This window comes from Triturus cristatus, chromosome 5_2 (assembly GCF_964204655.1).
Source record: "Triturus cristatus chromosome 5_2, aTriCri1.1, whole genome shotgun sequence".
Classification (NCBI taxonomy): domain Eukaryota; kingdom Metazoa; phylum Chordata; class Amphibia; order Caudata; family Salamandridae; genus Triturus; species Triturus cristatus.
In genome coordinates, this window is record NC_140588.1 from 526,617,123 (window position 1) to 526,761,301 (window position 144,179).

Genomic DNA, 144,179 nt, shown 5'->3' on the forward strand with positions numbered 1-144,179 from the left:
ATGTTGAAATTAATATGGTCATTGACTCTTTATCAGGTGTGTGGCCCATCAACAAGGATTGTCCCTCTGATTTGATCCTTTACAAAGGAACGGTGAGGAGTTATCTGTGGATTTCGGACTTAGCCCATGAATGTTTCTGGGTATTCATGAGATGAAACGCAGAGTTAGGGAGGACTTTTGGTGGCCTGGAGTAGACAGGGATGTTAAACACTATGGGGCAGACTTATGTTGCACTTGTGCCACTTTTGCGCCGCCGTTGCGTCACTTTTGTGACGTAGCAGCGGCGCAAATCCTGCACCATGGTGCGGGGTATTTACAAAGTGACGCATCTGGGAGATGCGTCACGTTGTAAAGCCCTGCGCCACATGTAGGCGTTCCAGGGCAGGTGGGGGCGTTCCGGCGCAGGAACGCCTCCTAAAAGTGGCTGAGTGAAATCTACAAGATTTCACTCAGTCACTTTTATGCCCCTGCTGCGTCAAAACCCTGCGCCTGCTTGAAGCAGGCGTAAGGATTGACGCAGCATTGTACAGATAGGGCCCCCCAGAACATTGCTGGAGCTGCGTCGCGCTTGCGACGCAACTCCAGCAATGCGCCACTTTTACGGCACAGATGCGTCACGCATCTGTGCCGTTTTTGCCCCATGGTGCACCGCATTATAAATGCGGCGCATCCATGGTGGCGCAGCTGTGGCGCATAATAATTGGCGCATACCAGCTGATATGCAGGGATGCGCCAGTTAACATAAATCTGCCCCTATGTTTGTGACTGCTGCATTTGTGTTTTGAGCGACAAGTCTCAGGTGACACATCCTTCCCCAGATGATCTTGTTGCGGAAAAAACTTGCCCTGGTGCAAACTGACTTTTGATGTTGCCGGACCTTTTGGACTGATTGGGAGTTCTCCCAAGTATACTTTGGTCCTCATTGATTAAATGTCAAAATGGCCTGAGGTCAGGTTTGTAGATAATGGGAATTCCTTGTCTGTCATCAATTTTTTTCAAGATGTGTTTCACAGGGAGGGTTTTCCTGAAGAATTGGTGTTGAACAGGAGTTTCTCAAGGACATTGGTGTTAGGCATATTCTTACTTCCCTTTTCCATCCCCGCAGCAATGGTTTAATTGAGCGCTTCAACTGCGTTATCAAGGAACATTTGGAATTGGCCCGGGTAAATAGATTGCATTGGCGGCAAGCTGTTACTGACATGCTGTGGGCTTTGAGAACTGCTCCTCATGTTAGCAATGGCGTGGCTCCATTCACTTTACTCAAGGGTAGAGTTGCAGGTTCGAAATTGAACAAGGAGTGGATGTCAATGAAAGACGTTGATAAGGAGAAGTTGTTGGATGTGGTGGATGTCAGAGCTGCTGTTCAAGCCAAGTATATTTTCAACAAAACAAGGGAACCCGCGAGGTAGATAAGGACCTTGAGTGTCACTTTTATATACTGAGCCGCATTACCATATCGTTCATACCTCCTAATTAAGATCCCTGTAACTGTTGCACTAGGTGAGCGGTTCCACTTCCTTGTTAACTGCGCCTGACGTAATCTTAAATCACCTGTATCTCTCACCCCGTGTGTTTTGTATCCAGCAGATCCACCATTCGCAGCTACTGACAGGCTCCAACCGAGCCTCCATGCACTCTGTGACCCCGCCCGTATTGTACGAGGTTAGCGCGCAATACCTCATGCATGTTCCAATTCACATACTGCACTTCAATGTGTCCTTAACCCCGACTGTTTTATCCTTTCACCATCCTGCCTTTTAATTCTTGTACTTTTGACCAGCGAATTTATGTTTGCACACCCGTACTACCGCATGCATTATATATACACATGCTGCGTTCACTCGGTGCGTATAGTTTTCCTCACAAGATACTCATTCACACTATTCGCCACGCATCCTTGTGAAGTCTTGCGTAGTTAATTGCCCCACTACTGTCCGCTATTAGCGTGTCAATGGAATTTACTTGCCGGTCGAGTCGCGGTGCCACATATGGTAGAATTGATGTACATTCACCCTCGCTTTTTTGAAATTCCGTCCTCACTTACTGTCCACTTGCCTGAAAGTGGTTTTTGATCTCAGCATGCCCGACAGTTTGTACTAGGTTGTATCCTTCGTACCACGTGCCTTCTAATTTCTACTCTTTCAACCCTTTTTTTCCTATTCTCCATTTTTTCCACAGGCACTTTAAAATTCAGGCTTGTATTTCACCCGTCCTGATGATGATCCTATTATTGTTTTAAAAGGATCGAAACGTTGTTGACTTGTTTAAACAGTATGCACATTAATCCAATGTGATAAAAGAAGTGCAGTAACTGTTTTTACTAAGCTTCCCTCAGTTATCCCTACATTTCCACCAGCTATCTTTGTCTTGCCTGAAATGTTTTTTGTCCAAATGTAATTGTTATTTGTTTGTGTAGGATGCAGGATTGTGCCCCACTGTATTGATGTGCTCCTATTTGTTTTTGCATTTATCAATTTATTAAATTGGTTGTCCGGCTGAACATCATCAATATAGCACTGATTCAAGTCTACATTTATCTCATCCATATTGTTTCTTTTAAGAAAAAAGTTCAATCCAAGTATGGCACTAGGTTTGGAAATGCTGGTGCTTTGTCTTTTAAGGTGGGTGAGTCAAGAAACGGGGCTTTATCTGCAAAGGTGAGCCATGCTTTTCGGCACCTAGAAGAGTGTCTGTGGTGAAAGACCAAGTAGTGGTGTTAGAGAACGGCAAGGTATGAAACAAATGTTCTGTATCTCTGGTGCCTGAATCCAAGATTTGTTATGTTCACGAGAGAATAGATGTTAATTTTTTTTCCGCAATTTAGCCCATTAGTGCTCATGAGAGGTGGAATGCTCAGCCTGGTTGTGTCCCCGTGAGGGGTGCTTCTGCCAGGTTGAGATCTTTTCCTTCCAAGTTTCAAGTCTACATCATGCTGTAGATCCTGTTCACTTCTGGGTCTCTCATTCTTATTCCTTGCTATGTGCATGTTATTGCTTTTTTTGTACTTACTTCATGTTGCCAATTTTTTAACTATTCTGCCGATTTTGTACTATTCTGTTTGACTTTGCTATTTTCTTCTTGTTTTTGTTACATTCATTGTGTTATGAAAGAAGGGGGAGTGTTGGGTCGTGGAATGTTATTGGGTGGGTTCTCGTGTGTTTGGGGGGGTTCGTTAAAGGAATGTGGAGTGTCATTCGAGCGGCAGTTGGTGCCGGGGGGTGGAGACCATTGGTCATAATAAAGAAGTGTTGAACCTACCTCTTCTTGTGGACTTCTCTTCACATACCACTGGGACCTGCACTGGCTCCCAATAGACAGGAGTGCACACTTCAATCTCCTCATGCACACATACAAAGCACTACACAAAATGAGCACTGGTCACCTGAACAGCCAAATATACTCACATCAACCATCCAGGCACCTTCACACACCCAGACTACTACTAGCACACATCCCACTCATTCACAGAAGCCACCTCTCACATTGCCTCAAGTCAGGAAACAAACTCTAACATAACAGCAGAGCCTCATTCTCTCCTTTAATTCCACAAGAAACTGAAGAAGTAGCTCTTCTTCTCCCCACCCTAAGGCTAGCTTCACACACCTCAAAAATGCCAGGATATCCCCATGGATGTTATTGTGCATTACAAGCACACATAGCATAACATGTCCAGTACTGAAATCTGAGCCATGCCAATTCAGAATAGTCGAAACTGGAAGACTGGGGAGAGTTAGAAAGGTGTGACTGTTTTATCAACCTCTTAAAGGTATCTATAAAACCTTGCATTTTTAAGTTCCCAGACATAAATCCTGGAAATTTGTTTAAAAAAAGTGATGCAGGTACACCAATAAATGGGGGTGCAATGGGTACAGCCGAAAGTGCATGGAGTTCAAGTGGATAGACTTTGGAGTCATAACGCCTAGCATTAGAATATTGGTTTCTGCACAGTTGAGGTAGAGGTAAATATCTGTCATCCAACAGTAGATGACATAAAGACACGCTGGTAATGTCTGCTTGCCTACCCAACATGTTTTCTAACCAGACATCAGAATATGATAAAGGTATTGTAAGTGTATCCAGATCATATTTTACTTGGAGAATACGTTGAGCAGATATTGTGAAGAATGAAGGTAGGCCTAAGGCTTAATAGCATGATGCAGGTGATGCTGGATCTGGTGACAATATAAACTTTGAGGGCCCGATTCACAAACAGCCTCTGCACTAGTGGCGAAGTCTCCGCAATGGGAATTCTTATTGAGGAGATTCCGCTACGAGTGCAGAGCCTCCGCCATCACTGCGGAGACTCTTTGTGAATCGGGTCCTAAGTCTATTTTCAGGGTTCTTTGTGGTTAGCCATATCTACTGTCCACCTATCTAATTATTAAGAGTGATACCCAAACCTCCAGTAGGTTAACATTAAATGTAGCCACTCATCTTCTGCAATGTATTTTTTCAAGTCAAACTTGTTGTCAAGCATGCTTTGTTAGAGGTGGACGAATTAAACTTCAAGTGACTAATCAAAGTAGAAGGATGAGCGGGCCCTACCTCATGGACTTCTGTGAGTGAAGTACCACCAGGTTTGGAAATTGAAAATATTTCATCCAGGGCCCCATTGTGGCGGGTGCTGAAGCCAGCAGCACCCGCCGCAATGTTAAACGGCCCGGATGTGACCGCCATGGTGGCGGTTGCATTGTAATCCGTGGTGTGGAACCGCCGCCATACAGGCAGCGGGTCCCAGTCACCGCAACGATGGCAGGCGGACTCCAGTCCGACTGCCATCGTAATGACCCCCTATGTCTGTTTCCAGTGCGTGGATCTCAGTCTTGGGGATTGATGAAGATGAATCAAGACTGAAGCAGTACGAGAAGGGTCTGGCATGCCAAGGACAGTAGTGTGATTTGTGCACCATACTAACTCAGCCCACTTCGAGGAGCCAAAACCACCCTACAGACTGCCAGTAGTCAGCAAGTGAAATGCGATGTCACCGAAATATGGATTATTGACCTTCAGCCATGGACAATGATGGGGTCCAAAAATGCACCAGCCAATGATGGCGATTGAGACGTCGTCACCAGTTCCAAAATATTGCTTTAGAATTGTAACAGTGGCTCCTCTCAGCCCGAGCATTAGCTCTTCCACCGGCTTTCGCACACTCTTGTGTTTGTCACTTTTTTCACTGCGTCATAAGAAACAAAGGACAATACAGCCAGCATTTTAGCTTTTTTTTTTTGGTTCAATCCAAAGCATGTGTATTGCCTATTCCTGCCTTCCGTGTACTTCTCAGTGTGTACCTAACCCTCACAAAGAGTGCTAGCTCCACCTCAGAGGAGACTAATCACTGGTGTTTGCAACAAGCCAGTGTGTGGTTCCATTTTTCTTCTTGTGAATAAAGCGATGTGGTATATCCTCAGTGTAAATCAATTCCATTAGTTACAGCTAAAGACATCTAAGAGGCAAAGAGGTGGAACCAGCTGGGGCATTAATCAATATGTTACCTCTGACATTATAAACACCCTTTAGAAGCGCAGTGCTATTTTAAATTGTTCTTTTAATGTCATTTTGTGAAGATGGTTTCCCCTTTGAAATGTCTTTACATCCCTCTGGAGAGCTAATTCAGTTTAATGGACTGTACTATTTCAAGTCCATCATTCTACAGTGTACGGAAAGAAGAAAAATTACAGCAGAGAAATTTAAAGAATGATTCACTTAACTCTCTGTAATATTCTTTTGTTATTGTACTTATTGACCTTTTCTCTTCCCTTCCTGTAATGACAGATAAAAGCCTCTTTTTTCCCATAAAGAAATTGCCTTGTTAATGAAAGCTACAGCTTCTGAGATAAAAATAGAGCAGAGCAAAAACCTTGTGGGGAAGAAAATGATAGGACGGGATAAAAGGCAAAACCTAGGTGCTAAGAGTCACGGAGCCAGCTTGAGCGATGGCAGACACTTGCGTCTATTGCACTGTGAAGTCATTTTTATATGAACGAGAAAGACAATTTTATTGTGGCTTCCTGTATCTGAAATGTTCATGTGGGTTTTAGGTGCTTGTTTGAGGCAGTGTGTGGCTTCTGTTCCGACATATCTTCACCATCCTATATCGACTTTTAGAGCACAGTCTCAAAACAGTCATTCTGAACTCAGATCAACTAAATTGGATTCTTTTGCACCTGACCTAAAAAGATAAATTGCAACAATCCCTGCTTTTATTGCTTTCGCAAGCTCTCGCAAATGTGCTGAAGTTCTATAAAAAGCAACTGGGTATCTTCTCTTAAATAAATGTTTTTATTACGTACTGCATAATTTTATGTGTATTTTTGTTTTTGCTTCGACTGTTGTCAACATAAATACATTTTGATTAGTTGGAAAAAAATATTAATTAGATATCTATTGGGGCTTCTGTGTTGCTGTGATATTCAGGGCCTTATTTATGAGCCCTTGCGTCACTTTTGCACCGCCGGTGCGCCACTTTTTGTGACGCACCAGCAGGGTAAAAATGTGCCCTGTTGCGTCAGATTTACAAAGTGACGCATCTAGGTAGATGCGTCACTTCGTAAACCCCTGCACCACATTATACCTGCGCCAGGTGTAATGTATGCAGGGTGGGTGTTCTGACGCAAGTAAGCCTCACAGAAGTGACGCAGTGAAATCTGTGAGATTTCACTGCGTCACTTCTAGGACGCAAATGCATCAATAGCTTACGCCTGCCTCACAGCAGACGTAAGACTGATGCAGGCACATTTGAAATGGGACTTGCCAATGTGAAATGACCCATTGATGGAGCTGTGCCACTTACGTGACACACTCCAGCAATGCGTCATTTTTGCGCCTACAGATACATCAGAAATACTGACGTATCTGTAACTCCTTGCGACATGATGCGTCATACTGCAAATATGATGCATCCAGCATGTTGCAAGGATGGCGCATAAAAGTGACGCATCGCTGTTTTCACGCAGCGCTGCATCACTTTTCATAAATTAGGCCCTTCATGTTTTGTGGGTAGGAGGGAGACAATAATTATATTGGTACTAAATTGCAGGTGGGTGATGTTTGGCCCTTAGTTTGCCCTGTTGCAGAATTAGTTGTTTTAATTTGTGTATGGATACTTTGTGCACCTGAAACCTTTCTAAGGGGGCTGTATTAGACAAACTGAGGGAGTCATTTAGAATTTGCTGCGGCAGACGTACTGCTGTAACTCAACAATGATTGTGCCTCAAGAAATTTGCAGCTGTCCTGCCTCAATAGGTGGGGTGGATCTTTGGGGTTTCCGATGACAGAGCATCAGCTGGCTCGGCTGTTGGAAACCTCCATCCTGATGCCCCCTTTACCCCAGGGCCATCAGGTAACGGTGGCCATTGCCTGTACTTTTTATGGTGTGCCAACCATGATTAGATTTCTTTCTCAAGGGCCACTTTGCGTGGCATGGCATTGCTAGGCAGGAAAATCAAACTATGACCCCTAATGTGCAGGTAGAAACTCTATGGCCCTAATTACGATCTCGGGTGGACTTGCATCTGCCTGACACCGTTGTGAAAAAGGGATCGCTGACCATGGGTCAGTGGTTCCACCATCCCAATTAGGATACGATCGCACATAGTGCAGGCGGAAACTTCAATTTTTAATGGAAGCTTTGGGAGCGGTCTGAAATCGCCCACAGTACAAGCTCTCATCGAAAAATGGAAATTTGTAAGCATTCCTGCACCGTGTGGCAGGCACCTCACTGTGTCTGCCACACAGTGCAGGGATGTTTAGGGGGCACCATAGGTGCCCTCCAAGGCAGTATGTGAAGGGTCAGGGGGAAGGGGGCCCTGCAAGTGGCCACCAATGTTGCTTTCTGACAAACTTTCCATGTCGGAAATGCTGACATGGAATGGCTGTCCGAAACTGACTTCATAATCCCGACGGCAAAAACATCATCCTTAAGAGATTATGCTACCTTTCCGACTTACTGACAGGCTTCTTGAGCCCATCGGAACCGTGTTCTTCCACCGCAGGTTTAAATTCTGACCACCGTCATCTTAATCTGGCAGTTGGACTTTAAATCTACCGTGTTGGGCGGAAAGCCTCCGACCAGTGGTCACAGGCTTTCTGCCTGACATCGTAATCGGGCCCTTTGCATCAAAGCCATTGTTTTTTTTTCAATAAAGAGACACCTGCTTTAGAAGTTTGTTTTTGAAAAAAAACTATCCCAAGAAGGTGTAACAAAAATTGCACCAGTTAGGAAAAGTTCAATGCCTTCAGCTGAGTCAATGCACTGGCTGGGATCTCTAAATTTGGCTAGCCCCCTACGAGAGGAGTGGAGTGTATAGCCTCCTCTGAACTGGTGCGTTGGATGACCTCCACTAGGGTCTAAATTACCATGTGAGACATTTCATAGAAGTAATCCATAATGTAACTACTTGAATTCAGTTAATTGGAAAAAAACAGAGAAATCATTTTCTCCTCGGTAGACCACTTAGAGAAAGCATTTATGACATTATATTGTGCATGGTAATACGATTATATCCTTAGTAGAAAGAAATGCTAAAACAACAGTTGACCGTTTCACCCCTCTTCAGCCAGGATAGCTTGATTCTAGTGGCATGGAGAGCACGGGACACACGTCTGAGCATACCCTTCCCACTCAGGGTGACAATTGCAAAATCAACAATTGATGGACAGAATGCAGAACAATGTCATACATTCACCCCAGTACAGAGATCTGGGCCTAAATCCATCATTTTTTTGCTAACCATGCCTTTCCAGTTTGAACCCAGTCATATGCAAATCAGTCTTGACCCTGTGCCTCATGGGAACAGTCCATCCCGAACTGCCAAGCCAGGTCCTCTCTGGACTGGAAACAAGCATCCTAGGACCGGTTTCAGGGTTTCACCCCTCTTCTGCCAGGATAGCTTGATTCCAGTGGCATGGAGAGCACGGAACTCACGTCTGAGCATACCCTTCCCACTCGGGGTGACAATTGCAAAAACAACAGTTGATGGACAGAATGCAGAACAATGTCATACATTCACCCCAGTACAGAGCTCTGGGCCTAAATCCATCATTTTTTTGCTCACCATGTCTTTCCAGTTTGAACCCAGCCATATGCAAATCAGTCTTGACCCTGTGCCTCATGGGAACAGTCCAGCCCGAACTGCCAAGCCAGGTCCTCCCTGGACTGGAAAGAAGCTTCCTTAGACCGGTTTCAGCCAGGATAGCTTGATTCCAGTGGCATGGAGAGCACAGGCTTCATGGTTAATCTTCATTGTAAACAGCCAGGTGTAAGATATTAGGGCCCGATTCACAAGGGTGAACTTAGACATTTGGTTAATTCTTTTGGAGTGATGGCATTCTGACTCTCACCACCATCATTTAAGTGAACATGTGTTTCAGTCACTTGATACACGTATGTATGATGTATACAAATTCGGAAGCTCAGCTAGCATAATTTAGCCCTGGGGAGAAGGGTACCTTGCCTCAATCATCACGTTAGATGTAGTTTACTATGCACCTATGATTGTGCCAGGTTGCATTCCAATTACTTTTATAACGCTACCTAATAGACTACAAAAGGGCTCTTGCTTGCTAACTGCCTGTAAACGTCCATCCACATCTTGCTCTACTAATAATGGAACTGCATCAATTCCACGACCTGCATCATCTGTCACAGGAACCAGTACTCTCATCAACAGGACTAGACCCTTTGTCCACTGGGGCTGGCCTTGCTAACTGGCACCTGCCTATCAGTCAGGCCTATGATTTTGGGGGCGGACCTGGCCTTGCTGACTGGTACCTGCATATCAGTCAGGCCTATGGTTCAGCGTGGGACTGGGACAGAAAGCTGGCCCAGGCAACAAAATAAAAGTGACCCCAATAGTGAAATAGGAAGATAAAAAAGTGACCCAGATTCAAAATTTGGGAAATTTTGAACGTGTAAAGACATGGGGCCCGATTCACAGAACTAACTTAAGACAAAATCCTAAACTTACTATCATTTTGGTATTCACAGAAGGCACTTACTCATTTTGGTATTCACAGAAGGCACTTACTCATTTTGGTATTCACAGAAGTTAGGAGTCCTAACTTTAGGACTCCTAAATGCCTTCTGTGCATACCGAAAGTCTTAAAATTAGGATTTTTCTCAATTTAGTAGTAGTAAAGTTAGGAGTCCTAACTTTAGAACTCCTAAACTGAGAAAAATCCTAATGTAAAGACTTTCGGTATTCACAGAAGGCATTTAGGAGTCCTAAAGATAGGACTCCTAACTTCTGTGAATACCGCAGTGAGTAAGTGTCTTCTGTGAATACCAAAATGAGTAAGTGCCATCTGTGAATACGAAAATGGTAGTAAGTTTAGGATTTTGTCTTAAGTTAGTTCTGTGAATTGGGCCCATGCTGTTTAAGTGTTTTGCAAGGTATGGAAGACTGCATGAATTTGTGCTTGCTGCAGGCAATGTTTGTTTTAATATCAGAGAAATCAACAGCAAAACACGGTTGATAAATCTCAAGAAACGCAACTCAGTGCAAATCACTTTGTTGCTTTACTAAGCCTCAGCGAGGCGTTCCATTTGTGAAGCATGATTGTTCCCACACATCCACCCATGGATTTTGGTACATTCCCAAATTTACCATTACTGGTAGACCTGGGAATGCGTCAAAATGCTAAGCCATCCCAGGTGATAGGTAACAAGGAAAAATATCTTTATTTCTCCTAGTTACTGCCTCTATCTATGTGTGCTGCATTCTGCCGCGCATATGGAAAGAGGAAAATGCCGCAGAGGATTGTTTTTGTGTTGGAAGGTATTGTCGTGTAGTTCCTATAAACTTATATAGGATCTGCACTTTTAGACAACATAGACTGTGGGATTGGTGTCCAGACTGATTCCAGACACCCCCACGGGGTATGTTTGCCTGTATACCAGCTAGCTCACGGTGCCACTATAAACACCTCTTAACAAGGAGCGAATAGTTCTCGGCAACCATCAAACATGACAACTTTGGGCCATCAAGGACTGTGGAAACAGTACAGTACTTTTCACTCAGTCACTCGTGCCCACGTTGTCTCAGAGAGCTACACAGAATAAACAATGGGGACGTTTTCAATAAGCCTTTTATTGAACCAGCCTCATTCTAGTGTATAGGTGTGTTGAAACATAAGACAGAAACAGATATACATGATTATAAGCAACAACAGAGTAAAAGGATGGTAGATTCCTACTTTAGTGCTAAAACAATGGATACAGGCAGGTATGAAAATATAGGACAGTAATAATTCGTACTCCTACGATGCAACCCTAACTAGATGTACCTAAGTGTACCAAGCATGTATATAGGTGTAGAGCCAAGAACCCCTCTAGGATAAAGTCAACCCCATTACCTGAAGTGAGAGACTGAGAGAATCCATCTTGGTCTCGAGATAGATATCCTGCAAGGGATGTCAGACCACTGCGAGCTGGAGTGTCTGTGTGCAGGAACCTCAGCTTCTTGTGTCAGCATGGAAGTCCTTTTTCTCCTCTCCCTGCCCCAGCAAAGATATGGTGTTTATATATCCAAAGTGGTACCCTCAGGCAATCTACCTTGCTGTGTCATGTCGGACTAGGATAATGGAAGGAATGACCCGTATACATAGTTATTATGCAGTAGATAGTAGTCCAGCTGGGATTCCAAGAATCCTCATGCATAATGAATGAGGCTAGTTATCGGAGAAAACCCCACATCATTTAAGCAGTACCGTAACAAGGTAAAAGGTCAGTACCAAGAACCGTTATGTAGTGTAATGGCAGGGGAAATATAGGTGAAAGGTTTGGTTACTACCTGAGCCTATATAGGGGTACCTGTATGAAACATAGCACCTACTCCATATCCAACTGGATAACATAATAAAATGCTAAATGTACTTCTAAAATATGCGGACAACCTAATAAGTCCATAAAAAAACGTAAAAAAAGCTAAATTACTAACATAAGCTGTAGAGGTCCATTAAAATATGTTCGTAAATATGGTCCAAACAATTATGAGTGCCTGAAAGCCATGCTGTTTAGCAGGAAAAGAAAAGTATTTTTTCACTTTAAAATTCCAAATTTGGTTGTTTTGAAATAGGCCAATTTTTTCCCAGCACACGATGAGCCAAATGTTTATGTGTCCTGTGTGGGAGATACAACATCACTGTTGCTTACAATTCCAGATGACGGTCCCTGCAACACCTGACAGATGAGGTCAATCGAGCACAGATGATCTTCTGTACTGCCCACAGCCGATGCTGGGGAAGCCTGTGTGAGATCCAAGGCCTGAGTGCTTGTAGAGTAGCCGGTCTCCATTACAACAGGAACTGAAGCATCCAGTGGTGGTTCTAAGAACGCAGAGAACATCAGGGGGAATATGCTGAGAACACAGCAGTACATGGGCCGTTATCAGGTCCAGTAAAGCATCCATATCTGGTGGCGCAACCGATGGAAATGTTAGACAGAGATCCAACATGCATTCTTGTCTGCAGAACAGGCCTCGGAGGACAGGCAGAACACAGTCAATCCAGACTGATCTAAATTACACTAAAAGACTTGCTTTGTTCCCGGAGGTGATGTGTGCCCAGATGGAGTACCATGCGATCATGGTATTGGCACCCCAAGAGCGTTTTTTCCATCTCCTTGGTGACTGGGACGCCCACTGCTATCATGAATAGGATCAGCAGAAGTCCTCCAAAAATGCTTCCGAAGATGGAATGTATGAAGGCTGGAATCACTCCAAATACTGTCTGAAAGGTGCTTAACAGTCCAGAACCTATATAATCTATGGTCTTAAATAGGTGTACTATACCCATCATATCAGACATGTTAAAGATATGTTGTACCATTTCTGGGAAATGGAAAGGGCAGCTCGTTCGTACAAGTGCCTGTATCTCAGCTGAGGACCTTGCGACCTGAATATCAAAAGTCTCCCAGGAGGAGGTTAAGGGCACGGTTTTCTGTAAAGGCATGCCTTTCATATGGCTAAGAGTATCAAACCGTACAAAGGAAACATTCAATGAAGGCCAAACTGGTGCCTCCCTGACTGTGTGGGTTGGTAAAAACAATACTTGCATACAACAAGTAAACCTGGAGCTCACAGTGACAAAATAAATGATGCCCAGAAGTATCCCACAACAACCTTGATCATTCAGCATCAATCAACTCCCACTTGAGAGCAACTTGAACACAGGATTTATCAAGGCAGCCGGGGACCCTTTCAAATGACAGGATAAGTTTGCAACGGAACCATTACAGGCCCCGTGAAGCATGATATCCTGGCATATGAGAGATCCACTTACGGAGTTCTCACAGTTTGCACCATTTAGAATCACTTCCATGTCCCCACTCCTGCATTGAAATCTGTATGGTAATTCCCAAGATTCTTTGATGAATTCCTAACCCCTCGCCTCATATCTGCCTGCCTGTTTTGTTCTAGGCAATATTGAAACTGGAAAGTTGTGACCGGTAATGTCATATGGCCATGAATTAACAATTCCGTGGATGGTGACTCTGCCACCGTGAAAGGTAATTGGTCCAGTTTTTCAATACGCAGCGTTGTATATTTTACTATTCTTTATGCCATTGGTATCTTTTTCTTAGTTAGGAGCCGATTCACAGAATTAACTTAAGACAAAATCCTAAACTTACTACTTTTGGTATTCACAGAAGTTAGGATTTTGTCTTAAGTTTGTCTTAAGACAAACTTAGGACAGACTTAAGACAGACTTAAGACAGACTTAAGACAAACTTAAGACAGACTTAAGACAGACTTAAGACAAACTTAAGACAAACTTAAAACAAATTTAAGACAGACTTAAGTTAGGATTTTGTCTTAAGTTTGTCTTAAGTTTGTCTTAAGTCTGTCTTAAGTCTGTCTTAAGTCTGTCTTAAGTCTGTCTTAAGTTTCTCTTAAGTCTGTCTTAAGTCTGTCTTAAGTCTGTCTTAAGTTTGTCTTAAGACAAACTTAAGACAAAATCCTAACTTCTGTGAATACTAAAAGTAGTAAGTTTAGGATTTTGTCTTAAGTTAGTTCTGTGAATCGGGCCCTGTGCCTTCGTACTGCTAGGATAGAACTTGCATACGACCCTTCACAATTGCACACGTGGCGCTGTATTGTTGTTTACTTCCTATGGACGGCAGAGCAAATCCGTCAGTGTAAATTATATATTCATACTGATCTACAGGCATTATTTCACTTGAGAGAGGATATTCTTGTTCATATTGCAGGAATGCTTGCGTTTTAAGTGTAGGGCCAAATTTATAATCTACATCTGTTGCAGTGAGAGAATTAGCCCATTGTATCCATCTTGCATGTGAGGCTTTAGCATTTGGAACGCTTGCCTTTGTGACAGCCTCTAAGGCCAGTACTGAAGTCACGCCAATTATTTGTTTCTCCTTTTCTCTCACTACACCAGTCTGTACTGCTGTCAGAATTGTTTCTGTGGAAGCAAAACGCATTTTTGCTTTTGTGTACGGGTGTGATTTATATGCTATAGGTACTGTTTTGCCTTCATAGAAGGTTAGAAAAGTATACCCAGATTGACCCCCTATAACACGGATCACCAAATTTGTGGTGTTTACCCATGTGTGTATGTGTTTGGAAGCTATCATGTCAGCTTTTAGGGAACAAATGATATCTGTATGTTCCTGTGTCCAATGCCTAATTGAAAAATCAGGTCTTATTGAGTCATAGAAAGGGTTCAATTTTTCTGCGTAATCTAAAATGTAAGTTCTGCCAAAATCTAAAAATCCCAATGTGGGTTGTACATTTTTCAAAGATTTAGGAGGTTGGAGAAGCGCACACTTTTCTAAAAAGTTAGCTGCCAGGCTTTTTCCTTCACTTGAAAGCTCATACCCCAAATATAAGACATTGAGGTGGGCTATTTTCGAATTTTTTAAGTTGAATTTGTAGCCCGCAGAGGCAAACCACAAAATGATGTTTCCAACCCTGGTCAAGTGATCCATAAAATAATCATCTGTCAGATAAATATCTACATAGGACAATGCCTCTTCATCCAAATTCTAAAGTAACTCTGTTACCCTAGCTGAGAACAACCCAGGGCTATCATACCCTTGGGGGAGTCGACAGAAATTATGCTGGGAACCGAGCACTGAGATTACTATCAAATATCTGCTTTCATGCACTATATTTTGGCAAAAAAATCAACTTGAAATATCTATTGTTGTTTTGTATTTTTTCTGCACAATTTTATTCATTAATGCGGCACTGTGTGCATTCTGTACTGCAAGTGTTTTAGTGCATGTGTTCAGATGTCTATAGTCTAAAACTAGACGATATGAATTATCGGGTTTCATTACAAGACACAAAGGATTATTCATTGAAGAGGTGCAAGTTTCAATTACACCCTGGTATTAAGGTTGATCTAAAATCTCCCTGACCTTTTTTTTTCACTTCGTGTTTTATTGTGCACTGTCTCTGTGGAATTGGAGTAATTTTTACTAGGATTGCATGGTGAGGTGACTCAGCATCCCACCCAACATGGTTGCGATATAATGCTGGAGCAAGTGCTACTGCCCACTCCTGCATGTATGAATGTTTTAGGTATATTGAAACGAGGTTGGAGAAAGCCGGTAAAATTACAGTTTCTCCCTTTGGGCGCTCCATAACAATTTCAGGCGACCAATCACTTTTGGCCAAAAGGATGTCATATCCATAATTCAGGTTCTCTCAAAAGAGACCTTTCATTTTTCTGAGTTTGTCCCCCTCCATTTGGATTTTTTTTTCATGTAACCTTTGTGGGAGACTTACCCTCGTATCAGGTATTTCCACCGTGATATGTTCGTTCAACTCCACTGTCACCAGAAATTACATCAGGTTCTGGCAAACTATTGTTTCTGCTGCACTGTCTAGCATTGTCAGAACCCATTTTCCCGTTCAGAAGTTGAGTCCTCAGAATTCTCGGCATGTCTAGCTTTAAGACCTGGTTCCTTCTTTTTAAATGGATGTTTCGATTTTTGTATCTTTTCTTTTTTGAAAGTATAGTCTGAAGCGCGTTGCATGTCTCTAGAATTTGTATGGTCTTCTTGTTTGTGTTCTGACCGTCCTTTCCTCTCTGAGTTTTTTGATGAACCCTGAAATGAACGAGAAGAACATGTAACAGTATCCCGATACTTGTCAGGTTTTTTAATGTTATCTCTATTCCTAAGGTTGTACCTCCTTTCGGAGGGCTCTTGTCTAGGAGACTAACCCTTGGATTATGACCTACTTCCTCTATTCTTTTGATTTTTATTATCATTATCCCATTTCTTCTTAGAAGAATCAGGTGCTTGTTTGGTGTTATATTCATCAGGACAACCCATGAGTTGAAGTTTTGTTGCTTTAGCTCCCAAACTATCTTTACCTAATTCGGCATAGGTATCATAGATCATTTTAGGTAATTCACGTTCCTGTTGTAAAGGAGTGAAATCCCTCAGGCACTGACGTATTGCCACTGCTGCTGCCTCCTTTTTTATGTTTGCTATTATAATATTTGGTACCTGGGAAACATTTCCTTACAATTTCATCCCCAAGTTCAGAGCAGGTTCTGATCCGCACTCATTCTGTATTTGTCTTAATTTATCTGGTATTACTGCTATTGAGGGGATACCATGAGTTCTGGTATATATGGAAGCGGAAACTGTACCCCAAGAGGTACAATCCTGCATCTGGGGAGCTATACCCAAGCAGATTGTAAGCATTCTGTGTTTTTATTGAGGGCTTGTGTGTGGAAACACTGCCTCTAACTGTGTTTGTTTTTTGAGCTATCCAGAATGGCATTTGTTCCCATCTAGTGGGGATTTTGCCCATAACTGCGTGTAGAGTTTGTGGAGTTATTTAAGTTGTAGATCCCTGAATTTGTCCTGTAGGCATAGCCCTTGTTGGCTGAAGTGTGAGTGTTCTCATCACGAACTGTGTCAGGTTTCTGTAAAGTTTTATTACTTCTTTATGAAGTGGACATAAGTTTGCTACTGGCATTGTGTCAATGTCTGGATGCGGTATGTAAGCCGCAAGGACTGGCCAAGTTGCTCCATATTTTCACAGCAGACTGAGCCTCATTTTTTCTTTTGTGTGTGGGAGGGCACCTTTAAACGAGTTTACGTGCTCCTGATAGGTGAGCGGAATATCAATGTCCTCATGCGGACAGTATTCATCTGGTGTTTCATCTTCACTGTAAGAATGAGATATATTTGTGCATGCATCTGCTTGTGGAAATTTAACCCATGATTATAATACCTCTGTTCTATATGACTTGTGAGCCTCAATCATGAAGGTTACTGTCCCACCCCTAGCTGTGACTCCATAGTCTGCTAGTTTTAAAGTAAGGGCAGTTCTGACATTTTCAGAAATGTACATTTCACCTCTGTGTTCTTACTCCCTTGCTGTAGTTGCACGTTGTGCTGGTGCAGCGGCGTCTTCGTCAACCATTATTGAAACAGGAGAAGTTTCAAGGAAACTGAGATATGGTTTTATGCACAATAGGGAACTTTTTGTCCTTCAAGCTTGATAACCCTACAGCCAATACATAGGATATGCCAACTCAGCTGTGGTGGATTGTTCCCTTCCTACTTCAGACGTCTCTGGAAAAATTTGAGTAAGGGCCTCTGAGAACAGCACGACTGAACTACTCAGATTTGACCATTAAATAAGTACCAAACCAACATTGGCTGCCATGTCGTGTAGTTCTTATAAACCTATATAGGATCTGCGTGTTTAGACAACATAGACTGTGGGATCAGTGTCCCGACTGATTCCAGACATCCCCACAGGGTATGTTCGCCTGTACACCAGCTAGCTCACAGTGCCACTGTAAACTCTTCTTACCAAGGAGAGAATAGCCTTGGCAGCTATCGAACATGACAACTCTGTCCCATCAGGGATCTTGGAAACAGTACAGTACTTTTCGTTCAAGCACTCGTGCTCACTTTGTCTCAGAGAGATGCACAGAATAAACTATGGGGACGTTTTCAATAAGCATTTTATTGAACCAGAGTCATTCTAGTGTAAAATTGCTGTGCTGAAACACCCATAAGACAGAAACAGATACAAATGATTATAATCACCAACAGAGTAAAAGGATGGTAGATTCTTACCATAGTGCTAAAACAATGAATAAAGGCAGGTATGAAAATAAATGACAGTAATAATGCGTACTTCTACAATGCATCCTTAACTAAATGTACCTAAGTGTACCTAGCATGTATGTAGGTGTAGAGCCAAAAATACCTCCACAATAAAGTCAACCTCATTAGCTGAAGTGAGAGACAGTGGGATCCCCTCTTGGTCTCGAGATGGACACCATGTAAGACATGTCAGACCAGCGCGAGCTGGAGTATCTGTGTGCGGGAACCTCAGCGCCTTGTGTCATTGTGTCAGCATGGAAGTCCTTTTTCTGCTCTCCCTGCCTCAGCAAAGATATGGTGTTTATATACCCAAATTGGTACCATCAGGGAATCTACCTTGCTGTGTCATGTCGGACTAGGATGACAGAAGGAATGACCCTTATACATAGGTAATATGCATGAGATGGTAGTCCTGCTGAGATTCCAAGAATCCTCATGCAGAAGGAATGAGGCTAGTTTTCGGAGAAAACCCCACGTCATTTGAGCAGTACCATAACTAGGTAAAAGGTCAGTACCAAGAACCATTATGTAGTGTAATGGCACGAGAAATAAAGGTGAAAGGTGTGGTTCCACGTGAGCCTATATCAGGGTACCTGTATGAAACAGAACAGTATCTCTTCCTGTAGAAGCACCATCGATGTTTGCAATACAGGCACCCTTGCATCATGGTGCAAGGGTGCCCACATTGGCACTAAGTAGCACATTGTGAGCCAGTAAAGGGAAGACAGGATTGCATCATATAATGTTAAATGCAGTGCATTTCTGCCTGTTAGACCTGACAGCCTTAGAGGAGTCTTTCCCCAACTTTTTGTCTGCTTATCTCCTCTGTTTATGGCCTTAGGACTCTTAGTACCTTACCACTGCTGACCAGTGCTGAAGTGCATGTGATTCTCCTCTATACATGACATACTGACAATTTGTATATCTACAATTGAGATATTTAAATTATTGGTAAGTCCTTAGTAGAGTGCACTACCTGTGCCTAGGGCCTGTAAGTTAAATGCTACTAGTGGGCCTGCAGCAATGATTGTGCCACCCACACAAGAAGCCTATTAAACTTCTCTAAGGCCTGCCACTGCAAGAGAGAAGGGGGATGGGAACACACTGCTTCACCTCCTAGCACAGTTCACTCCTTAGCGTTATGCAAATGGAGTTCAGTTTAAATGCTTACTTAAGTTTTTGCTGAAGTGTTTCACCAAAGTTGGTGCAGGTTAGTGCTGTGAATCTCTAAACACATGCATTTCTGGATATTATCCTTTATCAGTAGAGATAATAAACGAAATTCATCTGGGGTTACTGACAAAGCTTCCACAATCCTCTCAGGTCTCAGTACCTCTCTCTGGCGCACAGGTGCATCTCCAAAAGCTCATCAGCTCAATGGCTCAAGGGAGTATTTCAAAAAGAAGGGGTATGGGAGCACATTGCTTCACTTCACAGATGATTTCTCTTTGCACTCTAATACTACTGCTCTCCACTGATGAAAGGCTCAACCCAGAAACGCGTGTCTATAGATAAACAGCAATGTCTGCACCAACTTTGGTGAAAAACGCCAGCATGTTTTTGAAGTAAGCGTTAACGGTGTACTGCACTTACCAGGATGCAAAGAGGCGAACTGTGCTGGTATGTGAGGCAGTGTGCTCCCAACCCCCATTCTGTTTAAAAGGCTCCCTTGAGCGAGCAAGCTGACAAGCTTTGGAGATGCACCTGTGTGCCTGTGAGTGGTACTGTGACATGAAAGTAACTTGGCAGCATTTCCAGCAACCCCAGATGATTTTTCTTTTGCACTCTAATACTGCTACTCTCTACAGATGAAAGGCTCAACCCAGAAACACGTGTCTAGAGATATACAGCAATGTCTGCACCAACTTTGGTGAAAAACTCCAGCTGATTTTGAAGTAAGCATGAACTGTGTACTGCACATACCAGGATGCATTGGGGCTAACTGTGCTGGTATGTGAAGCAGTGTGCTCCCAACCCCCATTCTGTTTAAAAGGCTCCCTTGAGCTAATAGGCTGATGAGCTTTGGAGATGCACCTGTGTGCCTGTGAGTGGTACTGTGACCTGAGAGGAACTTGGCAGCATTTCCAGCAACCCCAGATGATTTTTCTTTGCACTCTAATACTGCTTCTCTCTACTGATGAAGGGCTCAATGTAGAAACACGTGTCTTGAAATATACAGCAATGTCTGCACCAACTTTGGTGAAAACCTCCAGCTAGTTTTGAAGTAAGCATGAACTGTGTACTGCATTTACCAGGATACAAAGGGGTGAACTGGGCTGGGATGTGAGGCAGTGTGCTCCCAACCCCCATTCTGCCACTGCAGAGCCTGTGTGTGCATTTACTGACATTTTGACTTGCCATTTAAAACCATTTGCCACGCCTGAAACCTCCCTTTTATTGCAAATAAGTTACCCCTCATGTAGGTCATAGATATCCCTTAGGGCAGGGTGCTGTGTAAGTAAAAGGTAGGAGATGTACTTTTAAGTTTTGCATGTCCTGGTAGTGAAAAACACCTAAATTCATGTGTCATTTCTGTGAGGCTACTCCTCTCATAACTTAACATTTGGGCATTCCTTAATACACTTTTAAGCTGCGTTTCCAGATTAGAAAGGAGTGGCAGTCTCATGTTTTATATATTTGGAATGGTAATGACTAATCCTCTTTACAGGTAAAGTTGGACTTGACCGTAACATTTTAGAAATGCCACTTGTAGAAAGTGGCCATCCCCTTTGGTATCACTTTTAGAAAGTGGGCATTTCTCTGATCTTAAAGCTCTGTGTGCCTGCAGTCTGTCTCCAAAATACATCTGGGTGGGTGACAGCTTGACTTTCTTTGTGCATTTCTTTTAGACAGGCACACACAAAGGAAGGTTAGGTGTGTCTGAGTACCCATCTACATTCTGATGGTTCATCCTGGGCACTGTAGGAGGGAGGAACTGACACCTTCACCTGAGTAGTGTCTTGTCCCCACACAAAGGGTTGATTACCCCTCTGTAGTGAGTATGGAGCCATGGCTGGAAAGAAAGGACCTCCACACACTTCAAAGACCCTTCTTTGAAATCACCCCAACTTCAAAGGCATAGCTGGGAATAAGCACTGGGTCTCTGACCCCACAAAATCAGATACTTCTGGACCTGTAAAGAACCTCTGTCAGAATAATTGCTGTGCTGCTACAAGACTGCCAGTGTTCTGGACTGATGCTCTGGAAGAATTGCTTTTCTGCTCCTCTCTGACCCTGCTGAGGGAGAGCTGGACTCTGCCTTAAACCCAGAGTAATCTCCAGGGACTTATTGGCTTGCCTACTGTTTCTTGAGACTCAGGGATATCAAACTATCATCATCTGCTCCGGTACCTGGTCCATTGGAAGTGGACCCAGGTGCTTGCTCCAGGGAAATCAGTGCATCTCCATCCTGTGTGTAGCAGAACTGGTGCATCCACCCTATTGAAGGAGCTGAATCAGTGCAACAAAGTCAGAACCAGTGCATCACTTTTAAGAAACAACGCATCGCCGCCGCTGAAGTGTGGGAAGATGGACATATCCCCTTGACTGTGAGAAGAAACCTGGAGCATCATCTACAGAGCGACGCCTCTCAGCTTGGCAGATCGTCTTTGGAACCTACGCATTGCCAGCACTTCGTGAAGAAAATAGATGAATCACCTCAACTGCGGGATTTACTCGAACGCATCACTCGAACCGCACCCCGAACCTCACTGTTGTGACTGGGATCAAGCTACTGTGTTCAGAGGGCCTGCGTGGCTCCTGTATCTGGCCCATGCTCCATCGCAGTTGGCTTGAACTCACGACTTTGGCCGGGTTCAGATCACCTTGAGTCTTCTCATTGGTACTAATTGCTTCTAAGTGCTATTTTTACTTTTATTCTTTAAAAATCCATATCTCGACTTCTACTCATTGGATTTTTGTTGTTTTGGTCTTGTGTGATCCATAAAAATCATATCTCTTTGTCTAAACCACGTGTTGAGTTTTTTTGTGATGCTTTTATCATGTTACTGTGTGTTGCACAAATACTTTACACATTGCCACCTAAGTTCGACTTGCCTGTTCAGTGCCAAGCTACCAAAGGGTGAGCACAAGATAATTTATGGCGTGCAACTGTCTTACCCTTCTTGGACAGGGTGCACACCTCTGCTAATTGCAGACCCAATTTCTAATACTGCCCTTTCCCTATCAAGCAGCACAGTGCAGCGCAGGAAGGTGGTTTGCTGGACGGCATGATATTTTTCATGAATGTCCCCCTAAATATCTTAGCTTTTATCATTGTTTTTTTTAGATAAAATATAATCCCAAAAAATAGTGAGGTCTGTCTCAGGCACTTAATTCTTTTACAGCTAGCAAAAAACCCTTATGCTTTCTTGTGGTTTACAGTGGTCTCTACAGAGTCAACCCCAATGACATCAACCAACCAGCAGCATTTGGTGCCTCTGAATTGTAGGTTTACTTGATTTTGAGTAGTTTTATAGATTGAGAGAATATCCAGATTGAGGTTAGATTTGTCGGTATGAATAAAAAATGTCCGAGCTTTTGTAACAGAAGGTTTCAATCCTACACACAATATCTTCCCCATAATTCAATGGGAAAAGGATCAAAACCATCCAACCAATAACAATATTGACAGTCCTATACCAGTCCTTTCTCCATCTCTAAGCTCCCACTTTCTTCGCGTGACCAGGATCTTCTCCAATTCACAGATTTTTCTTGCTTGTATGTTTCCTTACCTAGAATGAATGTTAAAAACGTAACTCAGAATCTCTCTTGTAAAGTATGTCAACCAAATTACAACATCAACTGAATCTATTGCATCTCCATGGCAACTCCAAATAAACAATAGTGAGCATAATATATGGATATCATCCATTACGTAAGATTAAACAATACCAAAACACTGTTTACTCACTTGTCATCCTATTCCATTAATATGGGTGGCCATGATTCTCCGATTTTAGCGGCTATAATCCTCACCTCCGAGTCCTTAATAGAATGGAAACTTTCTGCAATGAAAGCTAGGAAGCAGGTTTAAAGCTTATTGACCACTAGGGTTGCCATATCAATTACTATTTTAAAGTAAAAACCTTTAAATGTTGAATAGGAGGACCAATCAGCCACAGTGTTTTCCAAATGAGCTCCCAGGGCAAAAGCTTTTGAGGCCCTGGCACACCAAGCGGAGTGTGCCTCAAATCTAGAAGTATCAATACCTTCCTTTTGCATAACCCATCTCGCTATAACGGGAGTAGAATCCACATAAAAAGGTTTTCTGATTGAAATGAGGATTTGTTGTTCACCTGGGAGACAAAACTCAGAGGTCATGACCTCACAGGCTGACTGGTAGAACAACAGAAGATCCTGAGCTGGTGTCATTAGAATTCTGCCTACGAGAGGAAAGTCCCTTTTGAAGTCAATTAAGTTCTAGTGTACTGCCCAACTGGTCTTCCTGCCAGAGGAATCAAACACCTCCCAGCACCTAGCCCATTTTCTCTGTTCTGGAAGCAGTTTTCACACCTTGTCAGTGCCATTCGTCAGCTCGGTGACAGCTTGAAGCTAATGCAAATTAACCTTCAGGAGCTTCAGGCCAGGAAAAGGTCATTTCAAAGTCCCCGTTCCTTAATAATTAATAGAAATCTGACATTACCATTGAGTTGGGATTCTAATATTAAAAACTTAATTAAACTAATTTTCAAGACAGTCTTTAGCCTGAGATAGCCGCATTAATATTTAGGGTTTTATTACGAGTTTGGCGGTCGTCATGGATCACCTCCACTGCTGCACTGCCAGGAGGACTGCCAAGCCCGTGGCGCACCCATCTGCCAGATTCTGAGTTGAATCCATTGCTGATGTGATCTCACACTCATAAAAATGCCCGATGGCTAAGGCAAAGCTGAACAGGGGCCACGGCATTCTCATTTTTATCCCAAGTAAAAAGTAACTGGCTGTCGTCGGCATATGCGATCACCTTAGCCCCCAAATCCTCCGCCAATATGACTAGAGGAGTAAGATAGATGTTAAACAAAAGGGGGCTAAGGGATGATCCCTGTGGTACCCCCGTGGAGACCCGCTGAGGTAAGGATGCAGCTGGAGGAAGCCATACTAGCTGAACCCAGCCCTCCAAAAAGGACTTAATCCAACCCCAGGCTGATCCAGAGACGCCAATCTCTGCAAGTCTGTCCAACAATAAAGAATGGGGGACCGTATCAAAAGCAGCCGACAGGTTGAGCAGCACTAAGGCTGCTCTCCCGCCGGCATCGAGACAGTCCCGAATCGCCTCAGTCACTTCTACCAGTGCCCCTTCCCTGCTGTAAGAGGAGCGAAAACCCGACTGAGCAGGATGCAGGAGCCCCTCCATCTCCACAAACTCAGACAGTTGTCTGTTCACTATCTTCTCGCACACCTTAGCAAGGCTAGGAAGAATGGAAATGGGCCTATAACTCCCAGGAATCAAGGGATTGAGGGCAGGTTTCTTCAATAGGGGAAGGATTTTTGCCTGCTTCCAAACACTAGGGACACAAGCATCCAGCAAACAACGGTTAATAATACTGTTCACCTCGGAATTCACAACCTCAGCCACTGATGCCATTAGTCTTGCAGAGCAGGGGTCCGCAGGTGAGCCAGACTTCAGTCCCTTCAAAATCCTCAGCGTACAAGATAAGTCAACAGGGGAAAAATTAACCAGGGAGTGACTAGGAGAGATAGCATCGGAAATGGGTGGAAAAATAGAATCGATCGTGGATGGCAGGGGTTTAGAAAGAGGCAATATAACACTATCTTGTATCCCTCGAATTTTATCCCCCAAAAAATTAGCTAGCGTGTCACACCAAGCATCCGCCGCTGGCCGGGCGCTAATCTGAGCTATAGGTGACATAAAGCTCTGAACAATAGCAAATATCTCCTTTGAGTTGTTATGTGCCTGGTCGATACGAACAGCATAGTAATCCCTTTTAGCTAGTGAGATTGCCTTATAATAGATTTTCTGGCTCTGCCTAAGCAAATCCTTTGCCACCAAACAGTATTTACTGAGGCGCCAAGAACGTTCCAATTTTTTACAATCCTGTTTCAAAATTTTCAGCTCAGCTGTGAGCCATGGTTTGGAGGGAGACTCCCTAGAGCGCCTCCTCGAAGTGGGGATGGCGATAGTAGACATAGTGTACTGAATCCAATTAGAGAAAGCTAAAAGGCTCCCATCCAAATCCTGAGGAAGAGGCGACCTGCTGGCCGATAAAGCCATAGCCAATTTGGCGGGATCAATTCTTTTGAAAGGTGGTTTATGGCAGACTAAAGTCCTTGAACTAGGTAAGGCCACCTCCCACAAGAAGAAGGTCAAAAAATGATCCGACCAAGAGACTGGAAGGGGGTCATTGGCTTTGATGGAGAAGTTAGCAAAGATGGAATCAAGAATATGGCCCCCTTGATGGGTCGCCTGAGTGACCCATTGGGAAAAATGCGCTAGTTGAAAAATATCGAGGAACTCTGATGCGTCCCTAGAATCTCTCTGATCCAGATGTATATTAAAATCACCAAGATTCAAATAATGAGAAAAACGCAAAGCCCGCGCTGTCACAGCCTCATCGCAGGCCTGAAGAAAGGATTTCACCGGGCCAGGAGGACGATAAATCAGAGAGCCCCCCAACATGAAATGAGCCGAAAAGCGAATACTAAAATCAGGGGCTTCACACCCACCCCAGGTACTAAAGTCACACACTTGCAAAGCTCCCACTTCTCTTTAAAAATAATGGCAACCCCACCCCCTCTCCTCATCGGACGGTCCAGTCTACATATTTTATACCCCCCAGGAGTAGCCAGAGGGACAATTGGATCAGAAGAACTGTCCAACCAGGTCTCCGTGATAAACAGAAGATCCAGAGAGTTATCAACCAGTAGCTCAAACACATCCGAATGATGTTTCTTCAGTTCATCGAGCATTTATCAGCGCTGCAGAAATAGTAGGCACCCTCGACGACCTACTAATAGAATTCGAGTCAAGACAGAGATGAAACCCACAAACCAAACACACAATATCTTGCTTCCCCAACAAATTAGGATAGACCTGGTGGTCACAAATAGTTCCCCTTAACAGTTTTAACGACTCACTGGAGAAGCACCGACGAGTCGGCACACCAATAGACTGAGGGACAGCATGATTGGCCCCGGCCGCCGCTGGGAGGCTGACGGGCGCAGACGAGCTTGCCTTAGGCGCGCCTTTGGCGCTCCCGCTGCACACATCCGCTGCGCGAATGCCACTCTGCGCGTCCCTTTCGGTATTTACATGCAGGTTTCCACCTGCACACTAGTACAGACCACGAAGGGCATTAGAAAAAACGTGTACCTTTGTGCATAATGTCATCACTACACACCCCTTTCTGGGGCGTTAGTACCAGCAACCAATGGTGTGGTGTAGTACAACACATAAAGACCCGAGGGTGTCTTGCTCCAAGCAGTGCGGGGGCGAAGGCTCTCTCTATGGGTGTGCCGATTCGATTTAAATTTTAATTATGCACCACCTGTAGGGAAGAGTCTGCAGTGGATCTCTATGTCTGCACTCTGATTGTATTGCGCCCTTTAGTGGGCAGTGGAGCTACCACGTGTATTGCCGCACGCAGAATGTATTGGCGTTGTGCAAGGAGCATTGAAGCTCGATCCAGCGGAACCCCTGTCAGGGAAAAAAGCACAGCCACAATGGAAGGTACGGCAATATAAATTCGATATAAATCCCCCTAAAACCTATTTGCCATGACAAAACCCAGACACAGAGAGAGAGAGAGAGCACTTATCTTTCCATGGCTGTAATGAAAGAGAGACCCTAGAGATGGAGAAAGGCTGTTATAGGATTGGCTATGTTGTTATTTGTTGCATGTTTTTGTTCCTTTTCCCGTCGACTCACGAGAAAGGTAGTTTCTGCTTGTATATTTAACATGGCTGCAGTGAAAAATAAAGTGGAGAAATAATGCAGAATCCTCGCCTCTAGTCCTGACAGAATTATGAGCCTTCATTTGATTTCATTATATGATTAGCTTTTTGCTTACACCTGAGAGAAGGCTTTCTAAAGAAGAAGCTTTGAATAGTTTAAATAACGAAGAGGTATCCATGACTGTTTGCACTGAAAATGTAGTGCACTGTATACTTACAAGGGAATTTGCATCTGTTGACCAGAATTTCAAGTTTTACCCTAGAGTCTTTTAGTTCTTCTGATCCAAATCGAAGCAACTTTATAACACATCAATCACTAATTTCAATATATTTCCACAAATACAACTGTGCTTTGTTGGAGCAAAATCATTAGCTATGCAAAATGGCAATTGGTCAAAATTCATTACAAATGCACTGTGAAGGGAAATTGTTTACTTGTGATAATGGCATTTGTGATTGCGTTGATGTGATCGATTAATTATACATCTTTCCGTCGATTTCAGAGAAAATTGATTTTAAAATGGTATAAAAGATCAATCATTTTAAATTGTTCTTTACTCAAAGTATTACACCAATATTAAGTTCAAGAGATCTTTATTAAATCGTATACAGGTGTCAATACAGAGTACAACCTAAAAACCACATGGTAAAATATCCAGCATAAACATATTTATAAAAACACGAACCAGACTCATAAATATCAATGTAAAAGATACAAGTAACAGCTGAAAACTGAGAACTAATGAAATATAGGAAAAGAAATGAAAAAGAAACAAAAAATAGGAACATTTAGGGGATCAGGGAGGTTTGGGAACTTCTTGCTGTAATGGTTTAGGCTCAGAAAACTTTTAAGCATTGACATCAAGAAACAGTGTAACCGGTGACCATAAGTCCAAACGTTTTGTTGCCATTGTTAGAGGATAAACAAAAGCAGTGTCCAAGCTATGGTTGTGGCAAACATTATACCACCAAGCTCTATATGAAATTTTTGTAAAGTCTTTCCAATTTATAGTGATTTGCTGAAAAGCAACAGCTAATAACAAATCAATAATTTTAACATTAAACGTCACGTTTTCCCATACAGGTGAAAGACTTCCTAAGAAAACATTGGTAAAGGAAACTTAGTATCAAAAATTAAATTGATTTGAGCCCAAACTTGTTTCCAGAAATTGCAAACAAAATCACAAGAGAACAGCATATGAAACAAATCAGCCTTTGGAGATGAACATGTCCAACATATATCAGAAACAGTGGAATAACTTTTGCTTAAAACAAATGGTGACAATAAAAGTCTATTATAAGCAAAAAACAGTGTTTGTGTTATATTTGCTACCCTAAAAGATTTGCGTAATTTAGTCCATAAGTTCCTCCAAAGAGGGATTGGCCAAGAAGTCTGAAAGTCCTGTTCCCACGCCACCTCAATGGTGGATTTCTGTCTGGGAATTGCCACACTCCGTAAAAATTTATAAATAATGGAAGCTTTGGGTGATTGTTTTAATATGGTAGAGAGTTGTGAGCAGTAATCAGCATTATTTGACTGAACAGGAACATTAGATAATTGAGTATAGGTGTTCATTACGGTTTCTTTTAAGAGACTGTATTTAGTGGTAAATGAATGGGGGCAAGTTAAAAGTGTGGCTGAGTGTTGAAAAGGATAAGAAAACTGAATGAGAAAATAACTGGTGAACCCAAATCAATCCTCTCTGCCTCCAAGTTTTCCAATAAAACATTTTATTACGGATAAGCAGAGTCTTATTATACCAAATAGTAGAATTAAGAAAGGAGTCGATAGTATGTCGTTGAGGAGAAGACGGTGGTCGGAGAAGTTTAGAAGTCAACTTTATTATAGGGGTGGAAAGGGACTGCGGTTTGTTTGAAAAAGAGAGATATTCTCGGAAGGAGAAAGGAGATAAGAAGATATTTTCAACCCGAGTCCACAAAGGGCGGTGTTCTGTAGGCTCAAGCAACCAGAAGGACGCCTGGCTCAAAAGAAACGCTTTCTGATATGATCGGAAGTCTGGAAAGTTGACTCCACCTTCATCTTTAGAGCGCATTAGCCTTTGCAAAGACATTCTAGGTTTTTTATTATTCCACAGGAAGGAGGAGAGGACCGAGTTGATTTTATGAAATAGTTTAACAGGAATCGGGAGCGGTATATTAGTTAAAACTATGGGTGTCAACATCATTTTAATCGTGTCTAAACGTCCCCACCAAGATAGATAAAGAGGATGCCATTTAGAAGTATTATCCAGAAAGGCTTTATGTCTGGATGCAGTAGCTCTGGAGTAATCCTGTGCAAAAAATAACGTGGCGCCAGACCAAGTAATCTTTTGGTGGGCTTTGGCAGTTGCTAGGACTTTCAACAGATCTGTATACTCCAAAAAATATAGGATACCACCTCTCGGCCTCTGCATGGACATTGCACTGGTGCTAGCATTAACACGACCCAACCTGTGAGCACGTTGGATGTTCAGCCTGGTGTCATCTGGCATTTGAAGAATCTTAGGCAATAATGACTGAAAGAAGGCAATCGGGTCTGTACTTTCAACCCCCTCCGCCAAATTGTAAATGCGTAAATTATTTCTCCTATTTCGATTTTCAAGATCCTCAAGCTGCTTCTGAAGAGTTGACACTTGAGACTTTAAAGAGGTAACGCAATTTGTGGTATCCTGAAAAGAAGAAACATCCTGTTCCACGGTTGAGAGTCTAGCATCGAGTTGCGACCAGCTATCAAATAAAGGTTGTAATTTGGAATTTGTTTCCTCCATAAAAGGTCGGAGGGCCCTGATCTCCTGCAGTAAGAGTTCCATTGATACTGGAGAATTTGGTTTTGGTGGAGATGGAGGGTCTTTTTTTAATCTCTTCGTGATCGATTTCCCTGTAGGAGGTTGCACAGAATCCATATCTGCGTCGCACTGGTCTGATGCAAGGAGTCCGAGATTGTTTAAGTCTGAAAGTGTTGAGAAGACCTTAGAGTTTTTAACGAAGATGTGGTTAGGTTTTGAAATGGCAGAGCCAGTACCTTTTGTTTGTCCCATGTGAGAGGAGTTCACTTAGATCATACTACAGAATATGCAAATGAGTGGCATGAGGAGGCACAATGAGATGAGCGGAGACGAAACCAAAAAGTGAAAGAACACCCTTTAGTCGAAGAAAGGTTTTGTCATAGTCGCACAGAGTACCATAAGGAAGTCAGCTCAGATCCAATATGTGCATCACAAAATGATGCATAGTGTGAAAAAACAAAGTAAAGGTGCCAATGGTCACATCACCGCAAACTTTGTAAAGGGAGAAGGTAAGCTGGGCTGCTGCACCACCACTGGACTTTCGCCTATATAATAGGGGTCTGATATGTGCATCAGAGAAACCCTATAGGTAGGCAGAAAGCGAACCAACATCCATCTGGAAACGGATGGAGAAACTGGTGTAATAACAAGGAATGACTAAATTGTCAGATCTTCAGCAATGCACCAGTAATGACAAAAAGAAGCTGCTAAATAAAAGTAGCATGCTCTAAATAAAACAGTGGTTGCAACGCGCAGGATTTGTGCCTCAAGAATTAGCCAAAAACAATGGGTCGCACTTGTATATGTAGTCATCCCTCAAAATGGCGGTTGGTAGTGCAGTCTCTCAAAGTATGTGTTAAGCTGAGGGAAAAATGACAGGCATATCTTGGTGAAATACAGTATAAGCAGAGGTAGTCTTCATGTCCAGAAATTTGAAGAAAGGACTTAAAGCTGAAAGTTGGGGCCAGCGCTGGTTTTGAATCATTCCTGAAATGTCTCCCGCGGTAAACTCCATCTACAAAATGGGGTCCGCTGCCTCGGAAGGGAGCGCGGTCGCGTTACCTTCTAAAAGAACTCCGGAATGCCGCTGCCAGAAGTCATAAAGTGGTTCCCGTCTGCGGAAGCGTCACTTCAGAAAGCATCTCGGCCAGAGGAATACGTGTTAGGAGCTCTGCAGGTGCATTCCTCCATCGCCGGACCGGGAGCCTCAAAGAAGCGCCGCCATCACCGTTGGGCGCCAAGCCACGCCCCATTACACCAATTTTAAAACTCACGTGAGATTTGTATGTTAAATGTCAGTGGAAGCACAATGAATACCATGTGTTAGACCTGATATCCTTAGTGTGGTCTTCCTCAAACTTTTTGCCTTCACCCCTCCTGTTTCGTGAATTTGCTTTTGTTGGCATTAGGACTCTGCACACTTTCCCACTGCTGGCCAGTGCCAAAGTGTTTGTGCTCACTCCGTAAAACATGGTAAAACTGGATTACACCTGATGGACATAATTCATTTACTTCTAAGTCCCTAATAAAGTGGTATATCATATACCCTGGGCCGGTAAATTAAATGCTACTAGTGGGCCTGCAGAACTTATTGTGCCCCTCAATAAAATACCCCCTCAAAACATGTCTCAGACCTACCATTCCAAACTGTGTGCAGTTTTAGGTTGCCAATTTGACTTGCTGTCTTGCCCCGCTGATAAGGATTGCAGCTGCTGGTTGACAAAAACTCACACTCCCCTCAACCAACAGCCAAATTTCTCACAATAGGGTTGTTTTGAAATACATTGCTGGATGCACGTAAATGCCCATGCTCCAACCATGTAACCGGTACATGATACAAGGTAGTACACAGCAGTACTATGAGCAGCCTTGTCTTCCCTTTTTTTACAAGCTGTGCAAAGTCATGCAAATCAGGCTACGTGTGGCTTTGTATATCTCAAAACAATTTGTTCATCAGGGCTGCTCCAAAATAGTGATGCATCGCTGATGCAAAACTTTAGTAAATCTTGGGGGCATATTATCAAGAAACGGCGTTAAGATTATCACCCCTTTAGTGGCAGAAAACTACAGCTAAAGGGGCGATAATGGGCTTGATAATATGCCCTTGAGAATTCCCATAGTTCTGGTGTCAACATGGGCTTCTATTGGAATTCTCTGTGGTATATTATCAAGCGGTACAAAAGGGGGTGGTGATGGACGGAGCATCAGAACCAATCAAACACTCACACCCAGTCAACAGATCTGGGTTTGATCCATAACCGTTCTTTGCTCCGTCCATCACCGTCCATCACCACCCCCTTTTGTACCGCTTTGTTTGCCATAAGTTGGCAGGGTAAGCTCAGACGTGAGTCCCTTGCTCACTTTGCCACTGGATTCAAGCAAGCCTGGATGAAGACGGCTGAAATGCCAGAAACCGGTCCTAGGAAGCTTGTTTCCGGTCCAGGGAACGCATGGCTTGGCAGTTCGGACTGGACTGTTCCCATGAGGCACAGGGTCAGACTGATTTGCATATGGCCATGTCTGAACTGGGGTGGCAGAGTGGGCTAAAGAACGGTGATGGATCAAACCCAGATCTGTTGACTGGGTGTGAGTGTTTGATTGGTTCTGTTGCTCCGTCCATGACCACCCCCTTTTGTATATTATCAAGCCCATTATCGCCGCTTTAGCAGCAGTTTTCTGCCGCTAAAGCGACAATAATTTTAACGCCATGCTTGATAATATGCCCCTTGGTCTCTTTTTCGGAGCTGAGTTCCTCAGCAGGGCAAGGCTGCAGGCAGTATCCGAAGAGGACACCACAAGGACGAATACCTTTCTCAGTGACGTCTGGTTGCACCGGATTTGCTGCTACAGAGAAGGTCTGAACAGGGGACACCTGTTTATTCAGCCCAGTGGCTATGCACCTTTGGTGAATCAAGCAGTTGAATAGGTTTGTCATGGTCCTCCAGAGGTCTTGAAGTCCAAACATGTTCAAAATTCTAGGCTTCTCAGGATGTAAGGAAAAGTTCAGTTGGACACAAGCAACGGTCGTAGGACTTGAGGAACAGCACTAGGAGGAACACAACTCACTCCAGCAGAAACCACCAGCCATGTAATGGTCAGCTTCAGTTGGTACTGGTTACCTAGGCCCTTCAGTAAAAGGCTCCCTGTAGCTTGTTGTAGCCCTGTGGCTTACACAGGGGTCTGCCAATTGACCCTTGGAGTCCACTTTTTTGTTCAAGGTGCATGTAGGAGCAGGTCCAGCCCTTCACGTGTCCTCACTGGTCTCAAACATCAGGTGCAGTCCTTCTTATGTTCTTCCACAGGTCTAGTATTGTCTTGAAGAATGTGTTTTGTTGTGTCATATTTATGCCTGGCACTAGCTTGTGGTTAGGGGTGTCCCCTGGCCCAAACCCAACCAATAGGGTAAATGTTCACAGAGGTACAGCGGTTCACTTAACAGCGGTTTCTCTGTGCCCTACTGCAAGCAATCATACAGTGCCCTCAATCACTAAATCGAAGATGTAGGAACCTTTTTCCCCTTGTGCTGAGCCTGTGTTCTTATCCAAAAGTGTGGCCACGGTAGTGAAGAGTCCTCTACTCCTTGGTTAAACCAGCTGTGTGTGGTGCATGTCTGACTGATAGAACAACAGAAGATCCTGAGCTGGTGTCATTAGAATTCTGCCTACGAGAGGAAAGTCCCTTTTGAAGTCAATTAAGTTCTAGTGTACTGCCCAACTGGTCTTCCTGCCAGAGGAATCAAACACCTCCCAGCACCTAGCCCATTTTCTCTGTTCTGGAAGCAGTTTTCACACCTCGTCAGGGCCATTCATCAGCTCGGTGACAGCTAGAAGCTAATGCAAATTAACCTTCAGGAGCTTCAGGCCAGGAAAAGGTCATTTCAAAGTCCCCGTTCCTTAATAATTAATAGAAATCTGACATTACCATTGAGTTGGGATTCTAATATTAAAAACTTAATTAAACTAATTTTCAAGACAGTCTTTAGCCTGAGATAGCAGCATTAATATTTAGGGTTTTATTACGAGTTTGGCGGTCGTCATGGATCACCTCCACTGCTGCACTGCCAGGAGGACTGCCAAGCCCGTGGCGCACCCATCTGCCAGATTCTGAGTTGAATCCATTGCTGATGTGATCTCACACTCATAAAAATGCCCGATGGTAATCTGCACTGAAATCTGGAGCTGGAACACTTTCCAGAGTGGGGTGGTTATTTTGGCATTCATTCACTAAAATGTCAATGCTTCTGAAAAAACTTAGGGTCAGATGTATGAATATTAGAAATAGCTATTTCCAAATAGCGATTTTTACCAACTTGCTATTTGGCAATTGCTATTATAAATGCATTACAATTTAAATTTTAAATTAATGATTCCTACTCGGTCACAAAGCAACCTACATCCTGAACATTAATGAGGTAGGTTGTTGTTTGTGACCCATTAGAAATGATAGCCATCACAGCGATTGTGGCCTGCCGGGGTCAGCAAACCACCATGTCTGTGATTGATTTTAAATACAGCAATTTGTTTCACCTAGAAACCCATACAATTTTCCTTAAAGTTTGGAGCAGCACATTTGTTCTACTCTGTGTAGTGGCCTAATTATATAATGATTTGTATTAGAATAATTGTCCAGCATAATCCTTCCTCCTCGCAAACATCCCTAAACAGTAAAACCAGAGTGGTGAAGATAAAGCGATATACATCATATCTAGAAGACAGAGAGTAATAATACTCGAGAAGACTGTGTGGTAAGACAACGGGCGAGGCTGGGACTGCCACCTGCTTCCTTCAATATGAAATCTGGAAGAGGCAGAGCCCTCGTGTACAGGTAGGACATGTAGAAAGTGGTAGGCCTACTGAGAGGTATCACACCAGTGGACTCCACTTGTTGTCTAAAAGAATATCAGCCATCCTTTCTATAGTTATGGCTTGCCATAACTGTGCTTGCCATTTAGATATTGATGGAGCCTCAGTCTTCCTCCAGGAAGCCACCAATGCCATCTTAGCTGCGCCACAGAGTTGGTCGATGACCAGAGGTTTGGTACTAAAGGGTGCCCTTTCATTTCCTCCAGTCCTACCAGACACATTGAAAATCCTCAAGTAATTTGCACCCACACCAGCAAAGATCAGTTGCATTGGCATAGATTTTTTTAAGCTTAGAGGGATATAGGTACCAGTCGTAATGCACTCCCAAAAAGCTATGCGGCAAGGCCTGGTGATAGGGGCCAACGCTGTCAGTAATGAGTACAAGAATGAAATGCAGCCTCAGAATCCACCAGCTTGTCACACAAATTTCTCTATGGCCAATCATGCTCTAGTGGCAGCTGCTCCTAACCTTGGGTTAAATATCCAAGATAAGGATATCCCACTATGGAGTAGGTCAGATATGGTAAGGCAGCCCCCTTCTCTACAAAGATCAAGAGGCCCCAACATCAGCACTGGAGGGAAGGCTGTGCTAAAGTGGATTGTGGTAAAGGGTGAGGGCAATATTGTGCATCCAAAGGATCTAGATACCGTACCCTATATTTTAATAAGTGTTAGATGGGCACTCTGAATTATACTTCCAGAGAATTTCCCAGATATATGCACCCACTACTGCTCTGTACATATGGAGCCAATGTTTATGTGATTCCTGTAACGTCCATTCTGGAATCACTCTCAGTTGTGCTAACTCTGCAGTAAATCTGAAAGTCTAGCAAGGCCAGGCCCTCTGCTATCTTTTGGTAGCTTTAGTAATTTGTAGGGGAGCCTGCCTCAGCTATCCTGCCATATAAAACGTGTCACCAGGTAGTCAAAGGTAGGGAAGAAATACTGTTCTAACTCAATGGGGAGTCCCTGAACTAGGTATAATAGTCACAGTAAGACAGTAATTTTAATAGTGTTGATGCGACCAAGAAAAATCATGCACATGGGTGACCACCTCTTGAGGTCAGTTTTACGTTGTTGGAGGAGCAGAGGATAATTTGCACAGTAGAGATCAGCCTCCCTAGGTCTAATCTTGATTCCCAGGAAAGTGAGACCTTTCTTAGCCCAATGGAAAGGGGTGGAATTGACTATGTCTTCCATCTCTGGCTTGGACAGGGTTAGGTTGAGGAGGAAAAACATATGTAAGTTAATATGAAAACCTGTCACCACTTCAAGCGACTTTAATTCAAGTTGTAAGGCAGCCAGAGATGACTGGGGAGCTGTGAGAGACAGCAGGACATCGTCCACAAACATTGATATTTTATGTTTGACACCCCCAAAAGAGAGGGCTTGAACAGCGGGTGTGGCTTGCACCTCAATTGCTAGGGGATCAATACTGAGAGCAAATAAAAGTGGGGATAAGAGACACCCCTGGCATGTTCCCTATTCTAAACTAAAGATATCGCTAATAACTGTGATTGAGGAGTGGTGTAATTTGCTTGAACTATCACAGTAACCTGCTCCCCAATGCCAAAGTGGTGAAGAGCATGGAAGTGGAAAGACCAGCCTACCTGGTCAAAGGCGTTCTTGGAATCTACTGCTAAGAGTACTGCAGGGATATGCTTCTTGGTGGCTTTTTCAACCAGGTGGACCACCCTCTGTAAATTGACATGTGTATGCCTCCCTTTAATGAAACAAGACTGATCTGAATGGATTGGATTTGGCATAATGTCCTCCAGTCTAGTGGCCAAGATCTGAGTATAGAGTTAGGCATCAAGGTTCAGCAAGGCAATGGGCCTGTAGGAGGCACAGAAGTGGGGATCGTTCCCGGGGTTTCGAGATGACCAAATTCAAAGCTTCTCCCATTATGTGTGCTACCCTGCGAGGATCATCTATTTCATTAAACTATGCAGTCAGGTGGAGCACCAAGTCTGGACTGAAGGTCTCATAGATTTGGGCAGTGGAACATCCCGGAACCGTTCATTTATTAAGTTTGAGGGCATCAATGGCTGCCTGAACTTCATCATCCTGGATGGGACCTCCTGTTTCATTAAAAAAAAAAAAGTCTCTTGCCCTGTTGTCCTTTGGCGTGGTCACTTCCCTGTTCTCTAAATTAATTGAGCCAACTTATTCTTTCTCTGATTTGACTCTGAGTTGCCTCGCTAAATGGGTACCCAACTTGTTTCCCTTGTCATACGTCTTTCTTTTAAGTCATAACAGAGTTAGTTCAGCTATGTTCGTACATATTTCTGGCAACTTTCCCCACAGAGCGGGGACTTTCCTTTAAGTAGACAAGGTTGGGGATTCTCTGTGTGTCCTTTCTACAGCCTAGAGTTAAGCATCAAGTGATAGTCTGTCCTTTGATTTCTGTTTCTTCAGGGTAGATATCAAAACGATGCATTTCCCCCTGAGTACTACCTTAAAGGTGTCCCAGGTAGGAGAAGGATTAGTATCCCAAGGAGCATTCAGCTGAAAAATATTCCAGATGGTGTTCCGCAGCTCATCTCGAAAGGTAAGGTCTCTCACGAGGGACCCCGGAAAAAAACACTGTTGAAATTGGGGCGTTAGAGCCTCCCTTTCTAACTTGATCAGAGAGCCTATTAGGGTGAAATCTGAACTAGTGTAGTCAAGCCTAGTGCGATGGGAGTGTATTCCTGCATTGTAGGGTAGGTTGTCCTCCAAGCATCTATTAGACTCATTTGTGATGGCTTGCTTCAAAGCTTTAGTAAAACTTCCCGCCTGCGAGCCATGGGAAAGGAAATTGCCCAACGCAGGGTCCCATATGAGGTTGAAGTCTTCCATCATAATAATTTCCCCCTCTGCAAACCCTCCTAAAAAGGAGATGAGTTAATGTATAAAGGTAGCTTAATTTGTGTTTGGGGCACATACCTTAGCTATAGTACAGATCCTACCAGCAGTTGTCCCTTTAACTAGCATATTTCTGCCCTCTTTGTCAGACTTTTAGCCGACCAGTTGGAACTTCAAAGAAGAGTCAAATAACAGGGCTACCTTGTTATGCTTGGTGGGAATGGAGTATCTATAGATCAGAGGATATGCTTTGTGGCCCAACCTAGGTTTGCCACTATGTTTAAGGTGGGTTTTCTTGCAGCGCTAGTATATTGTGTCTCCAAGTCCAGGAGGTATTTCCAGAGCCTCTGCCTTTAGCCAGAGAGTATGAACCTTTAATATTCCACCTTGGGGTAGTTAAGACCATGGTACCTTTTTACAAACCTGTTCTCAAAAATAATGTCATGGTTTGTACTACTTGTACCCTCTGTCTGCTGCATCCTCATAAGTGTCAAAAGTGATGTCTCCTTCTCAGCCCCCCACCCACCTTCCCCGCTGTCTCCCACAAGATGCATGGAAATGTACCCATTCATATAACAGAAACCACAATAATAGAATAAAAACATTCAGGAACATAGTTCCCCAACGGAACTGTAGTGTTACTTCAGATGTCATAGGATTTGGAGTTAAGATCAAAGTTCACTAAGGTATTCTGTTGTTTGTGACTCAAAAACAGGTGCATTAGCATAGTTTAGTCAAGTGCACCTAGTAGACTATACAGGTGTGCACTTACAATCTGAGCATACATCGGACCCTAGAGGCCAATCAAACTTACAAAGAGGTCCTGGTTGGGTGTACCCATCTTCGGATTGTCTACTGGAAAGCCTACTCCAAGAGGGGAAGTGTCTATCCCTCAGGGTGACTAGTTCTGTCATAGTTCGTAGTAAGTAATGTGAAGTCTTAACACAGTTGTCAGGCCTCTAAGTCCAACACTTTCCTAATCAGTTGGGCCAATGCTGTGATTGCCATTGCCCCTGGTCCATCTCGCTTGTGGAACTTGTAGTAGGTCATTCCACATCTCCCTCGGATCTTTGTTGACCAGTGAATGGCACCCCCAGCAGAGTTGCTGCGACAGCCGGTTCTGTGAATTGTTAGGACTTGTTTTGAGGCCAAATTGATATGTCCATCTGTATTTAATGTGGTCCTGACAGAGTTAGTCCGGGACTGGCCCGAATTGCAGCGTACGGGCCAGTGTGGCAGGGCTATGTATTGGAAGAGTGTGCAGGTAACACCTTGGAAAGAGATTGAATACATTTTCGAGGCTTTCACCTTGACGGATTGAAGTTTCAGCAAAACATTACAGTTCTTTTTTCCTCCCTCTGATGCTGATGGTCCCAGTCTCCCATTTATTCTTAGCACCACTCGCAGAACACCAGTTGGTACCTCTCTGATCTCAGAAAACTTTCATACCAAGAAGGCCTCAATATCAGGGCCTTCCACCTCCTCCTCCAAGTTTTGAATCCTTGTATTGTCCCTTCGCAAACGGTTTTCTAGGTCTTTGAATTTCGAACGGTGTGGCTTGTAATTCAGTCTTGAGCAGGCTCTAGGAGACTTCCCATTGTTTAACTCGGTGTTCCAGACCTTGAACATTAGTGTCAAGTTCCATGGTGCATCTTCCCATTGAATCGACAACCTGTTGTAAGGTAGTGAGCCTGGAATTAGGCTTTTACTTGAGAGTGTTGATGGAAGTGGCAAGAACTGTCTTCTTTGGAGAAGGATAGGAGGTCTTCTTTAGTTAGTGTCATAGTGTCACCCTATGTTGCAGTGGGGCAAGAGGTGCCAGTCCCGCTTGTTGAAAGTAGCTCGACAACCGGTTAAATTGAGCCTTTTCAAAGGCATAAAGGCTGGCAAAGGGTGCAAATGAGTGGGCCCCAGGCCTGCATGTAGAATGCGAGATATCAAACAGGAGAGTTCTACAGGTTATTCAGAGATGGCTGGAGTCTAGAGCCCCTTCATTTCATAGATTTGCATCGCCGCTGATATCTGTGTTTGCCAGGGAAGTCAAGTTGCAGGTGATCAGGGAAGAGTGGAAGTGTAGTTGGTGAAGGCAATCCAGTCACCCTGCTCTATATACGTCCTACCAAAGTTCAAGCCCCTGGTCTGAGATCCCGATTGCGGCAGCTTGCTCAGGAAAGTTGGGCTCACAAATTAAGGAAACAGATTCAATTCCATGATCCCAGGTTGTCTTATGGCCCAGAAACAGCAATTTTGTGTCCAGTTAATAAAATCTAAGGCACTCACTCCAGTGACACAAATTTGTTTCACGGCAGGGGCACAGCAGTTGGAGACCAGTCATCTGTGGGCACTTGGGGCCAAAGTACTGTTAGTGTACCATGGAAGGGAACGCAGACCACCCCATGCGCGTCAGGATTGGGATGGGACCTTCATTTTTAAGTCAGGCAGCTGCTGGCATGAGTCTTGCTCAAACTGCCTCCTTAGCTCCTCAATTTGAATGTCTTTATCTTTAAGAGGAAGCGGGGATGGGTTTCCTGGTGCTGTGGCAGCCCTGCGACTCACCAGAGTGTTGCTTGTTGAGGCGCGAGTCACTCAGCTGTAGGCCAGTTTCTAGGCAAAATTCGCCATGGATAAGTCAAGCAGCATCATACAGGGGAACTCCAATCTGCCCCCATCCTCTTCCAATTCCACACTCCAGCCCCTAGCAGTGGATCATCTGGGTTTCTTCATCAGGTATGATGTGAGGGGAACTCTAGAGATCCACAATATGTATTGCAACATTATCTTGTGGGTCTTGTGCCTGACGCATGGTCCAACTCATGTGTCATGGTGCCGAGAGTCCGATCGGCATCCGCAATGGAGGACAAATGATTTTCTTGGTGCCCCCACCTTCTTTAGTGCTGGGACAGTTCAAAAGGGCATAATTTACCGGAATTCAGCCCTCATCGCCTCAGTTTAAACAGGGAATGCCACGGTGCTCTGGTGGATCACGTTCATGCGACTAAGATGGCTGGCCACGCTCCCTCTGGGAGCGTGGCCCGCCAGAGGGAGCGTGGCCAGGACTCATCAGCTTATGACACTGAATGCAGACGCCTCCTTGCGGACAGGGTCAGTTACACCCCATTAACCATTGACCCTTCCCCTGAGCTGAAGACAATGATTATTAACCTGGTGGAGGAGGCTGAGTCCAACGGTCATATAAGCAGACATGAGGCTGACTTCTTAACTAAAAGTGAAGGGATTATTCCCTACTTTTATACGTCACCTAAAACTCATAAGAATAGGTCCCCTCCGCCTGGCCGTCCCATTGTTTCCGGCATTGGTTCTCTTCTGGAGCCTCTTTCGATATACTGTGATTTTTTCCTAAAACCCTTGATCCAGAGCACATCCACCTATTTGAAAGACACCAAGAGCCTGCTGGTCCTTTTACAGGATGTAACCTTGACAGATGATCCAACCTTCCTGGTATCTTTAGACATAGAAAGTCTATATACCAGCATTCCCCAGGAAGATACCATAAGGGTCATCAGTGAGACTTTGGAGATGAGTCCTTGGGACTTCCAGACCTCGAAACAGTTCATTGTTGACTGTGCCACCCTAGCCTTAGAAAAGAATTTCTTTGAATACAAGGGGACCCTCTTCCTCCAAGCCACCGGTACTTCCATGGGGAGTACCTTTGCTCCTAGTGTGGCAGGCCTTTACGTGTATGATTTCGAACAGAAGTACATACTGACTCCTAACAACCCTTTCTCACTCTATATATCTTTTTGGAAAAGATATATAGATGACATCCTGGTGATCTGGAAAGGACCTGAAACCCAACTCGTCAAGTTCTTTGAATGGATTAACACCTGCGATCCTAGTCTGAAGTTCACCAATACATATGACCAGAATGAAATAATCTTTCTGGATCTCACTATCACCAAACGGGAAGGCAAGCTCCTCACAAAAACCTATTATAAACCGACCTCAAAAAACAATCTCTTAGCCTTCTCAAGTTTCCATCCACGACCGCTCATAGAAAACCTCCCTTTTGGTCAGTTTTTGCGTATCAGACGCAACTGCAGTCGCATGGAAGACTTCCGCATCCAATCTGATAACCTATCAACAAAACTGAAAAGAAGGGGTTACCCAGAAAAAATTCTAAAACGCAGCTACAAGAGGGCTAAAAATCAACACAGAGATGCGTTACTGGAGGATTCAGTAAAAGCAATAGAAGATATCCCTCTGACATGTGTGACGACTTACAGCACGGCTTCTAATGCTGTCACCAAATCCATTCGAAAAAATTGGGGCATCCTTTTGAGTAACAACTTGAAATGGGAAAAACCCCTATTTTCTTTCAGGAAGGCAAGAAGCATAAAAGATGCCCTAGTACATACGAGACCATGAATACCACCACCGGACAACATCCCGTCTGTCCTACAATCCTGGGGACTTCCCAAAGTAACAGGGCATTTTCCTTGTGGGCAGTGCAGTGTGTGCCACCTCACGAAAGCTAGCAAGACTCTGAATCTGGAACAAGACAAAGTGTGGAGTCAACGTACCCACACAAACTGTAATTCATCCAATGTCATCTACCTACTTACTTGTCCGTGTGGGATCAGATACGTTGGAATGACCACACGTAAAATCAAACAACGCATTGTCGAACATAGAAGTACAATCCGCTGTGGGAAGAGTATCACCAAAATGACAGAACACTACGCAGCCCTCAAACACACCCCTGACGACCTAACCTGGACTATAATTGAACAAATTAATCCAGGGATCAGAGCGACCAACATCCTGTTCGAAAAGGAACAACGTTGGATTTATCGCCTGTCCAGTCATACCACGGGTTTCAACGATAACATCCCATGGGGCACAGTGCTAAAAAGATAATAAGTTATAAAGATAATATGCCAATGAAACAATTTATTGGCAGGCAAAACTCCTAACCAGTCACCCAGTGGTTTTCCACCACCTTTTTTATGACACCACGAGACTGTGTTCTTTTTTGCAGATGCCCTTCAAATGAACGAATCTGGGCTCCACTGAACACTCATTAGACAATATTCCTCACACTCTCGCTATTGCCTTTATTCAAATGTGTTTCAATACCACGGGCTTAGAGCAATAGGAACTGAGCAATGGGACATGTCTTAAACAAAGCCTTAGCTCTACTGAACACTTATTAGGCAACGATTTTGATACTCCTGCCATTGCCTTGTTTCGAGAGTATTTACATATTTAAATATTGTAACACGCGTAATCAACATCAAAAACTCTGAATCCACATAAAATCTTTTCCGCGGATAGAGTTGTCACGTACACCTGCTTAGCAGGCGGTACGCATAACAAGGATAATGTGAATAGCCTCCCTTCAGTCACATTGAGATACCCCCTCTTCTGGCACCGTACCTCTAGGCAACGAGCTACCTTCCCGGAAGTCTACCAAGGCTTACTTTGTCCCCTGACAGGCAGCAGTCTAGCTGTTTTTCCCCCCGCGTCAACGTCCCACGTGATAGACGTGATGACGTGACGTCTTCCGATTGGTAAACGCTCACTATTTTTTCCCCTCGGCTGCGCCGGACATCAACATCCGAGTCCGCAGGAGGGCCAAATAGGTGTTGCAGAGGGCTGGTGACTTTGGAGTAGTAAGTAAAGGTGCTGCAGTACGGACTTCTATACCTTTACTCCAACCGTGTAAGTTTTTAACTCTTTTTTATTCTTTTCGCTCCCCGTCCAGAGTGTGACTATAAGTCCCGCCTCCCACCCGGACTCATGTAGTGAAACTGAATTGAACATCACGTAAGCACTGTGATCAGCTCTCTTGATGTTCACAAATCCATCTGATACATTAACCCTTGAATCTCCATTACAAACCAAGCATTTTATTTTCCTATCGCCTCCTAGAAGTCGGCCATAGTACAGTGCTGACCATCAGTGTGAAGGCGATACACTTATGCCGCTTTGCCGTATCACCCCCAAAATAGGGTGTAGCACTTTTCCGGCACAATTAGTTATAGCGCTAAAGAGCACCACATGCCTTTACAATTTGAACACGGGTTAATACTAGTGAATTTTTTCCCGTAGGTTCAGAGCAATGGGAAATTCCCACCATGTTTGTGCATGAAATATCTTCACGACACTTGTGTGATTAGCCCAAGTCTGTTTTCCTGTGAACCTATATATGTATTATGTGAATCACTGTTTGTTTGTTCTGTGTCGTCTTTTTCTATTTTTACCTCAACAGAACTGAAGCTCTCAGAAATTGCTGAAGGGTAAACTCGACCGTAAGTCTTAAGCGGTATCTGACCCCACAGGTTAGGGTACGCCTTAGCGCGCGTATACCGCCGTGGTGGTCTCACATTAGGTCCTGACGAATGCTTCGTGCATTGACGCAAGAAGCAGAAACATGTTGACCACTTTTATCACTTTGCACTTGATTTAGGACGTAGCTGGCCTAATTATCACCAGTTCCTATCGTCCGCCACACCATTTTAATTGTGTCCGGTTTACCACTATTAAAATTCCTTATTGGTTGAAACTGTGGCATATTTTAAACTTACACTATCACCCTTTGCACTGCATCCACACACAAAAAACCAGCTCCGCTGTAATTCAGGCGTCGCAGCACACCGGGGAGACATTCGGTCTCTCCGGTGGGAACCCAATGATGAAGCATGTCACCAACTAGGTTGGTGAGTGAGGGTTCTTTTAAAAACATAGTGATTCACTTTTCTAAATCGCTCTGCACTTGTTCACATCTGATGGACACACTCTTCTGTTGTTGATCTATACTAGCCCTGGGGACTAAGGGCCTCATGTAGGTAGCGTACCAGTTACCACTTCTTAAATACCGAGCCGTACCGACTCGGTATTTAAGAAGTGGTAACTCGTATGTAGGTAATGAGTCGGTAATTTTTACCGATTCGTTACTAGTCGGTAATTACCGAATCGGTATTTACCGATTCGGTAATGAGGCATACCTTCCCATTGCTGGGAAGGTATGCCTCATTACCGAATCGGTAAATACCGATTCGGTAATGGGGGGAACACATACAAGGGTGGCAGGGTGTCACATTGACACCCTGTTGCACCCCTGATTCGGCCATGTGTGCACATGTGGCACACATACATGCCCTAAGGGCATGTATGTATGCCACATTGCACACTGCTACGCGCGTAAAAATGCATTTACACATACATTCATTATTTACCACCAACTATAAGTTGGTGGTAAATACCGACTCATAAACACACACACACACTCCCCCTACATCTCGATTTTGCTTTCGGAATTTACCGAATCGGTAAAATTACCGATTCGGAAAAGTTACCGATTCGGTAACATTACCGATTCGGTATTATTACCGAATCGGTAATTTTACCGATTCGGTAAATTCCGAAAGCAAAATATGTCCCCCTACATACCAATGGCCAAAATACCGGTCGGTAACGGTATAATTACCGAAAATCGGCCGTTACCGACCGGTATTTGGCTACCTACATGAGGCCCTAAGAGTGGCTCCAAAAACTCCCTCTCTCTCCTGTTGTTAATTTATACACGCTCCCTCTGGGCCACTTTTTAAGCAATCTGGTTCACTAATAGGACCCACTTTAATTCTCAACAGTGATTTTTTTCTAAACAAGAAAGTGAGCAATATGATATCAATTTGTTATTTTTAACATCTTACTGAAAGCAATAGCATATCTTTATGAAATACTGTACAGATCTGCTTCAAAAGAATTAGAACAATAATTTCAAAAGATGCATACAGGAGACAGGTGTATATTGAAAATGTCACAAGTACATACATGCAGAAAGAAATATTCATGTTTTTTATTGGCATGACTATTAATACATGGATTACAAAGACTATTTATTTTCAGTCACTGCTTTTTTTCATTTAATATCTCATTTCTCACTTAGCAAATGTACCATTTAATCTTCATCTAATCCTAGTTTATGGTAATTCTAACAGCACAATATACCACAACATGCAGTGATGTACTTTTTCTGAAATTATGGCTGACCTATCCTCATACTTTGCAGCTGACACTGTTTGTACTTTGACTCAGCACCTGGGCCGATTTTCTTTCGTGCTGTAAGACTACGGGAGCTTTAACAACAGTTAAAGGTATAATATAGTCTGCTGAGGCAGGGCTTGTATTTGAATTAGGGGACCTTTTAGTAATGGCCTAAGGTACTGCAGCCCTCGTGGGCAAAGTGTGGATGGTAGCTCGTGAAAGGTATGCAAATTGAATTGATTCTATTAACCCTTTTGCTACTCGGCTCTCCCCCACCCCCAGTGCTAAGCCTTTTTCTGGGTATTTGGGGTAGGTCTCAATAACATTTTGTCCACATAAGCTACCCACACCCAATTTGCAACCTTTATTTCCAACATCCTGGGAAATCTAAAGGTAACCAGTGTTTGTGGAATCCCCTGGAGGGGCCTGACAAACTACCTAAAATATAGCTACATTTTGAGTTTTTGGGGAAAATGGGAAAAAGTGATGGAGAAGAAAGCGTCTGCTTTTGTTCCCTGAAAATGGCATCAACGAAGGGTCTGTGGTGCTAAAATTATGATTGTCTCAGCTTTCAGGAACAGGCAGACTTGAATCAGAAATATTTTAACATCGTTTTGGCATTTTACTGGGAGATAGCCCATTTTTCCTATATTTTGTGCTTTCAACTTTGTTTTGGAAACAGGTATAAAACCCATGGTAGATCCCAGAAAGCTATACATGTCTGAAAACAAGACAGAAATCTGAATTCAGAGAAGGGTCATTTGGTGTAGCTCCGTTTTCCATAAAAACTAACAGTTGAAATTAAAAAATATTGAAATTAAGATGAAAAAAAAGCCTTTTGTGCCTACGTTTTCATCAGTAACTTGATCTTACTGCGGCAGATTTTCAAAAGCAATATACCTTTACGTTTGCTGGACCATTCTAGTTGTGGGGATATAAAGGGCTTTCTCCAAAAACCCAAGGTACCCAGAGCCAACAACCAAGCTGCACCTTACAATGGCTTTTCATTGTGTAACCGACTATACAGCAATTCATAGGGAAAATTTTAAAGAATTGAAAAAAGATATGAAAGAAAATTCTGTATTTCTGAAATGTACACCAGATACTGAGTTTAGGAGCAGTGGTTGTTTGTACATTTCTGTATTTATGGGTACCCATTCTGGCATGTATTTCAGAGGGCATTTTATGAACTGTCGTCTGTGTTACATACATGCTTGCATCTGGAATGCACATATGTAGAGATGTTCGATTGGTAATGACAAATGTATTCCCACATGTGTTTAAGTAAAAATGGTACCCCACTTGTGCACAAAGTGTTCTTACCCAGAATCCCCTACAAACCTCAAATTTAGCTTAAAAATCACATTTTTGTGTGGGAAAGTTGTGGGATTACTTGGCTGCTACAAATTTCCTACCACCCAGTGTTCCACCAGGTCCTCCGATACAAATGCTATCTCACATGTGTGGGTAGGCCAAGTGCCCATGACAGCTAAATTTGAGGTTTGCTGGGGATTCTGTGTAGGAAAGCTTTAGGGGATCCAAGCAAGCCACACATCCCTGGACTCCCCCGGGTGTCTAGTTTTTAAAAATATCTGGTTTTGGTTGGTTATGCTCGATGGTTTTATTTATTTATTTATGGCATTTATAAAGTGCTCTGTAACCCTACGGGCATCCTGGCGCTATGTACCTAGCTGAGAACTCTGTGCATCAGGGAGGAGCAGGGGGGACGGTTTATGAGTCTAGATGGTTAAGTTTTAGGAAAAAGCCAGGTTTTCACCTTTTTTCGGAAGGCCATCAATTCATCTGTTTTCATCAGGTTGATGAGCCTGGGACCAAAAACGCAGGGGTCCATCCCCCCTTTCAAAAAAGTAGGTTGTTTTGTGAAAGATAATTCTGATATCTACACAAGAAGTTTGGGCCATTCCCTGTCACGGGCACTTGGCCCATCCACACAGGTGAGGTAGAATTTGTATCAGGAGACCTGGGGAAACAGTGAGTGGTAGGAAATTTGAGTTGGCCTTGACATCCCATAACTGTTCCACACAGAAATGTGAGAAGAATGTGTTTTTGTAAAATAATCAAATTTAGAAAGGCTTCTGGGTTAGTAAACCTTTTGGGATACTCACAAAACATACCACATATTTTTTCCCTTAGTGACCAGTTTCCAAAAAGATGTGAGGGCAGAAGATTTCACAACAAAGAGTGCTATTCAAGGGACCATCACTATTTTATGCACCAACAAGACTGACACACCAGTCACACCACCAAGCACCCAAACATCAGAAAATTGACAAACATACCTGGTGTGGGCCTGTAGAGGGTGGCCCACGGAGGGAGCACCAGCTCTTGGGTGGGTTCAAGGCCATCTTGGAGCCATCCTCATCCAAGCAGTCTGCAGCACACAAAGGGTTAAAACAGTGAGTAATATTGGCTTTGCCAATGTTTTTTTCTGAGTGCTTGCCCTCTTTCAACCACTAGTAAGCTAGCAGTCCTTTTATGCATTAAAAAGAGAACTTAAAAATACTAATTCTTCTTTTTTTTTAAAAATATTTTTATTATTTCCATGACAGTTCCTGTAAGATATTCAACACATACATATCTTAGCAATGAAAAGTGAAATTAGATTCAGACAAACAAAAGCAATTTGTAGAAAGAAGAAAAGAAAAATACATAAATCAATTACAAAAAATATAATAATGCTTCGATATTCTTCATCCTGCTTCAAGGAAATTTGTAAGCGCTCCCCAAATTAACAATTCAATACGTTTCTTCCGACCCCCCTTCAGCGCGTACAAATTCGATTCAATTTCATAGATACGATACAACTTAGCTCTCCAGAATTCAAAAGTCGGAGCCTCAGGTGATAGCCATTCTGTAGCAATACAAAGCCGCGCGACAGTCATTGCAAGGAATAGGAAATACCTATGTTCTTTTAATACAGAATGACTATTTGTTTTTTGGCCTATTCCAAATAACATAAGTGTAGAGGAGATCTTAAAAGGGCATAGGAATACCAGTGACATAAACGCTTCAATACTATTTAAAAAAATGCGACAATTTTATACAATTGAAAAAAATATGCACCATATCAGCTTCCGGATCTCCACATCGAAAACATTTCCCGTCATATTTATCTCCCCAGGTTGCCATACGTTTAGGAGTATAACATAGCCTGAAGACCGTCTTGTAGACTTGAGCTTTTAAATTAGCAGCCAAACAAATCTCTTTTGCAAGAGATAGAGATTCCGAAATATCAATTTGGGGGTCTCCCAGTTGATGTATCCAGTACTGATTATATTTTTGGATATCATCATGTCTAAATTCCATCAAGATCGAATAGAGTGGGCCAATCCTTATTTGAAGGCGGATCCCCTCTATTAAATTATTAGGGAGAGCCTCAATCTGATTTTTCAAACAAAAATCTCGAACTTGAAGATATTTAAAAAACGACGACTGTGGCAGTTGATATCTGTCTACCAATTCTGCATATGTCACCAGCATTGCTTTGTTGTCATATAAATCACCAATTTTGGAAACCCCTTTTCTAAAGCATAACTTTGCATTGTTATCCCAAAAAATAGAAGGAAGTACTTTATCAGCCTCAAAAGGGGTATAATATGAAATTTTACCCAATTTAATCAGTTTCTTAACGTTTCTCCATACTTTAAATGCTGAGGCCAATACCTTAAATCGGGTATGCTTGTAGTAATTACCCTCAAGTTCCTTTAGTAAACAGCCTTTTGCCTGTTCTCCCAATAATAGAAAAAAAATAGAAGGGGCATCCGCTTCAATTTTCGGAGGCTCACCTGTCAGTATATAACTCATTTTTTGTAAAAAACATACATAATAATAACTTAAAAAATCAGGCAGGCCACGACCTCCTCTTTCTTCAGGTAACGTCAACCATTTCATAGCTCTTCGAACTTTACCCGGAGCCCAGAAAAATTTCCCACAAATATCTTGTAATTGCTGTATATATTTAGATGAGAATTCCAATGGAATACTTCGAAATAGATATAAAATCTTAGCAAGAACAATCATCTTAATGATATTCCCTCTTCCTAATATTGATAATTGGAGTCTGCTCCATCTATCTAGTGAATGCTTAATTTGATATATAATCTCCTTCCAGTTACTGTCAACAATCTCTTGCATTTGAGTTCTGATTTTAATACCTAAATAAGTTACCTCCTCTATTACCCGAAAATCATTAAATTGTATGCTCTTTGTGCACAAGACTTGGGTTTTTGCAGAATTTAATTTATACCCAGACATATCTCCAAAGTCTCTACCTAGTAATTCAATCTCCCCTATTGCCTCCCTAGGATCAATTGTCACTATGGCTATGTCATCCGCATATGCAAATACTGAATATGAGATACCTGTAACAAGAAAAGGTTTAATATGGGGAGAATTCTGTAAACTAATAATAAAAAGTAAAGGGGAGCAAGGACACCCTTGTCGTGTGCCTCTGGTTATTTTAATCTTTTCAGATTTTAGACCCATAGCAACAATTCTAGCGTTTGGTGCTTTATATAAAACCTGAATTGCCATTAAAAAAGCTTTCCCGAATCCCATCCTTCTCATCACCTCCCATAAATAAACCCACTCTACACGGTCGAAAGCTTTTTCTGCATCAAGCAGTATCAATGCTAAGTCCCTCTTTTCCGCTTCTGCAATATCAAATAAAGTAATAACTCTATTAATATGAGTGACCGTACCTCTTTTTGGTATAAAACCATGCTGACTTGTTGTTACTAATGACGATATAACCTTAGATAAGCGATTCGCAATCATTTTAGAGTATATCTTACTATCGCAATTAAGCAAGGATATTGGCCGGTAAGAACCGGGTAACTCCGGAGGCTTCCCTTTTTTACTAAATACAACAATAGAGGCATCATTCCATGTATTTGGAGCGGTTCCAATTTGTGCCATCCTAAACGTTTCTAACATCACATTCTTCAATGGCTCAAAGAAACATTTGTAAACTTCCCCAGGAATAAAGTCAGGACCTGCAGCTTTACCATTCGATATACTTCTGACAGCGCTCTCTAATTCTTCCATAGTAAAAGGACTATCCAGAGCGTCTGCCTCAATATCAGTTAATTGGTTTAGTATGCCGACTTCCGGTATCTGAACTGAAGTAGAATTTAACTGCTGAGTGTAAAGTTCTGAGTAAAATTGATGAAATATTTCTAATATTGCCGTCGGCGTTTCCCGAACCACCCCAAATTGATCCTGTAATTTCAGGATCAACCGAGAAGTCGCCTTCATTTTCAGTCTTAACGCCAGAGACCGGCCAATAGATTCTCCATATTCGTAAATATGTTTTCTATTTACTAAATATTTCCGAGCAATCTCTTCAGCCCACACCCTTGTTATAGTCGCCTTACAATGTGCAATTTTTGCTTCCATTACGGATATCTGCATTAAATTATCCTTTTTCGTTATTGCTTTAGCAAGTTCTACATCCGCGACCCTTAATTGATCATAAAGCTCCCTCATTTTAGACCGTAATTTATTTTGATGATATAATCCAAATTTTATAGCTTCTCCTCGGAAGCAGGCCTTAAATGTATCCCATACTATTGCAATATTGGCAGTGCCTAAATTAATATTAAAAAACTCTGTCATCCACTCCGTCATGTAGATTCTATATTGTTCATCAAGACAGAGCTTCCAGTCAAATGAAAAACTTCTTAGACTACTTATCTCCTTTAAAAATGAACATTCGATTAGGATAGGAGAATGATCCGATGTAACTCTGGGGAAAGTCTGTATCCTTGTTTGACTGTGAATGGTTAAAGACGTAAAAAAATAGTCTAACCGGACAAGTTTCTTGTGTGGTGCAGAATAATAAGTATATCCTGGAAGAGTAGGGTAGTTTTTACTCCAAATATCAACCAGACCATGATCAGTAACTAAATTGTATAGGGCCTTAAAAACTCGTGTTTGCGTCCCTTATAATGTTCTAAACCTGCCATTAGCTCCATGGTGTTCAAATTAATATTAAAGTCTCCACATAAAATTAACGGAACTCTCCAATTAGCAAGCTCTATATTTAATGATTCCAGGACTTCGGCCTCATCTATGTTGGATCCATATATTGAGCAGATTGTAAAAACCCCGCCTCGTACTATGATCTCTGATATAGCCCATCTACCCCTATTTATCAGCTAATTTACGGCCCGCTATACAATATCCAGGTCTAGAAAGAATCATAACACTTCTTGTATTGTTAGTTTGTTGAGAAGCAACAATCAGCGTGTAGCCCAGATCTGCTACAAGTGTCCTTTTGTCCCAAGACAGATGAGTTTCCTGTAAACATAAAATGTCTGGTTGGATATAACGAATTTCCGCATCTATTCTCCGCCTTTTATTACTACAATTAAGCCCAGATACGTTGAATGAACAAATTTTAATGCTGCGTGACATAGAAAATTATTCTCAAAATCCTCAAATCAATATTAACACTGCCTAGTCGGTGATTCAACCAAATTAAATTCCTAATGTGAGTAAACCAAACAGAAACATCTTTTTCATTACTATCACTTAGAACCACCATGGAATTGTTTCATTTACTCCCACACCCACCCCTAACCCTCCACCTTACCCAGCATCTCTTACCCCTCCCCGTCCCCTTGTACCCTCCCCCACCCCCCGCAAACCCCTTCACCCCTCCCTTAACCAAGGCTTTAGGACTCAGGTCCTATGGATGGAGATGAGCATCGACCCCCCTCTGTCAACCCCCACAGCTCTATCTCAAAAAATAAGAAAGGGAATCCTCCCTGCCGTGCAAAGCCTGAAATTGTCTTAATCATTAACCTGTACTCCTAAACAAAGGATGAGAAAAAAAGATCAATGATACTATGATGCAAAAAAGCAGATAATACACATCAATAATCCTATCCCTAAGCTCAGCAGTTGCTGACTAATGTACAGATGTTTTATATGGAACTTTAAGAATCCTTCAAGAGTTGTAAATATTCCTTAGCTGACATGACATTAGTAAAAAATCTCGATTTTTCTTTATATATCACTTTAAGTTTTGCGGGATTCATAATATATGCCTGGGCGCCCTTTTTTTTAAATTGATCCACCAACTGTCGCAACTGCCATCGAATGTCCATTGTATATTTAGAATAATCAGGTGTAGTAAAAAAAGTAAATCCTTCAGCCATGGATCGACTATTTGGTCGTGTTTGCAAATAAATATCTTCTCTGGCTCGAAAGCTATGGAAGGCTACAAGAATTGGTCTAGGTCTAATTAAATTCTGGGCAGAGCGAGGTTGAGTATTAAACGGGAATCTATGAGCCCTTTCAATTTCCCGTTCCCAATCCCATTTACTCAAACTTGGAAACGCTTTCTGAAAAAGGTCCACTACAAATTTCCGTGGGTCTTGCCCTTCATTGCCTTCAGGAATTTGCATTATTCTTAAGTTGTTACGTCGAGAGCGATTTTCCATATCGGCCAGTCTCCAAAGCACATCCTCTTTATTACTACTTAAAGTCTCAGTGGCCATTTTTTGTTTAATCAATTCATCCTCAATATTGGAAATTCTGGTTTCAGCTTCCGTAAATCGTTCTCCAAAGTCCGACTGTGCTTTCACTAACCTTCTAATCGATCCTTGTAATTTTCGACAGGAATTTTGAATTTTTTGACTTTCTAATGCCGTCTTATCCATGTGACTCAAGATAGTCTGATATATTGTAGCAAGAGTAATATCCCCCACTTGATCATCTTGAGCACCGATAACTCCCTCTACCATAGATGTATCACTTCGACCTCTTACAGTGGCCGGGGTATCCTCCTCGCCAAGCTCGGCGCTGACATTCACTTCATCTTCATCTGAATCGCACTCGCCCTCAATGGACATTTGTTTCGAATATTGTGCAGCCAGCTCTTCACATGACGAGGCAGAGTTCTCTGACACCGAGTAAAAATCCCCAGACTCGAACTCCGAAGATATAGCCATAGCAAATTTTTCTGGGATCAGCTTTTCACTCAATATTTCTGCCTCAGAAGATGTAAACCGACTGCCTTCCTTTTCCTTTAATTCAATATATGTTTGAGTTTTTAGCATATTGTCGTCTCTTGCCCCCTTCTCATTCAGTAAGTTAACTGCAACCAAAGTATCAGCCCGCGGAGTTATTAAAACGCTATCTGATTGAAGCTCATTGGGCGTCATACCTTTACGTTTTTGCTCTGCGGTAGAGAACAGAGTCGCTATAGTCTGTTTAGCTTTCCCGGAGGAGGCCCCGACTTTAGGATTTGCAATATTATCCTTCTCACCTTCATTAGTAGAGACTGAATCTGAGTCGATGATGTGCCCCGTCTTTACTTCTTGGCCACAAATTTTCCATATGTGCTTCGGGGCCATCGCTGCTCTCTTCAACCGGTCAGAGTCAGTACTGGCAGGGTGCTCACTGCGCAGCCGAGTCGCAGCACCTGTGAAAGTTACCGCCCACCAGGCTCTCCGTAGTTTCATCAGCGCAGCCACTACCTCCAACATCAGCGTTGGCGTCGATATCAGCGTTTTCAGATGTGGCTACATTTCCTTGTAGCAACTTCGTATAATTTCTACGATGAATGAATAAGGGAGCTAATCTTCTCCAATGTCGATTCCAAAACGACACGCGTCCGTGCTCAAAATCAGGTAACACACAGCAGCATATCCTAGAGCTGTGGGTCAGAGGAGGATCAGCTCACACAGCCGACACGACCGTTCGTGCAGGCGCCATCTTGCCTCCTATAGCATTTGACCTAAAAATACTAATTCTTCTGTGTTTTTTTTAATGTGGCTGCTGCAGTAAAGTGTACATAGCTATTTCACACTTTGGGGCTGATTACAATGTCGATCGGAAAACATCCGACCGCTAATAGGTAACTTTCTGACTGCGGTCAGAGCCTTTCTCACTGACACGGTTGATTTGAGGTCCGAACGCCAAATTATGATGTGGTCGTAGTGTAAACCGGCTGGTCATTCCGATGCAGTTCCAACTGGCTCTCTGAGTCTTCCAGCCAGTCGAACCAGCACTGTAATCCCCTATGCACTGCTTTTACGCCATCAGAATTAAAATGTTGGTTTCCAACAGTCTCTCTGTGCCGGCCTTTCCGACCCGGAAAGGCTCTCAGAAAGTGACTTTGGTGGACACTTGTAGGGCATTCTTGCCTCTGCGGCCTTCGGTTTGTGGCCGAGGGGGTACCTAGTGTGCCCCCCCTGTAAATCCCTGCACTGTGTGGGAGGCACTTTGGGGTACCTGCCACAGGGTGCAGGGATTTACAAACACACCCATTTCGCTATGGGAGTCTGTATTATGGCCCGTTTGTGGCCCTAACAAAAACTCCTATTAAGAAATGGGAGTATGCGACCGAATAGTGTTCAGTCGCATCGTAAGCAGGCGGTCGGAACCGCAGACTGGAGGCAACGCCGACCAACATTGTAATAAGGCCCTTTGTATTCACAGGAGTATATCTCACATTATGTTGGTCACTTTTTAAAATTGTCCATAATTTTCTTGAAATCTTTAATCAGGACCAGTGCACTATTCTGTTTGAATTCGGGGAGGGAATTATGTAATTACAAAATCATTACGGAATAATGTTACATCTACACTTCCTTCTCACACAATTAAAGTGTGTGTACACTCATGATCAGCTGTGCCAACAAAATACCCATATCAGCTTTCTAAAAACAAGCATGAAGAAGGTACTGATGTTTTCCTAGTAGCTGGCAATCACATATACATGTGAGTCAGATAAAGGTATAATTGTACGACTCTTTCGATAGTTATTTTGCCAAATAAAAACGTAGACCACTGTTTTCATCTGGATTACACAATATACATAAGCGATAAATTTTATGTGTCATTTTCTGTGGTAGAAATGAAAGACTGAAATTGGCAGACACTAACTGCATTAAAATGTATACACCATCACAACTCTGCTTGTGTTCATAAAATGGTGGCATTGTGATCAATTCACCAAGAGGCCAGGTGCAGCAGAAGAAACATCAGGCAGCTTTTTTGGCTTGAACCGTTGTCTCGCTCTTAACCACATGTAAAAGCTTTCTTCTTTACTGCGGAGAGGCTTAAGGCAGGGTAAGGAGTGGAAACTATAGGAAGGCACAAGGGCTGCTAATAAACTGATCACGAATTGCGCACTACTGGCAAGGTCCAAACTCTACACCAGTGATTCCCGGTAATATGTGGTAACACCTTGCCAGTGGCAAGCTATTACGAGTTGAATCCCATGGAATTACGAAATGACCGTGTGGACCCGAATTTACCAGGCATAAAACGCATGGAAATCACAAAATCATGTTGGATTAATGTTTTCATTTGCCACTTTCCCTGAGCAAATCTTAATTGGGACCCGGGTCTTCAGTGAAGCAAGGTGGTGTAGGAAGTGGAGTGCGATGGTCAGAGAAAGAAAGGGAAAAAGGGTGTCTCGGGAGGGGACGTTGCATGCTCCTCCATGCCACAGAGGAGGGTTGGGTTGGACAGAGAAGGAGATCTGGCTGCTTTTTCATTCGCGTCTAATTTGATTTACTAGACACGTTTTCCATTTAGTAATGTCGGGTCTTGTGTCCCCACACCCGGGAAAAATGAGAGCGAAAATAATAGGCCAATTCGTGATCGGGTGGAGCAGAACTCCTTGTGGGATTAAGCTCAGTCCAGCTCGTATTGGGGGCGTTAGAGTACTGTTAACTTTCTGCTACTACCTTCAAGGTTAGTACAGTGACCCTGCAGGGCATGCCAGGGAACCAAGTGCTACCCCTGGCCAACACTTACTCGCCACGAACGAATGGCGGATCCATTCTTGGGAAGCAGCAATACAAATATACGCTCAATTTGGCTGCATTCTCTTGAGATGTGAGCTCTTAAATATCTTTCTTTCAGAAGCAGTTTGTGTTTATTCCTCTAGTAATTAATCTATTTCACCCAAGGAAAGTGCGCCTTATTACAGCACTATAGTACATTGTATTATTTATTATTTCTTTTTATGATTAATCTAGCTGGGATCCCCGTATAAATACGAACGAAATATTATCAACGACCACCTCGTATTTTCTGCAATTCTGCAATTTAAATTAATTGAGGCTTTCATCGAAGCCAGGTCCAGCAAATTGTCAAGTTCATTGTAAATGGCATTGTTGAATCGGATGTTAATTCCGTGCCGACATGTGCATGTTTAATTTGCTGTAGTATATCATTTTTATATTTCAATTTATTCATAATTAAATCGTGATTGCCTTTATCAGATGCTTAATGATTGCATCCTTCTGTTACGTTAATGATTTTATTGCCAACGTGCATTCAATTCTCACATTTCTGCAAACCCTTCTGCCCAGTTCCAGCTGGAAATGGAGGACTCACATTGAATTAGATTTAAATTCAATCTCAAATCCTTTACATTTCCTGTCATCACCATCTGTTTAACGTTTTCTCTAGTCAAATAATGTTTGTGTTTACAACTCTTATCTAAAGTGAATGCATGTATATGTGAAGATCCCCGATACTCACTTACATTGAATCTGAAAGGGAGTCATTAAGCGCCTTGGCCGCAGTCTCATGCAGTTTATCCTATGGATGGGACAGAGGTCTATAACACAGACGCCCTTTTCTGGCTGAGACAATATAGTAGTGAAGTTGTAATGAATTATGTAATTAATCTAATAGTCACACAGTGATAGACTGGTACACAGGTAAATACACACTATTAAAGAAAGATGCCGAAGACATTTTGCATCAAAGGGTGTGTTACTAGTCATCCCATTGTGAACATAGATTTATGGGTTAGATATTTATTTTAATTATGTCAACTATAACATGTATTGTCAGGTGTAAGTGAAATTAGAACATTGGAATGTTGGAAGCTCCATTGAAAACAATGGAGTGGTCCGGGCTTATAATGGCTGGTATCAGCCCGGAGCTCCAACATTCCAATGCTTCCTTGTGGTTGTGAACAAAGGCTTCAGGGAGCCTGAGGGGATTTCAATCCCCTCACGCTCCCTGGAGCCTTTGTTTAAATTGTTAGAACATTCTGCCCTCTAGTGGCAGAATGTTCTAATAGCCTTATAGCCCTTCGTAGCAGGGCTATACCGGCTTTTAAAGTCCCTCTGCTTTGTTAAAGTCCCTCGCCTTCGGCTCGGGCCTTTAACGATGCAGCGGGCCTTTTAATAGCCAGTATAGCCTGCTACAGCGGGCTATAAGGCTATAGTAGATTTCCACTAAAAGCAACACCAGCTTCAAGTATATGAAATTGCCTCAAGTACCTGATCTGCAGGCTGCGTTTCTTACTCATCTAGGCCAATATACAAGGGATGAAGAACGACCTGCCGTATGTTATGAGGATATTGCAAGTCACCAAGGAGTTCCATAAGAGCAATGCACGTAGTTTGGCTAAGTCAGCAATGGATTTTCGATGAAGGGGAGTACTAGGGGGGAGGGACACCAGAGACCCCTTAAAAATGTATTCACCGAGTTGATGAGATCTTCCATTCTTTCAAATCCCCAAAATTCTGGCCGAAATATGGCTCAAGGGCTGCTGCAGCAGGTTTTGTGTCCAACCGGTAGTGTTCTGTCTTTAGGGCATCGACTATTTGTTTGTGCTCCAAGTTTGCCTTGGTTAGGTGTGGTTTCCAAGACATATCTTCAGTCATTTTAATGCCCAGGTGTTCAAAGCTGCCCACTCTCTCTAGCGTGACACCCCTGAGGGTTGGTCGACCTCTTTAAGATTTAGGCTGTCTAAGCGTCATGTACTTCATTTTTGCTGTATTGATCTCTAAGCCTTGCATACGGCAGATATTGCAAGTCACTGAGGAGTTCCATAACCATATAGAGGAATGAGGCCGAAGGCTGAATTTCTTTATACGGTTATTGAACTGAGAGGTGATTTGCAATATCCTTATCAATCAATCAATTAACTTCATTAAGGTCGTCTGGCCATAAAAGTCCATTGTGCTAGCAATAGATTCTATGCAGTTGTATAAAAAAGAGCAAATTGATTCACATGACCCATACGCGGAGTTTGCTATGATTGATATCCGGCTAAAATCCATATATATAAGAAACCTACCAACTATAAACTCGGGGAGGTGGCAGCAAAAACCACTAGTAGCCAACTACAAGGCAATATGGTCCTCTATGCTGTCTAGATATCCTATGTTCAGTGAGTGCTACATTAGGAGCCCCCTGGTTTGATAGATAGGTAGGTTGACATAAAATCATGCATGTTAAAAACAATTATGAAATATAAATCTCAGATTTGTGTGCTTTCCTCCTAATTCCCTGCATATGGCCCAAGAATTTTGCAAGAGAAAAGGGAAACAGTGGTATTGCGTCAGATTTAAGAATTTGCAGGGCCATGCCACGTTCTCTAGTTCCTAGCTGTTTGCATATGGGTTTAAGCCATCTGCCTCTTGGGAAGGAGTACCCCTGACACATGAAAAGAACATGTGCAAGTGATTCATTAGGGGCAGAGCAGCTGGGACAGGACTTGGGGGTTGTTTGATTGCCAGACCAGGTGCTTGTAAGAGGATTCAGGGGGAGTGTGCCAAATCTAAATCAGATGTATAGTTTCCTATCAGTAGGTGGCTGAATGATGTCAAGATAGCTTTCTAGGGATCTAGGGCCATATGTAGGAAGCCGAATTGCGATCGCAACTGCTGAAATTTGCAGAATTTCAGCGTTTGCGATCGCATTTTGGGCAATGTGCTATGTAGCACACAAAAACCCACACGCAAAATAAGGAATTGCAAAATTTGCAATTCCTTATATTGCGAATGCATTTAAGGAATCCCAAATTGCGATTCCTTAAATGCAATGTAGGAAGCACCCAAGTTGTGCGATTTTGGCTTAAGGAATCGCAAATTACCACCAACTTCAGGTTGGTGGTAATATGCGATTTCTTTGAAAAAGGCACTTTTTTGCATTTTTCAAAGTGCCATGTGGCGCACATACATGCCCTTAGTGCATGTAGGTGCGCCACATGTGCACACATGTTTATTTCAGGGGTGCAAAAGGGTGTCCTATTGACACCCTTGCAACCTTGAAATTGCATTCTCAATTTGCGATTCTCTAATTGAGAATCGCAAATTGAGAATGTCTTTCTATTCATTCCCATGGGCCTTCTAGCCCATAGGAATGAATGGCAAGGTATTCCTTATTTGCGAATCTCAATTTGCGATTCGCAAATAAGGAATAGGTGGGATCCGCAAAATATTTTGCTAATCCTACCTACATTGCATTTTGCGATTCTCTAATTGCGATTCCCTAAAAATCGCAATTTGAGAATCGCAAAACACGTTTTACCTACATATGGCCCCATATCATTTAAAAATGGCTAAATGTGGCTGTTAGCCTACCCCTCGTTGCCTTCCTAAATTCAATCTGGGCTAACCTGTCCTAATACAGAACTTTCACTTGTTTTTTGCTTGATGGTACTTGGGGGATATCAATAGCCCATTGGCCAATTTCCCCAATATTTCCCAGCAGGAGTTTAATGTTTTTTATCCAACCAATCTTATTGGCAGTGTCCAGAGAACTAACTTCCTCGAGGGCAGTGGCATCGGTGCATAATTCTAGGGTCGCTCTTATTCTCTGCCAAAATAGCAATGGGCGTAGTTTGGCTAAGTCAGCAATGGATTTTCGATGAAGGGGAGTACTGGGGGAAGTGACACCAGACCCCTTAAAATGTATCCTTCGACTTGATGAGATCTTCCAATCATTCAAATCCCCACACTTCTGGCCGAAATAGGGCTCAAGGGCTGCTGCAAAAGGTTTTGTGTGCAACTGGCAGTGTTCTGTCTTTAGGACATCGACTATTTGTTTGTGCTCCATGTTTGCCTTGGTTAGGTGTGGATTCCAAGACATATCTTCCGTCATTTTAATGCACAGGTGTTCAAAGCTGCCCACTCTCTCTAGAGGGACACCCCCGAGGGTTGGTTGCCCTCTTTACGACTTATGCTGGTTTAGCGTCATGTACTTCAATTCTGCTGTATTGATCTCTAAGCCTTGCATACAGCAGAAGGCTTTGAATTGATTTAAAAGGATCTGGAGGCCCTCAGGGTTTTTGAAACCAAAAGGGTGTTTTCTGCAAATAACAGCGCTTTAATTTTTTCCTGTCCTTGCCTTGGTGCATCTGCTGGAATCATTGATAAATAATCAACTACTTAGCTGATATAGAGCGAAAAAAGGGTAGGTGCAAGGACACACCCTTGTCCTACACCCCAATCGATTTGGATGGCATCTGTAAGTTGGCCTTGGTCACCCCAATGTAGTTTGCCATAGTTATCCTCTTGGAAGAGGATGATTAAAGTTAAAATTTCCATGGGCATGTCCTTATTTCATAATACTTGCCAAAGGGTGTTTCGGACACAAGGTCGAAAGCTGTCTTCAACTAGATTAAAACAACATAAAGACTCCCTTTGCCGAAAGTCACTACCCTCCAGTAAAGGAGGAGGAACCGGAAGACCTGGTCTGTTGTCCCAATTTTCTGGCAAAACCCCGCTTGAAATGGAGACAGGATGTAATTGTCTCATGTCCATTTTTGGATCCTGGCCAGAAGGGTACGACAGAACACCTTCTGTATGGAGTCTATAAGGCTTATTGGCCTATAGTTGCACAGGAGGCCCCTCTTGCCTTTCTTAAAGATTGGAATTACTTCTGCACCCTTCCATGAATCAGGGATTGGGATGCCACCTGCAACAGTGTTGGAGAGTGCCATTATGTAATTGGAGCAGTTAACTTTGTAGCGGCAAAATATATCGCCTGGAATTCCATAGGGCCTTGGGCTTTTCATTAAACGATTGTCTCTAATGAAGTACAAATTTCACTTTTAGTGAAAAGTTCCACAGTTTTAACTATGGGTATATCTAGGTGGGTTGCTTGCGTTCTCAAATGATGTGGGCTAGCGTATAAGATTTTAAAGTATTCTTGCCAGGTGCCGGCTGAGATGTTATTGGCAAGTGTTTTTTTGTCTCTTAAGATCCACTCTTGTGACTAAGGTCCACATTTTTGGGGAATCTTTAAGAGTGCATGCTTCCCCAATTTGCCTCTATTTATCCTCGGCCCACTCTCTCTTTAATCTATTTATGGCTGTTTTATAGGACCTTCTTAGGACTTGAACAGCTGCTGTGTTCTTTGTTTTGATTGCCGTGAAGGGTTTGCTCCTTAGGAGTCTATGCTCTTGTGAGAAACAGGATTGCTGCTTTTTTCCCTTGGCCTGTACTTTAAACGGTGCGGGTTAGCAACAAAATGTTGTGCTTACTGTTTGAAGTTGCAAGCAGGCATATCGCTAATCGCATCACTCTCTCCCGGGTTCTCTAACTGGGCTTCAATTTGTGCCTCATGGATTAGTAGATCCTGCTTGATGATTTCAAGTTTACTCTCACCCCTGCATATACTATGCCACTTAATGTGACGTTTATCGATCACAAAGGACAGCTTTTTAGTTATAAGGTGGTTCCTGAGGGCACTAGATGGAATGCTTAAGGGGGAAGCCAGGTTTAGGCTTAGGGGGTTATGGTCACCATCAGCGTTTTTTCCCACGGTTCTATCCAATATGCTAGCCCAAAGCCTTAAATCGATTAGGATGTAATCAATGCAGCTGATGGCAGTGGAGCCAATGAAGTGTATTCTCCTCCTTTGTCTGATTTTGTCCTGCCATTTGTGGCTCTCAAAATATGATCAAGAACCAAGGCATTAAGTTGTAGGGCTGGTTGGGTCCAATTCTTGATAGGGAGTAGATCGAGAGGTGGGGCGGACCATAGTTCATCCTCCTCCTTGACTTCACAGATGTTGGCTCTGTCTAAAGGCTCAAAAGTCACATTAACGTCGCCGGCCACGATCAAAGGGTGTGGGATCGCCCTGTTGTCAAGGATCTGTTCGAGAGATTGTAGGGTAGTAAATCGCCCCCCTCATTTACCTCTTACAGCGACATTATAGATGTCGAGGGTGTAGCCTGTGTCACCCGTCAATTGAGGTGCAAGGATGTCTGGGTTGTCAGTCGGTAGCTCTAGAATTTTGCATCAAAGTGCGATTCTATGTCTCAAATCCGACTGAGGGGCGGCCTGGTCTGGAAGTGGTTGCAGGCTGATGGCATAATATAACATAACACTCCAGGGGCCAGATGTACAAATGGTTTTTGCGTGCGCAAATGGGTGTTAGACGCGTTTGCACCTGTAAAAAACCTGTGGCCCATGTTCTAATCCTATTTTGGGAGTCGCAAATCAATTTGCGACTCGCAAAATAGGATTTGCGACTCGCTATTAGGAATGGGCGTTCCAAGGGCGGCCCTTTCTTAAGCTATGTAAGAATGTTTTGCGATTGCAGTTGCAAAACACTCACAGTTTACCACCCTTCTCAGAAGGATGGTAAAGCACTCGCAAACGGGAAGGGGTCCCTGGGGAACTCTTGCCATTTGTGAATGCATGTGCACATTTTTTTTAAGGGCAGGCACTGTTCCCAGGGACCACTGCCTGCCCTGAAAAAAAAATGAAACTGAAAAGTTTCATTTTTATTTTTTAAATGCATCCCATTTTCCTTTAAGGAAAAAGGGCTGCATTAAAAAAGACCAAAAAAAACACAGCTTTATTTAAAAGCAGTCCCAGGCATGGCGGTCTGCTAACCCCAGCAGGCCACCATCCCTGGGAGTGCCAGCCATTACCAATGAGGTGGCAAATTGCGACAGCCTAATTAATATGCATGAGGCATGCAATTTGCAACCCCATTGGGAATTCCAAACAGTGTCTCAGACACTGTTGTACATCCCAATTAGCAAATCGCAAACGCGATGCAATTTGCGACTCGCTAATTGGCAGACCGGACATCTGGCCCCAGGTTTCTTGGAGGGTGCAAATATTGAACGATTTGATTAAATCTTCTCGGTGGGGAAGGCACAATTTCCTTCTAACCCCTGCCACATTCCATGATACCACTTGAGTATGGGAAGGCTTGCCGAAGGTGATTGGGAGTGAAGAGGGAAATCTGCCTGCAGATCGCCTTGTGGGGGGGCATGATGGAAAAGCTAATGGCAGATGCTCTCAGATCGGTCTCAACTTCGACTTCCACCCTTTGGTTGCATCATCTTTCATCGTCCCCAGATGTTTCTTGTTCTAATGGTCCATTTAGTGATGAAGCTCCTGTTTTTGGAGTGAGCGCAAGCACGCTATCCTCTGGATCTATGGGAGCAGTTCTAGAATGTAGTCAATCAATGTTTGCTAGGGGGCCATTTGTCTATCTTAGTGGTATGGAAGTTAGGGAATGGTAGGGGTGAGTTGAAGGCCACCTGATATTTGAATTGTATATTGGATGCTGGGGTGGGCAAGTTCTAGCGTCTAAGGCTATTAGATTGTGAGCTAGCCTCCCTTCCACTAGGGTCACCTCTATCGAATTGGTTGGACTCTTAGACCGGACGCATCTTCTGGCTCTCAGTATATCAGCCCTTATCACAGACCTACCTTCTCTTATGTGTCAAATCGAATAGATTATTTTGTTCTTAAGGGAATCCTTGTCTTCGCGCCTTGCTGAATTTCTATATTTTGGTAAATTAATCATAGAAATAAGATGAGGGGTCTGGAGGGGTGATTGTGCCTCAGCTATTGAGCAGTGGTTTGAGGGATATTCTAATAATGGAACCATACCCTGGGCTTCTCTAGACAAAGTCTAGGATGAAGTTGCATAGCTGGAGTAGCATTAGGACACTTATTGTCTCAATGACAGCCGACCGTCGAGCATGCACCTCACTGCTCGCTCTATATTGGGTGGTATGCATGCATTTGGTAAGGTGAACCTTGTGGATTCATGTCGGGTTCGATGATTCAAGGACCGATGACGTGCCTGAGGCATTAATCCCCACATTTCTCTAGAGGAGCTGGTTCACCTGACCTGGAAGCACTCCTATTCTAGACTTAAGTGCTTCAATTTCTGTGTGAAGTTTGTAGATGAGTTTAAATACATCTGTGTTCAAGAGGGTTAGCTCTTTGGGTGGTAAGATGGCTCCCCCCAAACCCTCCTGCTATTCTACGTGTGGATGGCCTTCCAGGGAAGTTGCCAGAGGGGAAAATCTATTGCTGCATAGGAGCTCTGCAAAGCACTGGGCTTGCAGTGAATTGTTAACTGTGTTTGGTAAATCTTTATTAGTTGTGTTGCTTTGCTCTGGGGCCTGACTGCTTGTGTTCCCTTTCCTAAACATGAGTGGGATGCATGTGCTCATTGAGGAATTCCCATTGGTTCTATGGACCTTGGGATTTGGATTTTGGTTGAGAGCTGGGGATCTAGATTTTCTTTGCATTCGACCAACAAATTGCCAATGTGGTTGAGTACGGAATTCCTTCCTGCATGTCTTAGGATTTTCTTCAATTTTTTATTGACCTTGTGTACTGCCCCTGATCCTCCATCCACCACTTTCCTTTTTCCCATTGCTCTCTTGGTATTTAAAAAAAACGAGTAAAGAGGGAAAGAAAAAAAATCAAGCTGCTTCCCACTTAAGACTTTGAATAGCCTTCCTAACAATGCAGTGCTCAGCACCCTGGCAAACATATTACTTTCGTGACAGAGTGCAATCCTTAGGGGGGTGGCTCAGCCTAGCCTCTTCAGGGCTATGATGGGTGCAGACGGGCCCAATTTTGGGCTGGGCTTTGCCCAGGCATGGCCCATGCTCATCCATCACCACGGGTGAGAGGCAGCACTATAAGCAAGGGTGGTTACGCCTCCCCGTGACGTCAGTGGCAGTTGCACCCTGGGACTGGAAGTCCAACCAGAGTGTGCATGGCGAAAGAGCAAGATATGTTGGCCCCAACAATGTCAGCAGAGTGTCCCGCATCACGGAGGGAAAGGCAGCGCTATAAGCGTGGTGATCACGCCTACCTCTTGACGTCAGCCGCGGTTGCTCCCTGGGACTGGAAGTACCACTAGGGTGTGCAGGGGGAAAGAGCAAGAGTTGTTTGCCCGCACAATGGTATCATGTATGGCAGGGGGTCTTTTGTCCCATATAATACATGGTCACATGATCCTCTTTCCCACAAAGCACTTAAAATCTTGGTGCATAGCTCTTTCACGTAAAAGAGCAAGAATGACTGCAAATATGAAGAAAAGAAATAAAACATCTAGTGCAAAATTAAACACATAAAAAACCTGTTAGATAGGGGAGAGGTGAGGTGTAGCAGCCAGGGTGTCTGACTCGATCGCCAGCGCCAGCTCAGCCCAGCACCATATGACTCTATGCAATAGCTCGCTTAATCTTCTTGACGGCCCCCAGGGCATTGAGACCCTTAGGGGTGATTAATTCGCACTTTAAAAAATACCAGGTTTATATTTGTGGTAAACAGATATTAGAAACAATTCAATATTAGTCAGTTTTCTTTAAAGCGGTAGTAGCTTGAAATGTGTAGAAACATGCAGAAAGATTCTAGCTTTTCTTTATCTAAGGAGTGCAAACGAAAACATAGTCTCTCTCTCTTTGTAATTGTGAGCTATTAAAATTGAGCAGAAGAGTTCAGTAGCCAGACCTGCCTTTCACCTCAGGTGCTGGGTCACCGATTATGAATAAATCAGAGACTGCCTTTTATATAGGGATTACAGAATACCATGTATTATATAAGTGTACATAATTAATATATTTCATTACATAGCATGTGAATTGAGATTGTCTCTCGTTTATAAAAAAAAGACATGGCCATTGAGCAGCATATTACAGTACTAAAAGTTTAAGTGGTGAAAGTAGAATCCACTTTCTTCAGAAAATAGGGTTAACATAGATTGATGTGAGCATTCATAGTGCAAAAAGTCTATGGGGCTCATTATGATGGCGGAAGGACCATCGCAGCCGGGCTGGCAGTGGCGGTCTCTCCGCCATCTGACTCCCATTGTCCCCCGACACATTAGAATGGCGGGGGGAGTCGGTTTGTGACCGCGGCGGTCACAAAGACCACCCTCCACATTTCCACCACAGGCAATTGTAACGATTGCCTGGCGGAGCAGTCAGCATGAGTAAAATGGTGGTGGTGCCTAGCAGGCACCACCCGCCAGATTACAATGCTGGCGTCAGCGAGCCTTTCCATGGCGGTAGAACCACCATGGAAAGGCTAGTGGAGGCTGGGTTCGGGGGCCTGTTGCGGGCCCCCTCTGTGTGGGGGGAGGGTGTATGTGCACTGGGCATTTCCATATACAAGGTGGCAGGCACCGTGTGGTGCCTGCCAGGTTGTGCATGGAAATGCACAACATGCGATTTCCAACACCTCGGCGGTGCTGCAGCCAGCAGCATCATCCGCAATGTCAAATCGCTGGATGAGACCGCCACAGTGGCGGTCACATCGTGATTTGGAGTGTGGGACAGCTGCCTTACATGCAGGCGGTCCCGTACCCGCTACAATGGCCATCATAATCTGCCCCTTAATTCCAAAGCTGTTGTAGATGTGAAGTGATGTAAAGGTCACTGGAAATAGAACAAATGTAAAACAATTTATTCCCAAAAAAATGATGTAACAGAGGAAACCTAAAATGATTTCCAGACAATTATTCATTGTTGTATTTTGTACACAAAGCTACACTCACTTTTGCTCACTTATTATAAGTAAAATGGATATTCATTGATCAATTCTATTTTTGTCTATTCAGACAGGCCCCCAACCCAAATGAGGTTGTTGGATTTTTTAAAAGGTGAACTCAGCTATGAATGGCAAACTTTCATAAGCTGATCCAGCTACAGGTCCTGCACATTTTTCATCAACATTTTTCTGCAGTGTAGTCCCGTTTCCCTGTCGCAGATGTGCTTTACAGTAAAACATATGGACAATTTTGAATAGTGACAGTCTGAGCCTTGCTTATATTCCTCTTTCCAAATAGAGTCTGTTTTTGTCTCCACATATTCAAAGAACAATTCAAAACCATCTGGAGCCTTCCACTCACTCTCCCTCCAGACAAAAAAACAGTTAGTCTGGAAGGATCCTTTCTGGAAGGATCATAGGAAATATTGATAGATTTTTGTGGCTTTAGTGATGGCTATACTTGCAAGGAGGCCGCTGTCATTGTCTAAATAGTTCATTAACCCCTTCGCTGCTAGGCCTTAATCCCCACAGGTTAAGCCTTTTTTTGGCTATATGGGGTAGTTCGCACTTAGGCCCCTGTAATCTTTTATCCACATAAGGTATCCAGAACAAATGTGTGTCCTTCTCTTCAAACATCCTGTGGATTTTAAAGATTTGTGGATTCCCCTGGAGGCTACTGAGAAATTAGCCAAAATACAGCTAAATGTTGGTTTTTGGGGGGAATATGGGAAAAAAGTGCTTTGGAAGAAAGCGTCTGTTTTTTCTCCCTGTAAATGGTAACAATGAAGGGTTAGCGGTACTAAAATCACAATCTTCCCAGCTTTCAGTAACAGGCAGACTTTAGACAGAAATCCAAAATCTTCTACACAGTTTTGGCATTTTACTGGGACATTGCCTATTTTTCCTATTTTTTGTGGTTTCAACCTCTCTCCAGTTAGTGGTAGAAATGGGTGTGAACCCAATAATGGATACTAGAACTATACATCTCTGAAAACTAGACAAAATTCTGAATTAGTAACGGTTCATTTGTGTAGATTCTTCAAGGTTTTCCTATAGAAAGTAACAGGTGAAAGAAAGAAATATTAAAATTAAGTTGAAAAAACAACCCATTTGTGCCTACGTTTTCACCTGAACTTCTTCTAAGTATAGCAGATGTTTGAAAGCATCATACATTATGTCTTGTGGACCCTTATGGTTATGGGGATATGTAAGGCTTGTAGGTTCTACAAGAACCTGAGGTACCCAGAGGCATTAACTGAGCTGCGCCTTGGAATGGTTTTTCATTGTGTACCGGGTAAACAGCATTTCATTCTGTAAAATATAAAGAGTGAAAAATAGGTATCAAAGAAACCTATAAATATGGTGTTTAGAAGCAGTGGTTGTTTGCACATCTGCAAATTTGTGAATTAGAGGGCATTTTTCAAAATAACTTCTTTTTTTCACCTTATCTTACATTTGGAAGGTAGAAATGCAATTGTTAATAACACTTGTTCTACTATTCTGTATTCCCCTAAGTCTCCTGATAAAATTGTTACTTCACTTGTGTGGGTAGGCCTAGACAGGAAACAGCACAAAATGCAATGTGGACACATCACATATTTTCAGTGAAAACGGACCCTTTTTTGCAATGTGCCTGGCTTTGGATTTTGGACCCCAGCTCAGGCGGCAACTAGAGAATCTTAGCAAACCAGTACATGTTTTAAAACTAAACTTGGCTCTCACCAGGTTATGTTACCCAGAATCCCATGTAAACCACAAACTTTGTATAAGAAAACAAATTTCCTCACTTTTCTGTGATGGAAAGTTCTGGAATCTGCGGGAAACCACACACTTCCACACACCAAGCATTCCCCCACATCTCCTGGTAAAAATGGTACCTTATTTGTGTGGGTAGTCCTAGTGTCAGCGACAGGAAACTGGCCAAAATGCAACATGGACACATCACATTTTTCTAGTGAAAACTGACCCTTTTTTTGCAATGTGCCTGACTGTGGATTTTGGACCCTAGCTCAGCCGGCACCCAGGGAATTCTAGCAAACCTGGACATTTTTGCAAACTAGACACCCAGAAAAATCCAGGATGGTGTGGCATGTTTGGCTCTCACCAGGTACTGTTACTCAGAATCCCTAGCAAACCTCAAACTTCGGATTTCTGTCAAGGAAACTTCTGGAATATGCGGGGAGCCACAAACTTCCACCCACCCAGCCTTCCCCCATGTCTCCTTATAAAAAATGGGACCTCACCTGTGACAGGGAAGGGACCAAATTGTATTGTGGAGACATCAAAAATTTATATCATAATACGACCAAGTTTTGCAAGGGGGCACCTGCGTTTTTGGTCCTGGGCTCGACAAATATCTGGGGAAACCTACCAAACCCAGACACCTCAGGGAGTCCAGGGAGGTGTGGCTTGTGTGGATCTCAGAAAAACGAAATTCTCCCCAAATTTTTGTGTGGGAAAATTGTGATCACTAGGCCAACACAAATTTCCCACCACCCAGCATTCCCCCAGGTCTCCTGATAAAAATACTACCTCACTTGTGTGGGTAGGCCAAGTACCCCTGACAGGGAAGAGCTAAAAACATATTATTGTGGAGACATCAGAATTATCTGTTCTAAAATGACCGTGTTTTGCATGGGGGGCCTGCGGTTTTGGTCCCGGGCTCAGCCGCCATTGAGGTAAACCAACCAACCCCAGACATTTCTGAAATCTAGACACGCGGGGGAGTCCAGTGGCTTGCATGGATATTTTCTTACCCAGAATCCCCTGCAAACCTCAAATTTCATTAAAAAAGATCACATTTTCCTAACATTACTGTCTGGCATCACTGCACCAGCACAAATTTCCTACCACCTAGCGTTCCCCTTGGTCTCCCGATAAAAATGATATCTCACTTGTTTGGGTGTCCGATGCAGAGTCAGCTAAGAGCTCACTGTGCTATCCCCTCAGTCTCTATGTTTTTGGCCCTTCCCAGTCGCAGGTCCTTGGCCCACCCACACAAGTGTGGTATCATTATACTCGAGAGACTGATTTGGCGCTCATGTGCAGAGGACGGAATCGTTCCTTTCTCAACACACGACCACCATAGTGCCTGACGGATCTATTCCGTCATGTACATGGAAAGGTGTAAAGTTTGGCAGAGATAATGAAGTGTCGAAAACAGCAATTATCTCTGAACCACAGAAGGCTTATCGAGAGCAAACAGATAAAGCCATCAATTACGCTTGATCAACCTTTTAGGCACATTACATGACAAGCTCACAAAGGTCACTTGAGAAATGTAGGTACTAAAACTCCAAAGTGCCCATTCACAATATTTGGTGTAATTACTGATTCTTTAGGAAAGTCCTAACAGACGTTACTGAAAATAGGCTTTACAGCAAAATACTACTTTGTAACTTATAGTTGCCTATTTGAGCTCCCAGACCACTTCTAGTACCAGGGGTATTTGGTTTTCCTGTTACTACCCTTACACCACCATATTCCTTTTTGCGCTGAGGACCACTCTCATTACTCTCTTTCCTGGCTGAAGTTAGTAGGTTTCTTATTGTTCTATTCTTGCAACTTTTCCTCTTTTTCCACCAATAACTACCCGCCATTTCAATTGTAGCCAATGCCTTGATTTCTCACCTAGACAAAGTTTTCATCTTCATCAAACTGCTACCTCATTAACACCAGATCCCTACACGAATACCAGGTAGAAGTTTCCAATTGCATTATAGAGAAATCAGCCGGCCTCCAACTTTATGACAGAGATTTGGTTTTATGAAGCTTATGCTCCAGAAATTGCTGTCACAATGCCTCCCATTTATGCCATCAGTCATATTGCATTGGAAAACAATATATTTGTATTCTTATATTTATTGAACTTCTCTCACATGCACCATCGCCCTCACTCCTAACTTGACTCAATGTAAAGTTTTATAATTTCCTCCCTTTTATTAATCTCATGGTGAATTACTTTAATACATCACTCACCTGGACCTAAATCACACTTTGCCACCTTCATCATGGAAGCTCTGACCCCCTTATATTGAAATCTCCTAATTTTATAATTCTTGGCAATCTTAAACTCCACTAGCAGGACACCATGGACCAAGACACTTGTTATCTGATTGACGCTGGTGTTTGGACAAAATATAGGAAAAAAAATATTGTGTTACAAAAATACTATGTCAAGAATATTGGGACATCAAAATATCCTGGACAGTAATATCAAAGGTAAAAATATCATTTTTGTGTTGTTTTTAATATCGTTGTAAAAAACATTGATGCTGAACATATTGTTGTACGTAATATCATTTGTAAGTGTTAATTAGTATGTAATGTATTGTAGTGTGTTTGATTGTGTGTTTTAATGTGTTTTCAGTGAGATATTATTTAATGTATTAAATCGTTTTTATTTTTAGTTGCAATAATGTATATAATTCATTGTTGATTTTTTTGTAGTAGCAGGATATTGGGGCTTTAGGGGAAAAGCTTGGGGAAATTAAAAAAAGTATATTTAAAATTTACATGATAAGGTAAATAATGAAAAAATATATAAATTCATATTTCTGAATTTTCCTTTTTCATCATGTTAATATTTGAATATATTTAAATTTGGTGTTAATTAGCATGTATGTTAATGGTATTGAATACATTTTTAAATACAAATATTATCAAATATTAAAAACATATAATTAGTTTATTTATTTATTTTTATTAAATTTGTTATTTTAGTCCGGAATTATTGCACTACATTAAATACATTAAGATCAGAAATATCCATTTAATAAAAGAGAGTTACAATCGGGCATTTCATTAAATTTCAGAAATGTATAAATATCACAGAGATTACCTAAAGCACTTAAATATCAGGGAAAAATACATTCAAAACAAGACAATAACCTCTCCGAAACTTAATCAAAATATGTGCCCCAGATTTTTTCAAACTTCCTAAGGCCCCCCACCCAAAGTGCATAAATACGTTCACTTCTTCTAACCGCTTCGATTTTATGGACCCACTCCAGGGCAGAGGGAATCAAATCAGTACGCCACCTTTGCAATAGCAATGATCTAGCTACCGCCATTGAAATGTATGAAAATTTTACCAATTGATCGCAGATAGAAAGGTCTGGGTCAAAACCAAAAATGATTAACAAATCATTCATTGCTAATTGGATACAACATTCAGTTTCCAGATAACAAAAAATGTCCTCCCAATACTTCTGAATCTTCGAACATTGCAGCATAATATGCGACCAATTGGCTGAGGGATGGAAATTACAGCGGAAGCAATTTGCTGAATGATTGGCATACATTTTTGAAAGGGAAAGAGGGGTTCAGTAAAGTTGCCATTTACTAAAAAACAACATCCTTCGCCAATTCGCCCCTCTTAATGTGCCAAAATTCAATTTATTAACGGCCGACCATAAATTAACAGAGATCTCAAAATCTTCGTGGTCCTTCCAATTTGTAATTGCCTTTTGTCCAAGATCCAATCCCCTAGTTGAGGCTAAACGTTTTTTCCATATCCCGGGATTCCTACCAGAAGTATCCTCTAGGAGTTCAGTAACCAATTGATGTTGTTTGGCAATTTGAGAAGCATCTAGCTCAACAAGAAATTTAAGGAGGACATTATATGACCCTAGAAGAATAAAATCATTAGTAATTAATCAGCCATCCTCCATTCCTCAGAAAGTCTGAGACCTTACAAAAACCTACCGAAGCCCATTTTGCAGAAAGTTCTGACGATTGCGCAATTCCTGCTAATGGTAAAATGCTGGATAATAAGGAGGCTGAATTAATTACAGGAATGAAGTATCTTTTATAAAGTGCTTGTCGTTTCTTAAAAAACCAATGGAGACACTTATAGCGAACCAATTTGGGAGATTTGAAAATTAAGAGAGGGGAGTGGATCTGACTTTCCTTACACATAAGATCCACAAAACTATTGATAAAAAAGTTTGACTGTAATTCAGGTTTAAATCTAGATAAATATTGTGCAAAATAAGCATAATAATAATCCCTGAGATTCGGAAGAGCTAAACCTCCTTGTTCCACTTCTTCATATAAAGTGCTGAGTGCAATACGAGATGACTTTTTAGCCCAAAGGAAAGCTGTAAACATTGATTCAACTTGGGCGAGCAATGAACCTGATAAAATGCATGGGATAGTTGAGAACACCTTCCCCAATTATTATTGTTAATTTCAGTTTTTTTTATTGTTTAGGGTTTATGAATGGTACTAAATATTTTGATCAATTTAATATTTTTAATATTAATTTGAATAGTAATTTTATAATTTAAAATATAAATATGTAAATAAAGGTTTGTAGTTTGGGTTAGTCTGTTTTTAGATAAAATGTATTTAAATTTTATAGTGCAAAGCATATGTGAGAATATGGAGTATTTTGATGACTTCATAATATTTTTTATTTTTGAAGTGGATATTGTAAATTTAAATCCTTTCCAACACCTACCCTGAATATGGTTAGATTGGAGTGGGAATATTAAATGTCACCCCTTGAGTGTCCAACACCTTCCTCCAATATGGTTAGATTGGAGTGGGATTAGGAAATGTCACCCATTTACTATCCAATACCTTATCTGAATTGTTTGAGGTTGGAGTGGGAACAGTAGATGTCACCCCTTCAGTGCCCAACACCTCCCTTGAATCGATTTAAATTGGAGTGAGAATAATAAATGTCACCCTTTCAGTGTCTAATACCTTCCCTAAATTTGTTCAGATTGGATTAGGAATAGTAAATTCCCCACCTTTAGTGTCCAACACCTTTCACAATATGGTTTGGTTGGATTGGGAATAATAGGAGTCAAATTGATTTAAATTGCAGTGGGAACAGAAATGTTATCCCGTTAGTGTCCAACACCTCCCCCGAAATGGTTTAGATTGACGTGGGAATAAAAAATGTCACCCTTTTAGTGTCCAGCACTTTCCCCAAATTGATTTAGATTGGAGTGGTAATAGTAAATGTCAATGCTTTAGTGTCCAACACCTTCCTCAATATGGTTAGATTGGAATGGGAATAGTAAATGTTACCCCTTTAGTGTCCAACACCTTCCCCAATTTGGTTTAGAATGGAGTGGGAATAATAATGCTACCCGTTTAGTGTCCAAACCCTTCCCTAAATTTTGTCTAACAAAGACATGTCACACATTTTTCTGTTTCTATTAGTTAACAATTTCTAATTATTCTATAGTTTTACATTTTGAATCATATATACTTTAAGTAAAAATATATAGAATTAAGTAATGCAAATTTTTGGGGTATTTTTTAATAATAAAAAATCAGTTGAAACATAGTTATATACATTTGTATGTTAAACATTGTCTACTCTTATTTTTGATTGTTAATACATTTTTTGCATTTATTAACTTTTTTACATCTATATTATCGCATAATTTTAACATATGTTTTATTAGTATATATTAAATACCTGTATATATTTTATTCTAATAATTAATTTATAAAAAAGAATTAATAATTTTGTATAACATTTGTTGATATGTGTTAAATATTTAGTAATAAAAAAAATGAAAGCATTTATTCAACTTTTTTGCAATATTTCTCATACATTTCTTTGGGGAAATAGGTATTTTTTTAGTTTCATTTAGCGGACAGTTCTTTTACCACTACCTTTTACTTTGCAATCTATTTTTTGTCTCTTTCCTGGGACAAGGGCACGGAAGGTGCTGCTGTTCGTTGGAACAGATAACTCATTTTTAAAGGATTATTTCAGGGTTCTGAGGGTAGGGGGATTTAGGAGGGATGTTTAAAAGTTAGTTATAGCGTTGTTTGTGGGTTTTTGGCATATTTAGGGGCTGATAACGATGTCATCTGGAAACTATTCAGACTGAATTGGTTTCGGAATAGTTTCCGAACAAATCGGGTTCTGCAAGTCCAACTGAATGATTACGATGCTTCCGGATATCATTCGGTTGGACTCTCATTGACTTCAATGGGAGCCTGTGTTCCGAACGAGAACATAGGCTCCCATTGACAAAAGGGGTGGTTGGGGAAAACCTTGCACCCTGAGGTGGGCACCCCATGGTGCCTGCCATAATGTGCAAGCATGGGAAGGGGGGACCCATGGGTTCCCCCACGGGCCCGATTCAGAGGTGAAGGGGGGCCTGCTACGGTCCCCCAAAGTCAGATTCTGACAGCTTATCCATGCTGGAACAATCGATTCGGAATGGGTGTCTGAATCTGACATCCTAATCACTCGGCTGGAAACCGGTTTCTCCCATTGCCTTTCGGAACAGAGTTGGACAGTCTTAATGCTTTTCAGCCATCGTAATCGGTCATTCCGAAAGGTGTCCGAGTCAGTCGGAAAGGTGGGCTCCGAATTGGATTAAGACAAATTGAATGCCGTTCGGTGCCTTTCCGAATGACATCGTAATCGACCCATTAGATGTGTTGCTGTTAATTTTTTACACTAGTTTGTCTCTTTGCGTCTTTCTACACTGTTATAATACTATTTTACTATGCTATGTTAATTAGTGTGATGGTAATTATATTTTGATGATTAATTGTTATGGATATGTATTTTTGGGTATGTAATTTTTTTTCCGGGTAGAAATAAATAAAAAAAAATGGCAGGTTTTTGTCTACGAACGTGTTCAATTAGCATTTGGAGTTTACTTTTTAAGGAAATCCGCTTTGGTTTGTAATAAACCAATGCTTTTTACTTTGATCTAATTTTTTTGGGTTTCCTGGAGCAGTTCTTTCTTTTAAACACTTTTTTCAGTTTTTTTATGGAACCTTGAACCTTGGACTTTGTATTGCTTTGAGGGATTTTGATTGGTGGATCACTAGTTTTTGTTACATGGAGATAGAGAAAGATCTGCAGCTACAGAATAGTAAGTATTAATTTGTTCCTTTATTTTGGGTTGGAAATGTGACATTATGGGTCAGATTACAATGTCGTCCGGAAACTCTTCCGACCAATTTGGTTTCAGAATTGTTTCCGAACGAATCGGGTTGTGCAAGTCTGACCGAACTATTACGATGATTCCGGACAGCGTTCGGTCAGACTAGCATTAACTTCAATGGGAGCCTGTGTTCGGAACAAGAACACAGGCTCCCATTGAAAAAAGGGGTAGTGGGGAAAAGCCTTGCACTCTATGGTGGGCAACCAATGGTGCCTGCCACACTGTGCATGCATGGAAATGGGGAACCCATGGGTCAGATTTTGACAGCCGATTAATGTCGTAACAACTGATTTGGAAAGGATGTCCAAATCTGACATCCTAATCGCTCGGCTGGAAACACAGGCCATAGACCGCTACAATTCAGCTCCGACTGATTTGGTTACTCCCAATGCCTTTCAGAATCGGAACCGAGCCGGACAGTCCGAACGCTTTACAGCCATCGTAATCGGTCGTTCAGAAAAGTGTCAGAGTCGGTCGGAAAGACGGGCTCCGAATCAAATTCAGACAAATCGAATGCCATTTGGTGCCTTTCCGAATGACATAGTAATCGACTCCTATATTGTTTATGTAAAATTTAGATGATTGTTGTGTGAAATAGTTTGGATTATGTGTTCTGAATATTTAATGTGATGGATTGTTTTATTCTATCTATTTCGGTTGGCTATAGTTACATTTTAAAAAATTACATATATTTCTGTTACATCCGTCTTTATTAATATTGCAATTAGAAATAGTTGTTTAATTGAGCTAATAAAATATTATATTTATTATTTAAAAAATAGATTTGGTATGTTTATTTTATAATATGCTTTTGGCTGTCATTTCTTAGTAATGTTGTCCTTTGCTACTTATGAAGAGTTTAACTATACATTGCAGGATTTTGTGCATTCTTTTGATTTGTTTGCTAGGTTTAGGGGCAATATGGCTAACAGATTGCTCCATTATTAGTTCTTGGTAGCTTTGCTCTTTTTGCAATGCTGCTATGAATTTTGTATGATAGAGATTGAATTCTGCTTAGTGTGGATTTGAAGGCATTGTGCCATCCTTTCACTGTGTTGTTAGTTTTGGCTTCCTGTGCCAAGGTGCTGTCATAGACATTCCACCATGGTATTTGGAATTTGGGTTTGCGGCTGTGTCCAGAGCTTTGCAGTCTGCAAACCCAAGTGCCTTTGAAATTGTCCAATAAGGGACTAAGTTTGTCTTCATTTTCTTGGTAGAAAGGGTTTTCTATTTGTAAATCGAGGTGTTTGGATACCTCTGTGATAGGGATATAGGCTAATATTAGCATAGTTTTTTATTTCAAAGGCAAATTGGCTGTTTGTGGAATATTCAACACGTAAGGCCTGATTCTGATGCAATTCAATTTCAATTACATTTTTTATTTGTTAAGGAACTCCTACGGAGGTTCACAAAAATACACCAATACAATAAAAAAGATATATTTTAAATACAATACAAAAAATGTTCCCCTTTTTTTCCTATAATACAACAGTAGATAAAAAAGTGCGAAGAATGATAGACATACTTTTTGTACAGTGCAAACTTCTTCAATATCCAAACATTAGACGTTATAACCTAATAACTAGATTTTAAAATCTCCTAATGAATAGCCAGAAAAGTTTTAAAAAATTGGAATATCCTATAACAGACCATTTCATTTGGTGAGGATAAAACAAATGTTCAGGCCTCCTTAGCAGAATTAATATTACATTTAATAAATGATGATCTTAAAAACATACGCCTTGCCCTTTGTAATTCCGGACACACAAATAGCACGTGATTGAGATCCTGGATTTGCATATGACACAATTCACAAATTCTCTCCTCTCTTGGGATTTCATCCCAAATGCCAGTAACTTCTCTTAAGGGCAACAGGTTTATTCTCAAAAGAAGCATCAGTCTTCTAATCCCATGTGGATGATTCCAAATTAAATAAGGTTGTGGCCTTATCAAAGGTGAGCCAGTAGTTATTATCCACTACTTCTGCAGCATAAGTTAAAGAGGGAATAATTTAACCTTGAATACTGACAGGACATGACTAAAATGGCGTCTCCCACAGGTTTTATAAAATCTGTTTTAGCTCCTGGGAGGCAGCCTTACCAATACACAGTTTGAAATGCTCTGAATCTCGCCCATTTTTTGAAAAAACCTTTCCCAGGTACAAATAAGAGTCAACCAATTCTAGTTCTTCATGCCCCAACAACCACTTATACCCTTTGTTTATTATATGACCTTTCTTGTGGAAGATTAAGATTTTGCTTTTGGAAATATTAATTTTCAGAAAATGGTCCTCTGCATATTTAGTTAGGGCATCCAGTTGACGTTGCAAGCCAATAGAAGTTAAATCGAAAATTGTACTGTCGTCTGCATATAGTAGGGAACCGATGGACAATGTACCAATTCTGGGGGCATCCCCCTCACTGAATTTAATGTGCCTAGGAGATCGTATATATAAAAGGAAAACAGAAGAGGGGCCAACAGGCAGCCTTGCTTAAGCCCATTATCAGTCTCAATCCTACAAGATAGACCCTGCGGGCCTCTCATCATCACTTGACACCAGGGGGTCTATTATGATGTAGGACGGATTGCCACTGCCCGCATGGTGGTGGCCATCCGCCCTACATCATACCCCGCCCACCACCCATTTCCCCCGCCATATTAGTATGGCGGGGGGACCCCGGCGGACGGAAAGACAGTCCACCAGTTTTCTGCCGGTCGGCCAGTCGACCTGGTGGAAAAGGGTCTGGATATGGTAGCGGTGTCTGCTAGACACCACCATCCATATTAGCATGTGAGCGGGAAGCAGCCTTTTCATGGCGGCATGCAGATTTTGCTTTGGGGGGCCCCGTTGCAGGCCCCCAGGGTATTGGGGGTGGGGAGTGCACATGGGGGGTACCTATGGTACCCCCTACATTGTCATGGACAAGGTGGCAGGCACTACGTGGTGCCTGTCACCTTGTGCATGACAATGCACGATGTGCATTCAGCACCGCCTGCCACAATGCTGGGAAAAGAGGAAGCCACTGCCATGCTGGCGGTGGCATCCTAATTGCAGGTGTGGGACCGCCGCACCACTGGTGGCTGGTCCCAGCACTGCTAGGGTGGTGGGCGGACTAAAGTCTGCCTGCCATCCTAATAGGCCCGCAGGTGTCTGTATGTAATTCTATCAAGAGGCCAAGGAGATGGTGTGTCATACCGAGATGATGAACCTTTCTCCACAGCGTTTGACGATCCACTTTATCAAACGCCATGGAGAAATCAATGAAAGCTGTATAAACTGGCATGCTTCGTGAGAAAGTATAATTCTCTACGCTGGTCTGTACAGCTGCGATGTTGTCCAGGGTTCCATGGTTCTTTCTAAAGCCAGCCTGTCCTGGAAGTGAGATGTTCTGGTCATTGGCCCATTGCTGCAGGTAACAAAGTATACTTTTTGCAAATAATTTGCCCGAAGCGTCCAACAACGCAATCTGTCTAAAACTAGTAGGTAGACTCTTCGGGCCCTTTTTGTACAAAGGAACTATAATACTCCCCTTCCAAGAGGAGGGGATATTAATTGTTCAAAAGCAGAAGTTAAACAATGGCGCCAAAAGAGCTCCCCATGCCGCTGGCTCCTTTTTAATTAACACGATCGGGATTCCATCCGGCCCTTGGGTGCCGGAGGTTCTAGCATTCTTTATGCAACCCACTACATCAACCCTTGATGGAGGACCATATTCCAAAAAAGAAGACTCCTCTATGGCGGGCATCAAAAAAGGTACTGAACCATTATTTTTATATAAAGTACATGCCGTAAAAAGCCTGGGCATAAAAATCGACTCAAAGCTCTCCATGGCCAACCAAGTCACTAAAGTAATCGGAAAATGCAGAGGGATAATGAGACAATTGCAAAAACTTGTCCCCCTCCTTTCAACTGCCTCGCTGCAAATGATAATATCAGCCACGATTGTATCCAGATTGGATTACGGCAATGCCCTATACATCGGTCTCCCTCAGAAGTTGGCTAATAAATTACAGGTAGTGCTGAATGACGCAGCCAAACTGATCTTTAGATTGCCAAGACGGGCCCACGCCTCCCCCCTGCTCTGCAAACGGCACTGGCTTCCAATCAAACAGAGAGCGAGATTTAGGGACCTCTGTATCGCCCACAAGGCAATCCACGGAAAAGCCCCGGCCTATATTAAAGAACACCTGAAAAACTATGTTCCGAGTCGCATACTGCGCTCATCTGAGACCTGCCGCCTGGCCACTCCAGGCTACAAAACTTCATCCAACGGAGGTCGAGCATTCTTCAACCAGCTCCCACAACTTTGAAATCAACTGCCCTAGTACCTGCGTAAGGAACTGGCACTCCTCCCATTCAGGAAACAGCTTAAGACGCTTCTGTTCAAAGACGCACTTGACACGGCTTAATGGGCATACTATACGGCCATGCACCCAGTACCCATGACGACCTCTTGTAACTCTCTCTCAAGTGCTTAGAGACCTGCCGGTGATTAGCGCTATATAAAAATCAGTTAACAATTACAATAATAATTGAAGGATTTAAAAAAATTACATTTCTCTTCTTTATGACCTAAACTAGCCATTATCCAGGATAGAAGTACCCCCCCATGCTACCTCAAAGAACCTCTTCATTCTACTACTGGACAGTTGGTATTCAGGGCTTTTGCAACCCATCTCCACTGATCCAAATCGTGTTCTATGTCTGTGTCCTGACAGGTGCCTACGGCATCTGACATCAGATTTATTGAGCGACCCTTTTATTTAATGAGACCATGATATTTTTAGCATTACCCAATGGGAACTCTGAGTCGGGCCTAAAGCATCTAACACCACAGGATTACCAGCCCTCTGTACTTTCAGGCACTGAATTGTAGGACACATCCGATGCGGTTAGGGAAGCATTCCCACCAAGGGCCCAATTACGATGTGGCTACAAAGGCCTCCTAACAGCATTTACTCCTTCCGAATCGGATCAGGAATGTGTCTTCCCAACGAGGGCCAGATTACGATGCATTTTTGGGACATAGGCTTCCATAGAAGCCAATGGGAGTCCAACCAAATTGCATCTGGAAGCATCCGGATGCATCATACTCGGTCAGTCAGACTCTCCAGATCTGAGTCGGTCAGAAAGCTTTTCCAATCCGATTTGATCAGGGAGATTTCCTAACCGCATCAGAAGCGGGCCCTTAATGGGCATATTTATGACAAAGAAATGTAGTAGAGTGCAACAATTAACCTTGCTGTACAGCGTTACAGGAAAAGTGCAAGAATGCACTATTTATCCTATTATGGTATATTCCTGTCCTTTCCCCTTGAGCTTGCATACAATGAGCTGTCTAGAGCCAACACAAACACCCTTGCACCATGGTGCAAGGGTGCCTTTGTTGCATACACAATTGTTTATGTGCAAGAAGGAGCACCTTCCAGCACAAAAATAATCCCCTGAGGCATATTCATCCATGTATGTGTGCTGCAAAATGTGGCACACATAGAATAAGGAAGTAATGAGGAGAAATACAAATATTTCTTCTCGCTACACCTCCCCTAGGAAGGCGCAGCATTTTGGCGCATTTCCAGGTCTACCAGTAATGGAAAAGCTGGCAATGCATCAAAATCCATAGCAGTTGCATGTGAACACCCATGCAACGCCATGGAATGGGTCCTCAGGGCATAGTAATGCAGCACAGCAATTTGCGCTGCGTTGCTTTACTGCTGATTTATTACATCACTCAGGGCCACTCGAAGTAGGCTTGCATGGCTTGATAAATCGCATTTTGAGTTTCTGTCACGAATGTACCACTTTGCGTGATTAAAACATGATGCAAACCCCTTCATAAATATGCCCTTTAGTGCAGATTTGTGGAGATGTCTCCATGTACTTTGATTGAAATGATAGCAACAGCATTGTATAGCTGTGTGGGGGTATATTTTTAGAATGGGTTGAATCATGGTTTCTTTAAAGTCTATGATTATCTTTTAAGCACAGTAGTTATTTGTTTCATATTTTATATGTTTGAGAGCTCGTACTAAGTGCTGCTTTGTGTATTTGGTAGTAGGATATATCTAAAAGGAATATTTGTGTTTTGATATTCACCATGTATTGTGTATATCTGAGTCACTGGTTTGGGACACATTTTGATGGTCCCATCCATCATCCAGGTTTCACATTGGCTAAGTTTCATTAAGTTGTTTGCTGTAGAGAATATTAGAATTTATTTCTCATTATTTAGGTTGTCATGTAAAAGGAAAGGTTCCTCACTATGTGTAATTGCTAAATATTCAGGTTTGTTTATATCGTGGCATCTTCTAGGGGGAGGCAGGGTATCGCTGGTGCCTTTTTTAGTTTGTGCAATTTTTAAAGTGGGGCTAGGTGGAAGTTACCCTGTTATGTGTTTGGGGTCTCTAGATAGGATATCTTTCAGGATTTTACTTGTGGGTTCCTGGGAGTTGGTGCATGCCTCTCATATCTTCCAATATTTGTCTTCTATATCTGTCACATTTGGGGGTTTGGCTGTGCTCTGTTACATGAATTACAACATCATCATTTGTTGTTGCTCTCCCCTAGCATGCATTAGAATGATATTTAGTACATTTCCGGTTTTGTGATTTCTAAGATCATTATCCATTTGACTCATGTGGCTAAAATGAGAGAAGGAAAATATTGGTGAGATTTCCTGAAGAAAATGAGTTGTGTATCAGAAGACGTCCTGACATGAGTGGTTTTTTGTTCATACATTTTTAAATAATTACCCACACACAGATTGGGTTGATTTGGAAATTTAGGGATAAAAACACAAATCAAAGTTGTCCTAGTTTGTCATCTCACAGTGAAAAAACACTCCTTTAGTTGTAAAATATCAAACAGAAATGTCTAATGCTCTTACATCTCAATGCCATTTTATAGATACTAAACACAGAAACATTTTTTGTTCGGCAGAAACCATGTTAAGCAATTAAAAAATAGCTTATGACCAACTGATAAACATGTTAAGCTTGTTAAGCACTAAGTTAACATCCCACAGATGACTCTATTTTGAAAGAGGGAGAGTACAAAATCCCACCCCCTGTAAAGGCAGGCATACTATAGGATGCTCTCCAATTTGTTTTCCATTGCTAGGAGTCCGATTTGCTGATGCTGCAGATCGATAAGTATCAATTGTTTGATATGTTTTACCTTCACTAGCTAGAGAAGCTTAGAAATTCACAATTAAAGTGGAATCTGTTGATAAGAGATTGAAATACTTTGCCAAACACCAGCATAACCAAACAGCCCACACTCGTTTATATGCTTTAGTTGTGTTGGGCGGGACATAAGCCCCGGATATGTTCTACAACTTCTAAAGATATGGTTAGTATGGACAATGCAGCCTGATACTTTCTAAGCAGTTGTTGTTCAACATTAGGTTGTATTTTTGGCCTTGTGATTTGAGAAGTAGTGTAGGGAATATTGGAATGAAGATTTGAAAATCTATTACTAAGTCCAGCAGTGTTAAAACCCACATCTGGGATTGCCAAACGGGAGATATTAGAATTATAGATGCTTTCGGACATCTGTATTGAGATAATACTCTGTTAAAGATAATGAATGGCGGAAAGGCATAATTGATTGCTTGAAACCAATCATGAAGAAAATCATCCATTGCTAATGCTAAAGGATCTGGGCTCCAACTGAAGAAGAATTGAAGAACAATGTTGAAACAGGAGGCAAAGAGTCATATTGAGAATGATATCTATATGTGAAAAAGAGTTTTGAATGTGGAGGGATGAACTTTCTCATCACTTAAATCTTGAAGATTTCTTGAGAAACAATTTACCTACAGTGTTGGTTCTTCCAGGATGGTATTCTGCTTTTATAGAGAATTGTGTATAAGGCAGTATTCCTCTTGTGACTATGTGCCTCCAGTCGAGAAATGACCAAGTTGAGTGCACCAACCTGTCAGAGTTGCATCTGACTCTAATACAAGATGTAGGACAGAAGCAAAAATTGTTCTGCAGTTCTAGGCTTCTTTGTGCTTTCGGAACCACTAAAGTTTTGAATGAGAATCTTGATCTAGGGCTACGCAGTCTGAACATGTTAAACCTCTGCGGAGATGACATACTTTCAGCCTCTGAAGGGCTAGATAATGTAGAGGTCTTCAAAATAGGCATATATTATCAAAGAGGAGAGACTGAAGAGTTTGTGAAATTTCAAATTGTATTCCCTTGATTGTTAGATTTGTGTCTTGATGATCTATTTGAACCATCCAGTCTACCTTTCAAGAGGAATCACTTAGATGAATTATGGGCTCCATTTTTAAATGATGGTAGACTTCAAACTGACTAAAATGTGTTAGGTTTACAATTAGATGGCTCTTTGTGTCCTTCTTTTGGAATAGAATGAAAACACTTAAGAAACAAGCAGTATGAAGGACATTTTCTTGAATTGCTTGCTTCTGTAAATGAGATTCTATTTCTTGATAAACTAGATAAATGAGGCTAGGTCTTTTGAAAATATTAGAAGTTGAGGAAGAAACTCCTAAAAATAAATTCAATTAAATTCTAAAGAATACCCATGTACTGAGTCTAGAACCCAGAGGGCTTCAGCAATAGTTTTCCATTTCAATAGTAACAACCCCATATTTCATGATGGCCAGAAATTTAACTTAGCATTTGGTTTGGTTGCTCTATGGGCTCATGCCCCTCAGCTTCTGAAATTACCCCTCTGTGGGAAAATGTGGGCCTGAAGTCATGGCTGGAGTTGTATTTGAAGCATCTGTAGTGTTGAAATCTTGAGTAGCGTCCGCCAAATTATTTCATGCCTCCGTTGCCCTAGCAAAAACCTGTTGGCCAACGGCTGTTTTAAGACATTGTTGAGCCATGTCCAAGGAGGTGAATGTAGTGAAGTATTTCCTTAACTGTGTAATGAAAGAATCTCTAAAGAGCATGACATCACTTCACCCTATTATCTACATTAACTAATTTGAATCAAGCTTCAGCAGGGGCCTTTCCTTCTTCCATGGGTCAAAGCAGCATTGGAATTTTCCAAAAAACAAATTGTTCTTTGAATCCACATAGATAGCTTTCCTGCATTAATAGTAGCATTATCTCATTGGGCTGCTTCTACCAAATCCAAAATATGAGTTAGAAATTGTGTTGATGTTCGAGTGAGGTGTTAACCCAACCCAAGCAACAGTCACAATCCCTGTCAGAATGAACCACCAAAGTCAGTAAATTAACCTGTGCTTAACACTCTGGTTGAAACTTAGAGGCAGTATATGAACTATCTACGCAGTACACAAACACTAATAAAATGAGAACACAATACAAGGAAATCACACACCAATCTTGAATCATAGAGTTAATGTTTATAAATTACTTGACATCAAAATGGCAAAAAACATCCAATCAATAGACAAAAAGGAAGATTTTTTAAAGTTTAAGATAAAACACTAATTACTAAAAGATCAAAGCACCAACTGCGAACATCTAGTCTAACAAGTTAAAAAATATGGCCAACCAGGATGGAGAGGGGTCAGATACAAGAAATGGATTGGGCCCAGTCAGCGCTTGTCTTAAAACTTAATAGAAATTTTTGCAAAAATGTTTTGAGAAGGTAAAGTTCAGCAGGGCAAGGCTGCAGGCTGTGACTATGGAGGAGCAGGCATCATCAGAGAGCCACAATGTGCGAAGTCGCAGTGAAGATTTCTAAAGCTGTGTGAGCAGCACCCGCCAGAATACAGGTTTTCTTGTCTCTGGCAGGTGTTCTTTGGCGGTCCCGTGGTGGAACCTCTGAAAAAGGGAACAGCAATGGTAGAGTCAAAGGCAGTGCCTGCATGGCATGGAATCTGGAGTGAATGCCGTGCAGGAACTGGGGTCCATGCATACAGGGGGACCTGACATGTGCTCCCTGCATCCACCCCATGATCCTGAGGCAACACGGGGCCCTGTAGAGCCCCCTCTGTTTCCTCTCTGCCACAGTTTTCATGGCAGGCTGACTGCCATGAAAATTGTGTGGAGAGGAAACTCATAATATGCTTGGCAGTGATACAGCAGCACTGCCAAGCATATTCCGGCCTCAAGAACACAGCAACACACCAGGGATCCTTGATCCATGGTGGTTGCAGCAGTCCCATGGCGGTCCGACCACCCAACTTGTTATAGAGTGGTCGGACTGCCATAGTCATAATTAGGCCCTTAGTATCTTTTTTGGAAGTCGAAAACCTCCAGCAGGACAATGCTGCAGCTGAAGGCGGGTTTGCAAGGCCAGATACCACTTCTTTGAAGTACAGCTGAACAGGATTTGCTACTGCAGAGAAGAATGTAACAGGTGCTGCTGCGAAGGCAGTCCAACCGCTGCTTCATCTTGGGTGGATCGATGAGCAGGTAGGTCTTTTATAAGTCCCAGATTTTAGATATTGGCTTTCTTCATACCTTTAGCACCACTCCCAAGGGTCCAGGGCTGGAGAGGCACCACTTGGAAAGTCAGGACTTATTCAGACTGGGTCTTGATGCAGGTTTAATTGGTTGGAAACTCTTCTCTACCTTAGGCTCTGATCAGGAGCCAGGAAAACTGTCCCTTGAAATAACTCTAGTAGTCCTAGGTTTAAGCAGTGGAATAGGGCTCAGGCAGCAGAGCAGGCCTCTGAGGGTTCAAGGCAGGCTTCAGGAAGCAGAGCAGTCCTTCCAAGCACAGCAAAGCATTAATCTGAAGTACACAGTAGGCCACAGCAGCAAACAGTCCCATGAAAGTAATTCTGCAGATTCAGAAAGTTAGCTGAAGAGGGGGTCTGAGGGCCTACTTTTTGCATCAGGTGCCTCCTTTAAATTATGGATATGTTTCCTGAGCTTGTATTTGACATTATTTGAGTTTCCTGTGTTCCACTGCCCTGGATCCAGCCTCGCTGCAAGGATAATGCACTAGTGTGAATTCCTTTTTGTGAAAGCAGGAGACAGCCCAGCCCAATTGATTTGCAAGTGGGGATGTGCCCAGCTCTGCCCCCATCCAACAGGGATCGACCATCCAGTCACACCTAATCTCTCTATTGTGTGACTGTATGGGAGGCATATGCAAAGTCCAACTGCCAACTACATCCAGTCATGTGACCCAGGACAGGCACAAAATAGCTAGGGCATGAAAATGGCAATTTAATAAATGTGGTATTTTCAAATCTGACTTTACCATTAAAGAGGATTTTAAATTGCAATTTCTCAGACACCAAGCATGAAATCACTACCTGCTCCCAAACAAACGTTGGCACTTATTAAATGTAATAGGGCAACCTAATGTTATCCTATCGGAGATAAAGGCCTCACAATAGTGAGAACCTAATTTGTGAGTTTGTCACAATCAGTACATGTACAACCTAAAAGTACATGTCCACCCTTGTAATTGTAATGCACCCTGCATAGGGCCTACCTTAGGGGGACTTATAGGTAATGAAAGGGGTGTTTAAGATTAGCGAGGAGGTTATTTTGACAGTGGAATTGGCATTTTAAAATGCATTCTTGTTGCAAAGGCAGACGTGGGATATGTTTTAAAGGGCTACTTAAGTGTGTGGCAGAATACTACTGTAGATCCACCAGTAGCATGCAAATAACAGGTCCTGGATATTTGGAATACCACCAGGCCTGGGTGGAGTTCACGGGGTTCTGCATATTGGCCAAAAAACTCCACGGCGCTACATGGAGTTCCGCAAGTGCCAGAGTGCATTAGGAAGCGGGACAAACACCTGGTGCTAAAAATGTGCACAAACGGCACCACTCGAGCAGATGTTCTACTTGAGCAGGAGCTTCCTCAACTGAAACAGAAAGTTTCTCAACTTAATGTTGGCAAGTGTGAGCAAGGAAAATATTTTCAGAACTCTGCGAGGTCCACGGAGTATGGAAAACTCTGCAAACGGCGCAAACAGAACAGAGTTTACCGCCCAGGCCTAAATACCACTTGACTAGGGAGTTATAAGTAAATTAAATATGATAATGAGGTGTTAGCACAGAATCTGTTAGCCCGTGTCAGCCTTAGGGTGGTCTTGCCCCAAATGTTTTACCTGCTTACCTCCTATTTATGCTGATCCTTCATGTTGGTCATAGGACTCTGCACACTGCTGACCAGTGGTAAAGTGCATGTGCTTCTCCCCTAAACATGGTAACATTGATGTATACACAATTGGAATAGTTAGTTTACTTATAAGTCCCTTGTAAAGTGCTATACCATATATCCAGAGCCTGTAAATTAAGTGCTACTAGTAGGCCTACAGTACTGATTGTGCCAACCACACAAGTAGCCCTTCAAACCTGTCTCAGGCCTACCACTGCAGGGCTTGTGTGTGAAGTTTACTGCCACTTTGACTTGGCATTTAGAACCCCTTTTGTCAAGCCTTAAACTCCCATTGTATTACGCATAAATCACTCCTAATGAAGGTCCAAGATACCCCCTAGGGCAGGGTGCTGTGTGAGTAAAAGGTAGGACTTTAAAATGTTGCATGTCCTGGTAGTGAAAAACAACTAAATTCATTTTTTACTTCTGTGAGGCCTGCTCCTCTCATAGGTAAACATTGGAAAATCCTCAATACTCTTTTCAGCTGTATTTCCTGATTAGAAAGGAGTAGCTGTGTCATTTTGTATATCTTTGGAATGGTAGTAATGAATCCTCTATACTGGTAAATTTGGATTGAATATTACTTTTTTAGAAATGGCACTTTTAGAAAGCGGATATTTCTCTGCTCTTATGGCTCTGTGTGCCTACAGCCTGTTTCCACTACACGTCAGGGGTGGGTGATTGCTACACTTTGTACATTCCCTCCAGACAGCCACCAACACAGAATGATTAGGTGTTTATGAGTATTCTTCTGCATTCTAATGGCTTTTACTAGGCAGGAAGGGAGGGAAGGAGGGAGGGGCTGACACTTATAACTGAATATGCTGTGCGTCGTCCCCACACAAAGGGCTGGTTATCCCCTACTGATAGTCTGGAGCCAAGGCTGGGAAGAAAGGACCTCTGTGCACTTCAAAGTCACCCCCACTTCAAAGGCACAACTTAGTATAAGTACTAAGTTTCCGGCCCCACAAAACCAGACACTACCGGCCTGTGAAAAACTCAGCCAGGAGGAAGGACTTCTCTGCTGCTACAAGTCTGCCACTCTGCTGGACTGCTGCACTGGAAGAACTGCTTTTCTATTCTGATGTGCTCTCCTGCTTCGTTCTACCCTCTGCCCTGCTGTGAAAAAGGACTGGAAACATCTCACTTGTACCAAGAGTGGCTCCAAAGGCATTCTGGCGTGCCTCCTGTTCTGAAGTCTCAGGGGCCTCAAAGACTTTCTGCAACCCTCCAACAGCACCTGGACTCTGAGGTTGGTGAGTCCCTGCCCTGCCAAGTGGTGCCTATCCATTCCTGGGCACTTTGCAAGTGAGGTTTTCTGTGCTGCAACTCTGAACACCAATGCATCACTGACATTGCGCCAATTGGAACCAGCGTATTTCACCCGATGAAGACTTATCCCCATCTTCAGCTCTGCTCAATGTTGAAGCTTCTCCGAGTGCACAGCTCGACAAAAACGCATTGTTATTGTCAGTGCTGCACTATGACAAAGCTTTCCCCAAGTGCACAGCTCGATGATGATGCATCACCTATGAATCCCTTGGATTGACAACGACTCACCACCTTCCTGCTACTCGCATCTCGTCCTTGAAGTCGACACAGCCCCTCCAAAGGTACTGTTTTCAGTGGGGCAAGACTGGTCTCCGTATCTGACCTCTGCTCCATCAGGGTTGGCCTAAACTTTTGGATTTTCCCTGGTCAAGCGTGACCAGAAGTCCCTTGTTTGTGCTTTAGGACTCTAAGCAATATATTTTCATTTAATCTTGAAAAATTCATAACCCTGGTTCTACTTATTTGATTTTTGTCATTTTGGTCTTGATTTATTGATATAATTATTGTGTATTTTTCTAACCCTGTGTGGAACCTTTTTGTGGTGTTTTGATTGTGTTTCTGTGTGTGTGTTGCACAAATACTTTACACATTGCCTCTTTAGATAACCCTGACTGCTCTGTGCCAAGCTACCAAAGGGTAAGCACAAGTTATATCTAAGAGCCCAATTATGAGATTAACGGTGTGGTGGTGGGTCCGCCCTGTCACCGTACTGCCAAACCCATATGTTGCCACCCCCCAGTTTGCGAGTTAAACCTGTGTCTGGCGGACATTTTTGGGCATTCCCTCGGTGGTGCCTTTAAAAATAGGCACATCAACGGAAATGCCAAAAATAGTTCCTCCACAGCATGGACTCAAAAGTCCATGCTGTGCAGGAACTGGTGTTCATGTACACAGGGGGACACAAAGGGCATGAGGCACAAGGAACTGCCATGAAAATCCTGGCAGAGAGGAAACTCCTAATATGCTTAATTGCGGTTCCCTGGAGGCAGCGGCATTCCAGTGGTGACTTACTGCCCGAGTCATAATTGGACAGTCAAGAGACCGCCACCATAAGTCTGTCGGTCCTCGGACTGCCAGACTCATAATCAGGCACTAAGTGTGTATCTAGCTTACCCTGACTAGGATTGTGGTCCCTACTTGAACAGGGTGCATTCTACTACCAACTAGAGATCCAATTTCTAACAGAGTTCTAGGCTAACAAAAATAAATTCAAATCTAAGGAGGCAGATGAAGGCAAAAGGTTTAGGGCGACCTCTGCAGAGAGGGCCATGTCCAACAGTGGCCCAATCATGTCTAACATTTTATCCCGACAATTGGACCAGGCCTTGTCTGGTCCAAACTTGGGAAACAAAAGCATCATGTTTGGGTCTTTGACAGGAATTTATGTACTGTTGTTCTGTAAATTTGGCCAAGGACATTCTGGTTTCAAATTGGATCTAGTAGAACACTACCAGAAAATATAGTTTACTCCATGGGCATTACCCAATGACACAAAGTAGCTAGCAGACAAGTACCCTAATATGACTTTTACTCAACACTGGTAGCTCAATGACTCTATAGAAGATGGGATGTGCAAAGCAAACCTGTGTCTACTATACAATTATACTATACAAATAGGAAATTAAAATGAATAAAAAGGTGGTACTGCCATAATTAGTGCTAGGCACCAGAGCTTCAACAGAAAGTGTTGACAACTCAAACAACTGCAAATGCTGCAGGAGAATATATGATAGACTTAAAAATATAGCACCGAAGCAATGAACAAGAGGGAAACTTAACTTGAGATTTCACATTAAGCTATGGCTAGACAGATAAACTACTCCAATTAGGCAGCCGGCTAAAAACTAAAGGGAAGAAGGGGGGATCCTTATGGATCTAAACACAGCGTACTAGAATCTATAGTCCTTGGGTTTACTGCGTGAGAAGAAAGCCATGCTCAATGCAGAAATAGTACAAAAAGTTTCAGTGCTCTAGGCAAAATAGAGTTTTGTCTCCTGGAGCTTGTCCTCTCCACTTTAAAAATTGCATATTATTTTCTTTTTTAGTAATGCCACACTACCCATAGGAGGTATCCTTACCTAGCCCAATGAAAGCACCAGATAAGCAGAGTGGAGTAATAACTGCTTATTACCTTCTATGTACATATGTCAATAAATATATTATGGCTGTAGTATGTTGTGAGGTCATAGTAGAATATGAAAATGTTGAGGAAGAGACAGAGCTGCTCAATTGGAGCAGTTGGATGAGATGCTACTCCTGTAAATACATTTTGTTCAACTGCACACCTACCTCTGGTGTCCTGTTATTGAACCGGGCTTTGTTGCTCTGGCAACGAAAATGGCTGCGGGAGGTCCCAACACCAAAATTTGACTTTAAAACATCTCTGCCGTTGCACCATGGCAGGTCATTACGGTAGGAGTTCATTACCTACTTATAGTCTGCAGAATCACTAGATGGCTTAATCATTTTGTGAACCTACTGTTGTTAATGTATTATGTTATATACTATATATGTGTTTCTTTTTCAACTGCTTTGAATTTACATTTGAGGAGATGAATGATACATTGGCATGTAAAAGCCTCACTTTGAATCAGATGCACATGTATGGGCACTAGGCAAGCTAAACACTGCAGAGAGTGGTGGTCTAGGGCATTTACAGGCAGGAACTGAGCACAGCAAGATCTATTTCAGTATCTTTTGTTATTGAATTTCAATCTGTGCTTCATCTCCAGTACTTGCCTGATATGGCACCATTGGTGTCTTGTCACTGTGCCATGGATTTCTATGCGTATATTCTCAGAAGCTAGATTCCGGTGAGCAACAGACATTGGAGAAAGGGGCCAGAGTACGCTACTTATCAGCATTGTCATTTGCCATTGCTCATCGATGTTCAGCATTGAACTTCTAACTAGAGTTAATTTCCAGAAAAGCATTTTATTTTGAGCGTGGGGAATTTTAGATTTTGTGAAAAAATGTATTAATGACAAAGAGAAGAACAATACATAACACATCGAAAGGAACTATTTTCTACTTTGTGTTGATTTTTAAAAATATTTTAGTTTGAATTATATTGTTCTAATCACATTTTCTTGGAAGGGAGAGTCGTTGGCACATTGTCAGGTTCTGGTGTTTTCTGTGTGCTTTATTTTTAAACTTTACTGTACTTTTAATGGAAATTGCATTGTTTGCTAGATCTTAGGTGTTCTGTCCAGTCCAGTATGCAAAATATTACAGCTCCACCATTTTTCCTAATGACTCCTGGGGTACCACCTATAAAGTGGCAGACATGGAAGAATGTTTTTGAGAGGTATGTTTGAGTATGTGGTAAATCTCATAGTGCTGAGAGAAAAACTGCATTGACTCTGCATTGTCCAGGCACTGAAGGGCAAGTAGCCTTTGACCATCTTCCGGATGTTTTTGATAGCGATGCTTGAGGGACCTGAACAAGATAGTGATTATTGACAGGTATCCCCTGCCTAATATTTCTGAAATGCTTGCATTGTTGGGTGGATCTCACCTCAGGGCATCATCAGATTAGATTTGAGGAAACATCTAAAGATTTGACTGCATGTATAGCACATTTCGGTATGTTTAGATATGCTATACACACATAACAGGAACTTTGTTCATACACCTAGCCACGTTTTTTTAAACATCTATTGTACATTTATTTTTTATATGGTTTTATGTCTCATGTTTGAATTCTGTGCATTGTATTTTTTGTGAATGTCTTAGATGTTGGTTATTATGTTTTCAAATTGAATATGTTGCAATATTTTGGACCAGTTTGTGTTTTTATGAATTTATAAGAATGAAATATATATTTTAATTAACATGTTTAGTACACTGAGTCACTGTATACATCAATGAAATATATTAGCTCTTTGGTTGACCAGTCAATTGCCTAGGTATTTTACCTCAGCTATATTTTCCCTGCCCTAGGACACATCTTACTTTGCAGGGGGTCCCTCTTTTTTTCTCAACCTAGAAATGCTAGCCTGCCACTTGGATAAGTCACAGCAGTATCTGTTTTTCACAGAGCCATGGAAAGGATTTTGGAAGGTGTAAAGGGTGTGAGGTTCTATCAAGAAGATATTCTGGTGTTTGGGAAGAGAATTCATGAGCATGATTTCAGAGTGAGGCATGTGTTAAGGAAACTGAGTAACTTTACTCTCACAATCAGAGTAAACAATTACAAGTTCAGGAGTGATTCCACAGACTATTTGAGCCATACCATCATTGGTGAAGGGATTGTTCCTAAAGAGGATTTTATCAACATCATACATAATATAAATTTACCTTCAAATAAGGAGGGGTTGATGTGGTTATTGGGTATGGCTGAATATTATTATTTGTTTGTTCAGAATTTTGTGAAAAGTAAGTGGAAACAAGAAATTTGTTTAGAATTCTTGATGCAAAAACTGAATTTAAAGAGTTAAAAAATATTGAGTTTGGTGCCTAACTTAAAACATTGTGAACCTGTGATGAAGTCCATTCTCAGAACTTATGCCAGTATGAAACGCTTAGGAGTTGTACTTTAACAAGGGGTACAGGGTTCGAAAAGAACAATTATGTTTATTTCATATAGTTTAAGGGGGGCAGAAATAAGGTATTCTGTTATAGATAGAGAAATGTTGGCTGTGTACTGGGCTGTAAGGAAGCTCAAGAAGATATTGTGGGTTGGAGTCTTTGAAATCCGGACTGACCATAAGCCATTAAGGTAAATATTTAAAAAGAAAGGCATAGATGCTGTATCAGGCAGGATTAGCAAGAGGGCGGTAGCTTTACAAGAGTACGACTTTGATTTGAAAAATATTCCGGGTGTGGAGAACAAACTAGCAGATGTGTTGTCCAGATTAGTCTCAACTCAAATGAATGCTCAAAGTGATGACACCAAATGTGAAGATGAGAGTGAATTTGTCAGTGAAATTAATTGGAGATGAGATTATTTCTGAAGAACGATGGAGATTGAAATTGGAGTCAGATTAAGTAATGCAGGAAGTGATGGGTTTGATTTGTGCTGGATGGAGTTCGAAGAAACAATTTGCAGTTCCATGAAAGTCTGTACTTGCAGCTCCACAAAAGGCAGCAAGTTCCCTTTATGCCTGATGTGGACCTCTAAGGGCCATATTTATGGCAAAGTAATACAGCACAGAACATCAAGTCACCTTGCTGTTTTGAGTTACAGGGAAAGGGCAGGAATGCCCCATATTGTCCCTGCGCTGGTGCCATAATTGGCTACCTAGTGCCAAAGCAGGATTGTTTTTGCCCTTTCTACACAAAAACAATCTTGAGAAGCAGCACACATAGAAAGAGGACATAATAACGAGAAATAAAGGTATTTTTTCTAGTATCTTTGTGGTGCATTCCCAGGTCTGCTACTTGTGGTAAATCCGGGAATGAATCAAAAAGCATGAGGGTTGCTAGGGAACACCCATGCAACGCCCATGGAACACCTTCCCAGGGCAGAGTAACGCAAAGCAGCAATTTGAGCTGCTTTGCCTTACTCCAGATCTATGAAAGCACTCAGGGGCACATAAGGTGACCTTGCATAGATTCACAAATCACATTTTGTGCTTGGGTAGCACTTGCACCATATTGCATGGTGCAAGCTCAACACAAACCCTTCATAAATATGCCCCTCCACTGAGTGGGCAGGCGTGTTGTCCATCTGCAGTATTCTAAATGGGCCCTAAGTTCAGTTACCCTTTTTTAGGTGATTACTCATCACATCTGTTCACCATTGTACAGCTGACATTCTACAAGCTCGCATTGTGCATACTGATAACAACAAGTTTTTTTCTATTTAATGGATGATGATCTTACTACCACAGGCAAAAAGCAGTATTGCTGAGTGAGACTTCTGACACTCTGGGAGGCAGATTTACAAGAAGGTGCCACAGAGTGGCACTGCAAGCCCTTTGGCTGCGCCACGCCACTGCACTTTCAGAGCACAGGAATGCGACATATTTACAATATTTACAATCATATGTTGCATTCCTGTGCTCTCCCCAGCGCTGGCGCACAAACAGCTGCCATACGCCGGCGCAGGCACCCTTGCACTATGGTGCAAGGATGTCTGTGTCATGGGGAGATTGTTTTTGTGCAGGAAGGGGCACCTTCCTGCACAAAAACAATCACTACAGGCATATTCCTCTTTCATTGCGTGCTGTGGAATGCAGCACGCATTGAAAGAGGAAAAAAACACGGAGAAATTAAAACATTTCTCCTCGTTGTGCCTCTCTATGCTACCCCTAGGGTGGCTTAGCATACTGACGCATTTCCAGGTTTACGAATCCTCCTAAATCTGGAAATGTGTCTGGTTTCATGGGTGTTTTGTGGGAACACCCACAGCAACACCCATGGAACAGCCCTTTCACGCAAAGTGCTGTGTGTACACAGGGGGGCTTTTCCTGTCCTTGTAAATATGGGGCAGGGAAATGAGCTGCCAGTGCGTCACAAAAAGTGACATACTGGCAGCGCAAGGGACTTGTAAATCTGCCCCTCAGTGTTCAGGCAATATATTTTTGTGAAGTATTATGTGTACAGAATCAGTGAATGTATTTTCTGTTTTCCAAACTCAGTTGAGAAAGATTATTCAACTTGTTAGTCATCATGTCAACATGTCAATAGGAACAGCAAAATACATTTTTTCTTTGCCTAATGCTGGAGCGTTATGTGCATTTCCCTTTATTAAATTCATCTTGGTTTTTTAATTAAAGCCCTGTTGCCTATTGATCCAAATGACTTTGAAAAGAGCTGGATTAAAAAAAGATCATTATTTGGAAATCAATTCCCGACATGGGTCTTATTGCAATAGCTTTGCCGGCAAACCTCCTTTATTATTGCTCCATAATCTCTTTAGCACAAAGGTAGATACTTACTGAGTGCAGAGAAGCCTACATTTACTGGAAGAGGTGATCACCTCTACACAAACGGATGCCACGTTGTTATTCAGATTTGCACACATCATATTTTCTCAACTGCTTTCCATTCGCTATGAAGCATTTTATGCATGTTCATTATACGCTTAGGAAAATAATCAGGTTTGTCAAATAGATTATCCTTTTTAAAGTCAATACTTAGCTTGGACATTTTACTTGACATACTGCCATCAATCTATCGGTGTATTCAGGCGAAAAGTCATTAATCCTAAATACTAACATATAAAAACGTCAATCCAATCAGCAAAGGTTACATGGGAGCTAAATGCTTTAAAACACATAGGTCTAATTACCCCATACAGTGGGGCAGATTAATGAGGGACTTGCGCCCCTTTTACGCCGCCGTTGCGTCACTTTTGTGACGCAGTGGCGGTGTAATCCCTGTGCCATGTTGCGCCCCATTTACACCGTGACGCATCTATGGAGATGCGTCACGGTGTAAAGCCCTGCGCCACATGAAACCTGCGTCAGGTTTCATGTGGGCGTTTCAACTCAGGGGGGGCGTTCCGTCGCAGGAACGCCCCTGAAAAGTGACTTAGTGAAATCTATAAGATTTCACTGAGTCACTTTCCCAACGCTGATGCGTCAAAACCCTGCGCCTGCTTGAAGCAGGCGTAAGGCTTGACGCACCATGTTAGGGATAGGGTAGGTTGGAACAGTGCTGGAGTTGCGTCGCGCTTGCGACGCAACTTCAGCACTGTGCCAACCTTACGCCGGCAGATGCGTCACGTATCTGCTTGTCCTTGCGCCACGATGCACCGCATTATAAATGCGGTTATGTTATTTGGTATTTTTATAGCGCACAGCTGCCCCAGCAAAGGGGCGTCCTGGCGCTTTGACAGATGCTATAACATAACACACAATAAAAGGAAAGAGATTAACTAGATACCGGGAACAGGAAGGTTTTAATCGCCTGCCTGAAGGTGAGCAGATCTTCAAGAGCACGAATGTGTACAGGGAGCGAATTCCATAGGCCTGCCGCTAGCACCCTAAAGGAGCGGCCACCCATTCTGCTCAGCTTAAAGCGCGGACAGATGGCCAGATGAAGCCCCTCCGATCTCAAGGATCTCGAAGGCATATAGGGTGTAAGAAGAGGAACAAGTGCCGGCGGCGAAAAAGATTTCAGAATTTTAAAGGCCAGGCACAGCGCCTTGAACTTAATTCGCTGTCTGACCGGGAGCCAGTGCAAGGCCGTGATGGTGCCAGACACTGAACAATGTCTGGGAAGGCCCACAATGGCACGTGCCGCGGCGTTTTGTACTCTTTGGAGCCTAGAGGCCTCCGCTTGATTCACCCCTAACAGCAATGAGCTGCCGTAGTCCAGCCGAGAAAGTATTGAGGCCTGGACTACAAGCTGTCTGGTAGGGGGATCAAAGTACTTTAAGACCGGCCTAGTACCACGCAGAATTCCGTAACACGTAGCAGCCACCTTCTTAGTGTGATCTCTGAAGGTCAGCGCAGAATCTACCCATACTCCTAAATTTCTCAGTCCAGCGGCTGGAATAGGAGTGACACCATAGGGTGCATCTGCGGTGGCGCAAGGGCAAACTTGCATGACGCATCTTCCCTGGCGCATCCATGCTGATTTGCAGGGATGCGCCTGGGAACATAAATCTGCCCCACTATATTTACTCCTGGATAGAGCATTCAGATATGACCACCCATTGACGTTGCTGCTATTGGAGGTAATTGCTACCAGAATACTCACACTTTGGTACAATTTTGAGTTTGCTAACTCCCATGTTCCATTTCGAGCTTGTGTGCCTTTTTTCTAATAGCCTGTCCTGTTGGGTGCCCTAAAACACTTCTGTATTCTATATATCTTTTTTTTTACAAAGCAGCCAGGAGTGGGGTTATTGGTTTGGTCAGGCTAAAACTAAGGGCTCAATTAATAAAACAAATTTCGTTGCGCGCGCTGCATCGCATTTGGCGATGCAGCGCGCGCAACGAAATTCGTTTTATTAATTTTTTTCGTAACTTACCTGAATTCGGCCGTTTGCCGCATTTTGCAACCCCCCACCCTGCCCCACCTCTGCGCCACATCACCGCCCCGGTAAAACACCCTACACGGGCCGTCACTGTTATTTGGGAACTGTACATGCAATAGTACCCATAATTTATTTTACAGAACACTATGCTAAATTTGGTCATTGCAACATTTCTACCATTTTTTATTAAGATGTAAACTGGCAATTTTCAAGGTTTGGGATAGCACCTAGGAATATTTACTCACAAATGTGCGTTGCAAGGGGAAAATGAAGGAGAAGCACTGGAGGTCAATTTTATGGGTGGGCGGAATGTTTCATTCCACCTACAGAATTGGCAGAATTTGACGTCTCTGCGTTACTCTTGTAACGTGTAGTTCAGCCCAAATTCAGCCAATCGCTGTGTGGCTGAATTTATTTCTCACGAGGCCCCAGAAATTCTAGCTGAGAGCATGAGTTGGCATCCCTTGGCAGTTCGTGCAGAATTCTTTGTGCTGCACCCACTGCTGGCACTAAAGTGAAGCGCAAGCAGTGTGACGTGCATATTTTCTGCCTATTAGCAGAACTCTGTGGAATGTCACTGAGTTTTTATGCAACTCTGTGGAATTCCGCAGAGTGAAACTCTGTGAGTTCTGCCTACCCTTAGTCAATACAAATACTAACGGACAAGAAAGAAGTCTTATTCACAAAAGGTCACACCCACATAGCCTCAAGTAACACTGCAAACACAATCAAGTTATAGCCCAGTGGTAAGCCACACCCATTAAGACACAGGCCAACACTGGAACTGTCACATATTCACACAAACACCACTCAGTCCAGTGAATTTTATGTAAAGGATCAATACCAAGAAATAAAAAGGAATCAAAAGCACATAACTCATAATGAGTGTGACAGCAAGAGCATAGCATTCAGCCCAAAAAAAAACAACCCCAAAAAGGCAAAACATCACTTTACAGATATTGAAAAATTAAACAGAAATGTTGCAAGTAAAAGCTAGAAAAAGAAATAGTTGTAAAATAAGGGACAATACAGCACATGTTTCATCACAGTTTTACATTAAAGAAAGGATGACATTTCTGTTCACATTAACACAGCCGGATGCAAGCAACATAATGCAAAGTCTGTAGACCTCTATTTTCCCTTCCAAGATACAGGAAATACATGAATTCTCCAAAATGAATGTGGACCTAATTTTGAACAAGATCTTGCCTGGAACTCACCATAGGTTAGGCATGGATGTTCCCAATATTTCCACAATGTGCTGACATGCTTTACACTGCCTATACCAAGTTAAAAAACTGTCTGAGGCAAGAGGTGATATACAAATGAAGCATCACACTCTGGTCTGCCTTACTGCGACTTGTTGAGAGGAGCTCTTTCTCTTCACGTGTGAACATGGACATTTCTGGGGAAAAAGACCTTGAAGTAACTTCACCTGCAAACCAAACTCGTGTCATACCTACCCATGTCAAGGTACTAACTGCAGTGAATTTCCTGGTTACTGGATTATTCCAAACAATGTGAATGGTATCACAACAACATCTCCCAGCCCAGCCAATCAATGTGCCTTTGTCAGGAAATGGGATGCCTTAACAGCACTGTACAGGACTACATTAACATGCCACAGTGGCACCAGAACAGACAATATGTGTGATGACAATTGAATGCAATATACATTTCCACAGGTGCTTGAAACAATGACCTGCAAATTACAGACCAACTTGTTTGCAAAAGGGGACTGAATTTGCAATCCAGCCAATATACTAATTGGTTGCATCACGGATTTTCCTTTCACAGGGTGTTGCATAATGTTTTACTTAAAGAATATTAATTACCTAGATCACAATTTGTGACCCTTCGTGATTTGCTAAGAATGCAGGAGTGGAGGCCTACATGGGACATCAGAGCTTCATTCTGTATTTCGACTCCCAAATGGAAAACACTGTTTTTAAAAAGCAGTCTTTGTCGATTGAAGAGACAGGTGTTGCTTTAAAAAAATGTTTTTAATTTGAGAAGACATAAGATGGTACCAGCTCCCCCTGAAGACACTCCAGGAAAAACTATTCCAAAAGACAGCTTCCGCTTTGTAAACAAATTACCACCTCAACGTGGGGGGCAGCAAATTACCAATGGTTGAGACAACAATTGCTGTTGCAAAACATTGATCCCTACCTTTGTCCTAATTGGAATTTGAAAATAGTCCTGAATGCCCTTTGCACTTGTAAATGTTGTGCTTTCTTGAATAACAGAGTTTGCAACCACAAATGAGATTTGTTTTCCAAGCTGTATGCCCTGTACAGTCTGGTCTTTGTTCATTAGTGTCTTTGTGAGCAACAAACAAATCGCATGTAAGGTTATCTTTTCACGTTTCTCCATTATGACTGTGTTGTCCTTGTTAATGCAATTCCTACTTACAGGGATTACTATATGTCCTACTATCCTCTTTTATAACACTCCATCACACATTTTTTTCAGTCATACCTCATGTTTTCACCCTTCCAATTAGGGAATCACAGGGATAACTTGTATATGTTATATTTCCACGGAGTTCTGTGAAAATGGCCCTGTAGATACTACTCAGTAAAGAGCCTTGATTTCGAGAACATGTAGCCTCCATCATGTCAGCCCACAACATGCCCAGGTAACTTCCTCAGGAAAGAACAGACCAACTTACCAGTTTGAGTGGAAGAAACATACATCATGACCCACCCATTTCCCCCCAAACTTACGTTGAGAAAATGTGCAGTGGAAATATGAACTCCAAGTATTCTGCAGGAATATGACAAATGTAATACTCACATTTGCAATATAATTGAATTAAGGTGCCTGATTCACAGAACTAACTTAAGACAGAATTCTAAGCTTACTACCATTTACTCATTTTGGTATTCACAGAAGGCACTTACTCATTTTAGTATTCACAGAAGGCCCTTACTCATCAATGAGTAAGTGCCTTCTGTGAATACCAAAATGAGTAAGTGCCTTCTGTGAATACCAAAATGGTAGTAAGTTTAGGATGTTGCTTAAGTTAGTTCTGTGAATCGGACCCAAAGACTTCAGTTATTGCAAGAGAACTATGCCTAGGGCAGTAGTAGGCAGCTAGGCAAAGGTCAATGCATTGTATAGAAAGACTCCTCTAAGACTCCGAAGGTTCAAAATATATTGCTCCACAGAATGACAGTAAGGTTTTGAAAAATAAATGAATCATACATAAGAACAATTTAGCTTGCTATTATATGGTAATGCGCTAATCCATATATTGATAAAATATTAAGCAAATCAGTAGCCCTATATCTAATTTGAGTGCGCAGCAAGGAGCAAAACGTCAGTAATTATAGCTAGAGAGAGAACAGTAGCAATTACTTAGCACTCTTCTCTTTTTAAACTGATGTTTGTGTCATAGAAACATCCACATATCAAGCATCAAGTAATGATTCGATGATGGGAGGTGCTGCTGAGAAGCTGGTGAAAATAATCTTTGAAAAATGTGGAGATGCCATGCATTGTGCATTCAGCATTGATATCGGTAATAGATGGCTGAAGTTTGTAAACAAAGAAGTAGCAAGTGAGCAACGCATCAGATAGTTTGGGAACAGATGAACAGACTACTGGCATTGATGCCACATGAGCAACCAGAGTTGCAACGACATAACTGTTGGGTATGGTAGAGATGTAAGAGGCATGTTCCACATTTGGCACCATGTTACATTTCCACAATGTTCTATGAACACAATACAATTGATTCCTCTTGGCACTCAGACAACGCACCAGTTTAAGCGAAAGGAATAGGCCAAGTTATCACCTACACATTTCTCACAAACTTAGTGGAAAAACATTATTGGGTACATAAAAACCTTCCTACGGCTAATAGGCATTTTGATTGATTGAAGTGTTTTCGTGCAACATTTTGCCACAAGTGCACATACAAGAATCCACACAGTTAAAAAAAAATGCTTCTTCGTGAACTGATTCCTGTGCAGACTAAATGTAACAAAATAATTGCAGAAATCAATGTCATTGTAGTAAACACAAAAGCACTGAATGTAAATATTACTAAAGGCACACAACATATTATGTGGTTGGTATATATAGGTAGTTATAGTTACAACCTAGTTTCCATAGGAAAAACATTTTTTGATTTGCTAATAACATTGGCGTCATTTGACGAATCTTTGCAAAATTCTCAAAAAAAAAGTCTATTCAGGTCAGCTCCTATCCTGAAAGTTTGGGGGTGATTCGTCAAGCAGGTGCTGAGAAAAAAGGGGGACCCCAAAGCACGTTTTCCTCATGTTAATTTCTATAGGAAATTTTGCGACGAGCTACAGCACGAACTGCTAAACGGAATTATACCAAATTTGGCAAAAAGGTAGAGCTTGGTTCAAAAAGCAACCTTTTTTTAAATGGTGTAAATCCGTTCAGTAGTTGTTGAGAAATTTAAAAAATAAAAGTCAAAAAATCAATTTCCCATAGGAAACTTTAGGCAAGGCTGCAGCCCGAACTGCTGAATGGAATTACACCAAATTTGGCACAAAGGTAGTGCTTGATTCAGAAAGCATCTTTATTTTAAATGGTGTAAATCTGTTCAGTAGTTTCTGAGAAATTCAAATAATGAAAGTTTCGATATCTGGATCAGCGGTGGGTTCGCGCACCCTCCCGACCGTGCGCTTCACTGTGATTGGGTGCCACGACCACGAGCTTCACTGTGATTGGCTGCCAACACTCCAAACCAGGAAGTGCTGGCAGCCATTTTGTGACTTGGTAGAAGCGAGTCACAAGAAAACTGTCGAAAAAAAGATTAAAAGAGAAAAAAGGAGGCATGGTAGAAACACCCTGACCCTCTAGTGCTACTCACGGGGGTCCCACAGGGAAATCCGGGCCCAAATTTTTTTTTAAAACGTCAGAATGCGCGCTGGGTGCACAAATTCAGACAAAAAAAAGAAAGAAGCGGGGACTTCCCCAATTCATTTAAGTGAGCCCCCGGGTGGGCCAGGTTCCGGGGACAATTCTGTAATTATATTGCGGGTGCCTGCGTGGCCTCTGCAGCTCCGGGGACCGCCACCTCCCCGAGGCTATGTAAATTAGGTGTGGGAGGGCACACAGCCCTCCTGTAGCCCCAGGGACCATCACCTCCCTTGGCTTGTTATATAATTTTGGGGGGCCTCCGAGCCCTCTCCAAGCCTCGGGGATCGACACCCCCCAGGACTTGAATTAAATATGCAGGGGGGGGCTTCGCGGACTCCCCATAGTCTTGGGGAACACCATCTCTCTGGGGTTTTGAAAATAGAGGAAGGGGGGGCCGCGCGGCTCTCCTGCTGGAGCCCTTGATGGCCCTGGGGACCGCCACTCCCCAGGGCTGGGTCCTGAAATGTCCTGGGGAGCTCACCCTGGGACATTGTTGTTTGTTATGAGAGGGTGGAAGCATGTCTCTCACTCTGTCATAGCAAACCCTGGTTGCTTTGTTGAAGCGAGAGGAGTAAAACCTGCTCTTGCTTCAATGAAGCAAAGCAGGATTGCTTTTGGGCAAGGGGAGCTGTATGTTAGCTCTCAGCGCAGCCCACTAGTGTTAATGCGATGGGTGCGTGGCTTCTTATTGTGAAGCGATGGGTGCGCGACTCCAAGTATAAATAATGAAAAATAAAATTTGTAAGCTAGGTTATATGTTGGGTTATTGGGTGGCTCTAAAAAGAGCCCTTCTTTTTATTGGGAGATTTTTGTTGCTACATGTAAGTGCTGATGCAGAGCCTTAGGTTATTGAGAAGGAATCTGTTTCCCTTATCTGTGAATTGTACACCATCACTCCTGTAGATGCCATCCATATCAAAACGTAGATGGCTGTTGTATATGGAGCCCATCCTATAGTCTCTGAGATAAGCAGAAACAGCTTTATTTACATTTTTTCTAGCTTTCTCAATCTGAGGAATACATTGATTGGACCACTTCCATTTCTGTCTTTGGCATATGTTAGAGTATACAAAGACAGTGTTGGGGAAAAGCAACATCAATTGTGCAAAGGTGTCCTTCATTAGCATTTCCAGACCTACCCCAGTCAATGTGCCTAGGTCGTTGCCACCACAGTGCACAATCATGAGGTCAGGGGCTTGAAGATGTAAAAAGGTTTTCACCAAAGGCATTAATTGGTACCACTGTAATCCTCTTTGTCCGATCCATTTAATGTTCACATTTGGTGAAGCTAGATCTTTGTCAATACCTCTGTGTTCAGCATACCTTTTGCACCAGAAAACATAGCTGTGTCCTTCAATACATCTTGAAGGGAAGTCTGGATGCACTGAAAAGATGTCTGTAGATGAAGTAGGCAGTTGCTAGAATGAGAGGTATCTAAAATGGTGAATAAGATGCAGTTTTTGAAAGACAAGAGGAATGATTGGTTGTGTAAGAACATTGTACAGTGAAAAAATGGGTGCATGTTTAGGTGTTTAAATAGCATGTCTCTTATTGGTTAGTAAAAAATGTTTGAAAGGTACAGTGGATAGAATAAGCTCATATTTTGTAAAGTCAACCACACCTGCAGTTTGTATTTGCAACATTGCGTGGTGAGCTTAGAAATGTGCTGAACTTGTGACCTGTGAGTTCAGTTGAGTGTTCTTTGAACTGTTACTATGGAAACAGGTATGTAGCAGAATGGGGGTAGAGTTGAAAGTTAACTGTGGCATAAAATGTGAATTTGCTATAAATATTAAAGTAATATGTTATTGCAGTGAGATTTTTCAATTCAGTTGTGTGTTTAGAAGTGGTAAAATTATTTGTAATATATTTTGGAACTCCCGTGTGGGTTTGCGGTGCCATCGCTTTCGGAGCACGGTGGAGTCACGACTTCATAAAATTCCAGCAGCAGTTTGGGTTCAGTTAGAAGTCATTTAGCAAGGGTTGATTAGTGTAACCAATAGAAATGTGTTTTGGAATTTGAAATAATCTGGGAAGCAATTTGATCTGTTATTTACATGTATATGTGTGGAGAAAGAGAGGGAAACTTTGCCATTTTTGGTTTTGCTTTGGTGAGAGAAGTGCTATACATATTGATTGTGTGCATACGAAAATCTTTTCTGAGTTTCTGATATTTCATAATCTACAAATCAATTTGAAAGGTGAGTTATACATTTGGGAAGTGTACTATGCTTTGGCTTTGTTTTTAAAGGTAAAATATAAATCAAGAACTTTGACATGTAATGTATTTAAATGTTGTTCGATATAGATTCTGTATAGTATTATGTGTATTTTGGAATATGGATAACTGATTATGGTAGTTTGTTTCAGTGTGTGGATATGGATATTTGTAGAATACCGCATCATTTTAGGTGTTGCTTTCAAGTTGGTAGTGTATATGTTCACTTAAAGTATTAGTAATTAGACTATATGGCTCGGTGTAACATTATAAGTAGTTGTAAAATGGTAAAGCAGCAGCACAAAAGTGAGGTGTGAGATATGTTTGTAGAGATATTATCACTCAGGCACCTTGTATGCAGTAACGGCCCGTGGTGGGAGTACTGCGGGTGCTGACGTGGGGAGGGGCATGGTGGGGGGGTAGTAAACTGCAGAATATGGCCGCACAGAGGTAAGTACGCAAACAAATAAATAAAACGAATTTCGTTGCGTGATGGTTCTTTGCTGCAGAACAAACAGCATCCACAGATTGTTCACCACAACATAGGATGGCGTTGCATTTTATGTATAGCTGTTTTAAGTTTGCAAACTCTGAGCGTATGTCCGGCCCTCGAGATGATGTACTTGACGTTCCTAAAGTACTGGGGCCAGCTGCCTGGTCACCTTGTTGCATATTTTATTGTGCACGTCGCATCTGCTCCCATGCAAAATGTCTGGGATGGATTGTCTGGAGCTGCTTGTACATGCTCGACGTGCCACAAGAGTATTTTTTGTCACTACCTGTAGACAAAATCCGTGGACAGAGAGTACAACTGACCTTCCTTGCATTGACTTTCTTTTCACCATCTGGGGTGGTGAAAAATTTCCAGACGATAGATTGTGGTCTCTTTTTTGGAGGTGCTTCTTCTATCTCTTCTTCATCCGAATGATGTTTTTGTTGAGGATTGGAAGAAGCCATTTTGAAGTCTTTCTAAAAACACCCCTAAAATGTGTAAGCTAGCTGCAAAAACACAACAGATGTCTCTCCTATGAAGCTGCAGAAAGAATAACTAAAATGGGTGGTATCCTTCAACTTTTAGAATGGGAAATCTTATGAACCAATGAAATGCTGTCTTTTACAGTAAGATAGCAGTCGCACTCCCGGCGCTCAACCAGCGCACCCGACGCGAATTTGCGAATACATATTTAACAATGATATAAGTTTAGTACAAGTACAAATATATTGTTTTTATAAATAGTTCAGATAATCTCTTCCATCATCAATACTTGTGTCGGCGAATGGCAGTGCCCTGGATGGAAGAAATCCAGATATTTCAATAGGGGCAGAAGGTGGTCGGTCTCAATTAGAGTCAATGCTCTTAAGCCTAAGGGGGGATCTTCTCTCAAAATTCGAGATTTCTGAGGCTAATCAGAGAGGGATACATCAAAAATGCGAGACTTTAAAAGGAAAACTGGATGATATAGTACTGCGAACTGGAGTTCTTGAATCTGAAGTAAATGCCCTCTCGAAAGCTTTACTAAGGAATACCAAAGACCTTGAGAAATTAAAAGTCCAAAATAAAACTCTACAAGAAGACCTGGAAAGATTGCAAAGATGCAGGCAAGGAGAAATAATTTGAGAGCTCTCAAAATGCTGGAAGGCGCTGAAGGAGGAGATATTAAGGCGTTCATTTGTAAAGTTTAACAGAGGGAATATTGAAGGATAGACTAGATATAGACCTGGATAAGGAGATTCAGAGAGTCCACAGAGACCCTTTTAAGTTGCACCCTGACAGAAAAGCCCTTAGGAAAACTTTCATACTTATGCAGTTAAGGAATTGGTTCTGGGGAGAGCTTTAAAGGAAACGGCACTTCAATTTGTGATGTGATGATGAAATAAGCTTTATTTCGATAAAAGATATCTTAAAAAGCACATACAAATGTAAAATAACAAGCAAATAATACCAAAGAACGAGTCATATAAAAATCACATCAACACATTCCCAAGATATGCAAGTGATTAAAAATACATACAAACATTATAAATAGGACAATATAAAATAGAAATGCAGACAAACAATAAAAACAGTCAAGCTACTTATTCAGGGGCTACCAGGGCTTTAGTCCTTAAAAGCCAAGACCACCTCAAAAATTTTGATAGAGCGTAAGCGTACAGAGATCGCGTGTCCGATTTGAGGATGCGCAGCGCTGTGAGGTGGTCGCGTGTGCCCAGGCTTCTGCATAAAGGTTTAAGCCAGTAAGATCTTGGGATTTTGTATTCTGGGCATGCAAAAAGCACGTGTGCAATAGATTCAACTTTGTTTACACAAAAAGGACAAAAAGACGAGGTTTGGAAGGGAGGTTTCCAGCGTGCGGTCAGCTCGCGCACCGGAAGAGAACCAACCCTAAATTTAAAATAGAGGGCTCGATCATAAGATTTCTGGATAATATCCAGATAAGGCTCAAAGCGAGCTACATCTTTGAGGAGAAGAAACTCGGTAGTACATCTACCGAGTTGGGAGCTGGAATTCCTTTTTCCTATAACCCAACTCCAGTAGAGTTTCTTCAGCTCAGCTTTCGGGGGCGAAGATCTGTTTACCCAGGCGTCTTTAAGGCCAAGTTCGTAAAGCAGGGTCTTTACATCTTTCAGCCATTTGATCTTGTTCCAACAGAGTTTAGACAGTATTTCGGATAGGCCCTCCGCATACTTGGCTAACTCGGGAGTTCGCCAAAGCCTGGCCCAAAGGAGTAAGGGGCGTACACCTGCCAAATCTTTCAGCGAATGGCACCCTAAATCCAATAATAGGGGTACTGTAGGCGTGCTCCCTTATAGAAACTGGAATCGGATTTGGCAAGTTCCTCAATATTGTTTAAGCCCCATAATTCTGCACCGTAAAGTGCCGAGCTCACGGCCTTTGCTTTGTATATGTCCAGTGCTGGGGCTATTGGCCTAGATGTAGAGGAACGGTGTTCTCTGAGAAGGGCACCAGTAACCCTCTTATGGGTTAAGAGCATCTTTTGCAAATGAGATGTCCAACGCATAGTGTCTGTAATGCGGATGCCTAAGTAGTCGAACTCTTTGACCCTTTCTAGAGAGACTGCATTCAGGACTGGTGGCCGGCCTAATTTTTTCGGGGGGTTCAAAATTAGGTATTTCGTTTTAGTAGTGTTAATAATGAGACCCCTGTCATTACAGAAAGACTGAAAACTGTCGAGAAGAGTTTGCAAGCCCATAGGTGTTTTGGACAAAAGAAGAGTATCGTCAGCAAACAGGAGAGTTGGAACGCGTTCGCCCGCCAGGGATGGTGCATCTGCAGGGACTTTCAGCAGATGGTCCACTACTCCGTTCACATAGAGTGAAAACAGTGTGGGAGCAAGAACACATCCCTGGCGGACGCCCCTGTTTACTGGAATTATCTCAGTTTTCTGGCCCTGTGGACCCCAACGTACTTGGGCATAATTGCCATCATGGAGTTTAATTAGCAGAGCCAACAAGTAGGAAGGGATGTTCATGTTGGCCAGAACGCGCCAAAGGGTGTCACGGGGGACAAGGTCGAATGCTGTTTTCAGGTCTATGAAGGCAAGATAGAGACTGCCCTTTCCAAGAAGGACGACCTTCCAATAGATGAGAAACAATCTAAAGGCCTGTTCAATAGTACCTGTCCCAACCCTAAAGCCTGCTTGATAGTCTGAGAGGATATTGTTGTCATTCGCCCAGATTAATATCCTCTCCAGAATCACTTTCCCAATGACCTTCTGGGATGAGTCAATCAAGCTAATTGGGCGATAATTAGCTGGATCGTCTTGCGCACCTTTTTTGAAAATGGGAACAACCTCGGCCCCCTTCCAAGAATCGGGGACCGGAGCGCCATTAATGATGGAATTTATTAGGGTGGACAGGAGCTTCCCCCAGCTAGAAGGGTCGAGTTTGTGGACATCACCGGGAATACCGTCCGGGCCGGCTGCTTTCTGCGGGACAATAGACTGGATAGCACGAGACACCTCTCCGTCCGAGAAGGGATCGAAGGTCATAGCATCCTCGAGGGGAGACGTCCCCTCAAGAAAGGACTTCTCCTCACTCTCAGATTGGATGGAGTATAGTTTGGAGAAGTGCTCATACCAAGCTATACCAGTGATATTGCATGTCAGAAGTGCGTGGGCTGGTCTGTTCTTAGATCTAATTGTGTCCCAAAAGGCACCAGGGTTACGCTTATGGGAAGCCTCCCTTAAAGTCTGCCAAAACTGTTCCTCCCAAGACTTTTTGGCATTAGTGATGGAAGATTTATAGTCTTTCCTAGCGTACTGAATCATGGATGCGTTCCCGCTTTTTAAGGCCACTATTAGAGCAGATTTCATAATTCTGCAACTTTGCGTGTACCAACCATCCTTAGGGGTGGGCTTAGGCCCTCCATTCAATAGGCCACCTTTGTTAAATACGCGGAATAGGTTTCCCAGTTTAAGAATAGTGTCTTGGAAGACAAATGGGACCCTATCACTGGCAGGCTCATGGGTATTTATTAAAGTCAGCTCGGCATGTGTGGCATGTAGGATTGACCTTATTAATTCGACTTTGCCATCATCCAGCATAACTTTGCGCCATTTAAGGCGCCTCTCGCAATTAGCAGGGTACACCTCAGAAGTTTGAAAGAAACTGGCTACTGGTGGAGACAAAGACCCATGTAAATCCACCCATAATGATTTGATACAAAGAGATAGCTGATTGTGATCGCTGTCATAAGTGGGAATTATTTCCATGTCTACCATATGCGTCCAGAGTTTAAGATCGAGAAATATATAATCGATCCTTGAGGTGTGGTTTGGCCTATTATAGGTGTTTGCGCCCTGGAGGTCGGAAGATGTTCTGCCATTAGCCGCCCTTAAGCCAAACTCCAAAGACATAGTGTTAAAAAAAACAACAGATTTTGTCCATCTCTTGATAGGAGGCAATGTTAATAACGGGATGCCTCGTTTGGCATCGTCCTCTAATAAGTCAGGAAGATCTACTGAGGCTAGGGGCTCGAAGGAGCAATTGAAATCTCCTGCTACCAGGACGTGGGATGCATGATGGCACTTGCGTAATTCGCCCTCAAGAAGTACAAGTACAGGTGATAAGGCTCCTCCGCTAAGGCCCCTTGCATAGACATTAAATATGTCGAGAGACTTCCTACCCTGGGCTCCCTTAAGGGTAAGCCTTAGTCAGTCAGGGGAGACAATGTGGGCCTGCCTGATGGTACACCCAAGAGAGATACTAACCCAGATCAGCAAGCCGCCCGAAGGGCGTCTTCTTCCAGTCGCAGATGGAATAGCCGGTATAGAGAAGGTGGTGTATCCAACCATATGGTGCGGCTCTATGGCCCAGGTCTCCTGGAAAATGCAAATGCTGTAGGACATTATCAAGGAATTCCAATGAGGAAGATCTAGTTTGCTGGCAAGGCCAGCTACATTCCAGCTTATAATCCTGAGAAAAGGTATAGTAATAGCTGCATCTTGTGTTATAGGCAAGTTGGAAAAATTGGGAGTAACCTGGGTCGAGCTGTGTGGAGAAAGTAATAAAGAATGGTTAATAGCCTGATGAGTTGAAGTAAACTGAGAGCAATGCTGCTGAGCATAAGAACTCAGATTAGTTTGGAGGGGATCCCTATCAGGGACAATAGCTAGTTTGTGATCTTTTGTGTTAGTTTGGGCACCAGCAGGAAAAGGGATATCGTCCCCTGCAGAAATTCCGTGTCAGTAATGCTTGTTACGGCCATAAGTATCATAATATCTGCTGGGGGCAAATGTAGCAAAGGCTTTTTCGTTGGTATTCCAAGCTCCCTTGGGGTGCCCATCATAAGGTGATTGAAAAAAAAGAGTGTGGATAATGAGAATAAACAGTGTCAACATAGAATTGACTTAAATCTAGACATTTTATGCCACTCTTACTAGGTTGTTGATAATTACAAATTAGTCTTGTGACCCGGGGATCCCTGAAATTTACGATGACACAATCGCCAGGCGTGTTTTTAGGTTTGATACCCACCCAAGAAACCCTTCTGACATGAAGAACATAACCATCCAAATGGTTTGGGAGTGGCCTGTTGGTATTCAACCAGTGTGTTGTTTTATTGCGTAATTCAATATAGGATTCCGGTTTGTCAGCTTTGGGGTGAGGAACTCCAGTCAGAACGGCAACAAAGGGTAGACACTCCGGTGGAAGATTGATGTGGGGTAAAGGCTGTTCTGGGCAAAAGGAGGTAACTTTGGGTTGAGCTTGTGTGAATTCATTGATGGGTAATTTAAGGGAATTCTGTACAGACTCTACGGTAGGACCTGATGGATCGAGGATTATACAACTATCAGTCGGGCCGGAATCCGATTTTTTGTTTGTAGAAAGACTATCAGAAGAAGTTGTAGGTAATGGAGGTTTTGAGCCTGATGGGGTGGCTACAGACTTTGGACCTAAGCTTGAGGCAGCTTTTGGGTGCGGTAAGGCGACTTGGGCCATGGGCTCGTTAGGGGTAGTTAGAGGGGGGTCAACAATAGTACCATGATCCCGACCCATCTTTGAATGCAACTTGATTAAGGACTTAAGAGAAAAGAAGTTGTCCAGAGAGGCCTGCTCAAATCTCTCTAGCCTTTCCGTTAATACTCTTACTCTTTCCGTCATGGGCAATAACAAAGATTTAATAAGTATTTCAAGTTGGCCAATAAGTGGAAGTTGGGGCTCAGGGTCATTTTGAGGTGCAAAATGTTGGGGGGACTGCTCTGCGGGTGTATAAGTGGCCGAATTTGCCGGATATGCAGTGGATGAACTTGTCCTCTGTTGATGGAATGAAGGCAATACTGTTCGGCCCACTTTCTTGTGCGGGTTGATGCGTAGTTTGCTTTTACATTTCTTGGGTGCTTTTGTGAGATCCTCCTTATTGCCACTACCCGCTCTTTTCCTTTTGCTTGGTGCAGTTTTTAAACCTGCTGCGGTGGGTGACTCAGTGGACACTAAAGTTACAGGAGATAGAATGACAGTAGTGGCGGAATCAGATACCGCTTGGGAAGCAACCAAGAGAGGAGAATATGAGAGGTCTGATGGTGTTACAGAAGCAGGATCGCTAGGACTAGCAGAATTAATGTCTAAACTAATCGGCATACGCTGCATATTCTCTGTTGTAATACCATCCAATTGGGTGTTAGCTTGGACGGGTGAAGCAGCTAGCGCAAATGTGCCCATTGAGGAGCGCTTATCTTTCAGTGCATCAAGGGACAGTCGCCGCTCTGTAAGGGCGATTTCCTTCTCAAGCACAGAGCAGGCGTGAATTATGAAGTGGTCAAGAGTGCCACTAACAGTAGCCCCACCCAGTGTACCTCCCCTACCCGAACGTGTGGACATTGCCATACTCAGTGAATACATATACACGTCGCGGCGTGGGATATAGCAAACAGTTTGTCACAAGTGTGGTAAGCCGAGTCTATCAAACAAATAAGTCGATTTACCGGTCAGTGGATCACAGCAGGAACAAGAGGGATGGCCCAGCCCGGCCTCCTTTGGCCCCTGACGGCCACAGACGGCCCGCCCTCTGCCCGGGCTCAGCCCGCGCGCGGTCCCGCGACGCGGGGGATAGCCTCGCTTTTGTAGCGCCTCCAGGTGGTGTCGATTGGGCGCGAGCTTCCGCCACATGTGCTGCTGGGAAGTGTAGTCCCCTGGTGACGCGGCCGCGAGGATAGCAACCGCGGCGGCAGGAGGGGGACAGGCAGGACGAAGAATGAAGATGCAGGAGTCCTTGGCGTTGAAGTCAGCGCTGGCAAAGTCCTCCGTTAGAGCCACAAATTCGAGTAAGTAAGTTCCCCCGCTCCACCGGGGATAGCCTCGCTTTTGTAGCGCCTCCAGGTGGTGTCGATTGGGCGCGAGCTTCCGCCCCAGGTGCTGCTGGGAAGTGTAGTCCCCTGGTGACGCAGCCGCGAGGATAGCAACCGCGGCGGCAGGAGGGGGACAGGCAGGACGAAGAATGAAGATGCAGGAGTCCTTGGCGTTGAAGTCAGCGCTGGCAAAGTCCTCCGTTAGAGCCACAAATTCGAGTAAGTAAGTTCCCCCGCTCCACCGGGGATAGCCTTGCTTTTGTAGCGCCTCCAGGTGGTGTCGATTGGGCGCGAGCTTCCGCCCCAGGTGCTGCTGGGAAGTGTAGTCCCCTGGTGACGCGGCCGCGAGGATAGCAACCGCGGCGGCAGGAGGGGGACAGGCAGGACGAAGAATGAAGATGCAGGAGTCCTTGGCGTTGAAGTCAGCGCTGGCAAAGTCCTCCGTTAGAGCCACAAATTCGAGTAAGTAAGTTCCCCCGCTCCACCGGGGATAGCCTCGCTTTTGTAGCGCCTCCAGGTGGTGTCGATTGGGCGCGAGCTTCCGCCCCAGGTGCTGCTGGGAAGTGTAGTCCCCTGGTGACGCAGCCGCGAGGATAGCAACCGCGGCGGCAGGAGGGGGACAGGCAGGACGAAGAATGAAGATGCAGGAGTCCTTGGCGTTGAAGTCAGCGCTGGCAAAGTCCTCCGTTAGAGCCACAAATTCGAGTAAGTAAGTTCACTTCAATTTGAATCGGTCAACTATCAAATTAGATCCGACCTTGGCAAGAGAACGGCGCAAAGGCAATGGGATATCAGATCCAGAATGTCTGATTTAAGAAGCTAGGGGGCTCAGGTGCAAATGAAATTCCCGGCCTTATTAAAGGTAATGTGGAAAAATAACATGTACAACTTTAGCTCCCCCGAGGAAGTAGATGTTTTCCTGACGCAAATGAAGAAGTAACTTAGATTTAGACCAGTACTTATATTGAAATGCACGGCATAAGATTGGGAGCTAGGTAATATAAAACTAAAAAAAGGGCAAAATGGTTGGGGATTAGGCAGTAGCAGAGATGTGTTGTGTATTATAGTGGGAAAAAGACAAAAGGGAAAAGGAAAAAAAAAAAAAGAGGAGTAGATAAAAAAAAGCTTAGTAAAATTTGATATAACCCAACAAGGATTGTGAGCTTTTTTTTTTTTTTCTCTTTAAGGAGTAGATGTCTTTAGCTGTAAAGGGAGGGTCCCGAAGAGGTGGTTTTATTTCGCCAAGGGAATAGTAGGAAGGTTCCTTATGGGAGGGAGGAAGGGAGGGAGTACAGGGTGTTGGGAGCAAGAGGGAAAAAATAAAAAAAATAGTCCTTATACAAGTCCTAAAGCTTTAGAGGTGCGAGGGATGAGTCCTGGGAGCTTTGAGTATGAATAGGCCAAATAAAGTTAAGTTAATAACATGGAATGTAAATGGACTGAGGAGTAGGAGGAAGATGTCCCGGGTTATTGAATTTCTGAAGAATAGTGAGGCTCACATCTGTTTTTTAGAAGAAACCCATCTAGAGGCTTATGAGTGTAAACAGGGTTTTAGTAAGGCCGGATGGATTCAAGAGGTACTCTGCTCAGAACAAAGTAGTAGCACAAGGGGAGTTGCCCTAATTATCAGAAGCAATGTAGGCATACATGTAGAAATGTAAGACACAGATCAGTCAGGGAGATGGTTGACGGCCACCTTGACAGTCTGGGGTATGCCCTTAGTCTGTGAAGCATACTATGGGCCAAATGAAGACAACCCAGGAGCGCTCTTAAAACTTGAGGCTAGCTTGTTGAACACTACTGCACCGATTATAATTGGGGGAGATTTCGACCTGGTTTTAAATAAAAAGATAGATTGCACCTGAAAAGCAAAATACAATAGTCCACCAAAAATGTCTGCTGCGTTGAAAAATATGATCAAAGATTTTAACTTGCTCTATATTTGGAGATGCAAGAATGGGGAAACTAGGGATTTTACCTTTTACAGTAAGAAATACAAACATCATTCGAGAATTGATTATTTTCTTGTTGATCAGGTGATGTCCTCAGAAGTTGAGGCAATAAATCATATCCCTGCTATTCTATCAGATCATACAGCAGTAGCCATGACTCTGGGGTTTAAGAAAAAAGAGATACAAAGAAGGTGGACTTTGGATAGAACCATGTTATTGGATGAAGGAGTGATGTTGGAGATAGGAGATAAAATGGATGAGTATTTTAAGTTCAAGATTGGCACAGCTAAAGATCAGATAGGCTGGGAGGCCTTTAAAACTTACAAATAAGAGGGACACTTAGCTCTATGATGATAAGAAAAAGGAAAGTTTTTTAAAAAGAAGAAGCAGATAGGATGAGCAAGATAAAGGTAAAAGAAACAGAATTACAGAAGGCATCATTGGCAACTCAGAGCACAGTACCATGTTTGGAAAAAGAGCTGGAGGGCTTACGGGCCGAATTTCAAGCAAATTTGGATAAGAAACTTATGGATAGGTGGAAAACTAGCAAGCTTCAGCATTTTGCGTACGGAGAGAAATGTAGCTCTTTATTAGCCTGGAAGGCGAAAATGGATAGGGCAAGGAACCTGATAAAGAGCCTAATCCAAAGAGGATCTGGAGTATCGACATATGAGGATGAAAAAATTCGGGAGGAGGCCAGAACTTTTATAAATGACCTGTATAAGGAGGATATCGCATCAGGACCAGAGGGAGTTCAGGAATGGTTAAAGTCAATAACTCCCCCTTCAGTTGACAGAAGAATATAGGGTATCCTTGCAAGCCAGTATAATGGAAGAAGAGGTCAGAGAACAATGTAAAAAAATGGCAAGGGGTAAAGCTGCAGGCCCGGATGGGCTCCAATTGAGTTATACTTGGGTATCTTGGATATGGTAGTGCCAGTGTTAAAAAATCTGATTAACAAAATATATATTGAGGGGGAATGCACTCCAGGTTCATGGTCAGAAGCAACAGTGACTCTGATCCAAAAACCGAACAAAGACCCACGGAAGATTGAGTCTTATCGACCAATATCTCTATTAAACTCAGATCATAAGGTTTTTTTTTAGGAATATCGGCAGCAAGGGTGGCAAAAGTTATTAAGGCAGTAGTTCACCCGGATCAGAGAGGGTTTATACCAGAGAGACAGTAAAACGAGCTTACCTTTCAGGTAATGGGGGCCATTGATATAGCTGAAGCATAGAAGGTCTCTCTAACGATTGTAGCAATAGACACTGCAAAGGCTTTCGACCAGGTCAACTGAGTATATCTGTGGGAGACATTAAAAAGTTTTGGTTTTCCTAATAACTTTGTCCAGGCGGTGAAGTGTCTATATTTTAACCATGTCATGAATGATGTAATATGTGACGTCATCAGCAGTGCATTGCAGGGGCACGAGTTATAGTTAGCTGAACTAACTATAAGCACAGAATTTCACTGTTTTTGAACGATTTAAATGTCCAATTAACTATAACGTCAATGAAACCTATAGTTTTTTTTGTGAGTTTCTAAGGTTTTGTAAATGCTAATTATTAACTATAAACTGCCTGAAACCTATGGGTTTTTCATTGAATTTCAAAGGTTTTTTAAATGCTAATTTCTAACTATAACGTTCCTGAAACCTGTGTTTTTTTCAGTGAATATATATGTATATATGTACCTATGTATGTATGTATATATATATTCACTTAAAAAACCATAGGTTTCTCACATGTTATAGTTAAGTGGATATTTCACTCGTAAAAAACCAATGAAATTCCCCCGTTATAGTTAGTTCACATAACTATAACTCGCGCGCCCGCAATCCACTGCTCATGACGTCACATATTACATCACTCATGACATGGTCAGTGGCATCACTCATGACATCACTGATGACATCATCCTTGTGATAGAGTGGCGGTCGCGCGAGTTATAGTTATCTGAACTAACTATAACGGGGGAATTTCATTGGTTTTTTACGAGTGAAATATCCACTTAACTATAACATGTGTGAAACCTATGGTTTTTTAAGTGAATTTGCAAGGTTTTTTAAATGCTAATTCCTAACTATAACGTGTGTGAAACCTATGTTTTTTTCAGTGAATCTGTATGGTTTTTTAAATACTAATTTATTTATGTATTATTATTTTTTTTATATACTTATTTTGCAGTAAACTACGTATTACATTTTTCTTTTGGTTTTTCACCGTGCTCGCACGGTGCGCGCACCCCCGCGATTTTTTTAAACAAATTTTTTTTTACAAAATTCTGCCTTCCGGGTCCTTCAGGGACCCCCTGACAAAGGCTAGGGGGTCAGGAACTCTCTACCCTGCCCCCTTTTCACGTTCGCCACCTTCCTTTTTCACTCTCGCACTGAAAACAAACAAAATGGCGGGCGACACTTCCTGATTTTGACCGATTCGAACGTTGACTAACATGCAACCACCAATCAGAATTACGCTCGCGCACGTTAGGGTGCTCGCACGGTGCGCGCACGGTGCACGCACGGTGCGCGCTTATAGATATTTATATGCTTTTAAATGCTATTTTCTCAGGAACTACTGAACAGATTGACACCAGACCTGCAAAAGGCACTTCCCTGACCTGAGGACTACCCCTCTGCCAAATTTCAAGTAATTCTGTTCAGCCGTTCGGGCTGTACCTTCGACTAAAGGTCCTATGGAAAAATGCATGGGGAAAACGCGTTTTGGGACCCCCCTTTTTTCTCGGCCCCCGCTTGACGAATCACCCCGAGACTTTCAGGGTAGGAGCTGAACGGAGCGCCCCATTAGTTTTGAAAATTTCGCGAGGATTCGTCAACCGGCGCCAAAGTTATTCAAAATAGAATTTTCAGATTACCTACGGAAACTCAGTCCTAACTATAACTATCTACTGGCGACCGCCAGTAGATAATATATTTGTATATATATATGTTCACTGGAAAAAAACACAGGTTTCAGGGACGTTATAGTTATGAATTAGTATTTAAATATCTTTGAAATTCACAAAAAAAAACACAGGTTTCAGGGACGTTATAGTTAGAAATTAGCATTTAAAAAACCCGTAGAAATTCACTGAAAAAAAACACAGGTTTCAGGGTCGTTATAGTTAGTTTGACATTTCACTCATACAAAACCAGAGAAATTCGGCTATTATAGTTAGTTCAGCTAACTTTAACTCACGCCCCCGCAATGCACTGCTGATGACGTCACATATTACATCATTCATGACACGGTCAGTGACATCACTGATGACATCTCAAATGACATCACTGCTGACATCATCCAGTGACTGTGTGTTTCTGTAAAGTTTAAATTTGGTATATATATATATATATATATAATCCAAGGTGTATTGAAGAATGAGTGGTGTCTGAATGGATGATTTAGTAGGTGCGTGACTGACTGTATAAGTGAGTGATTAAATGTGTCTTACTGAATGCATGCGTAAGTGACTGATACAAACATTCAAACAGTTTAGTTTGTCAGGTGGTGTGTTAGCGGTTGCATGGGTTGGTGAGTAGCTAAATTAGGGTCTATATGGGTTATGGATTGGCTGTCTGAGTATCTGTGTGGGCGCCTGAGTGTCTGTGTGGGTGGGTGGGGTGGTATGACTCTGTGTAGAGATGTATGAGTGGGTGATTCACTGGGTGTATGGATTCAAGGGTGCATCTGTGAAGGACTGTATGTTAGGGTGAGTGAGTGAATAGATGTCTCAGTGGTATATGCGTGAGTAACTACATATGTGAAAGGCAGTATATGTGAGTGTTGGAATACACAAATGACTATATGTGGGAGTGAGTGATTGTGTGAGTGGCTGTATGGATGAGTGTGTGCGTGTATTAGTTATTGTATAAGAATGTAAGTATGTGTTAGTATATGTTTGAATAAGTGAGGTGGTGTGGGTATAACTGTATAGGTGAGTAAATGGGAATGTGATTGATTCTTTGCATGACTGACTAGGTGTGTGAGTAACTCTATGGATGAGTGGTAGTGTGTGAGTGTCTGTATTGATATGTGAGTGCATATGATATTGCTGTATTGATGATTGACTGCATATATGAGTGACTGTATGGGTGAATTAGTGGATGTGTGTGTTAACATAGGAATTAGTGAGTGGGTATGTAGTAACTCGTATTGGTATGTCTATGGTTTCGAAAATGGTAGTTTGTATTTTAGAGTGGATGTATCAAAGGTTATATTAAGGTATGAGGAGGTGCATCAGATTATCACATGGATGATGTCATCAGTAATGTCACTGACCATGTCATGAAAGATGTAATATGTGACATCATCAGCAGTGAATTGCAGGGGCGCTAGTTATATTTAGCTGAACTAACTATAACGTCTGAATTTCTCTGGTTTTGTACGAGTGAAATGTCCAACTAACTATAACGTCCCTGAAACCTGTGTTTTTTTCAGTGAATTTCTAAGGTTTTTTAAATGCTAGTTTCTAACTATAACGTCCCTGAAACGTATGGTTTTTCACTGAATTTCAAAGGTTTTTTAAATGCTAATTTCTAACTATAACATCCCTGAAACCTGTGGTTTTTTCCATGAGTTTAAAGGTTTTTTAAATGCTAATTTCTAACTATGCCTACAGAGGTCGGACATGGGCAGAAAGAGGAGGAAAAGAAGCCTTGTTGCAAAGCCATCCTGTGCACTAAAATTTTTGCTGACGCGTACTAGTGGTAACTGACTCTGGCTAACCAGGCCCGGAGCCAGTGCTATGCTATACTAGGGTACAGTATGGGTTGGGGTACCCCTGTGATTGACATGACCTCCCCTGTAAGTCCATGGTACATAATAGGGCAGGGGGATTAAAAATACCTCTAACTAAGAGGTGCAGAAGGAGGCAAGAGAAGTGCGGAAAGAAGCAACAGAGGTCCCAAAAGAAGTTAGAGCAGTTCAGAAAGAACCAACAGAGGTGTAAAAAGATGCAAAACGGGTGCAGAAAGGAATAGGAGAGATACACAAAGAGGCAAGAGAGGTACTAAAAGAGGCAGGAGGGGTGCAGAATAAAGGAAGAAAAGTGCAGAAAGAAGAAAGAGAATTGCTGAAAGAAGCAACAGAGTTGTAGAAAGAAGCAAGAGAAGTGCAAAAAGAGGCAAGTAAGGTGCAGAAAGACGCAAGAGCAGTGCAGAAAGAACCAACAGATGTGCATTTACAACACCAGTAGCTCTAATTCTCACAAATGTGAAACTTATTACATTGCAAACACTTCTTTAACTAGTAGTCGTGTTTGCAGAGTGGTGGAGAAAGGGTGCTGGGCCTCCAACCAGCGCTCAGGAATTCCACTGTGTAGGGCTTAAAGGAGGTACCAGGAGGGCTTCTTGGCCCCCAAAGTCCCATAGGAGTAAATTCGACTTCACTGCTGGGTGTCCTTTAAGGGCCAACTAGCCTACCTCTTACCTCCAGTAACCCCCAAACAGTGGGATTGCTGAGAGGTGGACAAAGGCCACGCCCCCTTTCCCCACCACTCTGCAAATGCACCTCCTGGCGTGTTCTAAGTTGGGGTATTAAATCCCCTTTCTTCTTGAGGGTCACTGGGGCCAACTAGCCCACCAGGAACTTCCAGTAAGTGCCACACAGCTGAATTGCAAAGAGGTAGTCCGAGGCCACACCCCTTTTTACACCACTCTGCAATCGCGGCTCCCGGTGCACTGCTGCTCAAGGGATGAAGTCCACTTGTGTCCTGTGGTCCTCAGGACCCATGTGGACCTCATCGCCCCAGCAGCAGTGTGCCACGAGGCAAGTTTGCAGAGTGGTGTAAAAAGGGGCGTGGCCTCGGATCACCTCTTTGCAATCCAGATGTATGGCACTTAAGTACCTGGTGGTCTAGTTGCCCCCCAGGGACCCTCAGTATTCACAGGGACTTAATTCTTCAACTATGAACGCACCAGGGGGCTACATGGAGGGGGCAGGGGCCTCCGGCAAGTTGTCGGTTTCTTTTTCCTTTTTTAATTTTTTTTTTATGGGAGGGGGCTGCGTGGCTCCTCTTCCCTGGGCCACTTTTGACCCCGGGGACCCCATCCCCCGGGGCCTGGCAGCCTTGTTTTTTTTTAATTAAAATTTTGGGAGGGGGGCTGCCTGGCCCCCCTCCAGAGGCCAATTATGGTCCCGGGGACCCCATCCCTGGGGCCTAGCCAGCTTTTTAAAAATACATTTGGGAGGAGGGCCACGTGACACCCCTCCTCTTTCCAATTATGATGCTGGGGACCCCATCCCCCCAGGCCCTGCCTTTCCTTTTAAAATTGTAACCACAGGGAGGGGGAGCCACATGGCCCCCCTCCCAGGCCACTTGTGGCCCTAGGGGCCCCATCCCCCGGGGCCTGGCCTCTCTGTTGCAGACCATGGGGAACCCCAATGCCCCGATGGTCCCACCGGCTACCCGTCTCCTGCAGGAGCCGGCATTGCGTTTGCACAAAGGGAGCTGCTGACATGCAGCTCCCTTTGTGCAAAAGCAATCCTGCTTTGCTTCTTTGAAGCGAGAGCAGGTTTTCCTGCTCTCACTTCAATGAAACAAAGCAGAGTCTGCTATGGCAGGGCGGGAGCCGTGCTCCCGCCTTGCCATAGCAAATCGCAATGTCCCGTGGTGGGCACCCTGGGACCTTGCAGGAGCCAGCCCTGGGGTGTGGCGGTCCCCAGGGCCATCAAGGGCTCCTGGAGGGGGGCCACACAGCCCCCCTCCGAACTATTTAAAGCCTCGGGGAGGTGGTGGTCCCCGGGGGTCCGCTACAGACCCCCGCATTGATATCAGTATGTGCCCCAGGGAGTTGGTGGTCCCAGGGGCGTTTGGGGGGGCTCTGGCCCCTCACACATCTACTTTTTTTGAAAAACAGACCCCCAGGGAGGTGACAGTGCCCTTGGGCGCCGCGTGCCCCCGTGTTTCATTATCAAAGCCCTGGGGAGGTGGCGGTGTCCAGGGTGGCGTGGGGGGATTGGGACCCCCTACACATTTATTTTTAAAGCCCCGTGTAGGGGGCGGTCCCTGGGGTTGCAGGGTTCCGCATGCTCCCTGCATACAATTAAATAAACACTGGGGAAGTGGCGGTCCCCGGGGACGTAGGGGCCCCCGTGGGCCCCTGCAAATTAATTGGTGAGTGCCCCAAGGAGCCCGCTCCTTGTTTTTTTAAATTTTGTTGTCCGGTTGTTTTTTTAAAAGGCTTTTTTGGGCCCTGAGGGTCCGTATGGGACCCCCTGAGCAGGCCTAAGGGGTCAGGGTGTTTGTACCCTGCCCCCTTTTCTTGTTTTTCACCATTTATTTTACTCTTTTCTTGTGACTCGGTTACCAAGTCACAAGATGGCTGCCAACACTTCTTTTTTTTGTAGTGTTGGCAGGCAATCAGAGTGAATCTTGTGTCCGGGAGGAGTCGCGACTCCTCGGTGCTCACATATCGATTTCTTTATTTTTTTATTTGCTCAGCAAATACTGAACGGATTTACACCATTTGAAAAAAGTGCTCTTACTGAACCAAGACCTACCGTTATGCCAAATTTGGTGTAATTTCGTTCAGCAGTTTGGGCTGTAGCTTTGTTTAAAGTTCCTATGGAAATTAACATGGGAAAAACGCGTTTTGGTACCCCCCTTTTTTCTCGGCCCCTGCTTGACGAATCAACTCGAAACTTTCAAGACAGGAGCTGTCAAAACAAAAAACTTTTTTCCTATGGAAACTAGGTTCTAGTTAATTCAGCTAACTATAACTCGCGGGCCCACAATGCACTGCTGATGACGTCACATATTACATCACTCATGACATGGTCAGTGACATCACTCATGACATCACTGATGACATTTCAAATGACATCACTGATGAAGCCACTGATGACATCATCCTTGTGATAGAGTGGCAGACCAAACCTTTGATACACACACTCAAAAATACAAACTAACATTTTCAAAACAATGGAAATACCAATATCAGTTACAACACACCTATTCAGTAATTCCAAGATCTACACACACATCCACTCATTCACCAACAGTCCCTATACAGTCACTCATACATGTACTCACTCATCATATGTACTCATACACCTATACATCCTGTTACACAATGCCACTCCTTCATAGAGTTACTCACACACATAGTCACACATGCTAACAAAGTATCAAACATCCATTTACTTGCATATACAGTTATACACACACTACCACACTTACTTCTATAGAAACTTACATATACTTACTCTCTTAAACAATCACTTATAGAAACACCTACTTATTTGTACAGGACCTCTTCCAATCTCTCACTCTCACATGCACTCACTTGTATACACCAATACTCACATATACTAGTTTAAAACATAAGTAGTTACTCATAAAGACACTATTGTGACAGTCGTTCACTCACTTACACACCCATATACACACTCATCCACCTATACAGTCCTGCACACATGCTGTCTTCAACACATACAGTGAGTCACTCTTTCATACATCTATGCAGTAAGTAATACCCCCACCAAACCATACAGACACTCAGACACTCATACTGATACTCATAAAACCAACTAATAACCCATATAGACACTCATGTAGCTACTCACCAACCCATGCAGCCACTTATACACAAAGTGAGAGACTGATACAGATATTTACATATTTAAACATTACTCACTAACCCATGTATTCACTAAGATACACTTAATCAGTCAGTTATACAATCAATTTTACAAAAGAAATCATCCATTTAGACACCTATATACCCATTTATTCCTCCATCGACCTTGAGATATACATATATAAAACATATTTAATTTTCAGAAAAACACACATTCACTGGATGATGTCATCAGTGATGTAATTTGAGATGTCATCAGTGATGTCACTGACCATGTCATGAGTGATGTAATATGTGACGTCATCAGCAGTGCATTGCGGGCGCGCGAGTTATAGTTAGCTGAACTAACTATAATGGGAGAATTTCAATGGTTTTGTACAAGTGAAAAGTCCAACTAACTATAATGTCCCTGAAACCTATGGTTTTTTCAGTGAATTTCTAGGTTTTTTAAATGCTAATTTCTAACTATAACGTGCCTGAAACCTATGTTTTTATCAGTGAATATATATATATATTTATTATACTATGTATACATGTGAAAATGTCTCGGTCAGCCTGTTTGCCTCGGTGGCACAGATAAAATGAGTGGAACTGACGTCAGCACGCCGACGAGGTCCTCTTATGTCTCCGATGACATCATACGGTGTCGCGAGTGGAGCCGTGCTATTATGATGTCCTCGTCGACGTGGGAGAGCTAAGAAATATTTTCCATGGAATGCTGGTGCAGGGGATATTCACCTAAGTGTTCAGGCTAGTCCTTTGGGAGCAACTGTTTCTGTTGCCACTCCAGAAACGGAAACCAGTGATCCGAGGGCAGAAGCCCTGCAGATGGCACATGAGGTGGGCTGCCCAGTCGTGTGCACCGGCGGGGCAGCGAAGTGACAAGCACCACAACCCACAAAAAAGGTAACGAGGGTACTGAATAACACAGATCTTCTCTTTGGATCTGGCAGGAACAACAAAGTTAAAATGCCCTAGTACAGTGGTTCCCAAACTTTTCACTCCTGAGGACCCCCATTGAGTCACCACTGAAAGCCGGGGACCCCCAAGCAATTTGTAGGATTAAATTTCAAACATTAAAACAGTAATTCAAAAAAAATAAACACACGTGTGCACACAAAACAAATACTCGAATTACTAAGGATTTCAGGGGCATATTTACAAGTCCCTATCGCCATGGGAACGTCACTTTTAGCGATGTTCCTGTGGCAATAGGGGCTTTGCCTTATTTACAAGGCAGCGTTAAGCCACTTATTGTGGCTTAACGCTAGGCCTGGGCAAAATTTCCGTTCCGTTCGCGGAATTTCCAATAATTTGGCATTTCCGCGTTCCGCGGAGAGCGCGGAAATGTCAAAATTTCCGCATACCGCAGCTTTGCGATAATTTGGTTCTTGCTTGCGCTGTAAAATAATACATTCTCGCGCGCGCGCGATCGCCTTACCTGAATCCCCGCGTCCGCCGACAAGTTTTCCCGATCCGGTCGTGTTCTCCATGAGATGTTGTATTGTTTTAGCCATTTGCGCTGTCTCGCGACAGTTCGCGTCCGCAGTGACGTCATGCATCGCGCGATCACGTCTTTCTTCTCGCGATCATGCACCGCGAGACAACTGAAAACAAGATGGCCGCGCCCGCGAGCAACCGCAGGGGTAAGTTAGCGACCCGCAACCATGCAGAAAATATCGCGAACGGGCGGGAAAAAAACTTCCGAATCTGTGCGATATTTCCACTTGTTTGCGGACATTTTTAACATTTTCGCGATAATTTGCGAAAGTCGCTTTCGCAAATTCCGCCCACCCCTACTTAACGCTGCCTTGTAAATAAGGCCCCTTTTCACGCAATGCTTAGTGTGAAAAAGGTGGGCAGTGGGAGTTACAGTGGGCGTTTCATTCCAACACCCATTGATTTTGACGCTGCCCTCTATTTACAAGGTCAGCTTAAATAGGAGACAGCACCCAAATTAAGACCATGAAAAACCTGGTCTTAACTTGGCGAAATGAGGAGAAATGCCTTATTTCTCCTCGTTTTTGCTTTTTCCAATGGAAAAAGCAAAACACCTTTGATTGTTTATGTTCAGGAAGGTGACCCTTCCTGCGCATAAACAATCTTTAATAAAAATGACGTTTTGTAACTTCCATGTGTGCTGCATTAGGCAGCACACATAGAAGTGAAGAAAAGGCATTACAACATTGTTCATGTGCAGGAAGTGGGAACATAGCAGCATCAGGATAATGATAGACTGGGAATAAACATATGTTGCTAACTTTTACCATGCAGTTTGCAAGCAGCTCTTTGACAGTTTATACGACACTGTGCTAGATTGCGATTGTCCCTTATGAATTGCACAGTGACGAAAGAATCTCTGTGACAAAATCAGTAACCCATTGACCTATGCACATAAAATACTGTTTTTTAAAATGCATTGTACACGTTCTTTGCAGTAGGTATATTAACTCTCTGTGTCACATTAGATAAGTCAAAGCTGCCACTGGACAAAACTCTCATCTCTCTCCAGCAGGTACATTAATCACTGGCATTTTCTTGACACTTTTATAGTTGCTCGAAAACTGCTAATTTTACAAAGAACTTTGCCGTGCTTTTAAAGATGCTGGCCGAGGACCCCCTGGGAATGTGCCACGGACCCCTGGGGGTCCTCGGACCCCAGTTTGGGAAACACTGCCCTAGTACCAAAATGTAGAATTAGTGTTACAACGGTCTTCAAGAGGACCTGCGATGTTGCTTCTGCCTCCCGTACCCTGGAGGCTGCACATGGGTCACGCGGTACAGTCATACTGCGGTGGGACGCACACTCGTTGACCTCTCATGGCACTGCTCCACACTTCAGGGAGGACGCTTTCCATTAGCTATGTTTTCTGATGACGTGTCGTGCCGGCCCCGTCCAACAACAGAACTCCTTTAGATCCAAACAGACTCTACCACTTTCTCACCGGAAGTAAAACCAGGCTACGCGGACACTTTCACAATACAACAGCTGGGAATGGACTTTTCGGTAAAAAAACCACATTCCTTCCTCCTAATTAATCAAATAAACATCTCACTAAAGAACTGGGGCCTGCTTCGATCGGTACACAGCCGTCACAACGACTTTTTTACTTTGCGATACCATTACAACGCATGCATTACCACGCATGCGTTGTACATCGCAAAGTCATTACTACACATTTTTTTAGAACGCATGGTCATTTACCACGCATGCCTTTACAACAAATTTTGTTGTACAGGTATGTATGGTAAATGACCATGCGTTCTAAAAAACATGTAGATGAGCCACGTTGTTGTAAGGGTAGTGTAGAGGGTCATGCTGGTGGTAGTATTTTAGGGTTTAGGGTAGTGCAGTGGTGTTTGGGTAGTGTAGGGGGTTGTGCTGGGGTAGTGTTTTAGGGATTAGGGTAGTGCAGTAGTGTAGGGGGTCGTGCTGGGGGTAGTGTTTTAGGGTTTAGGGTAGTGCAGTGGTGTATGGGTAGTGTAGGGGGTCATGCTGGGGTAGTGTTTTCGGGTTTAGGGTAGTGCAGTGGTGCTTGAGTAGTGTAGGGGGTCATGCTGGGGGTAGTGTTTTAGGGTTTAGGGTAGTGCAGTGGTGTTTGTGTAGTATAGGGGGTCGTGCTGGGGGTAGTGTTGTATGGTTTAGGGAAGTGCAGTGGTGTTTGGGTAGTGTAGGGAGTAGTGCTGGGGGTAGTGTTTTAGGGTAGTGCAGTGGTGTTTGTGTAGTTTAGGGGGTTGTGCTGGGGGTAGTGTTTTAGGGTTTAGGGTAGTGCAGTGGTGTTTGTGTAGTGTAGGGTGTAGTGCTGGGGGTAGTGTTTTAGGGTTTAGGGTAGTGCAGTGGTGTTTGTGTAGTGTAGGGAGTAGTGTTTAGGGGTTTAGGGTAGTGCAGTGGTGTTTGTGTACTGTTGGGGTTCGTGCTGGGTTCTAGTGTTTTAGGGTTTAGGGTAGTGCAGTGGTGTTTGTGTAGTGTAGGGGGTCGTGTTTTAGGGTTTAGGGTCGTGCAGTGGTGTTTGGGTAGTGAAGAGAGTCGTGATGGGGGTAGAGTTTTAGAGTTTAGGGTAGTGCAGTTGTGTTTAGGTAGTGAAGGGGGTCATGCTGGGGGTAGTGTTTTAGGGTTTAGGGTAGTGCAGTGGTGTTTGTGTAGTATAGGGGGTCATGCAGGGGGTAGATTTAGTGTTTAGGGTAGTGCAGTGGTGTTTGTGTAGTGTAGAGGGTCATGCTGGGGTAGTGTTTTAGGGTTTAAGGCAGTGCAGGGGTGTTTGTGTAGTGAAGGGGGTAGTGTTGGGGGTAGTGTTTTAGGGTTTAGGGTAGTGCAGTGGTATTTGTGTAGTGTAGGGGGTGGTGCTGCGGGTTGATTTAGGGTTTAGGGTCGTGCAGTGGTGTTTGGGTAGTGAAGAGAGTCGTGCTGGGGGTAGAGTTTTAGAGTTTAGGGTAGTGCAGTTGTGTTTAGGTAGTGAAGGGGGTCATGCTGGGGATAGTGTTTTAGGGTTTAGGGTAGTGCAGTGGTGTTTGTGTAGTATAGGGGGTCATGCAGGGGGTAGATTTAGTGTTTAGGGTAGTGCAGTGGTGTTTGTGTAGTGTAGAGGGTCATGCTGGGGTAGTGTTTTAGGGTTTAAGGCAGTGCAGGGGTGTTTGTGTAGTGAAGGGGGTAGTGTTGGGGTAGTGTTTTAGGGTTTAGGGTAGTGCAGTGGTATTTGTGTAGTGTAGGGGGTGGTGCTGCGGGTTGATTTAGGATTTAGGGTAGTGCAGTGGTGTTTGGGTAGTGTAGGGAGTCATGCTGGTGGTAGTGTTTTAGGGTTTAGGGAAGTGCAGTAATTTTTGGGTAGTGTAGGGTGTCGTGCTGGGGGTAGTGTTTTAGGGTTTAGGGTAGTGCAGTGGTGTTTGGGTAGTGGAGGGGGTAGTGTTTTAGGGTTTAGGGTAGTGCGCCCAACCAGCCACAATATCCGTGGGCAAAGGGGATCCTGACTCATTTGAATGCTCCGCCAATTGAATAATTTGGGTCAAGGGCCCTACCACGTCCAAGACCTATCAATTCCTTTCTTGGGATCCCTCATATACTTGGAGAAAAAGGTACATAGTTTCTTATCAATTTTAGGCGTGTGTGCCACCTTCCCCTTCAGTGAGGGCCCAGGGCATTCTCCCTTCATCCTATTCCTGACCTCCCTTTCAAGGGGTTGATGGATTTCCCCACCACATACTCTGCCACTTTGGTGTCAGGGGTCCACTCCACCGACCTAGGACGGTAAATTTGGGTAGGCTCGAACATGTCCGAGTGGACCCCGTCCTCAACCCGGGACTGAGAGGAGTGGGACTCTGGATGCCAGGGACGCCCGAGTCCTTATCCTCATCAGAGGAGAAATCATCCTCCGATACACCCTCTCGCTCTAAGGGAAACCCGCCGTCGGGGTCTACAATAGTGGTGACAGCGTCGCAATTTGTTGCGGACTCCTCCTCCTCCCAGCAGGGTGCATGTTTTAGCGTTTGCGCATTCTTGAGGAAGGTCTTCGTAAGTTTATCATATCCTTCCATGTGCCCCGCGTTATGATTAACGGCCCTTTTATTCCCCATCTGGGACCTACTGGGACCCGCCACCACCAGATCAGGGTCACTGAACACCCCAGGGATGCTTTTCGCCAGCTTATGAACCTGATCCTTAAGAGGAGCCAGTGCCCTAGAAATAGCTAGACAGAGGGCTTGGTCCACTGCTGGAGGGAGAAGTTGGGGGGCCATTCCTCCTCCACTTCCTGGTAGGAGGAGTAAAAATGGTCTTCTGGAGAAGACATGATAGCAGAGGGTGTGAGCACAGAACAAATGCCCTTAAAATCCTCAATGCAGCCCCCTCACCAGTGCTCCAACAGCTGGGCTTTCCCCGAAGCTGTTATAAGAATAGACTGAGGCGCAATACCAATTACCACCACCAGGTGGCGCTGGTCACTAATGTAGCCGTGTGGGGAAATCACTGCACAGCGGTGTCAAAATTATGCAAGGGTTGGTCGGGAATCAAGCGGATACTAAAGGAGTAACCGGATTCCCAAACGCGCGTAAAGACCAGCAGGAGCGCTCGACGGAGCTGCCTCGCTCGGACCAGACGCGCCTGACAGGATCTCACCGCACTCAGAGCGCACTGCGGGAGAAACTGCCAGGGAGAGAACGCTCTCGGGCAAGAAGCTGCTGCGCAGGGAATATGAAACACTATCAAGGCAATAATGCTAATAACGTGCACAAGAAAACGCTATACAAACAGCAACAACGTCAGATTAACCCCTTCGCTGCCAGGCCTTTTCCCCCTCCAGTGCCAAGCCTTTTTTGGGCTATTTGGGGTAGTGCGCGATGAGGCCCCTGTAACATTTTGACCACATAAGGTATCCATGCCAAATTTGCGTCCTTTTCTTCCAACATCATGGGGATTCTAAAGGTACTCAGGGTTTGTGCATTCCCCAGGAGGGGTCACAGAAATGAGACAAAATACAGCAACATTTTGTTTTTTTTCTGAAAAATTGGAAAAACGGTCTGCAAATGAAAGCATCTGGGGTTTTCCCTGCAATGTTATCAAAAAAGGGTTTGTGGGGTTGAAATCACAATTTTCCCAGCTTTTAGAGGATACCAGACTTTTGTCAGAAATCCAACATTTTTTAAACAGTTTTGGCATTTTTCTGGGACATAGCCTATTTTTGCTATTTTTTGTGCTTTCGACCTCCTTCCAGTTAATGGTAGAAATGGGTACAAAAGCAATAATGGTTGCTGGAAAGCTATACATTTTAGAGAAGTAGACACAATTCTGAATTCAGCAAGGGGTCATTTGTGTAGATCCATCAAGGTTTCTTTATAGAAACTAACAGTTAAATACAGGATAAATTGAAAATTAGTTGAAAAAAACAGCCTTTTGTGTCAACGTTTTCACCTGTAACTTCTTCTAATTATGACAGCTCTTTGAATGCAATATACCGTTACATCCGCTGGGCATTACTGGTTGTGGGGATATATAGGACTTGTAGGTTCACCAAGAACCCGACAGTCCCAGAGCCAAAAACTGAGCAGCAACTTGCAATGGTTTTTTATTATGTACCGGGCATATAGTAATTATTCTGTAAAAATGTGTACATGCAAAAATCGGTATGAAAGACACCTATGTATTTCTGAAATGGTTACAAAATATAGAGTTTAGAAACAGTAGATATTTGCACATTTCCGAAATTGGGAATACTCATACTAGCATGAGAATTATCAGTCATTTTTTAGAATGACTTCTTTTTTACATAATGTCTTTCATTTGGAAGGCAGAAATGCATCGAAAGTCAATAGGTAATAACAGTTCCTTTACAAATCTGAATTACCCTAAGTCTCCCGATAAAAATGGGACCTCACTTGTGTGGGTAGGCATAGTGCCCACGACAGGAAATGGCTCAAAACCGAAAGTGAACACACCACATTTTCACAATGAAAATGTACCCTTTTTTTGCGAAGTATCTAGCTGTAGTTTTTGAACACTAGCTCTGCCTGAACCTAGTGAAATGATGCAAACCTATACATTTTTTAAAACTAGACACCCAGGGGAATCCAAGATGGGGTGACTTGAGTGCCTCCCACCAGGTTCTGCTACCCAAAATCCCTTGCAAACCTAAACAATTGTCCAAACAAACACATTTTCCCCACATTTCTGTGGTGGAAAGTTCTGGAATCTGCGTGGATCTACAAATTTCCACCCACCCCTCATTCTCCAAAGTCTTACGAGAAAAATGGTACCTCACTTATGCAGGTCGGCCTAGTGCCCGCGACAGGAAACGGCGCAAAACGCAACGTGGTCACACCTCAATTTCGCAGTGAAAAATGACCCTTTTTTGGAAAAGTAACTAGCTCTAGTTTTTGAACCCTAGCTCTCCGGGCACCTTGGGAAACCTAGCAAACCTATACATTTTTTAAAACTAGGCACCCAGGGGAATCCAGGATGGGGTGACTTGACTGCCTCCCACCAGGGCCTGTTACCCAGAATCCCTTGACACCTTAAAAATTGTCCAAAAAAACATATTTTCTCCACATTTCTGTGGTGGAAAGTTCCGGAATCTGTGTGGATCCACAAATTTCCACCCACCCCGCGTTCCCCAAAGTCTTACGAGAAAAACGGTACCTCACTTGTGCGGGTCGGCCTAGTGCTTGCGACAGGAAACGGCGCAAAACACAACGTGGTCACACCTCAATTTCGCAGTGAAAAATGGCCCTTTTTTGGCAAAGTGCCTAGCTGTAGTTTTTGAACCCTAAGTCTGCGGGCACCTTGGGAAACCTAGCAAACCTATACATTTTAGAAAACTAGACACCCAGGGGAATCCAGGATGGGGTGACATGAATGCCTCCCACCAGGGTCTGTTACCCAGAATCCCTTGCGAACCAAAAAAATTGTCAAAAAATATATATTTTCTCCACATTTCTGTGGTGGAAAGTTCCGGAATCTGCGTGGAGCCACAAATTTCCATCCACCCTGCGTTCCCCAAAGTCTTCCGAGAAAAATAGTACCTCACTGGTGCGGGTCGGCCTAGTGCCCGCGACAGGAAATGGCGCAAAACGCGACATGGTCACACCTCAATATCGCATTGAAAAATGACCCTTTTTGGCAAAGTGCCTAGCTCTAGTTTTTGAACCCGAGCTCTGCGGGCACCTTGGGAAAACTAGCAAACCTATACATTTTTTAAAACTAGACACCCAAGGAAATCCAGGATGGGGTGACTTGACTGCCTCCCACCAGAGTCTGTTACCCAGAATACCTTGCAAACCTAAAAAATTGTCAAAAAAAATGCATTTTCCCCACATTTCTGTGGTGGAAAGTTCCGTAATCTGCGTGGATCCACAAATTTCCACCCATCGCGCGTTCCCCAAAGTCTTATGAGAAAAACGGTACCTCACTTGTGCGGGTCGGCCCAGTGCCCGCGACAGGAAACGGCGCAAAACGCAACGTTGTCACACCAAAATTTTGCAGTGAAAAATGGCCCTTTTTTGGCCAAGTGCCTAGCTCTAGTTTTTGAACCCTAGCTCTGCGGGCACCTTGGGAAACCTAGCAAACCTATACATTTTTAAAAACTAGACAACCAGGGAAATCCAGGATGGGGTGACTTGACTGCCTCCCACCTGGGTCTGTTACCCAGAATCCCTTGCAAACCTAAAAAATTGTGAAAAAAATACAATTTCCCCACATTTCTGTGGTGGAATGTTCCGGAATCTGCGTGGATCCACAAATTTCCACCCACCCCGCGTTCCCCAAAGTCTTACGAGAAAAATGGTACATCTCTTGTGGGGGTCGGCCTAGTGGCCGCGGCAGGAAACGGTACAAAACGCAAGGTGGTCACACCTCAATTTTGCAGTGAAAAATGACCCTTTTTTGGCAAAATGTCAAGCTGTAGTTTTTGAACCCTAGCTCTGCGGGCACCTTGGGAAACGTAGCAAGCCTATACATTTTTGAAAACTAGACACCCAGGGAAATCCAGGATGGGGTGATTTGACTGCCTCCCACCAGGGTCTGTTACCCAGAATCCCTTGCAAACCTAAAAAATTGTCAAAAAAAACCCACATTTTCCCCACATTTCTGTGGTGGAAAGTTCCGGAACCTGCGTGGATCCACAAATTTCCACCCACCCTGCGTTCCCCAAAGTCTTATGAAAAAATGGCACCTCACTTGTGCAGGTCGGCCTAGTGCCCGCGACAGGAAACGGCGCAAAACGCAATGTGATCACACCTCAATTTCGCAGTGAAAAATGGCCCTTTTTTGGCAAAGTGCCTAGCTCTAGTTTCTGAACCCTAGCTCTGTGGGCACCTTGGGAAACCTAGCAAACCTATACATTTTTAAAAACTAGACACCCAGGGGAATCCAGGATGGGGTGACTTGATTGCCTCTCACCAGGGTCTGTTACCCGGAATCCCTTGCAAACCTAAAAAATTGTCAAAAAAAACACATTTTCCCCATATTTCTGTGGTGGAAAGTTCCGAAATCTGCGTGGAGCCACAAATTTCCATCCACCCCGCGTTACCCAAACTCTTACGAGAAAAATGGTACCTTACTTGTGCGGGTCGCCTAGTGCCCGCGACAGGAAACGGCACAAAACGCAACGTGGTCACACCTCAATTTCACAGTGAAAAATGGCCCTTTTTTGGCAAAGTGCCCAGCTCTAGTTTTTGAACCCTAGCTCTGCAGGCACCTTGGGAAACCTAGCAAACCAATACATTTTTGAAAACTAGACACGTAGGGGAATCCAGGATGGGGTGACTTGACTGCCTCCCACCAGGGTCTGTTACCCAGAATCCCTTGCAAACCTAAAAAATTGTCAAAAAAAACACATTTTCCCCACATTTCTGTGGTGGAAAGTTCCGAAATCTGCGTGGAGCCACAAATTTCCATCCACCCCGCGTTCCCCAAAGTCTTACGAGAAATATGGTACCGTACTTGTGCGGGTCAGCCTAGTGCCCGCGACAGGAAACGGCGCAAAAGGCAACGTGGTCACACCTCAATTTCGCAGTGAAAAATGTCCCTTTTTTGGCAAAGTGCCCAGCTCTAGTTTTTGAACCCTAGCTCTGCAGGCACCTTGGCAAACCTAGCAAACCAATACATTTTTGAAAACTAGACACCTAGGGGAATCCAGGATGGGGTGACTTGATTGCCTCCCACCAGGGTCTGTTACCCAGAATTTCTTGCAAACCTAAAAAATTGTCAAAAAAAACATATTTTCTCCACATTTCTGTGGTGGAAAGTTCCGAAATCTGCGTGGAGCCACAAATTTCCATCCACCCCGCGTTTCCCAAAGTCTTACGAGAAAAATGGTACCTTACTTGTGCGGGTCAGCCTAGTGCCCGCGACAGGAAACGGCGCAAAACGCAACGTGGTCACACCTCAATTTCGCAGTGAAAAATGGCCCTTTTTTGGCAAAGTGCCCAGCTCTAGTTTTTGAACCCTAGCTCTGCAGGCACCTTGGGAAACCTAGCAAACCAATACATTTTTGAAAACTAGACACGTAGGGGAATCCAGGATGGGGTGACTTGACTGCCTCCCACCAGGGTCTGTTACCCAGAATCTCTTGCAAACCTAAAAAATTGTCAAAAAAAACACATTTTCCCCACATTTCTGTGGTGGAAAATTCCGAAATCTGCGTGGAGCCACAAATTTCCATCCACCCCGCGTTCCCCAAACTCTTACGAGAAATATGGTACCTTACTTGTGCGGGTCAGCCTAGTGCCCGCAACAGGAAACGGCGCAAAAGGCAACGTGGTCACACCTCAATTTCGCAGTGAAAAATGTCCCTTTTTTGGCAAAGTGCCCAGCTCTAGTTTTTGAACCCTAGCTCTGCAGGCACCTTGGGAAAACTAGTAAACCAATACATTTTTGAAAACTAGACACCTAGGGGTATCCAGGATGGGGTGACTTGATTGCCTCCCACCAGGGTCTGTTACCCAGAATTTCTTGCAAACCTAAAAAATTGTCAAAAAAACCATATTTTCTCCACATTTCTGTGGTGGAAAGTTCCGAAATCTGCGTGGAGCCACAAATTTCCATCCACCCCGCGTTTCCCAAAGTCTTACGAGACAAATGGTACCTTACTTGTGCGGGTCAGCCTAGTGCCCGCGACAGGAAACGGCGCAAAACGCAACATGGTCACACCTCAATATCGCATTGAAAAATGACCATTTTGGGAAAAGTGCCTGGCTCTAGTTTTTGAACCCCAGCTCTGCGGGCACCTTGGGAAACCTAGCAAACCTATACAGTTTTTAAAAACTAGAAACCCAGGGGAATCCAGGATGGGGTGACTTGACTGCCTCCCACCAGGGTATGTTACCCAGAATCCCTTGCAAACCTAAAACATTGTCAAAAAAACACATTTTCCCCACATTTCTGTGGTGGAAAGTTCCGAAATCTGCGTGGATCCACAAATTTCCATCAACCCCGCTTTCCCCAATGTCTTACGAGAAAAATGGTACCTCACCTGTGCGGGTCGGCCTAGTGCCCATGACAGGAAACGGCACAAAATGCAACGTGGTCATACCTCAATTTCGCAGTGATAAATGACCCTTTTTTGGCAAAGTGCCTAGCAGAAAACTAGACACCTGTGAGCTTCCAGGGAGGTATGGCTTGCGTAGATCCCCCAACGTTTCCTTACCCAGAATCCCCTGCAAATCTCAATTTTAGCTGAAAAAATCACCTTGCCTGTCGCGGGTACTTGTGCCTCCCAAACAAGTGAGGCACCATTTTTACCGGGAGACCCGGGGAAACGCTGGGTGGTGGGAAGTTTTAGTGAGCCCGGTGATGCCACAACTTTCCCACACAAAAATATGTGAAAAATGTGATTTTTTTCAGCTAAAATTGAGATTTGCAGGGGATTCTGGGTAAGGAAACGTTGGGGGATCCACGCAAGCCATACCTCCCTGGAAGCCCCCGGGTGTCTAGTTTTCAGAAATGTATGGGTTTGGTAGGTTTACCTTGATGGCCGCCGAGAACCGGGCCAAAAACCGTAGTGACCCCACTTGCTAAACCAGGTGGTTTTGATATAGGCAATTTTGATGTCGCCTCACTACGTTTTGGGCCCTTGCCTGTCGCGGGTACTTGGGCCTCCCACACAAGTGAGGCACCAATTTTACCGGGAGACCTGGGGGAACGTTGGGTGGTGGGGAATTTGAGTGAGCCCAGTCATGCCACAACTTTCTCACACAAAAATGTGTGAAAAATGTGATTTTTTCAGCTAAAATTGAGGTTTGCAGGGGATTCTGGGTAAGGAAACCTTGGGGGATCCACACAAGCCATACCTCTTTGTAAGCCCCCGGGTGTCTAGTTTTCAGAAATGTATGGGTTTGGTAGGTTTCCCTAGATGGCCGCCGAGCACCGGGCCAAAAACCCAAGTGATCCCCCTTGCAAAACCAGGTGGTTTTGAGCTAGGCAATTTTGATGTTGCCTCACTACGTTTTGGGACCTTGCCTGTTGCGGGTACTTGGGCCTCCCACACAAGTGAGGCACCATTTTTACCGGGAGAACCAGGGGAACGCTGGATGGTGGGAAATTTTAGTGAGCCCGGTGATGCCACAACTTTCCCACACAAAAATATGTGAAAAAAGTGATTTTTTTCAGCTAAAATTGAGGTTGTATGGGATTTTGGGTAAGGAAACGTTGGGGGATCCACGCAAACCTCACCTCCCTGGAAGCCCCCGGGTGTCTAGTTTTCAGAAATGTGTGGGATTGGTAGGTTTCCCTAGATGGCCGCCGAGCCCCGGGCCAAAAACCCAAGTAATCCCCCTTGCAAAACCAGGTGGTTTTGAAATAGGCAATTTTGAAGTCGCCTCACTACGTTTTGGGCCTTTGCCTGTCGCGGGTACTTGGGCCTCCCACACAAGTGAGGCACCATTTTTACCGGGAGACCTGGGGGAATGCTGGGTGGTGGGAAATTTGAGTGAGCCCGGTGATGCCACAACTTTCCCACACAAAAATGTGTGAAAAAATAAAAAAAAGTTAAGCTAAAATTGAGGTTTGCAGGGGATTCTGGGTAAGGAAACGTTGGGGGATACACGCAAACCTCACCTCCCTGGAAGCCCCAGCGTGTCTAGTTTTCAGAAATGTGTGGGTTTGGTAGGTTTCCCTAGATGGCCGCCGAGCACCGGGCCAAAAACCCAAGTGACCCCCCTTGCAAAACCAGGTGGTTTTGAGATAGGCAATTTTGATGTCGCCTCACTACGTTTTGGGACCTTGCCTGTTGCGGGTACATGGGCCCCCCACACAAGTGAGGCACCAATTTTACCGGGAGAGCCGGTGGAACCCTGGGTGGTGGGAAATTTGAGTGAGCCCGGTGATGTCACGACTTTCCCACACAAAAATGTGTGAAAAAAGTGATTTTTTCAGCTAAAATTGAGGTTTGCAGGAGATTCTGGGTACGGAAACGTTGAGGGGGCCACGCAAACCTTACCTCCCTGGAAGCCCCCGCGTGTCCAGTTTTCAGAAATGTGTGGATTTGGTAGGTTTCCCTAGATGGCCGCCAAGCACGGGCCAAAAAGACAGTTGACCCCCTTGCAAAACCAGATCGTTTTGACAAAATTAGTTGTTTGTTTCTACAGCATGAGAATTTCGGCACAATATTGCAAGGAAAATGTGACAGACATTTTGAGGTTTTCAGGACATTGTGGATAAAATAACTGTTTGGAATTCACAAGAGAGACATGAACTCCCATGGGTTTATGATAATATCTACAGTTGGTGGGTTATTCTTACATACGCCTTGGCAGAGAAACTAAAAAGAAAAAGATTCCTGCACAGCCATCTATTCCTCAAACACACACATACTGGTTGGATTTGGCACAAGGGCGAGTGATGGTTCAGTATATTACATTTTATTTACAAGAGATTTCACAAAATGAAATGCACTGTCAATAATTAAATGGACAAAAAACTGAACCAATGATTCACAGCTCGTGAGCTGTAAAGCCACGGCAAGGCACCAACCACTTTACAGGCCATTCACACACCTTTCATACGTGATACACACAAGACCATTCATACCACCAGGCACAAAACCAACACATCACAACATTCACAAAAAGGGACAAGGTACACCCGGAAGACAAAAAAGACAAATATTACTGCACAGCCATCTAATCCTAAAGCACACACACATACTGGTTGGATTTGGCACAAGGGTGAGTAATGGTTCAGTATATACAATTGTATTAGCAAGTGATTTCACAAAAATGAAATGCACTATTAATAATTGAAAGGACGAGAAACTGAACCATTGACTCACAGCTCGTGAGCTGTAAAGCCACGACAAGGCACCAACATCTTTACCGGCCATTCATACACCTTTCATACATGTGACACATACAAAACATTCACGCCGCCAGCCGTGGGCCCATCACATTACAACACTCACACCAGCAGACAGCGCCATTCAAGGGCCCATCACTTCCACATACCCACATTCCTGACACAGCAACTACACAAACTGATGGATTGCGTGGAGTGGCGCTCAGCTAGCAGTGTGTGTAGTGACCAGCAGCAAGTCACTACTCACACACCGCCAGCTGAGTGCCAGTCCACACACACCGCCAGCCAAGCGCCAGTGCACGCACACCGCCAGTCAAGCGCCAGTCCACATACACCTCCAGCCAGCGCCAGTCCTCGCACACCTCCAGCCAAGCGCCACTCCACGCACACTGCCAGCCAAGCACCACTCCACGCACACCGCCAGCCAAGCGCAAGTCCACGCACACCTCCAGCCAAGCCCCAGTCCATGTTACCGCCAGCCAAGCGCCAGTCCACGCACACCTCCAGCCAAGCACCAGTCCACGCACACCTCCAGCCAAGCGCCAGTCCACGCACACAGCCAGCCAAGCACCACTTCATGCAGACCGCCAGCCAAGCGCCAGTCCACGCACACCGCCAGCCAAGCGCCAGAACACACACACCGCCAGCCAAGCACCAGTCCACGTACACCTCCAGCCAAGCGCCAACCTACACACACCACCATCACATTTAGGATTTTATATACAAAAAAACACAAACAAATTGCAAATAGATACAAATCTTCTAACACAAAATCTGAAACTAAATACATTGCACTAATACCAACCTTGAAACAGAATAATTTTTTTAAACAATACAGACCAGGCAGTTCACTTTACCACTCATGGAAGCTCCCAAAATTTCTTTTGCGTGTGGTACGCTCTAAAAAAAGCAGGCATACACAGCCCAGGGTTAGAAGGACACCCGGTACAGAAATAACGAGACTCCTTCCGCGTACCCCTTCGCCAACAGACTCTACATCTCCTAGTGGGAAAATCTTTTGTAGATGTGGGAGGAATGTAATCAGGAAAGTGGCGATCTTTCAATCGAGCCACATCCTCCACCACTCCAAATCTAGGAACACTTGCCTGTCCACAACAACAAGTCTAGCTATCACAGAATGCGGAAACTGAAGAAATGTCAACTTTGACGCAGGAGAACACTCCTTGAACACAATAAAAGCATTGAAACTTGCTAATTTGAAGAAATGGATGGCCAACTTCTTTTACCAAACATAAGCCTTCCGAATAGCAAAGTAAGGTTCTAACCTCTGATCTACTCTGTCAACACCACCCATGTGCTTATTGTAGTCTACAATGCACACAGGTTTGCGCACTTCAGCAACCTGACCCCAAACAGCCACAGGTGAAGTACTCTCATCATGGATGGTAGTCAGCATGTACACATCCCTCCTGTCCACAAATGTTACAGCTAGTAGTTCATCACTACGCACGGAACTGCACTGCCCCCTCTGAAGTTTTTTGCAAACAAGCTCTTTCGGATAACCTTTACGGTTAGAGTGGATTGTGCCACATGCAAAAGTGTCCACTTTATACAATTCATTAAATAATTGCACAGCAGTATAGAAGTTATCAAGGTACAAATGGTGGCCTCTGTTAAACAGTCTTCTAGCAAGATCCAACACAATTTTCTGTGAAACTCCAAAAGTGGATGGACAACCTGGGGGTTCAATAGTAGACTCTCTACCAGTGTACACACGAAAATTAAAAACATATCCTGTCCTACTCTCAGACAACATATACAGCCTAATTCCATAGCGTGCCCTCTTGCTAGGGATGTACTGCCTAAAAACCAAACGGCCCTTGAACAAGACCAAAGACTCATCAATATTTCTTTCCCTGGAGTATAGATCTCAGAAAATCGATCTACAAAGTGATCAAGAACGGGCCAAATCTTACAAAAGACGGTCACAGTCAGGGTGATCTCATGGCAATGCCATAGAATTATCAACAACATGCAGCATACGTAGCAAAAGTAAATACCGATTACGAGTCATAACTGCAGGAAATATGGCAGTTGCCAACAAGGGACTAGTAGACCAATATGAAGCCAAGTTTGGCTTCCTTACCACACCCATCAATAAAGTCAAACCCTAAAACTTCTTAATCTCTCCCAGATTTGTGGGAGTCCACCGGGTAGCTCTAGACTGGGGCCTAAGTTTGTCACTGTTGTCCCTCAAAAACTGTTACAAATTCGTCTGCTCAACAATCTCACCCATAAATACATCATCCATAAAAACTGCATAGGCAAAAAATGTTCACAATCCACTCTACACCCTGCATCACCGCTAAAGGCAGGCAACACCGGCTGCACCATGTTTGGATCAACCCAAAGTCCAGTACTTCCAGTAGGAAGCCTAACGGCCTCAGACTGCAATCCAGATGCCTCTTGCACCATCGGCACAGCAGTTTCCTCCTCTAAAACAGGCACTTCATCCGCACTGAGAGTTGCTTCATCCACACCAAGAGTACCTTCATCTGCACTGAGAGTACCTTCATCATCCGATGATTCCATGTGGAGAGAAAACTCACTGCCAGAATCTTTTCCTCCCTCCTCTCCCTCAGACGCACTGTCAGTCTCATAATCATGCTCAGAGGAAGATTCAAGAAGCATACCAACCACCTGTTGAACAGTCATTCTACGGCTAGCCATAATGCTTACTAATAAAGGTAACTTGTCAAACAAGTCAACAACAACAAACACTTTGTAAAATAAGTAATAAACAAAAAGCACCTTTATCAAAAACACATATATACTCCAAAACAATACCACTCACTTTCCAGAGGCAGCTAAACTACTCAACACCACCTACTCTGCACAGACACAGTATGGATCAACAATATCCCACTAAAAAGAAAGAGAAAATAAATTACACCTAAGACCATGCAAAACACATCGCAAAGAATTTCATGCTCAAACCACTAACTAAATATGCTGCCATTATGATATTACTTACAAAAAAATTCATTCAAACATTACAATATTACTCATTTGGAGCAAATACAACAAAAAAAATTCTTACCAAAAAAATGCAACTACGCAAAACTGCAGAACAACCACTGTCGAAACCGGAAACAGGAATCAAAAGCTTTAGACTAGAATAAAAAGGAGAAAAAAACATTAATGTCACATATGCATATAATGCTCTGGACCATCACGTACTGCGCAAAATGTATTGCTTGAACCTCCCACTTTCAAGAAGGAAAGATCGATGGCCCAATCCTTTACAGGTAACGCGGCGAGAATCAGGAACTCAGCCTCAGCTCCGGACCACCTCCTCTTCCCAGTCCTTCAAAACTGACCTCAAAGTTCTCTTCCTGCAAAGACACTTCCAAACTTAATTCATGCCCTCTCTATTATCTGAAGGAAGTATTTACATTATAGGAAATTCTATTCTCCATGCCTATAGAAGTGCCTTCCCAGTGTGTTCCTGTGTTTTGAGTGTCTGCCATTTATTGCACTTTTATACCTCTACGTGTACTTTGTACTCTTTTGAAACTTGCACACATGTCACTTTTCCTCTTGTAACGTATTGTTTGCTACCGCTTGTATTTTGTTTGCTTTTGATACATGCACAATTACCACCATTGCCTCATGTAACGTAACGTTTGCTCTTGTTTTCTGAGTGTCTGCCATTTATTGCAGTATTTTACCTCTACTTGTATTTTGTACTCTTTTGCAACATGCACACATCACTTTTTCCTCTTGTAACGTATCGTCTGCTACCTCTTTGATTTTGTTTGCACTTTCAAATATTCAAAAAATAATGTGGCCATAAGGGGAGAAACCCTTGCCTAAGGGGCCGCTCCCACAAACAACCCCAAACCTAAAAAATGAAAAAAAACCCTGCCGCTAGTGGCCATTCCTGCTGCACGATCGCACAATCGTGCAGCAGGAATGCATAAAAGAGACATCGGGGCAGAGGCATAGCTAGAGCTTGTGGCGCCCGCGGCTATCTCTCTAATTGCCACCCCTGGGGAGGTGGGTTGCTGGGGAAAAAGGATGGCGACCACTTGAAAGAGGTCCAAGAGACACGTAGTATAGCCGCTAATAGTTACCTCGATCATGCAAGTTACATGCACATACATGACACGGTCCAAGGCTACACAGTTGAATACACCGGTGACTGGCAGTACAAAAGAGAACACACAGACTGCATGATCTATCTGGGGACTCAGAAAAACCGCATGTGACATCCATCAGAGAGCTGCGTGAATAATTACCTGGTAATCCCCTCAGCACAATGCAAACATGCACATACATGACACTGTTCAGGGATCCATCATCTACAGCTGACATTAAATGACCATTCATCATGGTCCCCCCATTAAAGCAGTGCACTTTGTGATCTGCATGGTACATGTTCTTTGCAGCAGGCACATTAACCCTCTGTGCTACCTTTCCAGGAGTCAACCCTTCCACTCCACTAGACAAAACTCCATCTCTCTCTAGGAAGAACATTAATCACCAAAGTTATCATGACATTTTTATTGTTTCGGAAAATTGCTGGAGGCCAGGAAGGAGGCAGCAAGTTTATTTCAAACCATAATATACTAGCAAACACTACGCACCCACCCGAAATAGGCATCCAGTGAGGTCACACCGTTCGCATCGCCCTAACCTCCTCAAGATTCATGTGACTTCGGTGACAGAGTCACAGCGACTGGATCACTGTTGCTCTAGGGTGTGCTGCTTCGTAGGCCTGCCCGCGAGACTGGAGATGAACTTAGGTAGGGATTGTGGTGGACAAACCTTCAAGGTTATCCCACAATTGACACCACTAGGGTACACCAGCTTGTGCTAAGACATCAAGCCTTCTGAGATCTAGTGGGGCCTTCTAAGTTCTAGCATGGGAATGTGCTCCCTCAGTACAGTGGTCTGGTGGACTGGTCATGAAGGCTGAACCCGGTTCCCCAGTTCAAAATTCAACAGCTCTGGCCATAGTGCCACAACCTCTCCCCCACTGAACACCATACTTTCCCACTGAGAGAAACTCGCACTGCCTTCAGCTATAACCTAATTGTGTCCGCTATAAACACTTGGATGTGGCTCAATTCAAATTATGCACTTGATAAGAGTAATATGCTGCCTAAAAAAAATAAAAGCAACCACTCATAGGGAATGCAAGATTAAGTAAAGCATGTGAAATGTAAGCAGAAACAACATGGTTACCTTAACAATCTCTCACTCACTATTCAGAAATCAGCGAGTGGTTTTACCTGAAAAGTTATGGACATGACTAGAGGGCCCTGAAGGGAACCGTTTCAATGTCCAATGCTTATATCCTTTCAAAACATAAGCAGTATGGTATAAAAAGACCACATCCATAAACACAGAGCCATGGTACACATTGTGTTTTCCAATCCACCCATCAACCAGGTATTGCAGTACCTCCAGGAATGGTACACTTTCCCACCTGGGAACAACACTGCTGTTCAAAGAAAGACGAGAAAACGAAAGTAGCACTTCACTGGCAAACTCTGTAAAGTGATGCTGATGTATTTAGATGTAAATAAAACCAATCTGACCACTTTGCAACCCCTCTGTCTTGCTTT